Source organism: Cryptomeria japonica, chromosome 1 (genome assembly GCF_030272615.1).
Source record: "Cryptomeria japonica chromosome 1, Sugi_1.0, whole genome shotgun sequence".
Taxonomy (NCBI): Eukaryota; Viridiplantae; Streptophyta; class Pinopsida; order Cupressales; family Cupressaceae; genus Cryptomeria; species Cryptomeria japonica.
The window spans coordinates 3,801,707-3,945,885 of NC_081405.1; the positions used below are offsets into that span (position 1 = coordinate 3,801,707).

General features: G+C 38.6%; 1 protein-coding gene across 1 annotated transcript; it reads right to left on the reverse strand.

Annotated features, from left to right (window-relative positions):
- Nucleotides 1-40,062: 40,062 nt before the first annotated feature.
- LOC131036642 (uncharacterized) lies at nucleotides 40,063-104,915 on the reverse strand. The gene is made up of 5 exons (XM_057968573.2): nucleotides 104,880-104,915; nucleotides 63,759-63,857; nucleotides 63,178-63,372; nucleotides 41,479-41,871; nucleotides 40,063-41,115 (listed from the first exon to the last, which is right to left on the reverse strand). Exons 3-5 carry the CDS (start codon nucleotides 63,368-63,370, stop codon nucleotides 40,271-40,273), a joined length of 1,431 nt encoding a protein of 476 aa, XP_057824556.2. The 5' UTR covers nucleotides 63,371-63,372; nucleotides 63,759-63,857; nucleotides 104,880-104,915; the 3' UTR covers nucleotides 40,063-40,270.
- Between the last annotated feature and the right edge of the window lie 39,264 nt (nucleotides 104,916-144,179).

Consider the following 144,179-nt stretch of genomic DNA (forward strand, 5'->3'; position numbering starts at 1 on the left):
GACTTATGCAGCAAGAGAGACACAATGAAAGCAGTAAGAAAACATAACAAATTCATATAAACAAATCATTCAAGTCATAGAACTTCCGACAGTCATCCAATGATCATTAGATTATCATCAAAGAACATCTGGTAGTTAACAGGTTACATGCAGGCTACCAGCCCGAAACAACCCAACCGGGACTCCAAAGATCAATCAGATCACAACATGCAAATCTCAATCTTTATTCTGAGTTCTACTTCCTCCGCCCTTACAAATGATTATATAACATCATATTTATACCCACCAGAACATATCCAGGTCAATCTAAAAATATTACATTCACCAATGTAGGAAAATGAAACATGTAATTAGGTCGGCCCTAAGATTTAAGAAATCCTTCTGAAAAATAACAACCAAGTGATGTGGTTCAGTAGGAAGGTCAGTCACACGCCAAGGAACATCAGACAAGACCCAAGAGGGATCCACATGCCAAGGAACATTGGACAAGACCCAAGAGGGATCCACACGCCAAGAATCGCGTCCGTAATGAAGGAAGACCAACCAGTAAGCACAAGAACTATCCCGGGAACCCAGAAACAACCAACTGGAAGCGATAGTTGACCGAAGAAGAACCCAAATGAACTAGAAATCTAGAATCAACCACATGAAACTGCCAGGAAACTGCAAACAAGATCTGCCACAAAGAACAAGCAACTACCAGTACATACTGGCAAGAATATTGAAACTGCACAAAGAACTAAACAAGAAAGGAAATGTTTTTGGTTGATGCAAGATTGCTCATCGACCGGGGATGCTCCTGCATCAAACAACCTAGGTAGAAAAAGATGTTCCATGAGAGGCAACTCATGAACATCTAAAAGGATTCGGGATGAAGATCACATGCTCATTTATGATCCAAACATCTTCTTTATCTGCCAATCTTTGTTCTATCTCTCCCGGTGCTTCAACCGGCTTCTCTGACCTTTGACTCCCTTGGTTTTTCTTTCTTTGCTTCAGGTCTGCACTTTGTGTTTGTTTCTGTAATTCTAATTTGGTTCTGCCACAAGACTTTATCTGGTTTATCACCATCATCTCTCTATCATCTGGTTCCATCTATCCTTCAGACTCATCTGTTAGATCCTTCTGCCAACTCATGTCACCTTTCGGTTTAATCTCTGCAACCGGTTCTATCAAACCTTCTAGTATAATTATTGTCCTCATTTTTACTTTCAAAAATGATGGAACAATACATAAATTTTTTGCCAAAAAAAAAATTACTCTATGGACCCTTATCGAGGCAGACTTTCGCCTTACCCCTAGATGTGACTAATCCTCAGTCCATCCTCAAACCACGTTTTAAATTTCATCGCATTCTAGGTTCATTTGCTATGTTTTTCCTTCAATTTAGGGTTTTTTTCTCCTTGACAACAGGTGGGAAATTTTCCTTAAGTTGCAAGTTTTATGTTTTCCTTTGTTTTAGTATTTGTAGGGAAATTTTAAGTTAATTACAAGTGCACTTTATGAAAATAGAACTTGTAGCTTACTTTTTATTTCCGCCTTGTTGCTTTTTGGCTTTTAAGTCATTGTAGGAACCTTTTGGGCATATTACAAGTGAACTTTAAATTATAAAGTTTAAATAAAATTTGTAATTCATTTTAAAAGTTCCATTTAAGTGATTTTAAGTTATGGTAGGGATTTTTCTCCTCCATTACAAGTCTTATAAAGTCACTTTAAGTTGTAATAGGGATTTTATTTCCCTATTATAGCTTTTATTTTTAAGTTGTTTTTATGACTTGTAAAAGGAATTTTATTTTCCCTTTACTAATCTTTTGTTTAAAAACTTGTAAAGAGAATTTTATTTCCCTATCACAAGTATTTTAAACTTGTTGTTTGCTCACACAAACCCGATTTTGCCTTATGAGGAAAAAAGTGAACATTTTAAACATGTAAAAAGGTTTAAGAAACCCGATTTTCTTAATTGCATGCATTTTAAACTTGTTGTTCTTTCCCAAGAACCCGACCAACATTGTTGAAGGATTTTGTTGACAATTTTCACCAATTTTTGTGGAGAAATCTTAGGAGGAGGAAGGCATTTTGGATTCCTTGCTATTTTCATGCATTTTCCAATTCTCTTCACACCATTTGGAAGACATTAATGCTGGTTTTATGGTGTTTTAACAGCAAAAACGTGTTTGAAAAATGTCACGATTTTCCTCATCTAAGTGCCACGAATCTTACTTCTTCCAAGTCGTTTTTGCTTGTCTTGCCTAAGCGCAGAGGTTGGATGTCTTTCTTGACCGATTCTTCATGCTATTAATGGGCGTTTTAATACATATGGTGTTTTGGCAAAAACGTGGCTAGGGTTTTAGAATGTGGTTTATTATCTATTTAAGAGTTTTCCTCTCTTCTTTCAAGAATTGTTTCTTGCTTCTTGGAGGACGTTTTGATTGATCAAGGTATGTTCTTTTCCTTTCTTCTTTGTTTCCATTTCTTGTTTTTGGTTTGTTTTGATTTCCTTGGTCAATTTGTATATATGTTAGTTTTGTTAGTTCTTGTCTAAAATCAATTTTGTGAGAGGTTTTCCCTTTTGTTCCAAGTTTGCAAAGCAATTTGTGAATTGCATTGTCTTTCCCCATTTTCCCTCTTTGCTTGCATTCGAGATTCAAAAACCCGATTGCAAGTGAGATAAAAATAGTTGATCTACCCCTTTGGTTGAAAAATATTAACCATCTTTTGTTGAAATTCCAACTTTCAAAGTTGGGAAAATGCTCGTCCTTTCAAAATCGAGTTTTTAAAACTTGATTACAAGCTAAAAGTTCTTCCCATTTTCATAAAGATGATCTTCCAAAATCTTTTCATTTTCACTCATATTCATTGTCATCATCCGTACATACCATTCCCACCATTTCATCCACTCATTTCACACCTTCATTCATTTTTCCCATTTAAAGTCTTCACTTGCAGTCAGCCAACCAGAACCCGAAATTGGTCCAAAATGCACTCAAAAAACACTTGAAAATGAGTTTTAAAGGTCCAATTACAAGGGCAAACTTGTGTTTACCCATTACACATATGATGTTGCATGTTTGTTCTCCACAATTGCAAGTTAATGCTCTTGTTTTTCCCACACATGTAATGTAGCTTCCAGAACCCGAAATTCACTTGTAAGCCCATTTTTACATCAATTTATCCCTTCCCTTGTCAGTCTGGTTTGCGCACATGATCTACCAAATCAATGGATTAAGGCATGGGCCTTATTTTGCAAGAAGATTTCAAGATTGGAGGATGATACAAAGAAGAGATACAACAACAGTTCATGGTTGAAAGCATAGAATACTTTCGAGACAAAGATGGTCATGACATGAAAAGAGGAAGGCAGGCCTTTCCCTCCTGAAAATCAAGTACTACCCCAAGAAAGAAGATAACGTTGAAGTTCGTTGACCAAAGACACAAAGATCATTAAGGATTGAAATTCCCGTTCTAGTTCAAGATGTCTTCACTGATCCAGAATACTTCAAGTTCTAGCATCCTGAAACAGCATGAAGATCATCACAGACAAATGACAAAGTAGTTAGAGTCGTGTCTTTGGACACATAGAATAACTTTAATTATGCATTTGTAATTTTGTTTTGACAAGTTACATGTAAAAAAATAACTTTGTAATTGCAAGTTAACTCATCACTTGCACTTTTGTAATTACATGTAAAGCAACTACAAGTTGAGTTCAATTAGGACTGTAGTTGGAATAAGTCATGGTGGTTGAGAGAATTTCTCAAGTTAGTTAGGATCCCCCCACCTTTTTCTCAAGGCTCCTTGGTGCAGGAGCACCTAGCTCATTCTCAGCTTCTTTTTCATCTCAGGTTTGATTTGTGTTATTTTAAGTTGGAAAGTTGTTTAGCATGCTTTTTGAAGTTGTTCTAGGTTGTTTGGATGAGTTTTGAACTCATGTGTGGTTTTGGTTTCTTGTTTTCAACTTTTGCTCAAAATTGCCAGTTTTGGTGTTGCCCAGCAAAATGTTGTAAAAAGTGAGTTTTTAGTGTGTTTTTGTTTTTGAAAGGTTTTAGACATGTTTTATGTTTGGATTTAAGGTATAAGAAGTGTTTTTAGATGATGGTTAGTTTTGGAGGTCAATCTTGCATTTTCTAGGCACCAAAAGTTGTCATTTAGGCATCAAAATGTCAAAATTAAGTGCCTATGGACATGTACCTGTCCGTATAGGAGGTTAACCAACTTGGAGAGGTATTTAAACTCCTATTTTAACTTTTGTAAGGGTTGATCATTCGAAGTTATGAGAAGTTTTGCAAACTTGCACTAGTTTTTACTTGGTTTTCTCTAGTTTTTGGCTCCATGTGAACAGCAGTCCGTACACCTGTTGTACTTGTCTATATTGTTCTTGTATTTTCTGATTCTAACATGTTTTCCTAAACTTTTCCCTTTGGTGGCATTAAATTTGATTAAGTTTTGAAGTTGTAGCAAAATTGTTTTGATTTCACAGTTTCACTACCCAGTCTAGGAATTTGGGCAAGAATGCTTGACCAACTTGGTTTCTTGGAGTCTTAAAGTGTTCATGGCTTCTCAAGAACCAGTTGGTCAATTTGTACATTATGTAAATATGATTTTTGGTTTCAAGAGTGCAGGTACAAGGTGTTTTGTGGCCATGGAGCCCTAGGCAAGTAAGCCATTTGGCTAGGGTCTTTGCACAAGTATGATGCTTTGCTCTCCCATAGCATTTGCATCCTTTTGGTGAACAAACATATGTGTTGTCTAAGTGTTGGGAGAAAGCAAAGAGACTTCCTAAGTCTGGAAGAGGAAGGTTATATGTTTCAGTTTCATGAATTGTAAGCCAAAACAGTGAGTCACTATTTGGTAGTTGTTTTCTTTCCTAGTTTGCTCTCCACCGTTCATTGGTGTGAAAACCTATGTCCATACTTTGTTTGCTTGTAAACAAGTACAAGAAAGGAGTGAGCCCTGCTCTTGGGTAATGTAAAAGCCAAGATCAAACAATGATCTCCTTAGGCAAAAAAAAATGTAAAACGCTCTGCAGGCTGCCACAGTCAAGTATGACTGATTTTTGCATATTGTTGAAGTTGTAAATGGATTTGTAAAGCGGAAAATCGCGATCGAACCCTAGTTGCTCTCCCCTCTTCCAACTCCAAGGAGAGAGAAGGGAGATTCACTAGGGTTGATGGTTTTCACTTAGGGGAGAGACTTTACATTCAAAAGAGGGGTTGAAACCCACAAGATCCAATCCCACGCAATGCAAGATTGGATGCTAAATGAGTTTCAAGGGTTATGACAACAAGGCTACCCTCTTTTGTAAAGAATGTGCATAGAAGAATTAAACTAGGAATGCATAGAAAGTGAGAAAGATTCACTTATAAACTGAGATAGGAATACAGTATGAAGCTGCGGACCTGGAATTAGCAGTAAAATGTCGATACAGCGCTGTCTTGCAAATTTGAGCGAAAGTTGTCGGGATGATGGCGCCCAGCGCCACGGTCCTCCGAAAAATCCGCGAAACTAAGGGGGCTCTGTTCGTCTCTGCACAAGGATTCCAGATCTTCAATTTCAACCGCGTACCTGCAACCTACACACAGAAAAGCGAAGACGATTGGGGGGTTAGGGATTAGGGGTTTGCCTTTAGGTCAAACCCCGGTTTTGGAATTAACCAAGAAATGAGCAATGCTGTAAATATAAATGTCTGTAATGTAAAACAAGTACTAATACCTTGTTGTAAGGATGTTTGTATCCTTATGTGCGAAGGTATAGATGTTGTATGTTGTATGTTGTAGTAGTATGTTGTAAGTGATCTCCTCTTCAATGGTTGAATCCTTGTCTTGAATGCAACACTTAGCCTTGAATGGAGACTTAGAATGATCAATTGCTTGAAGGAATGCTTGAATGCTTGAATGTTTTGTAAGGAAGTAAAGTAGCGGAAACAACTTCCTACACTAACCTTGAGAGGAGGGTAATACAAAACTTTTTCAGATCGTTACAACAGTTACAGAAAATAGAAATAGATATAATAGCATTCATACCACAGCACAGTGATTTACATGGGGAAAACCCTTTCGGGAGAAAAACCCCACACTCCAAAAGCAGCTCAATATTTTATTCAGCAATCAAAAACAGATTACAACATACTTGTAGAGCAAGCTCTTCATAGGAGTACCACTAATCAAAGATTCAGAGGCAACTCAATAGCCATAAGACTCTTACACACAACCTCTATCTCACACACCTCATAAATAGGAGATACAATACAAGAAACCGTCAAACGGTATTACAAAACCATGGGCTAAAACCACCCAATAAGGTGTAGCCGACCTTATCTCCCTTCTAGATGCCCTATGACATGTTAAAGCACACATCAACACGTGTCGCTCCCTTTTACAGCTCATTTATGTATCCGATACAAATTATTTTTCCTATTTCAAGAGTACAAACTTCCGGAGGCCATAACTTGAGAACCGGGTGTCCGATTGACGAACCGTTTGAAGCGCCGAAAAGCTCGCGAAGTGCTCTATCACCTCGTAACCCGCTTTGCCGGTTACGGCCACTTTTCAGGGCATTTCGGAGCCTCTAAAGCCTCCAAAATTAAGTTTAAACATTTTATCGCACCCCTCCAAGATGAAAACTTTAATATCTTCAAAACTAGCTGTGACCTTGCGACGCAACTTTACCGGAATGCTTATCTAGCCAACCAGAAGCTTCAGGGAGAGTTTCGCACCATTTCGTGCTCAAATGAAAACTTACTATAAATAGTAACCTCGCATAAATGCAAGGTTGAGACACCATTTTTCCCAACAAATCTCCCACTTGTCGAACACCTTGCAGGAGTGGAAGGGAATGTCAACACAATGAATCAATTGCTAGGGGCCATAAGGCCCATAGACTCTGAACACCATCTGAACTTCTCTCTGCTCACAGCCTTAGTTAAAGCATCTGCAACATTCATCAAAGTTTCCACCTTAACCAGCTTCACCCTACCATCTTCGACCATATCTCTAACAAAATGATACTGAACATCAATATGTTTGGTCCGGGCATGAAATGTCGGGTTCTTAGCTAGGCTAATTGCACTCTGACTGTCACAGTAAACTGTCACTGTACCTTGTTTTATTCCAATATCTGAACACAGTCTCTTAAGAAAAATGGCTTCTTTACAAGCATGAGTAGCTGCCATATACTCTGCTTCAGTAGTGGATAAAGCAACCACAGCCTGTCGCTTACTCATCCAACTAATTGCACCACCAAACAAAGTAAACACATAAGCACTGGTGGATCTTCTGCTATCAATATCACCTGCCCAATCTGAATCCACATAACCATGGATATCAAGGGAAGTCATGTCTCCAACTGAATTACCAAGATAACACAAAGAATACTCTGAAGTACCCTTCAAATATCTGAAGACTCTTTTGACTGCATCCCAATGAACTCTACAAGGATTAGACATATATCTAGAAAGTACTCCCACTGCTTGGGCAATGTCTAGTCTAGTACAGACCATAGCATACATCAAGCTTCCAACTGCACTCTGGTAAGGCACTTTGCTCATGTTTTCCATCTCCAATGGGGATGTAGGACAATCTGAAATAGATAGTTTCATTCCAACTGTAAAAGGAACACTCAATGGTCTACAATTCTGCATGTTGAACCTCTGTAACACTGAATTCACATACTTACTCTGGCCTAGCCATAGCTTTCTGTTCACCCTATCTCTTCTAATTTCCATCCCAAGAATGTGCTTTGCTGCACCAAGATCTTTCATTTCAAATTTAGCAGCGAGCTGAGACTTCAGTTCTGAAATCATACCTTTCCCTTTGCCAATGAATAACATATCATCAACATACAATGCAATGAATAAGAAATGATCACCATCAAATTTATAATAAACACAGTGATCTGATTTAGAACGTTCAAATCCCAAACTCAACACATATGTATCAAATTTCTGGTACCACATCCTAGGACTTTGTTTGAGGCCATACAAAGATTTCTTCAATTTACAGACCAAATTACTTTTGCCTTTCACCACATAGTGCTCCGGCTGTGTCATATAAATATCTTCCTCCAAATCACCATGAAGGAAAGCAGTTTTCACATCCATTTGCTCAACCTCTAAATCATAAGCAGTAGCAATAGAAAGCAACAATCTAATGGACGTCATTTTTGCAACAGGAGAAAATATCTCACCGTAATCAACACCCTCAACCTGAAAGTAGCTTTTTGCAACCAACCTTGCTTTATACTTCTCAATGCTTCCATCTGAACCAATCTTTTTCTTGAACACCCATTTACAACCAACAGGTTTTCATCCTTCAGGCAATGGTACAAGATCCCATGTATCATTCTTTTTCAAAGCTGTCATTTCTTCCTCCATAGCAATCTTCCAAGATTCTGCATCATTCATACCTAATGCCTCTTCTACAGATTTCGGTTCATCCACACTAGTATTCAGAGCAAAAATACATCTCCAATCATTAGGTGAATACCTTTCAGGTGGTTGTCTATGTCTTGTAGACCTTCGAACAAGCTGAGTTGGAGGTTCTTCCTCCTCTTCTGAAGATTCAGAGCTAGACGAGCTCTCCTCAACTTCTTGCCTATCTAGGGGTCTCGATTCAACTCTTTCAAGTGTAGAAGGAAGTTGAATCACATCTTCTTTTTTAGTCTGTTCTAGCTGCAATGTAACAAAAGGAGACTTAATTTCTCTAAAAATAACACTTCTACTGTGAATTACCTTTTGTGCAGCAGGGTCCCAAAGCTTGTATCCTTTCACACCATAACTATACCCGATGAAGATACATTTCACAGCCTTGTTCTCCAACTTTGTTCGCTTCTCCTTTGGCACATGTGCATATGCCTCGCAACCAAAAACTCTAAGATGTCTCAATGAAGGCTTGTGACCTGACCATGCTTCCATAGGCATTTTATCAACAAGAGCTGATGTAGGAGACCTATTAATCAGGTAGCAAGCAGTGGCAACAGCTTCAGCCCAAAACTTTTGTTCGAGACCAGCACCACTCAACATACTCCTAGCCTTCTCCATCAGTGTCCTGTTCATTCTTTCTGCAACTCCATTCTGCTGTGGAGAATACAGAGTTGTCTTCTGCTTGTTAATTCCACAGTCTTTACAGAATCTATCAAAATCATTAGAGCAAAACTCACCACCATTATCAGTTCTCAAACATTTTATTTTCTTTCCAGTCTGCAACTCAACCATTGCTTTAAATTCTTTAAAACGACTAAAAACTTCAGATTTACTCTTTAGAAAATAAACCCATGTCCTTCTACTAAAATCATCAATAAATGAAACATAATATGTGGATTTTCCAATCGAAGAGACATCTACTGGACCAAACACATCAGAATGGATAAGATCCAAAACACCACAAGTTTTATGAGAACTCGAGTAAAACTGAACGCGGTTTTGTTTTCCATAAATGCAATGCTCACTGAAATCAAAATCAAGATTACAGTCATTCAAACCTTCAACAAGGTTTTTATTTTTCAAGGTCCTTAGACCTTTTTCTCCAATGTGGCCAAGTCTCTGGTGCCATAACATAGTCTTCTCTGCAGGTAACTTTGCTTCAGACGAAAGAGCACCCTTAGGTACCCAAAAACCATTTCCATCTGCTGAAGGTGAAACCTTCAAATCTTCCAGTGAAGTATCCGCAGATTTACTTTTTACAGAAGTGCTATTACACTCAACAGTGTATGCTTCAAGCTTATACAAAGTGCCAAACCTGACACCTCTAGCAACTACCATAGCACCCTTAATCATCTTACATCCTGCTTCAGAAAAGACTACCTGCACACCCGCATCTATCAGTTTGCTCACAGATAACAGGTTTCGTTTTAATCCAAGGATATGCAGCACACCATTAATCCTTTTTATTCTACCATCAGAAAACCTGATTCTAACTTTACCTCGACCAACAATGTCTAGATGTGAATCATCACCCAAGTACACCTTACCTCCATTAAATCCTTCATATTCAGAAAACCAATCTCTATTGGAAGTCATATGAAAAGATGCACTTGAGTCAATTAGCCAGGCATCATTACCTGCATGAGTCGCCAAAGCCGCAATAAAGGCATCGCCATCTTCCTTGTCGGACTCAGAATCATAATCGAACTTTTTCTTTTTCTTCTTCTTCTTTTCTTCTTTGCAGTCCTTACGGATGTGACCCGGTTTACTGGAGTTCCAGCAAATGACTTTGGACTTTCCAGGAGATTTTGATCTCCCTTTGGATTTGGACTTGTTGCGCTTCTCATTCTTCTTGCCTTTCTCCTTAGATCTTCCACAAATGGTTAGGGCTTCCTTTGAACTGATGGATACCTTCCTTCGCATCTCTTCACCGAGTAGGGCACCCACCACGTCTTCAGATTTCAAAACAATAGAAGTACTACCGATAGCCATAACAAGAGAATCCCACGAATCAGGCAAAGAACAAAGCAAGATCTGACATTTCTCCTCCTCGTCCATCTTAACACCAACGGATACTAATTGAGCCACCAACATATTGAATGCTTCCAGGTGGTCTGCAATTCATCCACCCTCTTCTATCTTCAAGGAATACAATTTCTTTCTTAAGAAAATTTGATTTAATAAAGATTTCACTTGATACATCTCACCAAGCTTAGTCCATAGCTTCTTTGCAGAGTTCTCTTCATGGACATTGATTAGAACAGAGTCTGCCAGGCACAGTCTAATTAGACCCTTGGCTTTTCGGTCCATAACATCATACTGAGCTGCCGCAGTAGGATCTGAGGGCCTTTGGACATTCGCATCAACAGCATCCCAAAGATCTCGATCTATTAGCAGATCTTCCATCTTCAGCTTCCACATCTCAAAATTACTTCCATTAAATTTCTCCACCTCTATTCTCCCTGACGAACTTGCCATCTGAATATTCCTGCAACAAGATCAAAAAGTGTCTTCTGCACAAGCTCCCACTCAAATCTGGATTAGTTCAAAAAACCCAACTGCCCACAATTGAAACCAAAGGTGATCAGGCTCTGATACCACTTGTAAGGAAGTAAAGTAGCGGAAACAACTTCCTACACTAACCTTGAGAGAAGGGTAATACAAAACTTTTTCAGATCGTTACAACAGTTACAGAAAATAGAAATAGATATAATAGCATTCATACCACAACACAGTGATTTACGTGGGGAAAACCCTTTCGGGAGAAAAACCCCACACTCCAAAAGCAGCTCAATATTTTATTCAGCAATCAAAAACAGATTACAACATACTTGCAGAGCAAGCTCTTCGCAGGAGTACCACTAATCAGAGATTCAGAGGCAACTCAATAGCCATAAGACTCTTACACACAACCTCTATCTCACACACCTCATAAATAGGAGATACAATACAAGAAACCGTCAAACGGTATTACAAAACCATGGGCTAAAACCACCCAATAAGGTGTAGCCGACCTTATCTCCCTTCTAGATGTCCTATGACATGTTAAAGCACACATCAACACGTGTCGCTCCCTTTTACAGCTCATTTATGTATCCGATACAAATTATTTTTCCTATTTCAAGAGTACAAACTTCCGGAGGCCATAACTTGAGAACCGGGTGTCCGATTGACGAACCGTTTGAAGCGCCGGAAAGCTCGCGAAGTGCTCTATCACCTTGTAACCCGCTTCGCCGGTTACGGCCACTTTTCAGGGCGTTTCGGAGCCTCTAAAGCCTCCAAAATTAAGTTTAAACATTTTATCGCACCCCTCCAAGATGAAAACTTTAATATCTTCAAAACTAGCTGTGACCTTGCGACACAACTTTACCGGAATGCTTATCTAGCCAACCAGAAGCTTCAGGGAGAGTTTCGCACCATTTCGTGCTCAAATGAAAACTTACTATAAATAGTAACCTCGCATAAATGCAAGGTTGAGACACCATTTTTCCCAACATGCTTGAGTATAGTTTCCACCTTTTTTTCCATCATATCGAATGAAAGAGGAAAATGTAGTTTATATACTTGTCAATTAGGGCTGATAGACTGATTTTCCCGACCTTAGGCCGACCAGGAAAGATAATTTTCCAATTTGCAAACATAAAGACCCGAAGTCCAAAAGAGACCGGGCCCAAAATAGGACCCAAGGACCAGGGCGCTGGGCGCCATGGTCCTGGGGGACCAGGGCGCTGGGTGCCCTGGTCCTGAAGGACCAGCGCGCTGGGTGCTCTGGTCCCACCTCCCGGGACAGCAGGGTGCAAAGGAGGTTCAAGCCAGGGTGCAAGAAAATGCAGTTTTCAGTGTCATAATCAGGTTTCGAGGTCTCCATTCAGGTTGTGTGTTGCGTCGCCATCATGAAGACCCAAATGCGGTCGAAATTGCAAGTGTCGCAATTTTAGGACGCTTCATTTAGCCCCCACTTTAGCGGGAGTATAGGCGTATGCTCATACTTCCGGTAAAGTACAAGGAAACAACATTGAAAGACTTTCACCACGTCAAGGAGGCAAGATACACCAAGCCCCCAGTGGACTAAGGATCTTACGACTTTGATTGACAAAGTAAAAGGGAAGATCACGAGGGAGAACCATAACTGTCAGTAGTAAGATTCCCTCACTATGAGTCATGCAAGAAAGATATCAAAAATTTTCAAGGCAAAGCTAAATTTGTCAAGAAATTTTCAAGTATCTTGAAAAGATATGAACGGGATGTATGCCCCCCTACGTTAAAGCGATCGCACACGCCTCATCGGGGGTGATTGCTTTAAGGTAGTGATACATATAAGAAATGAGAAAGGAGCACGTTATCACAAAGATTTAGCCCCCAAGTGTGAGATAAACCCAAGGATAATAGACACAAAACACAAAGCACACGGTGACTTCGCTTTCCTTAGGGTCAGTATGTTGTATGATAATTCATGTATATCATATGTATGTATGCATAATTGTTCTTCATTCCCCAATCAAGGAAGGTCAGCTAGAAGAAGGGAACACATGTGTCTTTTGAGTCAACATGAGAGAGATCGAGAGATCTCAATGCTTTGCATCGTCCTCAAGTAGACAACACTAAGGACAACAAATAGAAGAATGAGAGTAACGTATAGAAGAAGTAACACAAGAGAGGAGGAGAGAATCTGCTATGCTAATGTAACTAGTCTAGCACGTCATCTACCCCCCGATCTTGCTGATCAATGTTTCGGGAAGGCGGGGAACACGCTAGAGGAGGAAAATTCAACACAGCAGATGGAGCTATCACAAGATCCAAACAAGGGCTATGTTCATGTTCCACGCCACGTTGTTCTTGTCTAGGAGCTAGGATAAGTACTTTAGAAAATTTATTAGATAAATGGTTATCAATATCAACAAGTTCATATTCACTATCAGAAGCAAGAGGAGTAACATTTTCATCATGAATAACATTTTCATCTATATCATCATCAAGATTTATAAAAATAGGGTCTTTAATTCGCACAGGATCAAGACCATCATGCATCTTATGTTTTGGAGATTTTGGAGAAAATGGAATAATGCTTGTTGAAGGTGTTTTTGGAGATTGCAAAGTTTGAGAAGCAGCTGCTTGAGCTCTAAGACGACGTTTTCGCCGGCGTTCACGTGCAGAACGATTTCGTCTAGTCTTAGTAGGAAGTTGAGAAGATTGAGGAGGAGGAATGTCCTCATCCTTATCACTTGGGTGTTTAGGTTGTGGTCTCTTAGGTTGAATAATAGGAGAAGAGGAAGGTCTCTTCTCTCCATAAGAGGAAGGAGGAGGAACTGCTCCATATAAGGGAGGAATATTTGGTTTTGGAAGGAGACCAAGTCCATCATGACGAGGAGGGATAGGTCTACTTTTAGGAAGTTTATTAGATATAAGCATAGTCACATCCATAGGGATGGGTTGGGAATCTTCTTGAGGAAAGACATTAGTTTTATCTTTCAAAGGAAGAACTTCCTTCTCAAGAATGATAGGAATGTCAAGTTTGGGTGTTCTAGGTTCACTTAGAGATAGGATCATATATGTTTTCCATTTTTGATAAGATTTAAAAAGATGATCACTTCGCGGAGGAAGAGACTGGAATTGTTTAGGCCAAAAGTAATCAATAGGAACGCTAGAAGTTCTTTCAGCTGGTTTAAAGAGACTATGATTGACAGTAACAACTTCACCATTATGGGGAAATTTCAAACACTTATGAATAGGAGAAGCAATAGCTTTCATGGAAGATAGCCAAGGATAGCCAAGCTTCACACGAAATTGTTCGGAAGATGGAATAATAGCAAAGTTCACATCAAGGGATTTGTTATGGACCTCAATAGGCAATGTAATAGAACCAATTGCAGGAGAAGAAAATGCATCAAATAGTTTCACAATCACATCTGTTTTGTCATATATCACTTGATTCAATTGCAAAGTAAAAAGAAATTCTTCAGTAATAACATTAACCATGCACGAAGGATCAATAAGCACTCCACGGCAAGGTGTATTCTTGACTTTTGCAACTATATATAAAGGACCATCAGGTGCCCTAATGGTTTCACTGGAATCAAATGTGATGGAAGGTTCTTTAGGGTTTTCTTGCTGCTCTACAAAGTTAATCACATTTGGAGTCATAGACACAAGACCATCAGATGAAAAAGAGGAATCATTAGTCTCAATCGCATTAGAGGTATGAGAAGGTAATGGATCAGTGAAAATCTGAAGATTTTGATTAGGAGGAGCTACAGATGTATTGCCTTTATCATTCACTCCAGAAACAGAAATAGTATTATTATCAATCAAATCTTGAATTTTACCCTTTAAAGAAAAACATTTTTCAGTATCATGCCCAGGCTGACGATGAAATTGACAAAAAGATTTGTTATCAAAATAAGGTGAATTAATCTTTGCAGGATCAATTTGCCTTATAGGAGGAAGAGTAAGCACATTTTGTTCCAATAACTTATTCATAATACTATACAATGATTCATTCAAAGGAGTAAACTTTCTTTCTCTCTTGAAAAACTTAGAAATAGGAGACACACCTGATGCTGCATTCACATTGTTGTTGATGATGTTTTCATTGAATTTGATGGAATCTCTGTTCGGTTTAAACTTCCCAAATGGTTGTTGACTGCTATCACCCTTATCACTCGGAGCCATAGGATGTGATTGTTCCATTTGACTCACAGTCAGTTGATAATTGTGAAGAGTTGCACACAACTGTTGGAAAGAAGTAAACTCAGAAAACAGAAGTTTGTCTCGAATATCTTTTTGTAAATTAGAAATAAAGATTCTTTGAATATCATTGTCAGGCACTGGAAAAGAAATTTGAGCATACAAATGCTTATATCTACCAATGAAATCAGTCACTTTTTCTTTAACACCTTGTTTACAATGCATTAAATCAATCAAAGTAACTTTAGGACTTATATTGTTTTGAAATTGTTGAATGAAAGCATTTGCAAGTTGTTCAAAAGAAGTAATAGAATAGGAAGGCAACGAGCAATACCATTGTAGGGCTTTGTCTCTTAATGTTCTAGTGAACAGTTTTGCAAGCAACCTTTGGTCATAAGCAAAATCAGTACATATTGTTTGAAAAGTCTTAACATGTGTTAGAGGATCACCTTTACCATTATAAAGCTCCAAATGCGGGATTTCAACATGTTTAGGAGGGATAGCTCGAACAATGTCAAGAGAAAGTGGGCTCGCAACATCAAATGTGGGCACACTAAACTTAGATTGATTCATAGAGGCAATTTGTTGTTGTAAAGAAGAGACAGTTTGTGCAAGATTGTTAATGGTCGCTTCAGTCGAAGAATTCATATTAGACGTGTTAGATTGTGATGGAGGTGTTATGTTATTAAAAGAAGGTAGAGAGTAAGGTGGTGGGACACTATGATAGTTAGTCATAGGAGATGATTGGACAGGAGGAACACTACAAGGAGGAATGGAATGATTAAACGAGTTGCCCCCTTGCGTCATGTTTATTTGTGGAGATATAATAGGGACACTCATTGAAGGAATGAATGAAGAAGTCGGATTAAATGAAGGAAGAGGGTTAATTGAAGAAGAAGGATTGCCCCTATTATTAGTGATCATAGGAGAAATGTCTTGTATTGAAGTAGTTATTATGTTTGATGTAAAAGTAGGTATACTAGCAATAGGAGTCGTCAAAGGAATAGAATGATTGACTTGAGTAGGAGGTTGTGTATAACCCAAATTTTCAGCACAACTCTTCATAGGCATCACATTCGAATCCACAATGTGTGCAATACCACGCAAAATATCAATTCCATTCTTATCACTTTGAAGCATACGTTTTAGACCCTCAATTAAAGGAAGAGCTTGACTATCGGGGTATTCTTGAGAAATCCATTGTCGAAAATCGTCAAATTGGTTATCCAATTTCGAAAGTTGTTCTTCAGAAACCTCATGGAGAGCTTCTTCATCATTAGGAGGATTAGAGGAATTACCCATGTCCTCGTTAAAAAGGCTATTCAAATTAGGTTCCATCTCCTCGGTAATTAAACCTCGGAAAGACTTAATTCTACGGCTTCGTCTAACGGGAATAGTGTAAGTAGGGCTTATTGTTGTAAAACTCATGCACTAGAGAGGGAGAGAAAATTTTGATTTTAGAGGTAACAATTTTCAGTAAAATCAGCCAATCTTCCAGATTTAAGCTGTTAAATTCAATCAGGACAATCTCCTGAAATTCAGAAAAAATGTCAGGGACCGTGGCGCTTCGAAGTGCACATGGTCCCGGCAACTTTTTTCGAAATTTGCAGGGATGAAAGTTATGATGATTTTGGAGCTAATCTGAAAAAATTGAGTGGTTTTACGATCTGTAGATAGGCCAAATTAAAATTGCAATCTCGAAATTGAACCCTACCAAGATTGTCTTAAAATGCAAAAATTTGAATTTTGAAAAAAAAGAGGGAAACTGAAATTTTGAATTTTATGATTTTAGAGGGAATGTCAAGAGCAATGCAAATTTTGAAATTTAAAAATTGACTCAATTTCACGCAAAATTCAATTTTGAAAGCGGAAATTAAAGTTGTTGTAATTAAGCACTTAATTTCAAAAGTCACAAATTGTAAGAATTTGAATAAAGCACTGAAATTTTTGATGAATGCAAACACACTTTTCAGATTTAGGACAGTAAGAACACAATTTTGACACAAAATTTCAGTTTCAATGATTTTTGAATGATTAGAAGCGTTAATCCAAGCAATCCCTAGACCAACTTTGACTTTAATTTTGAAAGTGTTATAATTGATAAAATCAGCCAAAATTCTGGATTTTAGCAGGAAAATACAGTAAGATCTAGCTCCCGAAATTTCGGAAAAAATGTCGGGGACGATGGCGCTCGGAGTGCACACGGTCCTCGCAACTTTTTTCCAAATTTTCAGGGATGAAAGATATTGTGATTTTATTGCGGAATCCAAAGTTACAGCTGATTTGGAAATGTTTTGATCAGTGAAATTGTCGGACAAAGGTTGAATCAAGAGGGTTTTAAAAATTAGGGTTTTAACACTTAACCACTTAATTTTCAAAATTAAAGCACAAATATGAATTGGTAATTTGTAATAGAAGGGTAGATCTGAAACAAGCATTAACATTTAGACATTTCACAAGCTTAATTACTAAAAAGAAAATTTAGGGTTTTTATGCAATTAACCTCTAAAATTTTGCAAAAGATCAACATGGAAATGCAATCAAGGAATCCAATTTTCAGATCTAACCATGAATAATCAGAAAGGATGTTCACGTCGGGTTCACCAAAATGTAAAGCGAAAAATCGCTATCGAACCCTAGTTGCTCTCCCCTCTTCCAACTCCAAGGAGAGAGAAGGGAGATTCACTAGGGTTGATGGTTTTCACTTAGGGGAGAGACTTTACATTCAAAAGAGGGGTTGAAACCCACAAGATCCAATCCCACGCAATGCAAGATTGGATGCTAAATGAGTTTCAAGGGTTATGACAGCAAGGCTACCCTCTTTTGTAAAGAATGTGCATAGAAGAATTAAGCTAGGAATGCATAGAAAGTGAGAAAGATTCACTTATAAACTGAGATAGGAATACAGTATGAAGCTGCGGACCTGGAATTAGCAGTAAAATGTCGATACGGAGCTGTCCTGCAAATTTGAGCGAAAGTTACCGGGATGATGGCGCCCAGCGCCACGGTCCTCCGAAAAATCCGCGAAACGAAGGGGGATTTGTTCGTCTCTGCACAAGGATTCCAGATCTTCAATTTCAGCCGCGTACCTGCAACCTACACACAGAAAAGCGAAGACGATTGGGGGGTTAGGGATTAGGGGTTTACCTTTAGGTCAAACCCCGGTTTTGGAATTAACCAAGAAATGAGCAATGTTGTAAATATAAATGTCTGTAATGTAAAACAAGTACTAATACCTTGTTGTAAGGATGTTTGTATCCTTATGTGCGAAGGTATAGATGTTGTATGTTGTATGTTGTATGTTGTAGTAGTATGTTGTAAGTGATCTCCTCTTCAATGGTTGAATCCTTGTCTTGAATGCAACACTTAGCCTTGAATGGAGACTTAGAATGATCAATTGCTTGAAGGAATGCTTGAATGCTTGAATGCTTGAGTATAGTTTCCACGTTTTTTTCCATCATATCGAATGAAAGAGGAAAATGTAGTTTATATACTTGTCAATTAGGGCTGATAGACTGATTTTCCCAACCTTAGGCCGACCAGGAAAGATAATTTTCCAATTTGCAAACATAAAGACCCGAAGTCCAAAAGAGACCGGGCCCAAAATAGGACCCAGGGACCAGGGCACTGGGCGCCCTGGTCCTGAAGGACCAGGGCGCTGGGCGCCCTGGTCCTGAAGGACCAGGGCGCTGGGCGCTCTGGTCCCACCTCCCGGGACAGCAGGGTGCAAAGGAGGTTCAGGCCAGGGTGCAAGAAAATGCAGTTTTCAGTGTCATAATCAGGTTTCGGGGTCTCCATTCAGGTTGCGTGTTGCGTCGCCATCGTGAAGACCCAAATGCGGTCGAAATTGCAAGTGTTGCAATTTTAGGACGCTACAGGATTTTCTCCTCTTCAAATTACAGGTATGAAGGACTTCATGTATGAAGAAGACAGAGAATTTCTTATAGAACACAAACAAACCTTCAAATATGTGTTTTAACATTGCAAAGTGCAGGTCCAAAATGGAAAAATAGTGAAAAGAGGAAAAGTGCAGTCCCATTTACTTGACAGTGAACTATTTACCATTTGTACTTGCCTAATGCCTTTTTTGAAGGGTAAATTGGATTCCTTCTTGTCTCTAATGTTGTTTATGTTCATATGCTTCTGTTATAATTGGAATTTTGCAAAAAAAAAGTGCTTGTGAAAGGCAAAAGTGTAAAATTGTCAAATGTTGCATTTCCTTTGTATGCATATCATGAAAATCTTGGTCTTCACTTTGTGAGGTTTAAACCTTTTTGGTTATGGTCTTGTTAGCCAACAGCAAGGTAGAAATAGGTGTCTTTGAATCATTTTGAGGTTCCCAAGCTTGAAATGTGGTTTTTGACAACAAACCCTTCCAAAACCCTCCTTTTATGCCCATTTTTGGGACAGTCATGGAGAAGGACTTAGGGACCCCCAAACTTGATGAATCTTCAAGAACTCCCAAAAGGGTATCCAAAAATATAAACCTTTCAGTCTGGAAGTCCATCGCTTGAACAGGGTGAGCACAAAACCCCAAAAGGAGGGCTAATTGCTTGTAGCCTTTTTAGGCCTAAAAATTGAATTTTGGTCAAATCGGGTACACGAATGGTGAATGAAAAGCACAAAAGACATCAATGCCAGTTGAAACAAGTTGTCCTCACATGAATTTGACACCTTTTGTGGGACAGACCCCAAGAACATAGTTTTAGCAAGCCAAAGTGGTTATGGGGTTGAAGCCTTTCAGCATACAAGAGGTCTTGACTTAGGGAGGTGAAACAAGAGGAAGTTTGAGATGGTCTATGAACCTTTGCACTCTGATTACAGCAACAAATCCTTGAAAACAGTAAGGTCCTATACTTAGTGAACATATAAGTCACTTGAGCATTCCACTTGCACTGCCTCCCTATCACTCCTCTCCTATAAATACTGGAGGGGGGCTAATGTAATTTTTATCTTTTGGAAAGCAAGAAAAACTCTGTCAAATTTGCAGCAAAGAAGTCCTTGAGCTCTTATGTGTGAATTTAAGAATTGAAAGAAACAGAAGAAAATTGCTCAAGTGTTGAGTCTTTGTGCTACATTCTTGAGTTTGTGTTCCATATTATCTTTCTTGCAAGTGTTTCATAAAGAGCTTAATCGAATTTGATTTGCAGTCTTTGTGTTGCAAGTATTGGAGATTAATTTAGTTAAAATAGAAGTTCTATTGAGAAAAGTTGTAAGACTTTGTGCTTACACTCGTTCTTAAGAGAGATTAGGAGTAGATTTTATAATAAGAAATAGCTATGAAACTTTGAACTCACACTAGTTCTTGTTGTCTTGTGTAGAAAGAAATAAGTTATTTCAGACTTTGTGTTGTCATAATTTGTTCTTGATATCATTAGAATAGAAAAAGGTAGATAGGACTTCACTTAGTCAAGACTTTGAGATTGATATTGATGTCCCGTCCCGAAGAAAGTGACAGAAGTCTTTGAACTTTCAGGAAACTTCATTTCCTTTCTCTCATTTCATTTCAAAAAGTTGTTACTGTTGTTTTATGTTAAATTGATATCACTTTTCTGTGAAGAGAAAATGGTATTGGCTTTCTTGAAAAAAGAAGAAAGACTGCTATTCCATCCTATTTTAGTTTTAGTTTTAGATAGATAGGGAGAGTCTTCTCTTAATTAGGGGAGTTCTACTCACATACTGTGGTTGAAACCAAAATTTTGTATATTTCCCCAAGTGTACAAACTTTTCAAACAACAATAACCTCTACCACTGGTTTCCTGCAACTTGTCTCAAGACTTAGATTCTCCACCTCCTTCTCTTTCTCCTTTAAAGAAATCAATGTGAACTTATGCCCATCCTTTTCAAAAGTAACCAGGTTCCTTCTACAGTCATAAATAGCTCCTCTATCACATTGCCAAGGTTTTCCCAACAAGACATGACAAACATTCATTGACACAATATCACATAAAACTTCCATCTCTGAAAGGCCCAATATTGAAACTCACCCAACACTGCTCATTTATCTCTACCTTTTGATCATCGTGTAACCAACTTACATCATAAGCACAAGGATGCTCAAGCCTCTTCAACCCAAGCTTCTCAACCATCTCCTCATATACTAAATTATCAGTACTTCCACTATCCACAATGACCTTGCAACACTTACCACCTGATTTGCATACAGTCTGGAAAAGACTCTTCCTCTTAGTGGATCCGGTATCATTTCTTCTAAACATGGTGAACTCTCCTTGCTTTGGTACACAGTCAGATCCGGTACCATCTAGTTCTTCACTTGCCACACAACTTCTTGTCATTCCCTACTTACATTCATAAGATCTATGTCCGGTTTCTCCACACTTGAAACATTTGCCAAAAAATTTGCTACCGGTACTGTTCCTACCTTTCCTTGGTGTCTTATGTTCCAGTTCTTTACGCCACTTAGGTTTTGCATCCTCTTCTTCAACCGGTTTCTTCATACTATCATTCATTTTGAATTTCTTCTTTCCCTTATTCAGTTGTCTTCTTCTCACCTTCTCCTCAGCCTTCAAAGCATATTGGTAACCTTCTTCGACTGTTGAAACCTTCAACATACTCATCTCATCTTGAATGTTAAAAACAAGCCCATTGATGTACCTCACCACCTTCTCTCTGTCCATCTCTCTATATCCAGATCTGATTACCACCTTGTAGAATTCCTCAGTGTATTCCTTCACAGTCATGTTTCTCTGTTTCAGGTTTTGCAACTTCTTGAACAACTCCAGTTCATAGTCTCTCGGTATGAACTTGGCCTTCAACCTTGCAACCATTTTGTCTCCACTGGGTGATCTTCAATTCACCATTCTCCACTCTATCTTTCTGCAATTCTTTCCACCACAAGGCAGCATGCCCTTTCAACTTGGTTTGTGCCAACCAAACTCTTTGCGGGTCCTTGACATCCTCAAACTCAAAGTAGTCATCCAACTCTCTGATCCAATCGATCAGATCCTCCAAATTCAGCGTTCCGAAAAAGTTAGAAACCTCAACTTTGTGTACTTTACTTGCTTGCGACATTGCTCTTAGGAATCTTTCCTCTCTCTCATCTTTCGGTCCTTCTGCTTCCTCAAGATTTTCACCAGCTTCCTCATACTCATCCTCAGAGTCAGGGTTTCTTTGCAAACTAGCCAAAGCATTCTGGATTTCATTCCTCACTTCATTCTTGAAGTCTTCCATCATCTATCCTACCCTCTAGGGGTTTGTCCTTCTCAGTGGCATCTCTCCTTCCACTCTGGTGAATTGCCTCAACTCGGCGATCTGACTATTGGTTTCAATTGCCTCCCCTCGGCGATCTATTGAACACACACGCAGCCTGCCTCCAATCGACGATCTGTCCACCTCAAGGATTGCCTCAGACTCTTCTTCCACCAAATGGTCCATAACCAACTCTGATACCAATTGATGCAACCATAACCGGTGAAAACCCTCAAAAGAATCAACTGGCTTATGCAACAAGAGAGACACAACGAAAGTAGTAAGAAAACATAACAAATTCATATAAACAGATCATATTCAAGTCATAGAACCTTCGGCAGTCATCCGGTGATCATCAAATTATCATCAAAGAACAACTGGTAGTTAACCAGTTACATGCAGGCTACCATCCAAAAACAACCCAACCGAGACTCCAAAGATCAATCAGATCACAACATGTGAATCCCAATCTTTATTCTGAGTTCTACTTCCTCCGCCCTTACAAATGATTACATAACATCATGTTTATACCCACCGGAACATATCCAGGTCGACCTAAAAATATTACATTCACCAATGTAGGAAAATGAAACGTGTAATTAGGTCGGGCCTAAGATTTAAGAATTCCTTCCAGAAAATAACAACCAAGTGATGCGATTCAGCGGGAAGGTCGGCCACACGCCAAGGAACATCGGACAAGACCCAAGAGGGATCCACACGCCAAGAATCGCATCAGTAATGAAGGAAGACCAACCAGTAAGCACAAGAACTATCCCGGGAACCCAGAAACAACCAACCGGAGGCGATAATTGACCTGAGAAGAACCCAAATGAACTAGAAATCTGAAATCAACCACATAAAACCACCACGAAACTGCAAACAAGATCTACCATGAAGAACAAACAACTACCGGTACATACCGGCAAAAATACTGAAACTGCACAAAGAACTAAACAAGAAAGGAAATATTTTTGGTTGATGCAAGATTGCTCATCGATCGGGGATGCTCTTGCATCAAGAGAGTGATAGTGACACCGAAGAGGAAGAAGGAAATGAAGGTGAAGGTGAGACCTCTCCCGCAAGACCTCAGGAAGAGGAGATCCCTCCTGAAGAGAGAAGGTTTATCAATGCTTTGAAGTTAGTAAAAGGAGATGTTGTTGATGTGAAAATAGAGCTTCCAATGTATGGAGGCAAGATGGATGTTGAGGAGTTGATAGAGTGGATTGATGCCTTGAACAACTACTTTGAGTACAAGAAGGTGCCTCAAGATAAGAAGGTGAAATTCGCTAAAACCAAGTTGGAATTACACCCAAGGAGAAAGGGTGAAACAAAACAAATCCATGATCAATTCATGGGATAGGATGGTGAAAAAACTAAAAGGATAATTCCTACCTGCTGATTATGAGGTTCAAGTGTTCAGGAGGATGCAAAACTTGAAACAGAAAGACATGGATGTGTCTACCTACATTCAGGAGTTTCATAAACTTAACATGAGATCAAGACATGTGGAGAATGAAAAAGAAAAGGTGGCTAGATACCTTAATGGCCTGAGATTCAATATTGAAGATGAGATCAGCCTTCTTGTTCCCAAGACCATGGATGAGTGTTTCCAAGTAGCATTGAGGGCGAAAGAAAAGTTGAAAAGGAAGAGTGATCAGCAAAGTAGAGGAAGAGGTAGAAGTTTCAAAGGAAGAGGAAACTTTGGGGGCAGAAATCAGTCCCAAAGACAGCAAGGAGAGTCAAATCAAAATGAACAAAATGGAGACTCAAACGGTAGAGGAAGTTTTAGAGGGAGAAGGCCCAATGGGAGAGGAAGGATTAGTGGATCAGAAAGAGATTCAAGCACCTTCACTGGTAGGTGTTATAATTGTAACCAAGTAGGACATTCAACCTTCAAATGTCCTGAAACGAAAGCTTCTAGTTCCCATGGAGGAGATAGGAGAAATCAGCTAGTGCAAGAGGACGGTTGCCAAAGTGTCAATGCACCGCCTAAACCTACAGATCCAGAATATGGAGAGAGTCTAATGATAATGAGAACACTTTTGAAGGTACCAAGTACCAAGGAGCCACCACAAAGGAAGTCACTTTTTAGAACTTCTTGCAGATCCGATGGGAAGGTATGTAAGGTTATAGTTGATTCAGGGTCCACAGATAATTTGGTGTTAGTAGAAATGGTTGAGAAATTAGGATTGAAGAGAATCCCTCATCTTACCCCTTACAAGGTATCTTGGTTGAGTAAGGGCCAACAAGTGCTTGTGAATGACCAATCTTGGGTAGAATTCCAAATTGGGGGTTATAGGGATAGAGTCCTATGTGATGTGATTCCCATGGATTCTTGTCATCTACTCCTAAGACATCCATGGCAGTATGACCTTAATGCTTAGCATGATGGGCAGAAAAATACTTACACCATAACCAAGAATGGTCAGTCTTTTTACCTTGAACCCTTTGCCAGATGAGAGCGTGGATAGGCAAGTTGGCTCTAGTGTCATGGTGGTAGGTGAGGAGTTTTTGAGAACCCTAAAAGAAGAGGGTGGACAAGGGTTTGCTTTGATCTTGAAGTCAAAAGGTGGATCAGATCTGCTAACAAGTAAGGGGAAAGACACTCCTAAAGAAGTGTTACATTTATTGGAGAAATGAAATACAAAGGCATAGTAGTTGAAGAAATGCCTAACACCATGCCTCCAATTAGATATAAGCCATCATATAGACCTTATTCCTGGTGCCACCCTACCTAACAAGGTTGTCTATAAGATGACAACCTCTCAGAATGAAGAAATTGCAAGGCAAGTACAAGAATTGTTAGATAAGAGCTTGGTGAGGAAGAGTTTGAGCCCATGTGCAGTACCCACCGTCCTAGCACCTAAGCAGGACAGTAAATGGAGACATGGTACAAATTCAAAAGCCATTAATAGGATCACAATTAGGTATAGATTCTCAATGCCACAAATTGAGGACCTAATGGACTGTTTGGGGGGAGCATGCTACTTTTCAAAGATCGATCTCAAGAGTGGTTATCATCAAATAAGGATTAGAGAGGGGGATGAGAGGAAGACTGTTTTTAAGACTAATTAAGGCCTATATGAATGGATGGTGATGCCCTTTGGGCTATCAAATGCTCCTAGCACATTTATGTGCCTAATGAATGAGGTGTTGAAGCCCTTTATTGGTAAGTTTGTTGTTGTTTATCTTGATGGCATTCTTGTGTTTAGCAGGTCAAAGGAAGAACTTTTGCAACATTTGGACATGGTTCTCAGGAGGTTAATCAGGAGAAACTCATGATTAATTTGGAGAAATGTGATTTCATGAAGAAAGAATTAGTGTACCTTGGTTTTGTCATTTCCAAGGGAAGTTTGAAAATGGATCCCTCCAAGGTAGAAGCCATTCTTAATTGGCCAACCCCAAGGCCAGTACGTGATGTTAGAAATTTTCATGGCCTTGCTAGTTTCTATAAGAAGTTCATAAAGAATTTAAGTCAAATTTGTTCACCTATGATAGATACTATTAAGGGTGGAAGTAAATGTAAGCTTTCTTGGACTAATGAGGTTGATAGGGGTTTTGAGTATTTGAAGAAAAGGGTGGCACAACAGCCAATACTTGTTCTCCCTGATTTTAACAAGATTTTCACTATTGAATGTGATGCTAGCAATCAGGCCATAGGGGCGGTACTAAGCCAAGAGGGCAGGCCGGTGGCAATCTTCTCAAAGAAACTCAATGATGCCAAAAGGAAGTATTCCTCTTATGACTTGGAATTGTATGCTATGGTGCAAGATCTAAAGAAATGGAGACATTATTTATTGTCAATAGAATTTGTTGTTTATACTGACAATCATGCATTGAGTTTTCTAAATGGCCAAGATAAACTAAACCACAAGCATATGAAGTGGGTGGAGTACCTCTAAGCCTACACTTTCACCATCAAGCACAAGAAAGGACAAGCCAACAAAGTGGCAGATGCTCTTAGTAGGAGGACACACATGGTGCAAGAAATACAACTACAAAGCATGGGGGTAGATGCACTCAAGGGAATGTATCATGATGATGTAGATTTCAAAGAGATCTATGAGGTTTGTGATCAATCTTGGAATACCTTGCACATTGAGTATTCTGATTTTTTACTTCAAAATGGTTTGCTCTTCAAGGGAATCAATTATGCATACCTAGATGCTCAATGTGAGACAATATCATAAGAGAAAAACATAGTGGGAGTTTGAGAGGTCAGTTTGGGCTTGACAAAACTTTGGATCAGGTCAGAAGGTTCTATTATTGGCCAAAAATGCAGGTTGATGTAAGAAGGTATGTTCAAGGGTGTTCTATATGTCAAAAGGCCAAAGGTACTTCACCAAATGTAGGGCTTTATCAACCCCTACCAATTCCCACTAGGCCTTGGGAGAGTGTGAGTATGGATTTTGCGTTGGGGTTGCCTAGAACTCCAAGGGGTTTTGACAGTGGTTTTGTGCTTGTTGACTAGTTTAGTAAGATGGCACACTTTCTTCCATGTAAATGTACTAATGATGCATCTCAGATTGCATGTTTGTTCTTCAAAGAAGTGGTGAGGATTCATGGTTGACCATTAAATATTATCTCTGACGGAGATTCTATGTTTATAGGTCACTTTTGGCAGACCTTATGGAAGAAACTTGGCACAAAATTGTCTTATAGCTCAGCCTACCATCCACAAACGAATGGCCAAACAGAAGTTGTTAATAGTTCATTGGGAAATCTCTTGAGATGTCTTACCAAAGAACATGGACAAGCTTGGGATCTAATCCTACCTCAAGCGGAATATGCTTATAATGACTCCATGAATAGGAGCATTGGAAGGAGCCCATTTGAGGTTGTTTATGGGATGCACCATAGAGGTGTATATGAATTAAGAGATTTGCAAGGAATTGATAGGAGCAGTGCTCAAGGAGAAGATTTTTTTGTAGGAATAAGGGATATTCATCAGCAAGTAAGAGAAACCCTTCAAAACAATATGGAAAAGTACAAAGAAAGGGCAAATTTGAAGAAGAGAGACCTACAATTCAAGGTTGGTGATTTGGTGTTGGGACATTTGAAGAAGGAAAGGCTTCCCAAAGGAAAATACACCAAGATGACGATGAAAAAGATAGGACCATGTAGGGTGGTTCACAAATTTGGTCCCAGTGCTTATGAGATTGACTTAGCCCCCAGGGTAGCTATATCTCCCATTTTTAATGTGTCTGATTTATATCCATATAAGAGCTCTATGGTTGCAAGTTCTAATGCAAGTACAATAGCAACTGAGAATAATGATTGGGTGAAGGAATTATCCCCAAGCAAACCAATGAAGCTTGAATGTATTCTTGACACAAAGGAGGTGAAGAAAATGAGGAAGACATACAAAGAATACTTAATCAAGTGGCAAGACCTCCCTGAAGAAGATGCTACCTAGATGATTGAGAATGATATCAAACAACATGGTGTCTCTATTGAAGACCTCATCTCAAGAGGGACTTGAGATTCTTCTTTCCCCGAAAGCATGGTGCAGGGGCACCAATGGGTCCATGGGGCCTATTAAGTGTGTTTGTCTTTGATTTCATGTTTTGTTGTTCATGTTGGATGAAATAAGGTCTCAAGGACCATCTTCAAACTTTTGGAGTCGTTTAAAGTTATTTTGTAAGGCCTTAGTGCCAATTGATTGCATGTATTCTAATAGGACTGTCTTGGTCAAATTGGGTCAACGCCTCCCAAAGTGTGGTATGGGAGTGCCTCTTATGTATTTGATATCCATGTGTCCTATTTGACATGTTTTCATGGTTCCTAGGGGTCATTTATGTCATTTGTACAAAATGAGCAATTTTTGTAAAAGTTGCTTGACAACTTTTCAACGTTGTCAAGACACTTAACACACCAAGCGGTGGTTGTAAGGCTAACCAATTCAAATGGTGGTTATAGCTGTTGGATTTGGTATATATAGACCCCTCCAGGGTTGGAGAGGGGTTGGTTGATGACATTGTACAGAGAACTCAAGTTTGAAGGCAATTCAATGAACATTTTCTCTACAATTTCCTATAAAATGTTGCACTTTGAATCATAACTCTCTTGATTGGATGAATTAGCACTCAAGGCTGGACTTGTTGGAAAGGCCTCTGAGTTACATTTCATTTGGCACTCATTTGGTTTGATTCTATTGAGTTTTGTGCATTCTACAAACGGATTTGTCCAAACTGGTCTGAAACCCTAGGTTTGGAGGGTTTTACCAAGAATAATGCATATCCAATCATTCCACTAACGGCTTGACTCAAGACTTGATGGAATGGTGGGTATGAGGGTGCTCCACATGGGTTTTAAGCCATTTTTGTAGAGGAGGAGTTCAAGAGGAGTTTTCAGCAATTAAGGGCTTAATATCTCCATGTATTAAGCCAATTTGACTAGGTTTGAGAAGACGTTGAGGGTTTTGGTACCAAAACAACCAAGGAGACCATAAAACCTATGAAATCCATTCATGTTTGACATGCCCTCACCTACCAAGTTGGTTGTGTAGATCAGTGGAGTGTCTAAGAGGTGGCTACATTGTAATTGGAGACCTAATAGGGCTTTTGAAGCACTGCAACAATCAGATTTTTTAGCACTTAGATATGAAGTACCTGTTGACATGTTTTTTTGTACATGACCAAACACAGAATAAAATACCTAAAAAGGTACCTTATCCTCTCTTGAGCAAAGTTCCTGATTGCTGAAGATCTTGCCGAAGGATCAGTCAAAGTAACTCCAAGGTTCTGTTATGTAGGATCTCTACGTGTGGATAAGCTCTTTGTGGTATGATGTGATTTTGCTAGAATCACAAGGGGACTTACACTTGACAACCTAAACGTCTGATTTGTTGGAATCACGGGATTTCACTAGCCCAGATTTTTTTGAAAAAAGGAAAAAGGATGAGGGCGAGGGAAGGATCTAATTTTGATACTAAGAATGTAGGAGCAATGAATGACCTTTGATGAAATTCTAACTAAATCTTGTTTTGACATCCCAGGACCATCTCCACAAGGTTAGTGCGATCTTCGAAGGAAAACTTTATGATGTTCAGATCATCGCTACAGGCATAGACACCATCAGGCTGATGCATATCAGTGAAGAAGTGGCAATTGAAGTTAAGCTTAAGCTGAATGATTCCAGTTGACTACACAAGGCAAGTCTGCAATCAACAAACTGCTAGTAGTATGGATATACAAATTTCACCATCAATCAAACACATTTCTTCCACTCATCTAATAACATGAAATCAAATCTGAGAAGTATAGAGACCATGCAAATTGTTGAATCGGCCCATAGATTTCACCATTTCTTCAATGAAGTTTTACAAGTCTTTTACAACAACATCTTGGCAACAATTTTTACCTTCTCTTTCTATTCTACTCTAATTGCTATTCTATCAACTGACTATTCACTATTTCTAAGTATTCACCTTCTAACTACTGACTAACTATTAGCCTTTACAAATGAGAAGCCAGGGCTTATATAGCACCCTCTATACAATTCAATGGTTCAGATCAATTTGAGATTAATGGCCGAGATTTTACAATGAAAACCCTAATTAGGGTTTGTTACAACAAACTCAATTCTGGCCAATGAAATAATTGCATTATTTGGACACATGTCTTCTCTGGAATATTCAACCAATGGAGAACCGGGGTAGGTACATCGAAGTTTGTGCCATCTCCCATGAGTCAGGTACATTGAATCTGGACACCCTGAGGTGGACCAATCCGACTGGAGGAGTGATGACTGGGATGCCATCTTGTCTGACACTTGTAACTTGGTAGATATTCAATTTGATGTTGCTGAGAAGCTAGCTTAATTAACTCTTCTGAAACTGTCTGCTTCTTCAACGAACCCTTGCTTTAACTTCCTTTGTCTTCGATATGCAGGATGGATGGTGTACCTTTCCTTCGAATGCTGGACTGGAAGAGGTCGTCCCTGATGATGCTGGACCGGAGAAGGTCGTCTTTGATGATGCTGGGCTGGAGAAGGTTGTCCTTGATGATGTTGGGCTAGAGAAGATCGTCCTTATTGATGTTGGGCTGGAGAAGGTTGTCCTTGTTGATGTCGGACTGGAGAAGGTCGCCCTTTTAACTGCAAGACAAACAAAAGGATGATTAAGGACACATAATAAATTCATTTCAACATAGCATTTTATACCTTAAATCATCAACAAGAAGACATCAAAATTAAGTTTGTTCAAGAGTCTTTCCAGGGACAAGCCCTATAATAATTTCACCCTGGACCCTCTCGAAGGGTCAAGAGTGAATTTTGCATTCCTAGCTCAAATTCTTCTCATCTCCTTCACTTCAATTCATCTGGACTCCCCCACATTGAATCCACTTCCCAACTTGGCAACATTGGTTTGATCTTCACAAGGCCAAAAGGTCAAATTTGCTCGAAACCTAGACAGGGACAAGACCCATCCAGAATTTCGCTCTAGACCCTTTGGAAGGGTCAGGAGCGAAATTCCAATTTTAGCTTAAAATATGCATCTTTGATGGTCAAGAGTCTATCCAAGGCAATCCAAATGGTATCTCTCACCCTTGTTTAGGCCTGACTTCACTCAAATCTTGAGGAAAAAGGTGGTTTTAGGGTTTTTTGCTCTGGACCCTTTGGAAGGGTCAGGAGCGAATTTTTTGCTTGTAGCTCACTTCTCCATCATTTCAACTTCAAATCACTTCACAAGGCAAGGAAACACTTCTCTTCTCTCATCCAACTCCAGTTTGACTTAATTTTGCAAGGAGAAAAAGGTGATTGAAGAATTTTTGCCCTGGACCCTTTGGAAGGGTCAAGAGCGAATTTCTTCCTTCAGCCCAAAATCATCATTTCTGGAGACAACAATCAACTCAAGGGCAATCTTAAGGGCATCTTTTACCTTGGCCTAGGCATGGTTTAGCATAAATTTGAAAGGAATATGTAAATTTTAGGATTTTCGCTCTGGACCCTTTGGAAGGGTCAGGAGCGAAAATCTTGTTTTAGGGTTATTTCCTCATCCTTTCAACTTCAAATCACCTCGAAGACTTAGAACACCTTGCCTCACTCCTCTCCAAGGTATAAAAACCAAAAACTTGACTTGATTTGCAAGGGAAAAAAGGGCGATCCTAGGAATTTCGCTCTGGACCCTTTGGAAGGGTCAGGAGCGAAATTCTCATTTGGCTTCAAAATTTGCATTCTTGGCGACCAAAATCCACTCTAAGGCAATCCAAATGACTTCTCGCACCCTTGTCCAAGTTTAACTTTGCTCAAATTTTGGAAGAAAAGATGGTTTTTAGGATTTTCGCTCTAGACCCTTTAGAAGGGTCAGGAGCGAAAATCACTTTTAGGCTCAATTCCTTCATCTTTCATGGTTTCTAGCAGCTTAAAGTCACTCTCAGGGGCAACTTCTCCTTGATTTTACCTTATCCCACACTTGATCTAGCAAAAAATTGATAGCAAAGAGAGGTTTTGAGAAAATTCGCTCTGGACCCTTTGGAAGGGTCAGGAGCGAAATTCTCATTCTTGACCAAAAATCATCATTTTTTCAACTTGAAACTTCTTTGCAAGGTAGAATTTCATCAATCATTGCCCTAGGAACAAGGTTTCATGTCCAAGAAAGTTCAAAAAGTAGGCTTATAAGGAATTTCGCTCTGGACCCTTTGGAAGGGTCAAGAGCGAAATTTCCTTTCCTGGCTAAAATCCTTCATTTTCATAACTTCCAAGCATCCCCAAGGATTCCAACATGTCAATTCTCTCCTTCAACATGCCTTGGTCATCAAGATTTGGCCAAACAAGGAAAGAAATGCCTCTTAGAGAGATTTTCGCTCTAGACCCTTTAGAAGGGTCAAGAGTGAAAAACTTGACTTGGGCTAGATTCTTCATTTTTTCAATTCAAAACATCTTCAAGAGGCAAAGACAAGCTATCTCCCTTCCATTCAATTCATAAAAGACCAAGAACTTGACCTTCTTCAATGCAAAAATAAGAGTTTTTAGGAATTTCACTCTGGACCCTTTGGAAGGGTCAGGAGCAAAATTTCCTTTTTGGTCCAAAATCTTTCATTTTTCAATGCTTTCAAACATTTCAAAGGCAACAAGAATGTCCAACCTTCCTTCCAAGATACCCTGCAAATCAAAATTTAGTCAAACTTGGGAGGAAATGAGCTTTAAGAAGATTTTCGCTCTAGACCCTTTGGAAGGGTCAGGAGCGAAAATCTCATTCTAGGCTAGAATACTCACTTTTCAAACTTCAAACCACTTCAAGAAGAAAACTTAGATCATTTTCCACCTGAGGAAGAAGGTTTCAAGGTCAAAGAAGGTAGCAAATGAAGTTTATGATGAATTTCGCTCTAGACCCTTTGGAAGGGTCAGGAGCGAAATCCCTATTCTTGGCCAAGATCATGACTTCATTTTCACATTTCTTCATTCAAACAAGTGCTTTTGCCTTCATTCAAGCTTGGGAATGCGTTAGTTCTAGGTTTTGGTCAAAGTAGAATGTCTTATGGAGAATTTCGCTCTGGACCCTTTGGAAGGCTTAGGAGCGAAATTCGCTTTGGACCCTTTGGAAGGGTCAGGAGCGAAATTTGACATTTTGGACTCTCCGTCAAGATCATTTTATGGAATATAACATTTAAGTGGCATTTCCTTATATTCCTTATATCTTTCCTTATATCTTTCTTCTTTCTTATACTTTAAGTTATATTCCATATATACTTTCAGGATGTTTGAGAGTGGTTTCGAACCTCCATGAGTTATATTGCAAAATCTAGTTTCTGGAGGATTCTTCAGTTTTCCAGACTTAGTCAAATTTCAGGATCAGGACATTCCAGACTTAGCCAAGTTTCAGGATCAGGACATTCCAGACTTAGCCAAATTTCAAGGCATTTGAAGATCAGGATGACATTCCAAACTTCATCACTCACCAACTCAACCTAGCTCAGACCTTCAAGAATGATACCCACTCACAAAGCAAGACACAATTAGCAACAAGAGCAAAACCAGGCCCTAAGGAAGACTCTCAAAGAAATCCTAACCTGGAGCACCTGCTGACTCCCCTAGCTCAAGCAAAGCCTACCATCCTATTGATCCCCTGGCGACACTCAAAATACAAAGGCTAACAGACAAACCCTAAACACCTAGAAAGCAAACCCCAGAAAGCAAAAAAAGTAGGGGTCCCCATTTGCAATGGGGCGATGTGTGAATACGTCACAAGAATACCTGTTGTGACCATTTCACACATCGCCCCATTGCAAATGGGGACCCCTGCTTTTTGCTTTTATGGGGTTTGTTTTTAGGTCTTTTAGGGTTTTGTCTGTTAGCCTTTGCAAGATGAGTGTTGTTGGGGAGATCAATAGGATAGCAGGTCCTACTGGAGTGAAGTCCTGATCCTGAAATTTGGCTAAGTCTGAAAGTCCTGATCCTGAAATTTGGCTAAGTCTGGAATGTCCTGATCCTGAAATTTGACTAAGTCTTGAAACTTAAAATCCTCCAAAAACTAGATTTTGCAATATAACTCTTGGAGGTCTGAAACCACTCTCAAACATCCTGAAAGCGACATTTCCTTCTATCTTTCTTCTTTCTTATACTTAAATGTTATATTCCATAAAATTATCCTGACGGAGAGTTCAAAAAGTCAAATTTCGCTCCTGACCCTTCCTAAGGGTCCAAAGCGAATTTCGCTCCTGACCCTCTCAGGAGGTCCAAGGCGAATCTCGCCCCTGACCCTTCCAGAGGGTCCAAGGCGAAAATCAACCTAGGACTCATTCCTTGCCTTATTTGACCAAATTTTGATTTGCAAAGCATTTTGTTTGGACTTTGGAATTGATTGAAAACCTTGAAGAAAATGATGAATTTTGGCCAAGATTAGGAATTTCGCTCCTGACCCTTGCTGAGGGTCCAGAGCAAAATTCGTTATAAACTCCATTTGCCACCTTGTTTGAGCTTGAAACCTTGTTCCTGGCCTCGAAAACAATCTTACCTCGCCCTGTGAAGTGATTTGAAACTTGAAGATTGAGCAGTTTAGCCTAGATTGTGAATTTCGCTCCTGACCCTTGCTGAGGGTCCAGAGCGAAAATCTTATTTGAACCTATTTGTCACTAATTTTGGCTAATTTTTTATGTGCAAGGTCTCCTAGAAGGAAGGTTGAACATCATTCAAAGGTTTGGACGCTTGCAAATTGATGAATTTTGGGCAATAAAAGCAAATTCGCTCCTGACCCTTGCTGAGGGCCCAGGGCAAAATTTTGAATTTCTCTCATCTTGCAACGAAAAAGGTCAAGTTTTGGACATAGATGAAACAAGGACATCTCCCTTCACCCACCTGAGAAAGTGTCAATTTGAAAAGTGAAGGATTTTGTTGAAAATGCAAAATTCGCTCCTGACCCTTGCTGAGGGTCCAGGGCGAAAATCTTGTGGGAGATGTTTTTTGCTTAGTCTTGGTTGAATTGGAATGTCAAAGAAGTTTCAAGGTGAAAAGTGAAGCATTTTGTTCTAAATGGCAAAAATCGCTCCTGACCCTTGTTGAGGGCCCAGGGTGAAAAACCTAATATTGGACCTTTTCCTCCAAGTTTGAGCGAAGTTAAGACTAGGCATGAGTTTGAAATGACGTTGGAATTGCCCTGAAGTGAAGGAAGATTGTTAAGAATGCAAGTTTTGAATGCAATTATCAAAATCGCTCCTGACCCTTGTTGAGGGTCCAGAGCGAATTTCCAAGGTTCTCTCCTTTTTTTTGAAGAATTAAGACAAAATCTTGCTTGGACAGAAGGAGGACGTGATGTGTTATGCCTTAGAAGCGATTTGAAGTCTAAAGAATGAAGGAATATGCCTAAAACACAAAAGTCACTCCTGACCCTTAGAGAGGGTCCAGGGCGAAAATCATAAAAACTGCATATTTCCTTCAAGATTGTGCTAAGGCAAGGTTAGGCTAAGGAAAAAGGGACCTTCAAAAACATAATGAATAATGATTTGCCTCTAAAACTTGATGATCCTAGGCTAGGAAGCATAAATCGCTCCTGACCCTTGCTGAGGGTCCAGGGCGAAAAACTTGGAAAGGAGACTTTCTTGCTTAGTTTGGAGGCGTGAACATGATCTCACTTGGTGAAGAAGTGTTTTGATAAGGAAATGAGGATTTGTGGTCAAAATTGAAAAAGTCGCTCCTGACCCTTGCTGGGGGTCCAGGGCGAAAAACACCAAAATCACACTTTTTCCCCAAAGTTTGATAGAACTAAGTTTAGAATTCAGTGAGAAGACCTATTTGTGATGCCTTGAAGAAATTTTGGACTTTGAAAAATGCCAGTTTTGAGACAAATTAGGAAAATCGCTCCTGACCCTTGTTGAGGGCCCAGGGCGAAATTTCCTCTAAAGACATTATTTCCTTCAAGATTTTTGATAAATTAATTTGGTAGTGCAAGGAAATGAATCTTAGAAGTTGCGTTGAGGGTTCAACAATCAAGCTAAGGTGGATTACAACTTAAAATGAAAAAATCGCTCCTGACCCTTGGAGAGGGCCCAGAGCGAAATCCACATTCCCACCTAAAATCCTCATGCAAAATGGCAAAATTTGAAGTGCAACACCTTAACTGGATATGAATTTACCCTCCAGGAGATTTTGGAGTCAAGATGTGAAATATTCAAGGGTAAAATTGGAAAATCGCTCCTGACCCTTGGAGAGGGTCCAGGGCGAAATCATTAGCAAACCTCATTAAGGCCTTGATCAAAAAATTGATATTCTCCACTTTGCATTAAATCACCAAAATTGCTAAATTTGAGGTGTGGAAAATTAAATTTAAATTTGAGAGCATTTTGCGTTTAATAAATTAATTTTAAGCCTTGAAATAATCAAAATTTTACCTTGGAGGCACTAAAATTAATTTTTTTAAATTAAAAAATACAAATTGAGCGCTCAAACACATTTATTGGCTTTTGCAAGCAAGTTAGCCTCCTTCTTAATGGATTATTATCTTATTTTATTATTAAAAAACTAGGTCGGCCTCATGGAAAGGAGGTGAGCGCTCTATATAATAGGGGGGCATTGTTTCAAGTTCAAATCATTCATTCATCCCTTCTAAAGTGCGAAATTGAGGAGAAATTTGAGGAGCGAAATCCAGAAGATTGAAGGCGAAATTTTGCTAAGTGTGGAGACTAAGGAGAGTGAAATTCTTTTGAAGACTAATGGAGGCGCAATTCATCCAAGAGAGGGCTATGATTTAAACTTTGCCTAGCAAAATCCATTTTTCTTGCATCATTTTCAAAAGGTCTTAGAGTTAAGTACTCAAGAGGAGGTATGGCGAAATTATCCTAATATCCTTGTTCAAGACTTGATTTTTGGGCACTTTTTTAAGAAAAGTCTAAATTGATTAATTGATTAAGAAATGATAACTCTAGATTTATCATGAAGTTTCCTAATTAATATCTTAAATCTTCCTTTTGAGTCTTATTTTCTACCCTTTAATGCTCAGGGACTAATTTTGAAATGTTGTGTAGGTATCACGATGACGACTCCTAAGGCTGGAGTATCTACAAGTCGGCAGGCTCTCATCAAAGAAGATCTGGTCCAGGACAAAGATGATCTCCTCCAGCTCAGTATCATCAAAGAAAATCAAGCCAGATCAAGGACGGTCTCCTCCAAGAAGATCGAGCAAGGAAAAGGGCGACCTCCTCCAGTCTAGCATCAACAAGGACGACCTTCTTCGGTCAAGCATCATCGTGACTAACTTCTTCCAATCCAGCATTCCAAGGCGAGGTACATCATCATCCTGCACATCAAAGACAAAAAAAGTTAGAGCAAGGGTTCGTTGAAGAAGCAGATAGTTTCAGAAGAGTTAATTAAAGCTAACTTCTCAGCAACATCAAATTGGCATCAACCAAGTGTCAGATGAGTTGGCATCCCAGTCATCACTTCTCGAGTCGAATTGGTCCACCTCAGCATGTCCAGATTCAATGTACCTAACTCATGGAAGGTGGCACAAACTTCGATGTACCTACCCCAGCTATCTATTGGTCGAATTTTCTAAAGAAGACATGTGTCCTTAAAATGTAATTTTATCATTGGTCAAACATTAAATGTTATGTAATGGTTGTAACAAACCCTAATTAGGGTTTTCATTGTTGAATCTTGGCCATTGATCTCAAATTGATCTTAGCCATTGAATTGTATTAAGGGCACTATATAAGCCCCGACTCTTCATTTTGTAAAGGCAATTAAAGAGAAATAGAAAGAAGTTAGCGAATAGAGAGTAGTTAGAAGGTGATTAGTCAGTTGATAGAATAGCAATTAAAGTAGAGTAGAGAGAGAAGGCAAAGATTGTTGCCAAGATGTTGTTGTAAAAGACTTGTAAAACTTCATTGAAGAAATGGTGAAATTTATGGATCGATTCGACAATTTGCATGGTCTCTATACTTCTCATATTTGATTTTATGTTATTAGATGAGTGGAAGAAATGTGCTTGATTGATGGTGAAATTCGTATATCCATACTACTAGCAGTTTGTTGATTGTAGACTTGCCTTGTGTAGTCAACTGGAATCACTCAGCTTAAGCTTAACTTCAATTGTCGCTTCTTCATTGATATGCATCAGCCTGATGGTGTCTATGCCTGTAGTGATGATTTGAACACCATAAAGTTTTCCTTCGAAGATCGCACTAACCTTGTGGAGATGGTCCTGCGATGTCAAAACAAGACTTAGTTAGAATTTCATCAAAGATCATTCATTGCTCCTACATTCTTAGTATCAGAATTAGATCCTTTCCTAGCCCTCGTCCTTTTTCTTTTTTTTTAATCAAAGCTAGTAAAATCCTGTGTTCCAGCAATATTCAAAGCAAATCAGACGTTCAGGTCATTGAAGTGTAAGTCCCCTTGTGATTCCAGCAAATCACATCATACCACAGAGAGCTTATCCACATGTAGAGATCCTACAACAAAGAACCTTGAAGTCATCCCGATTGATCCTTTTCACGACATCTTCAGCATTCGAGGCTTTACTCAAGAGAGGATAAAGTACCCTTGGGTATTTTATTCTGTGTTTGATAGTGTACAAAATACACATCAACAATACCCCATCCTGATTTTGACATATGTTTTGCAACTCCCAAAAGGGTATCTGGAAATGGTCTCATTTTGCTCTTTGTGTCAGTGAGTCAAAAGATATGATGAAAAAGGTCTCTGAGGAGGGCTACTAGAGACTAGGCCTCATAGAATGCAAATGGTGTGGGGTGACTTAGCAGAGCTTGCTCCAAAGGTGAGATTGGTTATTTTGAGTCTATATAGGTCAGAGAAAATGTTGGGATTCCTGCCCCAAGTCCTGCTTGTGTGTTTTGTCAGGTTGTCTCATTAGGGCCCTTTGTGAAGCGTTATCAAGGCTAGAGTCTTTGATTGAGTAACGATTGTACAAATTTAAGTTTGGGATTGAAAACCTTAATCCTGATTGTTTGTGAGACCTCTTAGACCCTCTGCATCAGAATTTTTGCTTAACATTGACATAATCAATTTCTTCCTCAGGTGCACTTCACTCGTGCTACAGCCACTAGTCATGTTTCAAGTGTTTTCTTGTGGCAATGCCACCTTATAAGTGCACCTAGCTGTTGGAGGCAGCATTTGCTAACTTCTTGCCATGTTTCCTAAGTGCTAGGTGTGGATATGAAATCACTTTGCGACATCCTTTATTGCTGGGTGGAGTTCTACTAAGTCCCTGCCAACTTTTCACTGTTCCGGAGAAAATTGGTGACTTAGCCACACAAGAAATGTGCCAACTTCCAGCTGTCCACCTTTTTCTGCTAGGCGTGATTTACTTGACCACTATCTTTTGCTGACATTTGGTAGGGTTTCACAATTTAAAACCACTTACAAGTGCACCTCCATATTGCTGCTTGTGCTTTGTAGATTATGCTCTTGTTTTGCTACTTTAACTTGCCTTTTGTATGCTGCTGAGGAGGAATGAGAGGATTAACAACTTTAAGTCATGTAAATACACAAAAACAATATTATTAGACCCAATCAGCCCTAATTGGAAAATTAAGGTCAACTATTGTTGTTTTCTACTGAAGGTCAGCCCAAATCATGAAAACCTTGTTTTTTACTAGAAAATTATGCAAATTTCAAATGGGTGCCAACAAAATTTAAATTGAAAAAACCCAAAGAAAACAAAAGCTTGGACCTTTTGATTCAAAAGTTACTGCCTTGGATCTTGCAAATTTGCACAAATGCACAAGTTACCTTTAAAATGTAACATTTTAAAAAAATATGACTCAACAGAGATTTTTTACATTATCCTTATTAGAAAAGACCTTGATGGATAGCTTATGGGTATAGCAATGTAGGCTGGAATCATTGAAAACATATGCACAAAGGTTTTGTCTGCCCAGTTCGCATATATTGTGTAGCAGTAACTCGACATCCCTAATGACTAATGAAGATATCATACGTGCAAAGAAATTGCAAATGTGTATAACATTATGTGGAATCTGGTGGCTTTTAGAATTGATAACCTTGAAAGTGTGTATAACATTGCTAGGAAGCTAGTGTGTATAACATTGCTAGGAAGCTAGTAGCTTCCACAATTCATAATTTTTGTTTCTCATATTCTATATTGTAAGAAAATATTTTCAGTGATTGGTTGTTTTAAGTAGTTGTTTTATCATTTATAAATTCTAACCACAATAATCAGACCTAAAATAATCATTTCAATGAGAATAGGCCAAAAAAAGCTAGAAAAATAAATTTAAAAAGTTTTGAAACTTTAGAAGTTATAAAACCACTATTGATACGAGTACAAACATTAGTAAATAAAAAATTTAAGCATTTAATTGGTCATTTGAAAAAGTTGATTTGAATTCAGTGAATGACTCCATTAGGAACTAATAATAGAATTGACTCATCAACAAATTAGTAGCTGATGGATTGTCATTAATACTCCAATGGGTACTATCTGCCAACCTAGCAAGTATTTAGATGATCTCATATTAAAATTATAAGATAACAAATTAAAAATCACTTTTTATGATCTTTGCAATCTATGGCTATAGTTCTAAAAGATGCCATTACTGCAGCAACTTTGCATGTAAGGAATCCTGCAGCTCCAGCTAGAAGCTCTTGAGGTTTCAGAGTTATCATGACTTTTCCAGACGCATATTTTGATGTTAGAAACAAAATTGCTATAATCCATGATAGTCTTGTCAGCGGTCCCCTGAATCCTGAAAAGCTATCTTGAAACTTTTTAGTTTCTAAACTCGACAAGTTTGAATATTCCATGTCCATGTCTTGGCCTTGTTTTTCTACCCTTGATCCTCTACTAATATCATTGTCCTGGAATAATGAATTATTTTTGGCAGAACCTGGGTAACTCTGGCTCTCAAAGGAAGGAGGCCCAGGCAATTTGTCAACGGCCCCTTGCAACAGTAGCAGATAGATAAAGCCAAAAGTCCCACCTATTGCAAACCCATTTGAAATCTCTTGGTTGCCTGCAATTGCTGCAATGAGTGTGCCACTAGCAACGAGTATAGCATTGTATAGAAGCAAGGATATTTTTAAATCTTTATAATATTTCAAACTCTCTTGTTGTAATTTTCCAGCATCTTTAGAAGATGTCATTGTTCTATGCATACTAGAATTCTGAAACATTGTCCACATGTCATTACCAGATACTTCCTGTACTCTAGAAGCCCTCAGCTCAACTGCTGAGTCACCACCGTCTCCAAGCATAACTTCATTGGTCTGGAAAATATAGTACAATCCAACATTTTCACATTTTTGTTTTTCTAAATTATCAGATCTTATATCCACCCTTTGACTTGGAGGTATAACCAGAACACTTACCCTGCTTAATCTCCAAGAACCTGGATAACAAGAAAATTGGATCGGAGAAAAACAAAGGTACACATATATCAAAGATTAATAATGGTGTGGAATTTAATAATAACCACTGCAATATACATGAGATTTTCAGTCCGTTAAACTGAAAGCAAAAGCTTCTAGAAAAAAATGTGCAAACATATTATACACAATTTTTTCCAGAAGCTTTTAACTTTTGATGACCACAGCAGTTTAATGTCTTATCATGCATATTATAGACCGCCTATATTTCTTTTTATTTTTATTTGTTGAGGATGCAGAATTCACTCTCAATGGAATTGCAAAACAGATTCTTGTGATTTCATTTACAATTGTGAAGAGTCATAGACATTTTTATCATTACAAACCTGACTCCGGACCAATCCAAATAGCTACAAGCTTCCCTATGTCAGGTCCCCAGAATGTCAGACCATCCACTGAGCCTCTCTGAAAATGAAGTCTATTGCAGTTTTGTTGTACAATCTCTGACATGTCTGAAGAGAACACTTGAGAAGTGGGCAAAATAGCTGGAAATCTTTGAATGATTGAATTGCCATTCTCCCCAATTATACAGACTAGGATTCCAGCATTTGTATCACTCAAATCTGAAGAGGAATCATTGCTTGTAATCAATTCAACTCTATAAAGGGTCTGAGAAAAATCAGATAAAGAGTGTAATTCCTCTTCTAGTGAAGTTGTCAGACTATAGTTGGCTGGGGTAGATGGTAGAAGCTTTAGAGGCTGCACAAAGGCTTCAGAAGCTGCAACACCAAAGATACAACCTTCATAACCATTTAAAAGAGCAACAGATTAAGAAGAAACATCTTACATTTTCAAATTTAGAAAATCTATAAAAGATGCTATGCAGATACTATAGAAGTATTAGTTGTAGAAAAGCCTGTGAAATAAATAAGTAAAGGCAATTCCAAGGTTTTGGAAGCTTTTGGACATTCTAAATGTAACTGGATGGTTCAATCAGTGTATTATTTGCAAGGAGGGGGTGGACCACCAGCTGCACAATGACTGATGAGAAGAAATGTCTAGAGAAATCTCTCAGCCTGAAATAAGTTTCATTGTTAATAATAAGCATAATCATTTTGGTTCAATGAATAAATAATGTTTTAAACTTTTATGAGCACTTTGATGTGTGCACATGGTTAAGTGAAAGAAGTGAGGCCAAATAACTTCTAGTAAAAATGCCTGATCAAACATGCTCTATGTGGACATCACTTACAAATGTCTCGCAAATCCATATAATAGTGAGTTGAGATAACCATGCATCAATAATATCTTAATAAGTGTTGTGATGCATAATCAACTGTCAATAATGTTATGAGGTCACAAATTTATTAACAAAGTATCATCTAACTCAGCAAAGAGTTATTTTACTGTTGATAATTTGATAGTATAGTAGGATTTAATGTGGCATTCTGCAACCTTGGTAAGCACAACTATATAATACAAAAAATTAACAAGGGTGCCTGAATAACCAAAAAGTGGATTGCACTTATGAATCCAGAAAATTATGGAAGAAAAACTTCAAAACATGTGAAAATATCAAATATAGTTGTATTGATATGAAAATAAGATTTGATTATAAATGAAAATAGGAATTGATTATAAAGAGAGAACATTAACCATTTATTTAATACGAGTGAGTAGCTTCTCACAAGTTACTTGCATAGCTGCATTAACTAGACTCAACAAACCTTCTAGTATCTTCTCATACAACCATAACTACATAATAACAATGAATGTACCAGCCAACTTCATAATAAGCTTTGGGAAGAGACCTGAGTACCTTTTGCACCACAAACGGTTCTTTCAATACCTCACCAAGACCTCTGATTGCACTATCTACTTCGTCTACCCAGAGCAGATAACTAGCAATATCCTCACCTTCTAACATTCTTAGATTTTCAAATTTACCTTTGTAGATCTACAACTTGGTTTGCTTTACTTTAGTACCTCCTCCATAAATACCACTAAGCTTCTCCCAGACATCCCTAGCAGTGCAGTTGTGCATCACCTTTATAAGCTCACCATCAACTAGTCCACTCAAAATAGCATTTTTTGCTTTAGCATTGTTTTCATATGCCTTGATCTCTGTCGGATCAGTTGGAGGAGCAGGAGTGTAACCATTCTCATTAGATTGCCAAACACTAAACCTAATGAGGTTAGATAGGATTCCACCCTACACCGCCAGTAAGTGTAGTTTGTTCCATCAAATTGAGGTGCCTTGTGAGATCCTTCTTGTGCCATCCCATATCTTCCTCAAGCTATTGGGCTTCTTCCAAGGAACTTGGCTCTGTTACCATTTGTTAGCCACACCTGAATATTGAGAGAGGGGGTGAATCAATATTCAATCAAATCTCAAAACCCTTCAGCACCACTGAAAACAAAATACTTCTTACAACAGATCAGCAATAATGAAAAACAAAAAGAACAAAGCATTCAACACCATTGCACATGAGAACTCCAAATTTACGTGGAAAACCCAACAAGGGAAAAACCACGATGAGCAAGCTGCTTGGAGCTACTGTCCAACTCCAAATTCATAATAAAATAAATAGATTTCCAGCTTTGTTTTAGGGCTACAACCCAAGGAAGCTACAACTCCCTGAATAATAGTTTTATGACTTCAACCAAAGGACGTCCACTAGTCCCTGATGATTACAACATTAACAAAAGAGGCTACAACCTCAGAGTATCATGAATGATTAGTAAGTTTCCACCACAACACTTCGGCACCATCAATTGCCTTTGGCTCACTACCTCTAGCAAACTTCAAGACTAATCCATATGTAGATACCTTCAACTCACTACCTCCGATATGCATTAGACATTTCTACACACACTTCACAACAACCACACCACAACCACACCTTTTGCAATGATTTGATCTACTATTTATACCATCTACAAGCATCAACAAACTCTCCAAGTCAGCCAAGATGAAACGTATGAACATGAAACATGCATCGGCTCAAAAGGTCGACCTTAAGAACATCCGCGGAGAGAAGAGAACAATTGCGGTCCAACCCAAAGGATAAACAAGACCTAATTCAACTTGGAACACATCTTCATACTTGCAAGAACATCAACAAGGTGGCGTACTATTGTGACGTATTCACACATCGCCCCATTGCAAATGGAGACCCCTACTTTTTGCTTTCTAGGGTTGGTTTTCTTGGCCTAGTCTTTTAGGTTCTTGATTATTAATCTTTGCATTGGAGAGTTTCTAGAGAGCTCATTAGGATAGGATGGTCTGCTTGAGTTGAAGTGGGTTAGTAGGTGGTCCAAGTCAGGGTCTCTGTTGAAAGTTTCCTCTCAGTTTGGCTTGGGTCTTGTTTCTAGGGTTGAGTCTTGATTGAGTTTGAGGAAGTCTTTGTGTCATGCTAGGAGTCTTGCCTTTTGAGACCTATGCCATTGAGTCAAGTCAAGGATGCCTTGGACATTAAGTTGAGCAAACTTTTGATCATGAACAACGAGGAATTTGGGTGAGAAGCTCAAATTCACTCATGACCCTTCCAGAAGTACAGGAGTGAATTCTTCAAAAGAAAGCTTCCCCCCAAACTGGATGAAATACTCTATCTAAGGGCCTTGTTTGATGCAAAATCCACTTACCTATCCCTTAGAGAAGCATATCAATGAGACTTGAACGCAAAGGCTAGAAGAGAATGGAGAATTTGAGCTAGATTGTGAATTTCGCTCCTAACCCTTCCAGAGGTACAAGAGCGAAATCTTCCTTAGCTCTATTTGCCCTCCTATTTTGGACAAAAACTTCACTTTAAGGCATGGATTGGGAGGAAATTAGCTTGAATTCACCCTTGGAGATGCCTTGGACAAACTTGGACTTGGAAATTCGGAGAGAGTCTCGAATTGAGCATTATTGCAAAATTCGCTCCTGACCCTTCCAAAGGGATAAGAGCGAATTCCTTAAAAATCCTCTCTTGGTCCTAACTTGGACTATAACCCTTGCTTCCAGGCCTTGACTAAATGAAGAATGACCGTCCATGCCCTTGGAATGAGTTGCAACAATATTGGACGAGGAATTTGAGCCAAAAAGCAAAATTTCACTCCTGACCCTTCCAAAGGGTCCAGAGAGAAATCCTTATGGGGACATCCTATCTCACCTAAGTCATTGAAGGGTTGTCATTTTGAGCAATAGTGAGAGCAAATTGGCTTGAGTATGGAAAGAAAAGGATCAAAGTTCAAGGCTAAGGCAAGTTATGAGAAAAGAAGTGTGAATTGAGCCTAAGGGAGCAAATTTGCTTCTGACCCTTCCAAAGGGTCCAGAGCGAATTTCTTCAAGAAACCTTGTACCTTGCTCAAACCTTTGAACTAATATATTCCTAAGCATTTTTGAAGGCAAATGACTTGATCTTGATAAGGTAAGGGTGCGAGATGAAGTTCTATGAAGGAAGAATTGAGCAAAATAGCTATTTCACTCTTGACCCTTCCAAAGGGTCCAGAGTGAATTCTCTTGAAACCTCCTTTTGCTCCCAATTTACATTAAGCCTAGCGTTGATTGAAGTTGATTGAACTTAGAGGCATCCTTAGACATGCATTTGAGTGAGTTGTGGTCACAAAGTGTGAAGAATTTGTGCAAACATGCAAAATTCGCTCCTGACCCTTCCAGAGGGTCCAGAGCGAAATTCCTAGAGGGGTATGTACCTTCCAGGGGACACAAGCGAACTTGTCAATAGTTGCTCTTTGACTCCAAATTTGAGCAAAGAAAACCCTTAGGATGCCTTCCTAGCATCGACCAAGGTCAAAACAAAAGTAAAATGAAGGATAAATTGAGTGAAAATATGAATTTCGCCCCTGACCCTCTCAAAGGGTCCAGAGTGAATTTCATCTAAGATCCTGACCCTTCCAAAGGGTCCAGAGCGAAATCCTTCAAGGGAACTCCTATCTCACTCATACAATCGAATGAATCTCATTTGAGGGCGAATTGGCTTGATTGTGATAGAAGAAGGATGGAAAAGATAAGTCAAAGGCAAGTTGAGTATCAATTTCGCTCCTAACCCTCCCAAAGGGTCCAAAGCGAATTTTCTTGGAGGTCTTGTACCTTGCCTAAGCCCTTGAGCGAAACCTACTCCTAAGCATTTTTTAGGGCAAAAGACTTGTTTTTTATGAGAAAAGGATGAGAAATGAATTTTTATGAAGGAAAATTGAGCATGAAAGCCAATTTCGCTCCTGACCCTCTCAAAAGGTCCAGAGCGAATTTCACGTAAGCTCCTGACCCTTCCAAAGGGTCTAGAGAGAAATCCTTAGAAGGACTCCCTATTTCGTCTAATGCACTAAAAGGATCTTGTTTTAAGCTAAATTGATGGCGAATTGACTTGATCATGATAAGAGGAGGTTTGATAAGTTAAGTTCAAGGCAAAGTAATGATGAATGGAAGATGAATGGCATCAAAGGAAGAAATTTGCTCCTGACCCTTCCAACGGGTCCAAAGTGAATTTTCCTAAACACCTATTTACTCCTTGTTTGGGGTCAAAATCTTTGTTCCTATGGCGTGGTTGAGAGAGGGTTGATGTATACTTGCCTTGAGAAGTGAATTGAAGCAAAGGAAATGATGAATTTGAGACTAAATGTCAAATTCGCTCCTGACCCTTCCAGAGAGTCCAGAGCGAATTTCATTATAGGTCATGTCCTTGGAGAGGGTCCAAATCGAGTTTCATTATAGGTCCTGTCCTTGGAGAGTGTCCAGAGCGAAAATTTCATGATAGGTCCTGTCCTTCCAAAGGGTCTAGAGCGAAGTTGATTATAGTGCCTTCTTGTTGATGGTTTGAAGTGAGGAATACTATGTTAGAACGAATATATCATGTGTACTTAAAACCATTTTTGTTTGTTTTGCAGATTAACAAAATCAAGTTGGATGAAGATCAGGCCAGGACAAGGACGACTTCTTCAAACCTCATCATCGTCAAGGACACCCTAAGTGTAGAGAAGAAGACTAAAGTGTTAAAGACTTCAAGTGTTCAAGGAATTGCAAGCAATAGAGCAAGCTATCCTCAGGGTCCTCATTCTACCACATTAAGAGATCACAAGATATCAGAAGAAGGATCATACAAACATTTCAAGGTGATATGAGCTACCAGAGGAGAAGTGACTTGACCGTGAAGAGGCCTCATCAAACACAGGAGAGCCAAGGAAAGGTACATTGTTCCTCAAGCACATCGAGGACGAAGGAGGATCAACCAAGGTCAGTACAAGGGTATGTTGAAGAAGCAAATAGTTTTAGAAGAGTTAATCAAAGTTAGTTTCTCATCATCATCACATTGAATATCAAGAAATACAAAGTTCCTTGACCAGGCACAAACACAAGACAAGGTGGCATCCTAGTCACTATTCCTCCAATCAGAAGGCTCCACCTCAACATGTCTAGATTCAATGAACCACGCTTGCACATGAAGGCACAAATTCCGATGTACCTACCCCAATTTCCTATTGGTTCTCGTGCATTAAATGTAATTTTCTCATTGGCTAGACGAGTTTGTTGTAACAAACCCTAATTAGGGTTTTATCTTGTAATCCTAGCCATTGATTGTAAATCAATCAGAGCCATTGAAATGTAAAGAGCTCTCTATATAAAGCTTTGGCCCTTCATTTGTAAAAGTTAATAGTTAGATAATATAGGTTAGAATAGCTAATGGTCAATAGTGGAATAGTAATTAGGTTAGATTAGGAGGAGAAGGCAAGAAATTGTTGCCTAAATTGTAAATGAACTCCCTTTTCATTGAAGTTATGGTGAAATGTGTCGTTTCTTTGCAATATGCATGGTCTCTTGTTGAATCTTCATTTTAGATGGTAAATGATTAGATTGAATGAAGGAAGTTACTGAATGCACTCATGTGGAATCCGCCTAATCCATACCACTAGCCTCTTACTGATTGTAAGGGCGCCTTGCGTGGTCAACTGGCATTGAATGAGCTTAATCTCGAATTGTTATGCGTCTATTGTTCATGCATTAACTTGAATAGTGATCAATGTCTGATGGTGTAACGACTTGAACGCATTCGAAGCGTTCCTTGGAAGATTGCACTGAGCTGGTGTCAAATTGTTCAGTTTGATGGTGAGACCTAGCCTAGTAGGACTCCACCTAGTCGTTCATCTATCTTCTTGCATTCTAGGTTTTAGAGTAGACTTTATGAACCCTTTACCTTTTGCTAATTCTTTATTCTCCCTGGTGAGTAGATAGGACTTGAGTTCCAGCAAATCAAACACTCAAGCATTCAAATGTAAGTCCCCTTGTGAATCCAGCATAATCACATCAAACCAAGAGCTTATCCACACGCAAAGACCCTACATATAAGAACCTTGGAGTCTTCTCGAATGATCCTTAAGCAAATCTTCAGCATCTGAGAGATTTTGTTCAAGAGAGGATAAGATACCTTGGTATTTTATTCTGTGTTTGCATGTGCATGAAAAACACATCAACACGTACATACTCCAAGTCGGCTGGGATGAAACATATAGGCATGAAACATGCATCCCCCAAGGAGGTCATCCCCAAACACTTCTGCAGTGGAAGAAAAGTAAATGTAGACCGAAGCAAGACATAAACTAGACCCAAATCAACTTATCACACTTCTCTATGCTGGCCCAAACCACGAGACATTGACACAAATATACCAGTACGGACAGACAACCACTTAACCTTCCAAACGTCCACTCTGGTCAACAAACCGTTCCAGAAAGATCAGGAACCATAGTGCGGAGACCATAACATCTTATGACATACAACATCATTCCTGTACCATTCTTTCACACTGTCACATTCAATTTAGCTAGTGCAAACCAATAGATACTGAAATCAATCATCACATGCATGCTAGGCAACATAGTCATGAGATATAACAATTAGATCCTGTTGAGTGTAGAAGATGACTCTCCACTAGTCCTCCACTGAATTGATAGGCCTCGGCATTCACAAGTTCAATTGTTTGCTTGTTCAAGATCCATGTTCTCATTCATGCCCTCCTAGCACCAATTTTGTTGATGTGCTTTTTAGGACACCTCGAACGCACAATAAAATACTAAGTATTCTATCGTCTCTTGAACAAAGAAACCTCATATGCTAAAGAATATGATCAAATGAGATAACTCCAAGGTTTACAATGCGAACAATCGACTTAATGCTTTGGATAGACTCGGTGAATTTGATGTGATATTGCTGGAATCACAAGGGGACTTACATTTATGAACACTGCTAGAACATGGAATCTATACTAACTCACTTGGAAAAATAAAGATAAAAGAGATAAGGGTTAAGAAAGCCTATGCTAATCCTAAGAATGTAGGAAATGACTATTGATTTGGCAATGCCAAACCAAGCTTTGCTTTGCCATGTGAGAACAACTACAAAAAGATGGTGTAATCTCCTAGGGATGAGCGAATTGGAAGAAGTGATGAAACATGTCCTAACATACACACAAAGGTGGGCCGATATACAAGTTAATAAGCTCAAAGAACAAAATGCACAATTGACATATGATATGATGGGGAATCTAGATTCCCAATCATCTGATGAAGAGACAGAGAGCATGAGCTTTGGGGAAGGGGCAGTCCAAACATCTCATCCTAAGGGATCTAAAAGGAAAGAAAGTCACAAGGAAGGATCAAGGAAAAAGAGACAAAAGACTAGTGCAGATCATCCTTCCACTAGCACTTCATCTCTTCAAGTAAATCCTTGGAGTCCACCATACAGGATAATAGGAGTAGAAGAGCAGATCAAGAAACGAGATTTCCACCAAAAGTTAATCCGGTTGTGCAAAGACAAATTGTAGATGATACAACTGTAATAAATAAAGATGCTAACATCATGGATGAAGATGTGAACAGAGGAAGAAAGTCTCCTCTCCAAGAATATCAAGGACCCAAAGAATTAGAAGAGAGAGTAGAGTAATCAACTATCCCTACATGGTTGCGAGATAGAATGACTAAATAGGTAATAGTAGTGGAAGAAGATACAGCAAAGAGAGTTTCTTAGAGAAAATTGGCAAAACAACTGAGAAAAACAAAGCTACTAAATTTTCTAAGATCGCAAGGGATGATACAGGAACTCACACATTGCAAATAGCTACTCCAAGGGTGGATAAAGTAGAGGACGAGATCACTCCTGATGAATATGATGTAGAAACTATTGATTTGGGGCCTGCTACATCCAAACAAGAGATTGAAGAGTCGAATGATTCTGTAAAGGCAGTCCAAGATAAATTAAAGATTGTACGGGAAGATAAGAGGCGGTTGAAAAGGAATTAGATGTCCTAAGGGATTATGTTCAACAACTCATGAAGCCAATACGACAGGTCGATGCTTCATTCATCCCCCCAACAGTGCTTCCATCAGAATCAATCCAATATTTGGAAGGAATGAGGACATCAACCAAAGTTGTAAAGAGATTGATAGATAATGCTTTCGCTAAGGCAAATGAATTTTTTGGCGAATTGGTGCAAATTTTTGAGAGAGTCACTTCTATCCAGGACAAGATCCAAGTTCTACTTACCTCCTATGAGGAAATCAGAAATGTCAAGGAACTAACCATTCCATGGCTATAGGTACTTGTAGTGACGTATTCACACATCGCCCCATTGCAAATGGGGACCCCTGCTTTTTGCTCTCTAGGGTTTGTTTTCTAGGTCTTTTAGGTTTTAGTCTGTTAGCTTTTGCATGGTGAGTGCTGTCAGGAGGATCACTGGATAGCAGGCTCTGCTTGAGCTAGGGTGAGTCAGTTGATGCTCCAAGTTAAGGGCGTTTTTCAAGGTCTTCCTTAGGCTTGGTTTTGCTAGTGGTGTCCCATTTGAGTTCGAGGAAGTCAGTGAGTGGTTGAGCAAATTTGGCTAAGGAATGGAAGGGATGAATCAAAGATCTAGCCTAGGACAAATTCAAGCCAGTTTGAAGGTGAATTGAACCTAGAATGGGAATTTCACTCCTAACCCTTCCAAAGGGTCCAAAGCGACATTCATGTAAAACCCTATTTTCCACAAAAACTGGAGCTATATGTCAACCTAAAGGAGAAATTTGCATGATCATGAGGAAAAGAGGCCTAATGAAGTTTGTCCAAGGTGTGAGGAGGAGAAAATATGTGAGAAATTGGCTCAAAAGGTGAATTTTGCTCCTGACCCTTCCAAAGGGTCCAGAGCGAAATTCATATTTCCTCTATTGTGCTTCTTAGCTTGACCAAGTTAGGAGCTTCTAAGGCATGATTTGGTAGGTTTTGGTGCATATTTGCCTTGAAGAGGAATTTTTGGATCTCAAGATGATGAAAGCTAGCCTCAAATGAGGATTTCGCTCCTGACCCTTCCAAAGGGTCCAGAGCGAAATCTCCCTGTCTTGCCTTCCTTGGCCCTGAAAACCCAGTTGGACCTTGCCTAGACCAAGTTGGGTGATGGAATATCTTGATAGTGAAAGAAGGAAGTTGATTTGATCAAGTTTGATGGAGAATGGAGTGAACCAAGGTGGGATTTTGGGCCAAGATTGTGATTTTGGCTCCTGACCCTTCCAAAGGGTCCAAAGCAAAAATCCTTATACACCTCAATTTATCACTTGTCAAGACCAAATTCCTAGTTTTTGAGGCATGTGTGGAGGTGTTTATGAATGTTCTAACCTTAGGAGGTGAGTAAAGGTGGATGAGGTGAAGATTTTAGCCAAGAATGAGAATTTCGCTCTTGACCCTTCCAAAGGGTCCAGAGCGAAATTCTTGAAAACACTCATTTTTCCTTTAGCCAAAGTCTGGACCAAGGTGGAGATGCATGAGGAAGGACCTTTGTTTGCCTCCCAAAGAGGGTGAGAGTTGGAAAAGTCAGGGATCAAGCCCAAAACATGATTTTCGCTCTGGACCCTTCCAAAGGGTCCAGAGCGAAAATCATGTTTTGGGCTTGATCCCTGACTTTTCCAAATCTTTGTAGCCCATTTTTCCTTCCCAATTTTGGCTAAGTGTTGGTTTCTAGGGCATGTTTGGGGGTGAATTGGTATGTTTTTGCCTTGAGATGGAGTTGGTTGATTTTGAAGAGCAAGATTTTGGCCTAAAGGAGAATTTCGCTCCTGACCCTTCCAAAGGGTCCAGAGCGAAATTCATCATAAACCTCATTTGTTGCCTTGAATGGTCTTGAAACCTTGTTCCTTAGGTGGAAAATGATCTAAGTTTGCTTCTTTAAGTGGTTTGAAGTTTGAAAAGTGAGTAATCTAGCCTAGAATGAAATTTTCGCTCCTGACCCTTCCAAAGGGTAAATCCTCTTGAAGCTCATTTCCTCCTAAGTTTGACTAAAATTTTGATTCGCAAGGGTATCTTGAAAGGAAGGATGGACATCTTGTGGCCTTAGGAAATGTTTGGAAGCATTGAAATGTGAAGGATTTTTGGACCAAAAGATGAATTTCGCTCCTGACCCTTCCAAAGGGTCCAGAGCGAAATTCCTAAAAACACCTATTTTCCATAGAAAGGAGGTCAAGTCCTTGGTCTTTTATGGCGTGGATGGAAGTGAGATAGCTTGTCTTTGCCTCTTGAAGTTATTTTGAATTGGAGAAATGAAGAATTTAGCTTAAATCAAGATTTTCGCTCCTGACCCTTCCAAAGGGTCCAGAGCGAAAATCTTCCTAAGATGCATTTCTTTCCTTGTTTGGCTAAAATTTGGTGTCCAAGGCATGATGAGAAGGAGAATGAACATGATCTAGCCTTTGAGAGTGTTTGGTAAAGTTGAAAATGAAGGATTTTAGCCAGGAAAGGAAATTTCGCTCCTGACCCTTCCAAAAGGTCCAGAGAGAAATCCCTTATAAGCCTACCCTTTTGACCTTTCCTGGGCTTAAAACCTTGTTCCTAGGGCGATGAAAGATGAGATTCTACCTTGCAATGAAGTTTCAAGTTGAAAGAATGATGATTTTGGTCAAGAATGAGATTTTTGCTCCTGACCCTTCCAAAGGGTCCAGAGCGAATTTTCTCAAAACCTCTCTTTACTATCAATTTTATTCTAGATCAAGTGTGGGCTAAGGTAAAATCAAGGAGGAGTTGCCCCTGAAAGTGACTTTAAGTTGCTAAAAACCATTTAAGATGAAGGACTTGAGCCTAAAATGTGATTTTCGCTCCTAACCCTTCCAAAGGGTCCAGAGCGAAAATCCTAAAAACCATCTTTTCTTCCAAAATTTGAGCAGAGTCAAACGTGGACAAGGGTGAGAGAAGTCATTTGGATTACCTTAGAGTGGATTTTGGTCACCAAGAATGCAAATTTTGAAGCCAAAATGAGAATTTCGCTCCTGACCCTTCCAAAGGGTCTAGAGTGAAATTCCTAAGATCACCCTTTTTTCCTTGCAAATCAAGTCAAGATTTTGATTTTTATGACCTAGAGAGGAGTGAGGCAAGGTGTTCTAAGTCTTGGAGGTGATTTGAAGTTGAAAGGATAGGGAAATAGCCCTAGAATGAGATTTTCGCTCCTGACCCTTCCAAAGGGTCTAGAGCGAAAATCCCAAAATCTACCTATTCCTTTCAAATTTGTGCTAAACCATGCCTAGACCAAGGTGAAAGATGCCCTTGAGATTGCCCTTGAGTTGATTGTTGTCTCCAGAAATGATGATTTTAGGCCAGAGGAAGAATTTCGCTCCTGACCCTTACAAAAGGTCTAGGGCGAAAATCCTTCAATCACCTATTTTGCCTTGTAAAATCAACTTAAACTTGGGCTGGATGAAAGAAGAGAAGTGTTTCCTTGCCTTGTGAGGTGGATTGAAGTTGAAATGATGAAAAAATGAACTACAAGCAAGAATTTCGCTCCTGACCCTTCCAAAGGGTCCAGAGCGAAAAACCCTAAAACCACCTTTCCCTTCAAAACTTGAGTGAAGTCAGGCCTAGACTAGGGTGAGAAAACTATTTGGGATGCCTTGGAAAGATGTTTGACCTTCAAAAATGTGAATTTTAAGCTAAAATGAGAATTTCGCTCCTGACCCTTCCAAAGGGTCTAGAGCGAAATTCTGGATAGGTCCTATCCCTGGGAAGAACCTTGAGCAAACTTCATTTTGATGTCTTCTTGTTGATGGTTTAAGGTATAAAAAGCTATGTTAGAATAAATATATTATGTGTCCTTAATCATCTTATGGTTTGTCTTGCAGATGAAAGAAGACCAGGCCAGATCAAGGACGACCTCCACAGGACCAGGCCAAGACAAGGACGACCTTCTCCAGTCCAGCATCATCAAGGGCATCTTCCAGTCCAGCATTCCAAGGAAAGGTACATCATCCATCCTACACATCAAAGACAAAGGAGGTTAAAGCAAGGGTTCGTTGAAGAAGCAGACAGTTCCAGAAGAGTTAATTAAAGTTAGCTTCGCAACATCATCAAATTGAACATCAGCCAAGTTCCGAGTGTCAGGCAAGGTGGCGTCCCAGTCATCATTCCTCCAGTTGGATTGATCCACCTCAACGTGTCCAGATTCAATGTACCTGACTCATCAAAGATGACACAAACTTCGATGTACCTACCCCGGTTATCCATTGGTCGAATATTCCAGAGAAGACATGTGTCCAAATAATGCAATTATTTCATTGGCCAAAATTGAGTTTTGTTGTAACAAACCCTAAGTAGGGTTTTCATTGTAAAATCTAGGCCATTGATCTCAAATTGATCTGGGCCATTGAATTGTATTGTGAGCGCTATATAAGCCCTGGCTCCTCATTTGTAAAGGCTAATAATAGTTAGTCAGGAGTTAGAAGGTGAATAGTTAGAAATAGTGAATAAGTCAATTAATAGTATAGCCTTTAGAGTAGAATAGAAAGAGAAGGCAAAGATTGTTGCCAAGATGTTGTTGTAAAAGGCTTGTAAAACTTCATTGAAGAAATGGTGAAATCTATGGGTCGATTCAACAATTTGCATGGTCTCTATACTTCTCAGATTTGATTTCATGTTATTAGATGAGTGGAAGAAATGTGTTTGATTGATGGTGAAATTTGTATATCCATACTACTAGCAGTTTGTTGATTGTAGACTTGCCTTGTGTAGTCAACTGGAATCATTCAGCTTAAGCTTAACTTCAATTGTCGTTTCTTCACTGATATGCATCAGCCTGATGGTGTCTATGCCTGTAGCGATGATCTGAACATCATAAAGCTTTCCTTCGAAGATCGCACTAATCTTGTGGAGATGGTCCTAGGATGTCAAAACAAGACTTAGTTAGAATTTCATCAAAGATCAATCATTGCTCCTACATTCTTAGTGTCAGAATTAGATCCTTCCCTCGCCCTCATCCTTTTTTCCATTTTTTTTCAAAAAAAATCTAGGCTAGTGAAATCCTGTGTTCCAACAATATTCAAAGCAAATCAGACGTTTAGTCATCAAGTGTAAGTCCCCTTGTGATTCCAGCAAAATCACATCATACCACAAAGAGCTTATCCACGAGTAGAGAACCTACATACAAGAACCTTAGAGTTGCCTCGACTAATCCTTCCGCGAGATCTTCAGCAGTTGGGATACTTTGCTCAAGAGAGGATATGGTACCTTTAGGTATTTTATTCTGTGTTTGCATGTGCATGAAAAACACATCAACAATACTGATGGACATCCCTAAATAAACCTTAGTGGATGGTGGAGTGATGGAAGTTCGCCAAACATGTGATTTTTATAGATGGTATTGCATACTCAAGATGAGGAAGGATATGTTCGAGGAAATCAATAGAGATTGTGCACGAGTTGAGGAAATGATCAAGGTTATACATGATAGAGTCCTCATCACAACTGAAGTGATACTTGGAGGAGTGAAAGAAGGTGAAGATGTGACTATTGATAAGCTGATGGAAAGAGTGAGATGCGTCTTCTTCAAGCCTACGGAAACAATTTCGAAGGAGCATCTAGATGGCATTCAATCACTCATGACACTTGTGAGCAACATTCAAGACTTAGGACCTGTTGCGACCTAATCACACATCACCCCATTCCAAATGGGGACCCCCTACTTTTTAGGTCCTCTTGGTCTTTTGGTTTTGGTTCTTTGGGTCTTTTCACAACAATCCCTTCAGTCTCCCCAGTTTGCAAGTGTTTTTGATGAATTTTGATCAAGTCTACAAGTCGTTTGAGTGAATTTGGCTAAGTCTAGAACCTGATTTGCCTATTTTAGGGTTTTCCCCTTTGGACTTAGATTTGCGGTCTTTTCCTTAGGGTTTTGGAAAATCTGAATGTTGCAACTGTTAGCGCAGTCTACAAACACATTTTTCCATGCTTTATAGAGCTTCTCTATCCATCCTTTATGGATGTTTATTGCACGCTTTATTCCCGAGATTTAAAATCAGTAGTTGGTTGTTTTATTGTAAGCTAACCAAGGTAGACAGTTTTATTATTGTTTTTTTCCTTTGTTTTATGCTTTCACAAAGGATTTTGTTTTTTCCTCTATTTTATGCTTTCACAGAGACTCTAATATTTTGTAGTTCATTTGTAAATCAATCAATTAATGAATAATTTTTCATTCTTATTGCTTTCAGTTTACTCTTTTGTTTTACTACAAGTTGTGTTCTTATTTTCCAGCTAGATCCTCTTGTGCAGGGTTAGATAAAATTTTACAGCAATGAAGTCAAGCCCTTCAAGGAACCTACCAATGAAATTTGAGAAAATTTTGAGCACTTACTATTTTTAGTAAGTTTCTATTTGTAGTAAGTTTCACTGCGTCCCAAATTGTCTTTATTTTGCCAAAAATCAAACTTGCTATTTTTAGCAGTTTCTATTTTGTGTCACCCTGTCCCGAGATATGATGTCTTGAAGTACTTACTATTTTCAGTAAGTCTATTTTTTTGGCAGGTCCATCTCAAGTAGTGGTCACGACACTGAAGGCAAAGCATTCCCGAAAATCTTTGTCTAAACCCAGGAAGTTGAAAAAGCAGACAAGTGGTCAAAAAAACGGCTAAGCGTGGAGTTCTTTCCTGAAGTGGAAAAAGCATGAAAAATCTTCCAAGGCAAATAAATTCACTTCAATCCAAAAGTGGCATCTAAATCTGGAAAGGTGATGTTGATATGTGGCGACTAATCATGCTAGTCTTGTACACTCGTTATGTATCCTTGCCATTTTTGTTAAAAAAAAACCTTTGAAAAAACCCTAAAAATAACCAACTTTGAGTGTTGCCCTAAAAAATTGCTTGTTATAAGCGGCTAGAATGTAAAAGGGCATTGTAATGGTGATGAACTGATTTACTGGATAATAAGAAAAGATTGGATGGCTATGCTTTGTGGATGTAGCCCATCTTGGGTGAACCACGTTAAATCTCTGTGTTATGCATTTTTCTTCATCTTTTGTGTTTGTATTTGCATATAATTGTTAATTTGTATTTGCTCTGAATTTGCCTAAACCCTAACAAGTGAAAAAATGGCTAAGTCAAGGAGGAAAAAAAATCCTTTACCATGGCAAAAATGCACTTCAAATGAGTGGGCGCCAAACCCAAGGCATGGAGGAAAAGCAAGAAATACTCAAATTCCTCCACATCATGAAAACAACATGCAAGTCTTGGTGAGAGCGCCAAATTGGGGTCGTGGAGGAATTTTCTTGCAAAGAACAAATTCCTGCACATGGTGGTTTTGGCACCCAAGACTAAGATGGGGCGCTAAATATGGGCCTCAGGGAGGAATTTTCTTCCTTAAGCAAAATTTTTGCATCACATGAAAATGCCGCCCAAGACAAGGGTCAGGGCACTAAAGGGTGAAGGAGGAATTTTCCTCCAAAGTGGAAAATCCTCAACAGCATGTGATTGCCGCCCAAGGCTAGAGGGTGACTGCTAGATTAAAGTGTAGGAGGAATTCTCCTCCAAATCCAATATTCCTCCACATAATGAAATTTCCACCCAAGCATGAATGTGGGCGCCAAACAAAGGTAAGGAAGGATTTTTCCTTCCAAGGTAACATTCCTGCACACCATGAAAATTCCACCCAAGTATGGATTAGGGCGCCAGATGGAGGTAAGGAAGGAATTTCCTTCCAAGTGTGAATTCCTACACAGGATGGTTTTGGCACCCAAACTAGATGGAGAATGCTAGAATGAGGTAAGAGAGGAATTTTCCTCCAAGGCAAAATCCTCCATAGCATGAGATTGGTACCCAAGGATGAAATTGAGAATGGAAATCCAGGCAAGGGAGATATAATTCAAGAAGTCAAAATTCCACCAAAGATGAAGAAATTCCAAAGCACAAAAAAAAATTGGCCAAGAGAAAATTTTCTCTCTCCTCAATTCCAAGGCTCAAAAATAAAGAAATCCAAAAAAATAGGAGAGGTGATGAATTGATCAGAAATCTTCTTCAGAACAAGAACTCAAAAACACGAAAAAAATTCTTTCAAAATAAAAAATTCTCTCTCCAAAAATTCAGATGAACAAGATTTCTTTCCAAGTGGACAAAATCGACAAAATTCCTTCAGGAAAAGAAAATCTTTCAAAATATCTTTTATAAATCCAGGATGGAAAGATTTTCACAATCAATGAGTTGGCGACATGCAAAGGGAATATCTCGTGTTTATGACACATAACTTAAGAAATTATGGAAATTTCCATCTTCAAACTCAATTTTGATTGCGGGAACATGACACATTTTAAATGCAGCTGCCAATTTTAACCTTCGGCCAACTTAGGAATTTGGTAAAGAACACAACAATTTGATGAGCACACAATTATACTAGGAGGGGGGAGGGGGTGAATCAATATAACAACAAATTTTATCACTTTAAACTTTATCGATCATAATAGCATCATTTACTTAATTTCAACAATCATGCACATGAGAAGAACACAATAACACAATATTTGCGTGGAAACCCTTATGGGAGAAAACCATATCAAATTACTTGCTTATATAATGATCTTACAAATTTCATAGACTTAATCTACTAGAAGCACCAAGCCCTCATTCAATTTGTGAGAGCTTTCCCACTAGAGGCATCAACCCCTCATTCAATTCATGAGCACTTTCCCATTAGAGGCACTAACCCCTCATTCAAATTTCCACCTTATCAATGTTGCTTCTACAATGGATGATGGATAACCTTTTTCTTCACAACTTTTGCTATAAATATCTTCTTCAAACTGCTATAATCTCCTCTTTAAATCTGCTATAACCTGATCATACATCTGCCATAAAGTGATCACAAACTCTTCACATAAATCTGCTATAAAACTCCTTATATCCTTCTCATCAACTCTGCAATTTATCTTCTTATATTCTCTTTATCAAATCTGCTATCTATTTTCTCGTTAATGCCCTTGGTGTATGTATGTACTTGTTTGTCTTTGAAACACACAACACAAATCAGTCACTAGAATCTCCAATCTCTTTTCAAGGAATGTGACCCTTATTGAGAGATACAATGTTTCTCAAGAGTTATGCCTTCCTCTAGGGAGGCGATCTTTACTAACAAATCTGCCTTTAATCATAATGTGGCAACTAGAGAGAGAGTCGACCCACTACATAATAACAATTGTTTGTTAAAAACACAGCAATAAAATCGCACCTTTCCATATAAGATGAAGTCGCACCCTTTGGTTTGCCACAAGCTAATCGCAGCCTATGATAATTAATCTTACTCGCTACCACATATTAATGTTTTATTAACATAAACTTATTAGCTTAGTCAGCCATCATATTAAACTGGTTGTCAACTTAATATCATCTTAAGCATGTTTCTAAATTGTATCTCTTATTTATTAAATAATGTTCTTGTATATGAAGTTGGCCATTAAGTTATGAGATCACCATTCTTAGAATTTTGACCAGTCTTTGTCTTTATTTAAATTGATCTCTATGCCCTTCCTTCCTCTTGGCAGTAACTTTGCTCCTCCTCCGACACTATCAGATCTCTTCAGCATTCTACTATCAAACTACTTGATCTTCTATCCTAGGCAGCAATTATATGTCGATTATAATGTCTTTGAATATTCTTTTGGTGGCTCAATTCTTATATGCATACTATTAATCAGCCTTTACAAATTGCATCTATTAATTGGGTGATTATGTCTTTCAGACTGAGAGCCTTCACAAATTGCATCTGTTACTTGGGTGATTACATCCTTCAGACTGAGAGTGGTGGTATCTTACATCCTTTGGCAGCCAGCATGATAATTATATAATTATATTTGTTCCTTGACAAATCGACCAACACAATAATTCTATTTGTTCTTTGATTTGCTGCATCTCAGTAATTTCTATAGTTGTGATCAAATCTTAAACGCACAAAGACATCGTTATTTATCTGCTTCCTTATCTTGATTGATTTCTTTAAAGTATCTCCATCTGATGGTAAGTAGATTTATTCCACGATTTAGTGCCCTTTGGCCTTAATAAGATGTACCTCATTTTACTTTGACATTGATGACACTTAATCTGATAATCTTGTCCATACTTGTTTGACAAGAATAAATCGTCTATACCCTTGACATCAATGACAACATTTCCAACACAATTCCCTCATGTCCCATAATTCAGCTCAAGTATTTGAGGCTTCTAGAGTGAATGTGACCATTCTACAGCAAGGAACAAGGTCTGTAGACAAAGGTGAGAAACCATAAAAAGTTTGAAATTTGTAAAAACATAAGTCACCAGTGCTCAAGAGGGGCAGCAAAGTCACACTACACTATTGTGACACCCTTGATACCACTACAATGCCCAATTTGCCAATAAGTCATTCAACGGAGTCCAAATTCAGAGTTAAGCATCTTCCAAATATACCAAGCCTGTGTCGAGTCCCATATCCAATGAATATTGAATGCACACACTCCCTTTTTGTTTTTATTTTTCAATAAGCATTTCAATTTTGATGTTTTGATTTCCCAATTGATAGTTCTTAGTCTTACTATGTATAAGTCAATCCATAAGTTTCAATGCCTTGTTTATATTATGAATCTGATCTATCTTAATAGTTAGTACAAAGAAAAGTAGTATCTCCTAAGCTTGTTAATACTTAGGGTTTCATAAATCATTCTATCAATTACTAAAAAGTGACTATCTATGCAAGAATGTAAAGGATGCCCTAGTATCCCCTTGGGGTACATTCCTAGGAAACATTCCCCATGGTGAGGAGGCATCCCTGGGACATCCCCAAAATCCACAAAAAAAGGGGGGATGGACAAGAACGTTCTTCCCTTGTAACCCCATTCCCAAAATTTCCCAAGAAGGATAGAAAACCCAGCATAACACTGCAAAGTAAATATGCCAAATCTATTTTAGAAATATTCTATATGTGCAAATGTATTCCATCATCTACACCTATGGAAGAAGGGAATAGATTCTCAACTAACATGATTCAGTGACTCAGTGTATCATCAACTATTGGATAGTTTGACTTATCATACTACAACTAGGCTAGACTTATGTTTTGTAATAACCTCTCACATCCAAATTTATGGCGAAGCCTCAAGAAGAACATTAGCAAGCTGCAAAATATGTTCTTCAATATGTCAAAGGATTTGGCATTCTTTGTCAGCAATTTACCAAGTTCATACATTCTCGGTACATTGATTCTGACTGGGTTGGATCAGTTGACACTCAATCTACCACTATATATACTGTGTTTCAAAAGTAATTTCATGGCAAAGCAAGTTATAGTACTAGATGTAAAGCAATTTGGTTATGACAAATCTTGGTTAGACTTCAACTTGCTCAAACTACATTGACTTCACTCTTCTATTAGACTAAAGAATTTCTCGAAATGGTTTAGTATTAAATCTATCATAGCAGAACCAAACATATTAATTTTCAGCACCATCACATAAGCTAGTTGATCAATAGTGAAGATATTTGTCTTTATTGTTCTCCTACATAGGAGCAGGCTAAAGACAATGGCTAAACATCCTAGTAGAGATAAATTTTTCAAATTTAGAGATTAGCTCGGACTTGTATCTAGTTTAGTCATTAAGGGGGTTGGTAGATAAATTATAGACATATTAATTAGCATTGATTTCACATTAGTGATTTTAACTAAATTAGGAGCGGTGATTAAATTTTGTTGAGATTTCATTTTATTTGCTTGTGTAGGTTTCTTTGGTAATGACAAACTTGGCTGCCTTCTGTGGACCTAATTGATAGGAACAATTACAAGGAACCTATATCGCTGATTTGAACCTTTGTCACATTCAAGCTCTTTCTTATTCTCTAATTCTGTTGTACATCAGCCACTCAGCGGTTCTGCAATGCATAAGATAGATATTAAACCATACTGAGTATAAAATGATCGTTATCATGTAAATTGCATAATTAAATTGTGCAGAACATATATATTATGCACTTATGCAGAAAAATAGGGAGATGTGCTAAAGTATGCAACTTTTTTGCTTTATTGTTTTCTATAATAACCTGAGATTGGAACTTTATGGCAGGATGACATCCCTTTCCAGATCTAGAATGAATGAATTTGCCATTTGTGGTCCATATAAGACATAGAAGAGATAGACTATAAAAAGGCACCTAACCCATATCTTTTACAGTTTACAGCTTCCTTTCCAGTCACAAGTTTTGTGATTAAATCTTGGACCTTTAGAGACTTGAATACTTGTCACTGCCCTTTATTAATTTTCCCTCATTGAATGATCAATATGTATCTAAAAAAACTGATTTTGATTCTCTTTCAATGCCAATTGATGATGTGTATTTGGAATGATCTTTGTGATTGTTATTTACATCTCCATTCTTTATCATTCACTGTATTCACAGCCCTTTATGAATTTTCCCTCATTGAATGATCAATATGTATCTTTAAAAAACTGATTTTTATTCTCTTTCAATGCCAATTGATGATGTGTTTGGAATGATCTTTGTGATTATTATTTACATCTCCATTCTTTATCATTCACTGTATCAACTCCATTTTAAGGGTGGGTATGGGCCTGTGTTGGGGCACGAACATAAGGTAGGGTGCCTTTTTATACACCTTTGGGGTCTTCTCACTAATATGTTGGTCCTCTACCCATCCACAATATCTTAGTTTGAAAATCAATTGAGACATCTGCAGCCTAAATACTTACTATATTTATAGCTGTATCATCATGCAGCAACACTCGAACAAAGGGTTATATTTAATAGAGAAAATAGAAGCATGTCAAGCATTAAGTTGAAGAGACAACCTTTTGATTGAACTGAGATTGAATGAATTGCAGCCACTCTAGATCGATGTGAAATTTTGTCAATTCTTCTTGTCCTGCTAGAACAGCCATTCCTCTTTCTTGTATGTAACCCCCCACATAAGGACGCAAGATCATACGTATAACCTAAGGCAGAAGCTTGTATAGAGAGGCATAATTGGCAAAATATTCCCATAACTGCAAATTTTAAAAACAGAATTAGAAAATACAGTAGGTTCTAGCTAGAGAAGACAATATGAGAATGCATTTCAAGATAAATAACTAATATATGAGATTGAAAACGAGTTTCACTTCAACCTCAACAAATATTAGAGAAATAAAGTTCCTAATATACATTCATACAATATTTATATTTAAAAGCAGAGTTCCAAAAAAATCTTTCTAGTCTATAGATAGCATCAAAATACAGGTCAAATCAACACATAACAAATTTGCAAAAAACTTATGCTACGTGAGAAGGAGAAACATTTTCTTTAAATTGAATTGGCAAGGATGATGCAGCGTAACAGTGACTAATAAAGTTGTCTCTGAATTTTAGAAACAGGATGCACATTAAAAGTTACCTCCCAGGGCATTTCCAAGACAGGGAAAGCAAGGGCCAGCAGAATGGATTTCTGGTACAGCAGTGGATGGGAGATCTTTTCTGAGGGGATGGCAAGGGACTGTAAGTAAAAAAGGGGGGAAAATTTTCAAATATTAAGAAATCTTAAATATTCATTCATAAAGCACTCACCATATTACATAACATTAGAGCTGAATTGAGAACTCACATGAGAGTCAACACACTTATTAACAAAAAATTTATTGCTTTTCATTGTCAATGTGCATGTATATTATATTAAAACTATAACAAAATGCCCAAAGGATACAAGTTATTACAAAATGAAAAAACAGAGATAATCTGTTGCTGCACCTAACTTTCATTTTCTAACACTACATCAAAATCAGAGTCTTGAGTATGAATCATTCCCAATATGAGAGACTACCTCATCCAATCTGACAAAATTAAGAGATGTAGAAAACCCAGCTGAGAGCAGTACAACCCGAGGATATACTTCGACACGTTAAAACCTAGTTCCATTTACAGTGTTGGTCTATTTTTAAGGGTGACATTGGCTGGTAGCCACAATTTAATACACAATTCAATGGTTAATTTACATGGAACACTAACTGAACATGCTTCAAGCGCATGCATAGTCCTAATATTTGAAATTGTATCCTCATATACATAGCCATCAAATGAACTGGCTTGAAATCAGAGAAGTATAGTCAACTAAAGGTATCTGTGTATCTATGAAGGATCAAGTATTGAATTGAATCTTGGAAAAGACCTCACTTACATACAGGCAGCATTTGCATAGTAATGCACAATTAGATTATGGACAGTCATAGGAACACGTGTATGATACCTTCTCATCAAGATCATTCATAGGTCAAAAAAGCATATCAGCCCCTTCATTAGAGGACAGTTGTTAGATTTTCAAGGCAGAATTTTGTTCAAGAATCTAGTAATCAGCAGCCACCCTTTTAGTCTTTTTTTTTCTGTTTTTCAATTTCCCCTACTCATTTTCTCCCATTTCCAAAAAATCCTCTTGAATTTTCCAGATTGGGGATGGCCCCAAGGATGGGAACGACAAGAATTGCCTATAGGATGCATCCCCATGTGACATAGGTTAAAAAATGCACTATGTTTCTATTCATAGTTTTCATTAGTAACTTGCCACTCGGCAAAGCTGATTTTTCATGAGTTAGTAGTGCAAACTCGCCACAAGTATTTGGTGAGCCCACCACATGAACTTGTTGAGCCATAGTTACAAGACTCGGAATCAGCATGGACTCGGTGAGGGTGACTCGAGTCAAGACTCAAGACTCGGGAAAAGAACTTGGTGCAAACTTGGCAAAGACTCGGCAAGTAAAAAACCCAAGAAATTTAGAGATTTTTAAAAATTTAAACTTGTTTCATGCACCCTTTATTAAATAAACCTTAAAGACACAATAGCATCATCAAATAGAAGTTAATTTGACCACATCCACAAGCATACATCGATCACGAGTATAAACACAAATTGTTGTTGAAGGAAATATAACACTTGGACATATAAATATTGTCAAATGTATACAAAACTCATGGAATATGAAATCCATGACATCAAATGTTCCAAACAAATATCAAAACAATAACTAGAAGTTTATGGCTCAAAGGAGCCTGCATCCCTCCTATGAAGGTGCATCTAAGGTAGGTCCTAGATGATGTAGCAGCCATTATATTTTTTAACTGAGTATGCAGAGATTTGCAACAAGGGATATCTATTATGTAGATTTTTATGATCATGATTCATCATTGGCCTATTACTTGCTTAGACTTATAGTTTGATGGGATTTGGGAGCAACACCAAAATGAGGTTGAGGATAGCACCCCTCACGAGGCTTTGAGGGTGAGAGAGAGAGAGGTAGAGAGATAGGCCCGGATCTTGGGGGAGAGAGGAGAAAGTGAGATAAAGAGAGGTTGAGAAAGGGGATAGAGGAAGAACGATAGGGAGAGAGATAGGTCTAGAGTTCATGGCAGATAAAGTGAGTGAGATAGAGAGAGCGAGAGAATGTTTATAGGAGCTTGTTGATTACTGAAATTTGACTGTCTGAAAAATTTATAAGATCTTCTAAAACCTAGAATTTGCATCATAACTCCTAGAGATCTAAAACCACTCTCAAACATCCTGCCAATATATACATGAAATATAACTTGAAGTATGACTTATACTTAAATGTTATATTTCATGTATATATTCTAATGAAGAGAATGAGACTGACATGACGACAAAAATGGGGAGCTAAATCATGTTATATTTCATGTATATTCTGGGGGTGTTTCATAAACCAAAAAAACATTTAAATTTCGAGATTTAAAAAAAATTAGTCTAGCTGAGTCCAAGACACGAGACTTGCTCGGACTCAACAAGACTAGCCCGGACTCAGCTGAGTCCAAGTCCAGGCGAGTCCAAGCAAGTCTCGTTACTCTGTGTTAAACACAAAATGATTGCCTAATGTGGAAGAATGCTGAAAAAACATGGGAAAAACACTAAAAAATCCCATCTTTTTGGTCTCTTAAGCAACTTTACCCATGCCATTTCGTCACACAGCATTTGCAAGTTTGTTTGAATAAATTTTAATAAATTTGAACAAGTTTGAAACAGATTTGAGAAGCAAACCTTTGCAATTTTGGGATTCCAAATCAGAACTATTCTTTTTTCCAAGCATTGCAAGAACGTAATTTCTTTCCAAAATATTAGACTTGGGTATAAAAGCATTAAAATCAATATTCATCAATTTTAATGCTAATTTATGTTATTGTTTATGAATAAGAATGTTGATATTTTTCTAGTTAGGGTTTAGGGTATAAAAAATAGTTATTTTACTCAACTTTTATAATGCTGCTGTTATTCATTTCTGTTTGAAATGCATTTTAGTTTTAATTCATTTTATGTTTTGGGTTCAAATTACTATATTTTAATTTTTTATGCTGTTTTTACCAATATAAACATTTTGCATTAAAATTTATCTTTCTAATTTTATGAATGTCAAGTTAGCATACAATGGCATCAACATCATGAACTAAAAGGCAAGCCGTTGTTGAAGGTCATAGCAACAAAAAACCACTTGGAAACATGGCACATAAGGACCAAACGCAAGGATTGTTATTTGCAACTACTATGAGAAGAGGGTTTTGTTGTGTTGTAAACACACACGCCCCATTGCGAATGGGGACCCCCTCTTTTTGCTGGTTAGCCTAGTGTTTTGTTTGTTTAGTTTAGGTTTGGCAATGATTTTGAGGTCTCTAACCCTAGAGATAAGAAAAGGATTTCATTTGTCAAGTCTAGGAGTGAGTCCAGAAATGAAATTGCATAATCAAGTTTGAAGGTGAAAATTGCAAGAAATGGGTGAAGTGCTGGTCAAAGTGGTGAGATGAGGAAGAAAATAAGGCTTGTTTTAATTTTAATATTATAATCTTCCTTTTAATATGGTGAAGAGCCCACACTAGAAGTATTTGATCACAACATTGACAATTGCAAGGGAAGCATACAAGGTAGCTCTCCTCACATGACTTAACTAGTAGATGCTCCAAAATGTTGCTATAGATACAAAATCAATTTAGGAAAACCAAAGGAAGTAGTGTTGTTATCGGGAAAAAGTGTATAGTTAGTAATGTTAATTATAATAGTTAGTTAGCCGACGGGTAGGTAGTTGGAGTCGCGACGGTTGTGTCGCACCCCTTTGGCAGTCATATATTGTATCACCTCCGGGTATTGGAGGACATGTAATGGTGATGACGGATATAGTATGAACATCCTTTGACATTAATGGAAAGCTTATTCTGGTACTTCTTTTGTATTTGCATTGTACATTGCTGTTCGATTTCTGTATTCTTCCTGTTTACCCAGTGAGGTAAACATTTGGCGCCGTTGCCTAGACGAACTCGGAACAGAAGACACGGATGGCGCACAGACCCAATGGGCCTACCCATTGCTGAAATAAACCCAGAAGTCGACGATGCCCAAACAAAACTCTACGTAGGAGAAGACACCGCGACAAGAGAATTTTCAATTCTACTCCAAGTAGCCATTCAGACCTACGTGCGACGAGAGGCCGCAGAGGCGGAAGTCCCACTAAGTGCCGTGTGGACAGCGTTGGAAGTGAGTCCGGAGGTAAATCGGTTGATGAACCATCTCCCCCGATTGCTAGCACAAGCATCCTTGGCACAACAAGCTCGCCTGGAGGAGATTGCTCGGGAGGAGCGACGCCAAGAAATTTTGCAACAGTACGAGGAACGGGAAGCAGAACGAGATGGCGCCACGTCAGGGGCATTTGAACCGTGAGCCATACGGGACGGAATAAAGAACACTTATTGTAATAATTATGTCATATTGTTGGCATAAACTTGTCTTCCACATTATGAATGAATAAAAGTGTTCTACTTTTTATGTCATTAAGTATATAGAAAGCGGTCTGGGAATTAATGCCCAATACACTGAATAAAGACAAAAATAAGCAACAATATATAGATGAGCGTGCAGTAGCCCAACGTGCCTTGATCCTTGAACAGCAAGCGGAAAGGCGACAGAGGTATAAGCGAAGAGAGGAGGAACGCTCTGAAGGGGACGGTGAGGCCAGCGGCCACCCACGGAGTCGGGAGGAGTTACTTGCGGAAACCCGCCGCAGGATAGAGTGTACCAAAACTCAGTTGAAGGATTTGAGGGACTTGCCACACACACCAGAGGCTAGGAAAACTCCAAGGAGTGGGGAGGAGGCAGAAGAGGGAGAAGACACCGGGGCTGCCAGGAGTGTCGGAGGGACACCGAGGCACGGCGGTCAAGCACCCCTTATAGGATCTGACCCATCCGGAGTAGGACAACAGCCACCAGTAGTAAAAAGGCAAGGTATGGCACAAAAACAAAAACTTCCAAAGTTCCATGGGGATGGGAAAGAAGACCCTGTCCGCCACTGTTGCACTTGTGAAACAATTTGGGGAGCGAATGGTGTTACCGATGAGGACGAGTGGGTAACATAGTTTCCCGCAACCCTCAGGGGCGTAGCCATCGACTGGTTTTCGGATACGGATAAGGCTAAAATTGGCACATGGGCAGACTTGAAGAAGGAATTTCAAGCAGAGTTTCGTCTCCTAAGAGACGATAATGAGATCGTAGCCGAAATCTACGGCACGAAACAGAGAAAGGACGAGACTGTTCGAACCTACAGCCGGCGGCTCAAAGAGCTGCTAGGAAAGATGGAGAACAGCCGGCAGACGGACTGAAAAAACGGTGGTTCGTGGAAGGTCTCAAGAAATCCCTTAGACGAAAAATGAAGATAGTACCTCCCTCTTCATATTCCAACGCCTATAACAGGGCAATGGATTTAGAAAGTGAACAGAAGACGTCCAAGAAGAAGAAAAATAAATCCTCGTCGGAGGATGATTCCTCTTCTGACAAAAGTGATAGCAATGATGATGACTCTAATCGGAAGGTACGGGCTCTCCAGAAAGATATGGAGCGAATGATGAGAGAGATAAAGGCAACCAAAGGAAGCACAAGCAAGGGCGACGAAGGGGAGTTATGGTGCACGGACTGCCGTACCGACGGACACACCAAGGGGTCTCGTTCGAAAAAAGCATTTTGTGATATTTGCCAGATTGCCGGACACCTTATCAAGGAGTGTCCGTACAATATGAGGACCCGTAGCCAACAGGTTCTCTTTACAGAACCATCTGCGTCAGCCGGCACGTCCCAGCCTGCGAGCAACAACGCCTCGTCTGGCGGCTACCGAAACAACAGGCGAGGAAGAGGTAATAATAACAATACGAATAATAGAAGCCGAATCCAATACGACACTAAAGGGCGGCCGATGATACAATGCCGAGCTTGCAATCACTGGGGGCATTTCGCCAGAGAGTGTACAGTGGAGGAAGCACCACAAAAACTTTGCAAGTGGTGCGGTCCGGGGGACCATGATGATGGCAATTGTCCCAAATCTGGCGTGAACCTATTGAATGTGGAAACGGAGGATGCACTCGCCATAACAAGGTCCAAGGCGAAAGCAGCCACTTATCCAGATCCCCGCACGGAAAAACGAAAGGCACTGGAGGCACGAGCGGAACTGGAGAAGGAGATGTCAATGAGCAAGGATGCACAGGGGCTTGCGGGTACTTCTCGCTCTAAAGGAGAAACAAACATTATAAACCAACTGTTACAGGTCGAAATACCCGTCAAAATGAAGGACCTCCTGGAAAGTATGCCGCACTTGCGAGCGACATTGTTGCAATCCGCAATAATAACCCCAGTAGGCCAACCAATACATGGCAAGGACAACCTTGGTGAGACAGCGGCAGACCCATTAACCCTGACGATCAATAATGGTAGACACCCAGCAGTGGTGGAAATGGGTATATTGGGCACCGTCCTGACCGACACAATTGTCGACAGCGGGTCGAGAGTAAATGTCTTGCCAGAGGAAACATGGAAAAAATTGGGTAAACCTACTCTCTGGCCGTCCACCTTTAATTTATTGGGAGCAGACCAACACGGCATCAAGCCGCTTGGCACACTCATGGCGCAACCAGTGACGATCGGAACACAGCCGTTCGCCTTGAATTTTGTAGTCATCCCATTGAAGAAGAAGGGGTATGATGCCATCCTCGGCAGAGGCTGGTTGGTGGCGGCCAAAGCAAACCACAATTGGAAGAAGAACACCTTGTCCATGGAAAAGGCTGGCAGAAGGTATACCATTGACCTCAAAACTCAACTGGTCAGTGAAGAGTTGGCGTCAGAGTCAGAGTCCGACGGAGACAACGATACCGACGAAGGAAAAGATGGCAGGGAACCAGATGATGAAGGCATCTTAGGAATTCAAGCTTGTTCTGAGGATGAGACGGATTCTTTGAGAGGACTCTTCCATTGGCAAATGGAAGACTATGAATTATTGTACGGGTGCAATATGTTGGGGATTGAAGGCCTGACATGAACGAGTTTCCGCCAGAATACGGACAATACAAGGAAGGGGATGCCCCTATGGATGATGCACCAGCGCACCAGTTTGACAAAAGTAAGCCCATAAGGTACCAGGAATCCGCACTTCAAGTTACAAACCTTGGAGAAACTTCAGAACAGAAAAATATTCTGGTCGGCGACGACTGGAATCCGGTCTTAAAGACGGCGGCGTTCAAAATCTTCACAGAATACAAAGATGTGTTCGCTTGGACGTATAAGGACCTGTTGACGTGTATTTTGTACACAATCATACACAGAATAAAATACCATTAGGCATCTTATCCTCTCTTGAGAAAATAGTCTCTAACTGCTGAAGATCTGCAAAAAGGATCAGTTAGGTGGACTCCAAGGTTCTTTTAGTGGGGTCTCCACGTGTGGACAAGCTTTTTTAGTGGTATGATGTGATTTGCTGTTTCCTTCAAGGCTTCTTACGGATTCAATAGTTCGAAGGTTTTACTAATCTAAAAGGAACTTTCAAAAAAAAGGAAAAAGGACAGGGTTTGAGTAAATCTAATCTAGTCTAATCCTATGAACGACTTAGCATGAATGAGATTTGGCAAGACTCAACCAATTTCAATTTTGCCATAAGATAACAACTCAACTGAAATTAGTGCGATCTTCTAAGGTAATAATGGTGTTCAATGCATCAAAGACCAAGGACACTACTACGAAGGTACATATCCTAGATGCGAAAATGCTTGAAGGTTAAGGGCTCAACGTTTTCCAGTCGACCACGCAAGGCGTTCCTACAATCAGCAAGAAGCTAGTGGTTTGGATTACGAATCCTACCAAATATCAAACCTCACACTTAGCCTTTCAAATTAACAAACTACTTTGATTGAGCGTGATTTAAGTACATCCAACAACCATGAAGATAACTTAAGAAACTTGCAACAAAACACCATAACTTCAATATTTTATTGATTTCCAAGTCATCATATACAACAATTGCTTGAACTTCTCTCTTCAAGACTCAATCTTGCTACAAAATAAAAATTGCTTACAATTCTAATCTCTCAACTCTATTCTCTATTTCTCTATTGACTATTCTATTCTTAATGAAATGAAAAATGGGGGTATAAATAGCATCCCCAATTACAATGAAAGGTCCAGATTGAAAGTAAATCAATGGACAAGATCATGACACCTAAACCCTGATTAGGGTTTGTTACAAATGACCTCCTTTTTACTGAACAATATTAAATGCATAGCCAAATATTAAATTTGGCACAAAAATCTAGGAGGTATCAGCCAATGAGAAATAAGATGTCATGTCATCTGTAACAACCTTTCATCTAGAATCTTATTCCCTTTCCAATTCTCTTTCTTAGCATATGCAATGAATTTTGTCACGATCCCTTCGATTTCTGTGATTGGAATCTCGGGAAGATTCTTGATACTCTCTTCTAAGTGGATAACCTGATCAAATGCATCTAGAAGAGCTGTGTCCCAAGTAGGTTCAAGTTCCTTAGTTCTATCAATTAGGAGCATGGTGGCATACATCTGATCATACTGCTCATCTGTAACATCTGCGTCCTTGCGAAAGATGATCTTGATTCTATCTTCAAATTCTTGTAAATCCACATCTGTCTCGACCTCGATCCTTCTGCCAAGAATGGTACGAAGTACCTCAAATACTCTGTCCTGGATCGGATTGATCACCTCCTCAACTTGACCACATCTAATACTGATGTCCTCAAAGAGAACACTCTTTATATGGAGTAAGGTTGACCACTGAAACAAACTGTGAGAATCGCCTTCCAAGATCTTCTCTTGTGCTAAAATTCTTCTGGATGTATGTCTTATAACTTTCAAGACAGGAATGACAACGTCCTTGGTATGGGCAAATGCAGCTACTGTTGCCATCAGTCTGTGGATTATCTCAAGGACTTGGTTAGCCTGATGGGTGATCTTCGACATCCTTGTAATAAACTCAATGGCCACCGTGTGAGATCTATCCATCCAATTACATGTACGCTGGACCATATTCCTGAATCTTTCTGCTTCATTGATTGATTGAAGGGGCAATGCCTGCAATGGCGATCTAACTGGATCCTGACGTCCCAAAGGTTCATTGATGTGACTGAAATATGTTCTCCATGCACCGACCTCTTTCTCAAGCTTTCTATTCTTTTCTACTTCTTCTCTGAACTTGTCCTTCAATGCCTCAAATGTGTCGGTGGCATCATCTAAAGTCTGCTCTGCTGTGGATGGTCCTAACTCAATAGTCTGTATATGATAGTCCTCTGCTAGGATCTCACCCTCATATTTGTCTGCTGCCGGTGTAGCTATCTGCAGTTTTCTGGATCCAGTCTCATCTCGAATCATCTTGGACATCTTTGTAGCCTTCTTCTTCTCTGTTGTCATATGTGAACGTCCAACAAGGCTCTCTAGATCGATTGCACTGTCCTCGTCCTCAATTACGATCACCTTAGTCAATCTTTCCTTCAACCAATCTGGGATATTTGATCTTGTCTCTTGAACTTGAATTTCTTTGTGTACTACTTCTTCTTGTCTGGGAGGAGATGTTACTTCATTATCTTCTTCTAAATCATAGTCTTGGAGAGATCCATCGGATGAAACATGCTGTGCCTGTTCTTCCTCCTGCCTGTCATTCTGTACCATCGATTCCATGGATTCTTCCACTCGAACTGTTCTATCTTCTGGCCTGGAAGAAGTACCTAGTGTTTGATCTTTGTTAGCACCTTGCTTTTTCTTGGAAGGCTCTTTCTTTTCTGATCTTTCCTTTCTCTTTGAACCTCTCGAATGGAGATTGCCCTCACTGGCACATCGAAGGTTACCTTCACCTGAATTCCTAGGATTAGGATTGCCTTCACTAACACTGGCTCCTCCTTCGGCTGGCTTTTCTTCCAAAGTAAAAGACATGGCTATGCCTTGTTCTCTCAACTTCTGATGCTGAACATCTACCCATCTGCGAGTACAAGACAAGACTGGTGCCATCAATTCATCTAAATCCACGGCCTCGGGCTCATTCCAATTCAAACTTATTGTCTTGCTTTCTCTATCATATGAAGATTGGATGTGCCTGCCGTTGTCCTGAGCTTGGTCGGCTACTCTGTAAATCTTACATTTCCTGATGAAATCCAGAGGCAATCTAGAATGTATCTTTCGTTTCACTTCGAGATCATCTAGGAGATTCATCATAAAATCTTCAATCTGGTACTCATGTCTAAATCTTCTACCGACTGTCTCCTCTAAATGTCCATGAGGATCAAAACTATTCCTCCAAGCAAAAGATGAAAAAGGATACAAGGCTAACTCCCTCTCTGCATCATCCATGGCTGAGACATTGGGACATACCTCAACTGAATTACCCAAAATAATAGGTACCTGAACTCCATTCTGATGTCGGTGTCTGAATGCCTTCACATATGCTGCCAACTGCCTTGTTACTTCAAGTAACACAATCCTGTCTGTCGGGTATCTCGGCAACATGTATGGGGGTAAAGGACATCCATACACTCTAATGTAAGTGAACTTGGGAAACTGAATGAACCAAGCACCGTACCTCTTGATTAATTCCTGGGCATCTTGAGATAATCTGTTGTGAATCCCTCCTTGCAACGTCCTTGTGATGTTCATCGTGAAAGTATCATTGATTAACTTGTAGTTCTTCCCTGGTGGATGATGCAAGTAGGTATAGGATTCACAAACTCTGACCTCGCCGGGTCCTCTTCCAATCACTCCTCTGTGAGGTAGTCCTGCGTACTCAACGCTCCTGATTAAGGCATAGATGACGTATGAACTCATGTGGAAGGACTTAGTAGCCCTGAGTCTTCTCAACTGTACGTCTAAGCAATGGCTAATTATCCTAGCCCAATGTATTGTACCCTTCCCTTGAACAATCACCTGGATGAAGTAAAACATCCATTTCTCAAAATAGAAGGCATGAGGTGCTCCTGTAACTCTGTTGAGCATGGTGATCAAATCTCTGTACTCCTCTTGGAAATCGATCCGGTGTGGTGTGTTCGGTACTTTGCTCAGACGGGGACGACTCTTGAGTAGCCAGTTCTTGTTGATTATGCTTAGACAAGCATCTGGATCATCATCGTACACTGATCTGGCTCCTTCAATGCTCTTGTATATCATGTCCCTGTGCTCTGGAAGATGGAAGGCTTCACTTATGGCCTCCTCTGAAAGGTACGCCAAAATGTTTCCCTCATTGGACACAATTGTCCTGGACTGTGGATTGTAATGACGGGCACACTCGATCATCAACTCGTGACACTGAATGGCTGGAGGAAAACCGGCCGCCTTAATGATGCCACTTTCTATTATTCTCCGGGCGACAGGTGATGGCTTGCCGATGTAAGGGACCTCTCGGAACTTCTTCGTGCTAAAGTTCCCCAAGTTTGTATCTCCAATGTTGCTCCACTTGGACACGATCTTGGTCTCCACTTCTTCAGTCTTCTGATCTTCTTTCATGAGGGGCCGAGCGACTGGTGGATGCTCCCGCCTTTGGGGTCGCCATACCTACACAACATTTCATTATAAGAAATAGATTTTGCAATAAATAACGCAGATAAGAGAGATAGATTTTAGGAAACCTCATGATAAGTCCCTAGAGTTATCATGTCCTAAAATATAACGATTGAGCTAAGAGATTTAAAGAATCAAAATTTCAAAATTTGAAATATGACGATGAATGAATAAAACAATAACAATAAATCGCCATACCTCGATAGAGAGCTAACTCTAGAATGCAAAAAACAAAATTTGCCTAGGCAAAATTGAGGTATAAAGATAATCTTCAATATGATCCCCTCAAAATTGACTTCGCCACCTCTGGATAGAATGTGATCTTCACTTATCGCCTTGGACGTGGTCTCAAATGGATCTTCAAATTCGCACCACCTTTGGTTTGGAATCGCACCACCCTTGGATGAATGAAACTCGCACCACCTTGGATAATATTCGCACTATCTTTGAACACACTTAACACGTTCCTTTGTCTTCCTTAATTCGCATGTAGAGAGGTAAAATAATGATGTGAAAATAATAGTTTTCACCCCCCTATATATAGCGCTCTCATCGATTTATCTCTTTGGCCGACTTGATGAAATATAACAATTTCAAACGATTTTTAAATGATTTGCAATGACATAACAAGGCCGACTTCCATATATGAGCGCTTGAAATCGATTTTTTATTGATTAAATAATTAATTATTAATGCCTTGCGTTTTTTATTTGCAAATTTCGATTTTAATAAAGGCAAAAATTAATAAAGATTAACGCCATATTAAATGCCAATTTAAATAAGATTTTCAATTTTTAAATTGATTTAGCATTTAAGGAAATTCGAATTGTTTAATTTGGCGCCAAAAATATGAAAATGAAAGGGACGTACCTCATCGCTCTGGTCCCTTGGAGAGGGACAGGAGCGATTCACCATCTTTGGCATGATTCTTGCGTTTTCAACGTTCAACTCCTTCATTTTCACGTCCCAAATCGATCATCTGGTGGTCCTTCGAATTTGAATGCCTCTCTTGTGCGAGCAAGTGCGTCCCATGACCATTATCGCCCTGGTCCCTTGGAGAGGGACAGGAGCGATCTCCATGTTTTTGCGTTCACCTTGCATCTTTGACCTTCGAAATATCATTGCTTGTGTCCTTTGCGCTTATTTCCACTTGCTTTTGCAAGGTACCTTCGATGTTATAAGGATCATCGCCCTTGTCCCTTGGAGAGGGACAGGAGCGATCCACATGTTTTCCTTGGTCTTGGCGATTTTAAACTTCGATCTCTTTTGCAATGTCTTCCCGACGATGTCCTTCGCATTTCCTATCCTCATTTCGCCTTGATCTTTGAAGGAACGCGAGTGTTTTGATAGGATCGCCTTGGTCCTTGTCCAAAGGACAGGAGCGATCTTGGGGCCTTTACACCATTTGGCGATGTTTGGACGTTTAAAACTTTTGCAAATTATCTTCAAACGATGTCCTGGGGCATATGTAACCTTGTGTATCTTTGTCTTTACGTAAATCTTGCATGGATTAATCTAATATATCAATATCGCTCTAGTCCCTTCCTGAGGGACAGGAGCGAAGTTCATCATAACATGCTTGTTCTTGTTTGTACCAACTCGCAATTATCTTCATTGCGTGGAATGATGTCCTTTCGACCCTCTTGGTAACTTGAAACTTGTTTGCCTTTTGAAATTTACGCCATTATGTAAATATCGCTCTGGTCCCTTGCCAAAGGACAGGAGCGATCTAGGTCTTTAGAGTACAAATCCTTCCATGTGATGACCTTTGTAACGTTGCGCTTGATGAAAATGCCTTGAAATGTCCTCGCCACCTTTTGTCCTGGCTTGGATCGGTCTTGAACCTTGGAGGGACGACCTTGAACTTGAGAGGGACGTATCTTCACCATTGTATCGCCCTGGTCCCTTGGAGAGGGACAGGAGCGATTTTTTCCTTGTGGCTTTCATCTTACTTTGCCATGCTCTAAGTTTATATTCAACGGATTCGTCCTTCTTTACTCTATCCGTCCATGCCTTGACATCATTTGTAACTTTGCAAGAAAAGCAATTATATCAAAAATCGCTCTGGTCCCTTCCTGAGGGACAGGAGCGAACTAGGCATTTAGCACTGTTATGGACGTCCCAAAAATCTTCAATTTATATTCAATGCGTTCATCTCATGTTTTCCCTTGTTTTTGAACGTAAACTTGCCTTGACCCTTGCCTGGATTCTGTCTAATGAAGGAAATCGCTCTGGTCCCTGGGAGAGGGACGAGAGCTACAAGGTACCTCGCCCTGGTCCCTTGGAGAGGGACAGGAGCGATTTGGTCAATATAGGTCATTTTCCTTCATTTTTTGCATCTCAAATTATATTCATTTGGCAAAGTATCTTCCTTCGGACGTCCTCCAATCATTAAACTTTCAAAATCTTGCAAGGACAAGACGAAATTTGAATTGTAGCTCCGGTCCTTCACTGAGGGACAGGAGCGATTTTCCTCCTGGAGGCCTTTCTGTGCTCATGAAAATCTCCAATTTATATTCAATGAAAAGATCTCGTCGCTCTTCATCACTTCAAACGTAAAATTTGTCTGGGCTCTGCAAGGACAATGAGATATTTGGAAATGAGCTCCCGTCCTTCACTGAGGGACAGGAGCGATTTTGCTCCTACAGGCCAAAATAACAAGATTTTTCACATTTTAACACTTCACGAGGCGAAAACGAATCAATTCCAATGCCCAGGATCAAACTTCAAAAAAGTCAAAATTTGGTCAAAATATTCAATCAGACAAAAAATTCACATTGACGGTCATCATTTAGACAAGTTTAAGCTCTGCATGAACATTCCAATTGAAAATTAGACCATTTTGGCGAATTCATTGCATTCAAAATTTGCATTCTAGAAAAGAAGCTCAAAAAGCTCTCAAAAGCGACTGGATTTTGGCTTGAAAAGGCAAAATTTAAAACCCTAAGGCTTGGCCCTAAATCCAGACAACTAACTAACTAACAAAACCCTAAAAACGAAAGCGAAAAACGAACGAAAAACAAGCAAAAAGAGGGGGTCCCCATTTGCGATGGGGCGATGTGTGAAATGGTCACAACAGGACCTCAAGGGGGTACCGCAAGAACTTTGTGTACATCGGATCCCTCTGGTTCCCGGAGCCATGCCCGTACGGAAGAGGCCATACAGGATGAACAAAAATTATGCGGCCAGGGTAAATAACGAAATTGACCGCATGCTTGAAGCAGGGATTATCTTCAAGGTCCAGACGAGTGAATGGGTATCACCCATTGTGATATCCTTGAAAAAGGAGGCCGATCAGATAAGAATTTGTGTAGACTTCAGGTGTTTGAATGCTGTCACAATTAAAGATCCATTTCCCATACCATTCACAGACACCATCCTCGAGGAAGTCGCGGGTCACGAAATTTATTCATTTATGGATGGATTCTCCGGATATAACCAAATTTCCATTGCAGAGGAGGACAAATTGAAGACCACCTTTATCGTAGAAGATGGCGTCTATGCATACAACCGGATGCCATTCGGGTTGTGCAACGCGCCAGCTACCTTTCAACGGATAATCCTCCATATCTTCGATAAAATGTCCGTGGGAAACTTCAAAGCATTCTTGGATGATTGGTCCATTTACAGCACGGAGGAGGCACATCTGGCCGCACTTGGCGAATGCATGGAGAGATGCCGACGAGCCCGCCTCGCCCTAAATCCCAAGAAATGCAGATTCATGGTGCCTCAGGGCAAGTTACTAGGGCACATCGTCTGCAAGGCTGGACTGAAGACAGACCCTGACAAAATACGGGTCATTGTGGAGATGGAGGCGCCCGACGATGTCACTGGCGTCAAGTCATTTCTTGGACACATCGGGTATTATAGGCGGTTTATTAAGAACTTTGCCCAAGTATCATACCCACTTGATAGGCTGACACGAAGGGGGGAGCCGTACGTCTGGGGGACGGCCCAAGAAGAGGCTTTTCAAGAGTTAAAGTCACGGTTGGTGGGTGCGCCAATCTTGACATACCCGGACTGGGACAAGGAGTTCCATGTACATGTCGACGCATCCAACTTCGCCATAGGGGCCACCCTGGCACAGGTCGACAGCCACGGGCTGGACCACCCAGTATATTTTGCAAGTGGACTCTTGTCAAACGCGGAGAGGAACTACAGCACGACGGGAAGAGAAGCCCTCGGCATGGTATACTCCGTCCAAAAATTCCGACATTACCTATTGGCGACACCATTCACATTTTATGTGGATCACCAAGCGTTGATGTATTTGGTGAACAAGCCAATCATCCAGGGGCGGATTAGTCGATGGCTGTTGCTATTACAAGAATTTACGTTCAACATCATTGTCAGACCTGGCAGGAGCCATGTCATAGCCGATCAGCTATCACGGATCAAGTCTGGAGAACCGGCAGAAGGGGTTAGCGAGGATTTTCCGGATGCCCATCTTTTCCGCATTGCCATCCTTCCTCATTGGTACACTAGTGTGGGTGAATACCTGTCAATGTCAAAATTTCCTAAGGAAATGTCAGTAGGCGAAAGACGGAAACTTGTATTAAGAAGCCGAACATTCCAACTTATAAATGGCCTTCTCTACAAAATGGGACCTAACCAGATCCTACGACGATGTGTCTTGGAAGAGGAAATCCCAGGAGTATTGAGAGAAGCCCATGAAGGGGCCGCTGGAGGACACATGGGACCGGACACGACAGCAAGGAAGGTCCTACTAGCTGGCTTATGGTGGCCGACACTGCATAATGATGCCAGAGAATGGGTGACAAGTTGTGATACATGTCAGCGTGCTGGGCGACCGTTAAAGAGAGATTTCATGCCACTTAACCCGTCGCATGCTCAAGAGTTGTTCGAAAGATGGGGGTTAGACTTCGTTGGTCCATTGAAACCGAGTCGCGCCCGACGATGTAGATACATTGTCGTGGCTACAGAATATTTGACCAAATGGGTCGAAGCAAGGGCTTTGGCAGACAACTCCGCCGTCAGTACGGCGAAATTCATTTATGAACAGATTATCACCCGGTACGGAATACCTATTCAACTGACAAGTGATAGAGGGGGGCACTTTGTAAATCATATTATTCGACTACTAACAACCGAGTTCAAAATTTTTCATTCTCTATCAAGTCCGTACTATCCCAGGGCAAACGGTCAAGCTGAGGCAACCAACAAAATCATCGTGTCGATAATTTATAAGTCCTGTGGGGTGGAAAAAGAAGACTGGGAGGAGCGTCTGCCTTCGGTACTTTGGGCGTACCGCACAACTTACAAAGTAACCACCGAGCAGACACCTTTCCAATTGATGTACGGCCAGGAGGCTGTGGTACCGGTCGAATTCATGGTGCCAAGTCTCAGAATCGCTATTGACAACAAGCTAGGCGACATGGAAAGCCTTCGAGAAAGACTATACGCCTTAAATAAGTTGGATGAAAGACGAACGATGGCACAATGGGTGACAGACGTGGCCCAGCAACGCAGGAAATACTGGCATGACCAACACATTCGGCGGGCGGGGTTCACGCCGGGCCAATTAGTCCTAAAGTATAACGGACGGAACGAGATTAAGCCCGGCAAGTTCAAAGTGAAGTGGCTAGGTCCTTACAGGATCCGAGAGGTCGCAGCGAATGGATCAGTCAAGCTCTCGACCCTCGACGGACAGGAAATTCCAGAGGGCGTCAACGGGTCAAAACTGAAAGTGTATCACCAGAGGTTGGAAGCGCGCAGGAGCAACCCGACAGGAGGCGCGCAGTCGCAGTCAGATAATAAATGAAAATGAAAAAAAAAGAAAGAAAAAAAAAAAAATTAGAAAATTCAAAGAAAATATATATATGAAAATTTGAAAAAATATATAAAAGAAAAATTGAAAAAAAAAAAAAAAAAAAGAGAAAAACAAAGGAAAAACCACCGTACGATGGCCACGTAGTGGAGACCACCGTGCGGTGGCACCACCAACGGTGGAGACCACCGTGCGGTGGCACCACCGAAGGTGGAACCCACCGTGCGGTGGCACCACCGAAGGTGGAACCCATCGTGCGGTGGAGACCACCGACGATGGAAGCCACCGTGCGGTGGAGCCGCAAAGTCGCATAAATTCCAAAAAAAAAAAAAAAAAAAAAAAAAAGAGGGGCCATTACAACGCAGCGAAGGAAGAAGAACCCCGCACCACCACGCCACCACGCCGAAGGGAAAACCAAAGCAGCCGAAGGGAAAACAAGAGCGGCCGAAGGGAGGGAAAGAAGGTAGCCACCGTGCGGTGGAAGAAGCCGTGAAATTGTTGGATGTTTGATCGAGAAGCTTTTGCAAACGAGGGCAGGGCAGAGAACGCGATTCAAGGCCTTCGTTGTTGTCGGTGACTGCAATGGCCATGTCGGACTGGGCGTCAAATGTAGCAAGGAGGTCGCTACGGCGATTCGCGGTGCTTTCATTTTGGCCAAATTGTCTGTTATTCCCGTAAGGAGGGGTTATTGGGGAAACAAGATAGGGAAGCTGCATACCGTGCCCATTAAGGTGACGGGTAAATGTGGGTCTGTTACGGTGAGAATGGTGTCGGCTCCGCGAGGTGCTGGTATTGTGGCGGCGCGCGTGCCTAAGAAGGTTCTGCAGTTTGCTGGTATTGAGGACGTCTTTTCGCGGTTCGACTAAAACGCGAGGGAACTTTGTCAAGGCAACATTTGACTGTTTGTTAAAGACATACGGATTTTTAACACCCGATCTGTGGAGGGAGACTCGCTTCTCAAAATCTCCATTCCAGGAGTACACAGATTTGTTAGCCAAGCCTGCTAAAGCCCTCATTCTTGAAGATGTTGATAAAAAACACTTGATTTAGGATGTTATTACAATTGCAAGTTACATTGAGCAACAACATGAGGGGCCTCCAAATTTCCGGCGATTATTGAGTTCAAAGCTAAAGCGGTTGACTACACAAGATAAAATTGTGAAGATTCTTCAAAATTACCGTGCGGTGTAGTGCGGGAGGACAAGAGGATTTTTTTCTTCAGCTTTTTACTAGCCGGAGGCAGTTGGGGATTACCGCCGTACGGCCTATCTGCGAGGAGGTAGTTAGGTGCTTTCCGTCCGACAAGGGAAAATCAAGAAGTGGTCAATGGAGTCTGCGGGAAAAAGAAATTGGAAAAAACAGTTGCAGGATAGCAGCCATAGGAAGCCAAATGCACGTATTCTTCCTTCAGGTGTTCGAATAGCAGGTGGCACAATGGAAGCCAGGCAGAAGAAAAAGACACCACAGCAGCCCACTGCACGAGGGAAGAACACCTCCACTTCACAGAATATCACCTTTGAGGGATTGAATGGGGTGGAATGTCGGAAATGGTGGCAAGACACGCCGGATGATAATTTGGTGAAGACAAGTCTTCGCAAAGCAGGGGTAGAATGGGCTATCCGGATGCCTGTGTTCGCCATTCGCGAGTACGAAGGAGCATTGCGATATATGGTTGATACCTTTGATAGCCACTCACGGACGAGCACATTTGAGTATCTTGGGAAGGATATCACCATATCCTTCAAACCTGCAGATTTCACGAGAGTATTTGGCATCCCAGGCATACATGGCAAGAAAGTGGACTTGAAGGCGAAGAAGATGACACGGGAGGAAAAGGAACATTGGATTACGCGAGTGTCGCGAGACTTGACCCCAGCAGAGATGGCCAGCATCATAGACGCCACAAAGGGTCGTGGGATGCGTAGGTCCTTTGTCGCAGAGGGTCATTGGCGATGCATAATGGACGTCATCAAAAGCAGGTTGACAAGGTCGGGTAGGGCATCCGACATCACTCTGCCACAGATCATATTGATGAACGGGTTACTGAATGGTGTAGTGTATGATTGGGCTACCTTGTTATCAGAGCGGATGTGCGCATTCTTGATGATGGAGCAGCGCACCTTTTACATGCCCCACTATGCCATTGGACTGTTTTTGGAGGCTACGCGGGAAGCAGTGCCAGAGGCCGAGTTGGAAGTTAGGCCACAGGGACCTTTGGCGGAGGGTGAGCCTCCTATCATGCATTGGCGACATCTGGATATTGGACACTCTTCCGCGAAGCGAAAACGGGTATTAGAGACCACCGCAGCAGAACCAGATAGTGGGCGAGAAACTTCTAGCAGTGCAGAGGATTCCGAGGATTCGGAGGATGAGGATGACAGTAGTAGTCGGGCCACAGACGAGGGGAGGATGGAACCCGCCGGAGAGCGAGTGTTGTTTGCACCACCCACACTCCCACTTGGCACCCTTGTGGGGTCGTCGGCAGGCAGTACTTCGATTCCGGCATTTGGGCAGAGCCGCACGCCCGTTACACTCGGGCCCATGCAGCCAGCCGCAGGACCGACTTTCGCAGAGGCATGTACTGACAGCACGGCAGAGTTGTGTGGTCCACCGCAGGGAGGCGTGGCAGAGGAGATGGTTGAGACGGAGCCTCAGGTGCGACTGGACGTTGTGGGATCCGACGCAGTGGTGACGGTTGCTGCCTCCTTGTTGGAGGAGCCCATCGCAGGACATGTTTCCGAGGGGGAGAGAGGGTCGGAGGTGTTGAGTGCAGCTCCATCGGTGGCGGCTATGGGGAGTTGGCTGACCCGGAGATTCCAGATGACAGTGATGCCACCCGTAGGAGCAGCGGTACTCTCACCTCGGCGAGAGCCTCCCACTGAGGTGGTGGATCTGGAGGATTCCTCGACGGAGACGCAGGCACCAGCAGAGGGACAGGTCACTGGAGAGGGTGTTCCTACCGGCCCAGAGCAGGCAACTGCTACACTTGAGGGGGCGGGGGAGACACCATTGTGCCAGCAGGATGGAGCAGGTGTGGTTGAGGAGACTTTTGAGTTACCACGTGGGCTTCTTGTACCTACATCGAGGCTGGATGGGGAGGATATTGAGGTTTACTTGGCAGATATGGTGACGAGGGGTCAGCGAGTGGTGGCCGCGGCTCAGACACGAGCTCTGTAGCAGGTTGTGGAGGAATTAGAGCAGGTCCTCCAGTTTATGCGAGACGGCTGTCCCGTAGCTTTCACTTCATGTTTTGAGGCACGAGGGTGGCCAGTTATCCAGACGGATGCGATGTTGGAGGCTTGGAGTGTGCCTCAGCCCGTCGTGGAGAGTAGGGTGACGACTCTCGTCCGGGAGATTGAGCAGGTTTACAGGGAAGCCTACTATGCCTTACGCCAGACGCAGCATGAGTCTGCGGTTCGAGAGGCTGCTCGAGTTGAGTTAGAGCAGGACATGGCCAGACAACAAGCCTCGTGGGCAGCCGAGAGATCGGAGTTGGTAGCACAGCTTGAGACAGCCCGCGCAGAGAAGGTTGCGGTGGATACCCGTCTTTCGGAGGAGCAGAGTGCGCGGAGTCTCGTCCAGCAGGAGTTAGATGTTGTTCAGGCTCAGTTGGTTCGCATGACAGAGTCCGCCGATACCAAGGAGAAGGAGCTACTGGAGGCTGCGCTTATGGTGAAGACGGCCTTAGAGAAGGTGTTGGTGGCAGAGCGGGATGTGGCAGCACGCACCCAGCAGGTCTATGAGCTCCGCGCCCGCCTGGCGGCCCAGACACCTGCCTCTCACCCTTCGACTTCAGGGACGCTTCCTCAGCCCCCTCCTTGACCTTCACTTGGTTGTATATTTATATTACATTGTCTCCATTTTGTTGTTAGTCGTCGGAGACGACTTCTTTTTTTGGGGGGATGATGTTATCGGGAAAAAGTGTATAGTTAGTAATGTTAATTATAATAGTTAGTTAGCCGACGGGTAGGTAGTTGGAGTCGCGACGGTTGTGTCGCACCCCTTCGGCAGTCATATATTGTATCACCTCCGGGTATTGGAGGACATGTAATGGTGACGATGGATATAGTATGAACATCCTTTGACATTAATGGAAAGCTTATTCTGGTACTTCTTTTATATTTGCATTGTACATTGCTGTTCGATTTCTGTATTCTTCCTGTTTACCCAGTGAGGTAAACAAGTGTCACAAGTTTAAATTCACCATACTTTCAAATAGGAGTACAAATTGAAGGAACCGCACTCTCATCAATTCCCTAGCAACTTTAAATGGTGAGAAGGTATTTTTTAAGTCCATATGAACCTCTAGTAAAGAATGCAAAAACAACGAGTCTAATGCTAGAGAAGATTGTGTTAGAGGTGAACATTGAAAATGTGCTTCAAGTTCTAATTGATAATCCAACAACATATGTGGTAGCAAGGAAACTGCATCAGGGGGCATTTAATACTTTTTTGGAGGAGATAGGCACTTAACTCGGTCGTACTTCTCTGGGAAGGGTGTCATACTTATTTCCAATACCATCGCAGCATTTGTAGAGCTCAAAGATGGGCAGTTTATGATGGGGAGATAGGCACTTAACCTGGTCGTATGAGTTCCAAGAATCTGTACCTCACTATACAACCTACTACATCCTTTCTATCTGTTGTTTTGCACGTTACATGGCCATACCGCTTAAGTTTAAATCACAAACAACCTATCTGCCAAGCCATACCAACATAATTGCCAATTGCCATATTTTGTGAGTTCATGTTTTATATGGATAGGAGTCAACTATTATTTTGGAGAGTTAATAATCTTTGCTTTATTGCATTGTGAGTAGTTTCCCATTTATTTCAGAACTTACTAGCTTGAGTATTACTAGTATGTCATTGCTGCATATGGGTTTCTATTTTGTAATCAGTTGAGTATTAAAGGGAACATTCCGCTAATTTTTCCAGCTTCAAACATTCTCATATTTTGTTATGTAGCACTATGCGGTGCTGCATATGGGTTCCTATTTTGTAATCAGTGGAGTATTGAAAAGAAAATTCTGCTAATTTTTCCATCTTCAAACATTCTCATATTTTGTTATGTAACTGTATGCAGTTCTCTGCCAGAGCTTTTTTAGAATTTGTATTTGTTCTGGAAGGCTTGCCACCAAAGACAATTAATTTTCATTTTGTAATTGCATGCTTTATAGAGTTGTCACTCACTGCCAACAAGCATAACGACTTGATGTTGTTCATACCTATCACCATATGTTCTCACCCTACCCATATCAAGATTTTGGTGATCAAAAGGTGTCAAGTATATGCATTTTTATCGTGAATTTGTTAAAAATAAAAAAATAAAATCACAGAGCTATGATGTTGGCAGCCTGTAGAGAAAGCTAACAATTTTATGCAGAGTATACCACGTGCACGACAATGATAGGGAATTCAGATATTATTAAAGAGAAAGAAGGAAAGCTCAGTCACCAGAACATCAAAATGTAGAAATAAAGCATCAAGGTCAAAAGATAGAAGAGTTTGAAATGGAGAGAAGAGACAAGAGAGTTATGTCAAAAGCTTGAAAAAGAAGATCCAAGATCTAATGCCATTGTCCAAGAACAACAGCAAATGACCAATCTGATGACAAAGTTGTTGCAGACCATGCAAAATTTGAATGTACCAAATGCAGCCCGAAATCATACAAGTGAAGGGAATACAGAAAATAATAACAACAAAACTGTAATCCATTCCACAACTTGACATTTTCATCCCACTTTCCTACAAAAGGAAGGACCAACTAAGTTTGAAGAGCAAAATCCGGTTGTAGATGACATCACAGCTTGCTACAAAGATTATATAGCCCTTGCACTAGAAATTCAAGTAGAACTGTCCATCACAGAGTTTTGCAATTTGAAAATGAGAAGTGGGCCAAGGAATGAACAAAGACCTATGACAAATCAGCATAAGAAAATCAAAAATTTACAACTTTCACTAGGAAAGCTAACTTTTGATGGATCAAATAAGTGTACAACTCATGCCTAGATTCAAAAAGTAGACACATCTATCATTTAACCCATGTATGAAGAAGAAGCTATTTAGTTTGCCACCATCCATCTAGAGGGCATAGCACACGAATGGTGGTACCATGGGTTGATCACCACGGGTCATAGCCTTATTAATATCCTCGATGAGTTTAGTAGAAGATTAATTGATTTGATAGAAAGGACCCTGAGAATCATTCCATGGAGTTGGCCCAGCTCAAATAGTATAACATTGTGGAAGACTATGTAGTAGAATTCCAAAGATTAGCTAAGATAGTTCCTAATGTCTCTGAGAGGAGACTCACTATGCATTTTATGGGAGGTCTTTCCAAACCTCTAAGGGTTTCGTAAAGGCTTTCAAACCACCCTCTTTGCAAGAGACCATCAAAAGGTCCCTGATTAGAGACTCCGATGCCTAAAAGTGAATTCCCATCAAAGGCTTCTCCTTCATAGAAACCTTTTCAATAAGTATTTACTCAAACAAAGAATATGCCATCCAAAAGAGAGAAAGAGGCCAAGAATGAATTGAGGCAAAAGAAGCTATATTTCACTTGAAAGGAAGCATGGGTACCCAAACATGAATTTCTTTATTGAGGCCAAGTACATTGTATGAAGTGGTTTCCAATGAGAATTTTGGAACCCAAGACCCTAAGCTAAAGACAAGGAACCAAAACCTAAAACAGGAAGAAGAAACTTCAAGAGCAACCTTTCCCACACTTTCCGATACTCCTAATATAACCCCCTCAGAGTTTAAAGAGTTCTAAATGGGTAAAGTGTAATGTCCCCTTCTCAGTGATGTGCATTCAATGGTCCATTGGCCTATTCCGAAGACCCTTAGGCTATTTGGAAAGGAGAATTAGGGTTTCCAACTTCTATGGAGTTCTGCTCGAGCTTTTTAGGGTTTGTCAGGAGGGAATTCTTCAATTCTACTTATAGTTTCCTTCTGGGTTTTCCATGAACTCCAGGGTGGCATAACATGCATGTGATTCTTTGGTGAAGTGAGAACTTACTATTTTTAGTAAGTTAGGGTTTCGTTGTTTGGATGATGCAGTTCTACTGAGCTTTCCAAGCTCTTTCTCTGGGTGCGAAGATCATGTTTTTCGGAGTAGTATTCTTGACTTACTATTTTTAGTAAGTGGTTGTGTTGAGCGTTTCTATTTCTAGCAGTCTCGGTCAGGGTCCTGATTCAGCACAATTCTGTGATCTTCATCGCACAGCTTCATCCTTGATTTTGGCAATAATCAGTATTTTTGATGAAGACACTTCTTAATATGTTAATACCTTAGGCAAGGTTTTAATATTTAATTGATTTTGATGGACAACTTAGGAAAAAAGGGAAATATTATTTTATCCTAAGTTTCATATTTTTCCTAAGTCAGGTGGGTGCCCAAATTTCATGTTATTGATGCTTTGTAATGTTATTATTTTATAACATACTGACAACTTAAAAAGTTCACCCAAGAGTCTTGGAGTGGGCACCAAGTCTAGGAAATGACATGAAATGAAATTGGAGCAAATGAAAGGTAATTTGAATGATCCCATATTGGAGGGAAATGCAGTTCGATTTGAGGAGAAAGCTATAAGTATGTGCCTTGGGCTTTCATTTTGGTTATCTTATGAAATTGCATCGTTATGCTGCCGGTTTGGCGATTGAACTTGAAGCTTCAAAGTGTGGCTCCCTAGTATTGCCAGTTTCGTACTTGAGACATAGTACCTAGCTGAGTGGTGTATCCTTGGTGAAGTTTTCAGTGTGTAATCTCAGTTTTTCAATGTGTGGTGTGTTTTCTGGGGTTGCTGGTTTGGTGTGGCTGAAGCGAAGATTCGCTCGTATCTCCCTGCCTGTGCGACCCATAATTCTGGGTATCGGCTCTTTGGAAGCGTACTGGGAAGGCAAACATTCTTTAAACTTGGCGTGGTGTTTGGTGTGGATTCTGATTTTTTGGAGCAGATCGAACTTTCTGCTGTACTGCCCCCTTTCCTTGTGGCCTTGGGATGTGTGCAGCTGCTTTCCACTCTCTGGAGTTGCAGGTTTGAGGTTCTATTTTGGTCACCTATGTTATATCTATCATTTGCTTTTGATTTGATGCAATTCCGATGGGTTTTGGGAGAGTTATGAATAATTTCTGAAATTGGGAATGGCTGGTCTGCATGTTATTGATGCTCAGAATTAGGAACAGCAGTAGCAGTTTCTTTCAGTGTGTTGGATTTGGTGTTTTATCAGTTTGGACAGCATTACTTCTCTATTCTATCTCTCTATTTCTATATTGTAAGGTTAAGTAGTAGTACTACTAACCATTTCTGAAGTATTACTTGCCCACTACATAAGTGGAAGAGGCTAGCTTAGCCGCCTTCTTGCTTTGTAATTCAGTTTTGAAGTTTTGTCCTCCCACTGAGTTAGTGGTTGAGTGATTTTATGTTTGTGATGGTCCTCTCACTGAATAAGCAATCGAGTTGAGCTTTTGTTGTGATTCAATCCTCCCGCTGAAACATTGCGGTTGAGTGATTTGTGTCTTGATGTGTTGTTCTCTTGGCTGGTTTATCGCCAAGTTTCTTGTTTACCCGCTGGATAAGCGGAAGGGGCTGGCTTGCCGCCCATTATTGTATTCATCTTTCAGTTGGTTTATGGTGCAAATGATCCCTAGAACACCGTATGCTCTCACCCTCCCAGATTGGGCTCTCGGTGAACAAAAGGTGGAAGGGTTCCTTTCAGTTATTCTGGATTATTTCTCTAACCTTAACGGGTTACTGTGTCTGCTTTGTAAATCTTATTGTAAAATCAAAAAAAAATTATTGGGGATATTACATAAAGGATCACAATGCTAGTAAATAGTGGGGCAACCCACGACTTTATTAATAAAGGATTGGTAGCCAAGAGAAGCCTAGAGACAGAATACTTCAAAGGATTCAATGTGATGGTTGCAAATGGCTTTACCATTCCTTGCACAAAGAAGATTCCACAGCTGAGCATCACCTTGGGCAATCATGAGTTTGAGCGATGACTTCTATGTTGTTGGCATAGGAGATATCAATGTGGTATTGGGAGTGCTATGGTTACATTCCCTCTTGAGAGTTTCCACAAAACTATCAAACCATGGAATTGAGGTTCCAAGTTGGAGAAAAAAAGAGGTAGTGCTTCATGGAATGGCAAATGGATCTCCGAAAGTCGTTTCTACAAAAAGAATGGAGATAAATTTCTCCCGAGATTAGGCTGTATGGGAAAGCAATTATCTGGTAACAATCAAAGCTTCTTCAGATAGTAAGAAGTCTTATTGTCATGTCCCTGCCATGACACCAATATTAACTGAGTAAATTAAGGAACACCTGAACAAAGAAAATTGTCTTATTTTAAGACTTCACAATTTTCTGCATTCTCAATCAGACCAAGGCAAAATAAGAAAAAGGTGTCAATTCTATCCTATGGGACGTTAGCCATCTAACCATTGCTGATGCTTAGAACGATTTATAGACAGCAATTACAAAGGCTCATACGATAGTATATTAAGGCAGTGATTAAATCATTGAAGACGTCGATTATAGCGATTAGTGACAAAAAGATTAATGTTAAAACTTAATACAAAACCAACGATCATTGAGAGTTCATCCTATATTATTTAAAACAAACAACTATTAAATAAGTAGTGCTAGAAGTTATCATTATAATGCAAGGGTAGTGACTATTAAAACAGCAATATGTAATGAAAGATAAACAAGTAATGATCCGTTTTCAAAAGTCCGAGTCATATCATGCTGACTTCTCATTCATTACAAGATATAGATGGTAGATTCAATATGATACATATGATTGACTAATCTAAGGACAAAGATAAGTATACACAATTTGTTAAAGATTTATTTGTTATTTGAAAAGGTGCGACTTATTGAAGGAACACCTCCTTGGAAAAGGGTATGATGATAAACAAGGTTGTATCTTTTCATTCCACCGTGGAGAATATAAAGGGAGGATTTATTCATTTGGGGAAGGGCATCCCAGAAAGGATCAATAAATAATCAGACCTGAATAAAATAAATATTTGAATTAGACTCTGGTAATAGAATACATATAAATAGAAATCTGATTCATGACTGGCAGCCTCAAACTAGGAAGTTTACATACAATATGAATCAAGGAAAATTATGGAAGCATCAATAAATAATAATTTCACAGCAGCAGCAACATAAAATCAGACAATAGCAGCAGATCGAACAAGAGGAAGATTGCAAACAGTAGATTGGTAAACAGCCCTTGGAACGAAGAGACTTCAGACTGAACTAGATTGCAACAGTCCTCTTAACTCCATCAGATTATCACTATCTCCTTATATTCTTGGGTATGAATAATGTTTATATATATTTTTCAATTAGTTACATATATATCTGCTATACATGTTGCTTTGTTTAATCAGTAATGTTTAAATATAATTCCTGTGAAAGAATATAGGATAGATATACTTGTCTGAAATCCCTCTTGTGGGAGAAGGCCTGAGGAGTAAGAGATGAGTGGTGAGTGGCTTCGTAAGGAGGCTGTCCTAGTAGGACCATTGCGGCCTAGGACAAAGTGGGCACTTACAAAGTCAAGTAACCCCCTTCAACCTCCCCCCAATCCTACAAGAGGGCACGTGTCTTCAATAAGATGAGACATGAATGGGGACAGCAGGTACAAGCCGCCAAGCAAGCAAGAGGATTGTGGTTGACATCCCCTTGGGCTTGGTGTAGAAATGGCTTCAGGCGGACCCATCATGTCTCTTCCTCCAAACTCTAATATGCTTAGTAATCTATTATTATAATTGATTTGCCTAACCATTACGATTAAGTATATATATATATATATATATGCATATGTTGTTATGTTGTGATTGCAGGATTCAAATTCAGGATCACATTATTGAAGAAATATTTATTTGACAAGATGTAACCCTAATTGTTGGAATTGTGATTGAGGGCAAATTAGGAAGGGTACATTACACTTATTATATCAATATCCAATTCATTTTTGATAAGCATAGCAAGGTCTTCAGTGACACACCTCCAAGATCGCCAATAATACAGGTTTCATGCATGTGATAGAACTTGAGGAAGGGCCAAGCCATTATCACTACTTATTGCCATCCTAGGAAGCATAAGGAAAAGATTGTGAAGGCCATCAGTGAATTCTTAGACATGGGTGGTATCAAGCCTGGTTCAAATCCTTTTGCTTCTTCTATAGTTTTGGTCAAAAAGAAGAACAATACCATGAGGATGTGTATAGATTGCAGAGCCGTCAATAAGAAGACCATCAAAAATAGATATTCAATTCCCAAGATCAATGAGCTAATTGATGAGTTACAAGGTACAATCTATTTGACAAATCAAGATACCATCAAATCAAGGTCAAGGATGAAGATATCCACAAGACAACTTTCAAGTGTCACCTTTGGAGTCTTGGACACTATGAGTTTCAAGTCATGCCTTCTAGCTTGACTAATGCACCTATTACCTTTTAGTCGTGTATGAATCAAGTATTCAACAAGCAGTGAGGAAGTTTGTGCTCATATTCTTTGATGACATCCCCATCTCCAACAAGACTTGCGAGGATCATTTGAGGCACAAAGATGAAATATTTGGTATTCTATAGGCATGGGTATTATTCACTAAGGAGTCCAAATGTGAGTTTGAGATTGTTGGTTAGCAAATTTTGCTCTCTTCAAAATGTTATGATATGACTCCTAGCCCGGACTAGAGAGAAAACCATTAATCAACAATTGGAGAAGTTTTGTTCTATTCTGCAACTTTCCTCTGAATTTTGGAGGTACAGCTCCCTCTTATGATGTAAATTTGGGGTTTTTCAAGGTGTGCTTTTGACCAGAAAGCAGGAAAGGCAAAACTACAAAGTAAAGAAAGACTGAATAATGAATTATGCATGATCTCCACAACAAAGTATAAAGATCAATTACTACAACTTCAAATTCAAATCATCCACTAACCATTGCCACACAGGACTCACACAAAGATGAGAGCCATATAACAACAAATGAATTCGGGGAAACAAGCCTTAAAATAACATCATATGAAAACTTACAACAAGATGCATCCACATAAGAAGAACTCAAAATCTACTGTAGCACAAAGTCTAATCATATGGATAAATTGTTCGAAATTTTCATATTCAAGGATAAACAGTAAAATCAACTTGTCTTTTAAAAAAAGAAAAACACAAAGTCTGCTTTTTTTTTAGTCTTTTTCCCCCTTCCTCCCCTTTTTAATTTTACTATCTATCCCCTTTTATATCAAAAACCCCTTTTCCGTTTTCAAGAAACAATTCGTCTCAGAGTAATGGTCTTGAAAACGACCTTTTAAACATGATTTCAGATAAAAACAAAAATTACTAGAACTAACACTAAACTCATATTATAAACAGCTGTCAACTTCAGACTCCTTCCTCGGGCACTGGATTCCAACTGGCAATTCAATTATCGATCATCTCAGCCTTCGTCTCCTCTTCTATAAGTACCCAAAGGATTGCTGAAAATTCATCTTCATCTTCTATAAGCTCTCAAGAAAGGTTGGTCAAGTCCAAAAGGAGGTCATCCTACATTTGTTCAACATCTGGCTGTACCATGGGAACTTTCCCCTTAAGCACCATCTTCTCAGACTAATCACTACGATTTCTTCTAGCAGCTATTTCTTCTAGCAGATGTCGTTCGTGATTTTCGGCTTGCTCAGCAATTTTTCTTAAAAAGGCAATAGTCTTCCTATATATGACAAAGTCGGTTTGTTGTTTCCATGCAAGAGCATGCAACCCTTGAATGATGTTTCCTTGTTGGTTTTCAAGTCAATTCAAGTCTGGGTTATCAAATGGCAGTTGGTTATCATGAGGCAAAACCATTTCGACAGAGGGAGTTCATGATGGCATGCATTACTTCAGTCAGTCTTCAAAGGTGATGCATTTAATTATGTTGGCAGAAAAGTAATAATATCAAGAATTACTACTCGTGCCACTATCGTTTGCATGCTCTTAACCGTTTAATCTATCATTAATGATGGTACTTCGCGAATCTCCTTCGATTCGCTTTTTGGAAATTGTGCATAACGGTGGACTGACTTAGAGACCAACAAGAAGAGAGCTTAAAAACCTCAGATACTCCGATATCAGTTCATGAGGGACATCGGGTATCGGAGAGGAATAAGAAGTGGGAACTGCGAGGATTGATTGGTCGCCACCCGATAAGTATTAACTCTTCATTCTATCGTGATATCGGGCAAAAGTTAAATTTGGAAAAATCAAACATAACTCCGACATGTTAGGATTTCACCAATAGGGCAAGTGCGAATAAGGAAGGAAGAACTTCCTATGGATAGGCAATTTGAAAAAAAACGAAGTAGGGGGCAACAGAGATGACAAAGATCTTTTTATCTAGGGCGTGTTATCAATGCTCCTAGAGTTCAAAAAGATCAAGAGAAGATACAAGCGATCATAGATTGGCCTTCCCAAAGACATTTACTCAACTTGGAGAATTCTTTGGCCTCTCTAGCTATTATAGGAGATTTATTAAGGGGTTTTCATAGCTAGTAGCACCCTTTAACAAATCTAACAAAGAAAGTAGCCTTTGCATGTACTAGTGCAGCATAAAGAGCTTTTGATAAGCTCAAAGAAGCAATGAGTTAATGAGTTCATGCCCTATGCTAGTTGTTCCTGATTTCTCACTTTCCTTTGTGCTAGAATGTGATGCTAAAAGAGAGGGGATTGGTGAAATGTTGATGCAAAATAAGCATCCAATAGCATTTGAGAGCTGCAATTGTAATGTCCCCATTTTTGGGTTCTCTTGCATTGCAATTGGCACTGACCTTCTCGATGTGTGTCACCCTTATCACAGGGGTTATTTGATGTTACCAATGAGCTCAGAGGGTCTAAAGGACTCAGATGACACTTTTTTGAAGTTATTTACGACTTCTAGTATGTTCTCCATGGTTCTTAGAGAGCATCTATTTGCAAGGATTCAACCAATCCGGTTTGATTCTCATTATTGATCATCGATCTCACTCCAGTGTAGTCAGTTTTTTATTCTGATGGTTTTCAATAATTTCCACAACTTAGGTATATTAATGAGCTATAATTTAATTATTTTTATTAGGGTTGCTATAATATTAAAAGGTATTTTCTAGTCATGTCTAGAATAAAGCAAGAAATGTTTCTAAAATTAAAGAGGGTTATAAAAGGAGAGGTTAGGCATAGAAGAAAACATCCATTTTTATGATATTAAAACCCCTTTTCTCAAAGATCAAACTTTTGTTCTTTTTCTTGCCTAACTTGAAAAAACCTTTAGGTATTTCGATTGGAGAATGAAAACCTTTTGATTCTTTTAAAGTGATTCTACATAGGGATCACCATAGGGCTCAAAAGATTGAAGTGAAGATTTTGTTGTGCTGAAGAATTTCATTTTGGTGAAGAATATCGATTGAATTCTATTTGTTGATTTCAGCAAATCTAATTAGTGTATTTGAAGGATTTTCACAAGGTCATACAATCACAAGGGAGTTATTATTGCATTTAACCTAGCCGTACTTCCTTGGGAAGGGCGCCATGCTTATTTCTATTCCCATAATAGCATTTGGAGGGCTCAATGATGAGTATTTCAGTATTTGGTTTGTTTGTATGAGTTCCAGGAATCTGTAACACCACTATGTGAGTCATATGGCTCAGCTAGGGCATCATACAGTCTGCTGCAACCTTTCTGCATATTTTTTGTACTTTACTTGAGTGTATTGCTTCAGTTTCAGTCACAAACAGCCTATCTGCCAAGTCATACCAGCGTCCTTGCCAATTGTCATGTTTTATGAGTTCATTTTTATATGGCTGGGAGTTAATGATCATTTTGGAAAGTTAAAAAATTATGCTTTATTACATTGTGAGTGGCTTCCTGTTTATTTTACAATTTACTAGCCTGGGAATTGTTGTTATGTCATTGTATATGGGTTTCTATTTTGCAATCAGCTAAGTATTGGAGGGAAAATAATGCTACTTCTTCCAACTTCAAACATTCTACTATTTTGTTATGTAATTTTGTGTGGTTCTCCACCAAAGGTTATAGAATTTGTATTTGTTCTAGAAGGCTTGCTGCTAGAACTAATTATTTACCATTTTGTAATTGCAAGTTTTACAAATCTATCTAGCTTATTTCCAACAAGGATAAGGACTTAATATTGTTCATATCTATCGCCATGTTCTCTCACCCTACCCATATTGGGACCTCGATGATCAAAAGGTGTTAAGATTCATGCATTTTCATCGTGAATTTATTAAAAATAAAAAATAAAAATAGTTTTGGACATTCCAACCTTAAACCTTCGAGTGTGTATGTTACCCTTAGGGGTAGAAAGCCTCCCCTCTCACTATTTTCTTACCTCAAATCTCCGAGCATGTTGCATGCCACTACATAGACTTATACAGTCTCTCAAAGACACCAACCCAGTCCGTGCACAATATCTCACCAATCAAAACATTAAACCACAGTGCTTCATGTTACCATTAATGCTCCTCTATCCTTCGTTTGAGCCAAATATTCAATTTACAATGTTTGCTGATGTGTTTCTATCATAGTTAAAAGGCTCAGACTCAGCAAGCTAATTTGGACTTGGGCTCAAACTTGGCACCCGGACTCGCTGCAGACTCAGCAAAGACTATACAAATTGAAAAACCCAAGAAATTCAAAGACTTTTTTGGATTTAAAACTTGTTTCATGAGCCCTTTAAAAAATAAACCTTAAAGATACAATAACCTCATCAAATAGAAGCTACTTTGATCACATATACAAGTATACATCGATCAAATAACTATAACGGAAAACGCAAATTTTAGCTTAAGGAAATAACACATTTAGATATATAAATATTGTCAAGTGTATACAGAACTCATGGAATATGAAATCCATGTCATCAAAACTAAAATTATAATTCTAAGGCTCAGAGGAGCTAGCATTACTCATCCCAACATCATGACAAGTCATGCATTGAAATCTAAGATAGGTCTTGGATGATGATGTAGCCATGATATTTGCTTGTGTCTCGGTGACTGGTGTGTATATTCAAGTAAGAAATTTATTGTTAAATTTTTCTTGAAGCCTTCAAGACTGTATGTTTTGTTGTCAAGCTCATTAACAAAGAGGAATGGTTAAGTAAAAAGATAAATGGTTATGTTCTATTTTGACCTTAGCTAGGGTATTAATAGATAGGATTGTTCTCTGAGCTGTCTATGCAAGACATGATTGATACATTTTGCATTATGAAAATGGCATTTCTTGCCAACTATGACTTAACTTGTATTCGGTAACACACTGATGGTATAGCATACCAATTTTGAGTATGGCAGTCCATGTATACTAAACAAGTTGTCCAATGTGTGAAACAAGATAATCCTTGATGTGACTTTGACTGTGAAGTAGAGATTTGCAACAAGGGATATGCATTTTGTAGATTTTTACAACCATGATTCATCATTGACCTATTACTTGCTTAGACTTATAGTTTGATGGGGGTTTGGGGGCAACACCAAAATGAGATTGAGGGGTAACACCCCTTGCTGGGTTTTGGAGGCAATGCCCCTTGTGGGAGTCTAGGTGCAATACCCCTAACAAGGTCAAAGGGCAGCACCCCTTGTGGGTATCTAGGGGCAACATCCCCATCGGGGTCAAGGGGCAGTGCCCCTCGAGAGGTTTGAGGGCAACACCCCTAGCAACTCCAAATGAAGACCTTCAAAACCACACAAACCTTCATGGTACACACCATTTTCATATTTTTTAAAAATCTTAGATGGGCACGTTATAAACCAAACAAGTATTAAAATTTTGTAAACTTTGTTTTAATTGATTCAAATGGTCAAGTCTCTAGGTCAAGAATAGCCTAGACTCAATGAGTATGGCGAGTCCACCAAACTTGACAAATTAGGCAAAACTCGATTGCCGAGTCTCTGGACTCAGCGAGGGTGGATTGCCTCGAGACTTGCCAAGTCGAGACAAGTCCCAACGAGCCTTGTAAATATGGTTTCTATCATCCTTTTCTCATAGAATTCCCATCAACCGTCATGGAAGATGAGCACAACTACCTTTGAGAACTGTTGATGTGATTTTTATGACACCTCAAACACAAAATTAAATACTAAGTATTCTATCCTCTCTTGAACAAGGAAACCTCATATGCTAAACAATGTGATCAAATATGGCAACCCAAGGTTTACAATGTGAACTCTGCGACTTTATAATGGATAGACTTAGTGAATTGATGTGATTTTGCTGGTTAAAGCAAAGATACTTATGCTTTGTTGGAACTTGAACTAACTTAACTTCTACCAAGCAAAGATCAAAAGGAAAGCAGTAGAGAATCTAATCTAATACCTAACAATGTGAGAAATGATTGCTGACTTAGTGAAACCAAACCAAGCTTTTCTCGCCATGAGGAAACAACTACACAAAGATGGTGCAATCTCCTAAGGGTACGCAAATGATTTTCAAATCACTTATGCACATCAACACCATAAACGATGAGCATAGAGCAATTGAAGTTAAGTTTTCAATATGAGTTCAAACTAACCATGCACTGCAACTTGCAATCAACAAATTCCAAATGGTATGAACATATAGGCTTCACCGCTAATCAACAATAAGATCTTCCATTCAACTAATCAACTCCATGTAAACCAATATAAAACTTGAGAAGTGGAAACCATGCAACATGTTGAAACTCATACAAAGATCCACCATATCTTCAATGAAAATCATGTATTTATCTCAGCAAAGTCTTGGCAACAATCTTTGATCTCCTACTACTACTACTACTTCTACTTGCTTCCTAAGGCTATCAACTATTAACCTTTACCAATGAGAAGGCAAAGCTTTATATAGAGGCCTTGATTACAAATGAATGGCCTAGATTGATTCAAAATCAACGATCAAGATAATTCAAAGCAAACCCTAATTGGATTAGTTATAACAACCACCACCTTACATTTAATATTCTCCAATGAAAAAATTACAAATCTTTGAAGGCACGTCCTTTTAAGTGAAGGACCAATGAGAAAGTTACATAGCCTTGATGGCACAATTAACAAGGAGTAGGTGAGGATACGACATCAACATGTCCACTTATCTTCCTTGTAGGATGAGTCAAGTTTAATGAATCCGAACATGCTGACTTGTCATTATTTGATTGGTTGATGATGAATGGGTGCCACCTCAACATGTATATCTTGTAAACTTTCATCCTTAGCAATATCTCTTGATACTCAACTTCTTCCTTCCTTTGGAAGAATTGTGATGGTTCATATTCCCAAATTGCATCATCTTGATCAAGTTTCTAACTTTGATCAACTCTTCTAGAACTATCACAATATTCTCCTTGATCACATTTTATCTTCATGCTTTGGAATCTTCCTTGAGTTTGCTATTTCGCCTTTCCATTCTCATCCTTGGAATCTTGAAATTCTTCTTTCTTGGACATTCTTGATCCTGAACTCCTTGATGTCCTCTTGAAATGTGGAACATTTCCTTGATTCTCCTTCATTATGTGGACTCCTTTGTTCATTTATTCTTCTTCATGTCTTGGACTTCTCGTAAATGTTTCTCCATTCTTTGGAATTCTTCTTTTGTAATTCCCTTACATTCTTGAGCTGTTCTCCTTCATTTGTTCACCATCATTGTGAAGTCATCTTCATGTCTTGAGCTAGTCCTCATCATGAATATGTGGGTCTTATCTTACCTTGTGAAATGTAGATCTTGTCATCATATTCATTATGTCTTGAGCTATGTCCTTAGTCCTTGATGTCTTTGACCTTTATCTGAATATTGTTCTTCTCCTTCACATTGTTGAGTTCCTTCCTTTGATCTTGGATTTCCAAAGGAAATCTAAGGTCGTTGTAGAATCTTCCATCATAAAGTAATGTTCTTCTTTGTCCTCATTTTGGATTGCATATGTTCACTCACATAAATCCCTGCAATCATTGCTTTGAATCCTTTGTCTTGAAAATCCTTGTAGAGCAATCTCTCTTTGTGATCGTCTTGAACATGTTGAACTTGAAGTGTGAATCTTGTCTTTCCATCCGCTTTCTTGTATGACCTGAACCTTGACCTCTACGTGTTGGAAATCCTTGACCTTAAAAGTCCTTGTCATAGTTGAGTCCATCATAAAGTGATCTTGTCCTTTGCCCTGCATCTTCATGAAGTGTGAATCTTGATGTTGTGAGTCCCTTTTTCCATGTTCCATGCACTTCCTTGCACTTGACTTCTTCCAATTGTTCCTTTATGTATCATCTGAAAAAAAAAAAGAAACACAATGAATCAATGAAATATAAAACTAAAGTGCAAGTTTAAGGCTTTGCATTATCAATAACTTGTAAAGCACTTTTCCCTTGTAAAATCAAGTTTCAGGTCTGATTTAATTCACTGATTTGCACCCCTCTAAGTCTGGTTAAGAATTCGCTCTTCAAATCTGCTCTTGATTCAGTTGAAATCTGCCTTTGATCTGCTATAAAATTGGTTGCAAACCTGATGTAGTTTGCAGCCCCAGGTCTGCTCTTAATTTGCACTAATATGAAGTGAATTGTCTTTGAAAATTATGCATTTGAACTCTCATTTATATGCACTGTACTTTAAGAATTTCATCATCTCAATAAGGTCGACCTAGTCATTAAAATGCTTGCATTTGGAATTCAAATTAGCACTTACCAAGTTGGCTGTCTTGAAATCATTTAATTTGGCTTTTAAAACTTAAAATTCTCTTCATTTTGATCAAGTCGGCCAGCTTAACTCTACCCTTGTGGGATTTATATAAGGACTGTAGAGCATTTTTCACATCACCATGGACTGCTGAGCAGGTTTTAGCTCTGCTCAAGGACTGCTAATCGCATCTGCAAGGCAGAGAGGGACTGCTGGGTGGAATTTGATAGTTTCCAAGGACTACTAGGGTGGATTTAGAGGCTATGCAAGGACTTTAAGAGCACAAATTCCACCTTGACAGGGACTGTCAGCAGGATTCCAAGGATATTTCCAGCGCATATTGACCTTGTGCAAGGACAATAATGGCGGAATTTCATGTTGTATAGGGACTTATGCAAGGGCAGCTTTGAGAAGTAGTCCAGGGCTAGTGAAGGCGGGTTTGAAGGTTGAAGAGGCACTAGCAAGGGCGGATTTCTCACTTGTGTAAGGACAACGGTGGGCACACATCTAGACTAGACAAGGACAAAAAGAAGAGCAAAATTTTACGATTCACCAGGACTCTTGGACGCATATTTATGTTGATTAAGGACAAGAAGGCTTAAATCTACCTCGCACAAGGACAATAAAGGCACATTTTTACCTTATGCTAGGACAAACCAAAGGCGCATTTCCATGTTGTGCAAGGACAACAAGGGCGCAGTTGAAGGTTGTCCAAGGATTTTCCACAAATGCCTAAGGGAAATTTGAACTTGAAAGGGATAATCATACTTGAAACTTGAATTTTCACCTTGACTATAGATTTCCACACCTTAAATATTGATTTTCTATAAAAATTGCAACCTTATCATGGATAGCTCATAGAATTTCTCTTATTTTCCTCCTGTCAAGATCAGAAAATCCGACCTTGACAAGGAATTTTCCTTGTCTTGGTATCACATCCCTGGAACTTTGAATCTCAATTCACACTTTGCATTTGAAAATTTCAATTCCTTGACAATTCGTCTTGACAACATTTTTGCATTTTTGACAACTTTTACAACTTGACAACATTTTGCATTTTCGACCTCAATTCTTAGTGCTGACGTTTGTTCATGGATTCTGGACTCAAAACTTGAATTCCTGACTTGCTCGCATCCATTTCCAAGGATTGAATTCCGCACTCTAACGCATTTCAAGGATAAACCAACTACATTCTCCCGGACTGACAAGACATCACTACCCTCTCAAAAAGGCTAAAAGACTAAAACTATTGCCAAGGTAAGTACAACTAAGCAGAACAATAAGCTAGAAAGCGAAAAAGTGGGGGTCCCCATTTGCAATTGGGCGTGTGTATTTACAACACAACAAGAACCACAATAGGTGATTCTTTGCTTTGGGTTGATGTTAATGTCAATGCTTCTACCCTCAACATGTCCTCTACAAGACTCCATTCATACAAACGATCAGAATCCCATCAACCTTTATGAAAGATAAGCACAACTACCTTCAAGAATCACAATAGGTGACCCTTTGCTTTGGATTGATGCTAATGTAAAGGCTTCTACCCTCAACATGTCCTCTACAAGACTCCATTCATACAGAAGATCGAAAAACCACCTTCTTGCTGATCATAAGACATCATTGTGCAAAAGATCCAAGATTGCTTTCTAGCTAATCACAAGACTAATTTTGTAAAACCTTATTGGGCAAGAGACAAACACTAGGTTTTACATCACTACAAGTGACTCTTAGCCAATCATGCATGACTGACTTTACAAGGCTACATTCTACAAGTGATCCAAGCCCCTATTGGAACTTTCTTCATAGAGGTTAACTACAAAATCTTTCCCACTATAGCTCCCATGAAACTATAACTCTCCAAAGACCCCCATTTAAAACAAACATCCTTCTTAGAAGCTCTCTTTTCGCTCCCAATGGCCACCCTATATTTGTTGAGAGAAGTTTGTATGCAGCTATCCTGAGTTAGAGAGCCTAAAACAAAAAGCAAGGATAGGTGTTTCCTTAAGAGAGTGTGCTCCACTGAGAGAAGGGAGTGGAGTGATAACTACAATATGTGGAACACAATAGTATAGTTACTCGTGAAATTAATAATGTTCCTTTCAATTAAAGAAGAATTGTCGTTTTCTGCAAATTTGTAGTGTTGTGTTTGTGCGGCTTCTGTTGTGCAATTCCAACCATCATGTGATGATTGTCCTTTAGTGGAACCCCACTATGAGTGCATCAATAATGTTAACTACCTTGTGATGAATGCATCAAAATGATTATCATAATTCTGCTTTGAATGGTCAACCACTTCCATGATGCTCCACTACTAGGTCGTTATCTGTTGCTAGATCACCTTCGGTGGCCTTAACCTATGGCAACACTTCATACTGCTCTTCAACTACTTTTATTTTGCTCGGTGTGAAATGCTGGCACAAGTGCAATTCTTATATTTAATAATTTTGCGTTAGGTTAGGGTACCTCAGATATCCCTTGGCTGTGATTGATAATCAGGCCTGCATTAAGGTTATTGGAGAGTTCTTGAGTAGACTATCTAGCAGTATATTGTGGGAGTCTGGTAGATGGGAGGACACTTACACAGAACCAGTTGCCAATAGTATTATCCCTTAGAGCAACCAAACAATGCATTCTCCATTGCTAAGTCCATAATGCATTTTAAGGAAGGATTTGTCCCATCATTATCTTGAGAGATTTTTGCTAAACAACATAACTTTATGTGTATTTAAGAGAAAAAAAAATATTCATTCGTTATTGATTAGCTTTTGTGTAAAATTGCCAGGCTATTTGGACCTTACATTCTGAATATGTATCATATTCAGGATTGAAACTCGGAGACTTGAAACATTTCTCATGTCAGGAAGAACCATTAAAGTTTTGATAGTTTAAAAAAGTTTAAACTGGTGAGAACTTGCCTGCAGAAGCCAAAGTGGTAACCTTTTTGAAGGCAAGAAGCAAACGATTCCACTTCATTTGTCATAAAGCCATTCAAGATCCTACTATTTTCTCTTTGCAATATGAGTAAAAACTTGAATCTTCTGGGATGAAAAACACAAGTCCGCCATCCACAGACCATAATCCCTCTAACCTTTACAGAGCTGATGACATTCACAATAAAATTCTGAGTGCTAGGGGCAAAATATGTAGACAAATGTTCAGTACAGATCTAATCAAATTGAGAAATAATATTTCCAGTTTCCCAAGTCCATCATAAATCCATTGAAATACTTCTGGAAAAAACTGTGAGCTTTTTTAAATCAGCATTTCAGATCACACTCCATAAGCCATCCTCAGGAAGAGGAAGAATTTGACTTTTTCCCCTGATGATAGATCACGCTGTGATTCACAACATTGATTCAAAAAAGCTCAAACAGTTTTTTCCAGAAGCATTTCAATGTAGATTTAATTAATATTAAAAATTTAATATATGCCACAGGGAAAGTAGTTCATCATCCAATGGATAACAAAGAAACAGATATAATTATACAAAGCTTCAAACCTTAATCATACGTTTGGGTGCAACATAATCTGATTCATTTTTATAAATATAAAAACTTCAAAGACAGTAATACCGACTAGTAATTGCATTTGATGACTGGTCAAGATTGCTAGGAAAGGTCCGTATATGTAGCGAATCTAAAAATAGAGGTAACTTATAAACTGAAGCAGATGGGTTTTTTTCTCCTTTTACCTTTGGTTTCTTACAAGCATGCGTTCCTTACGTTTACCTCTGGCTTCTTTAGAAATAGTTTACAGATATATAGATAAAACCTCGCTTGACCTACTAGCAAAGAATAAACATAGTTAAAAAATGGGTTTCCATGAGCAATTAGGACTACAACCTAGGATCACTATTCACCCAACCTCCCTTTTCGTTGTCCAAAGTCATGAACGCTACAGCTGACTGTTTCTTGTGTGTGAATGTTCCTTGATTATATCAGGATGGCATTTTCTGAGAATCTGAACTTCATTGAATCTATCAGTACAACCACGCTCTGTCGCCAGCCCTATGCTTCATCTATGAATGCCATTTTTACCAATGAATTCTTATCACAATTTATAACCGCTAACGAACACAAATTTGCATCATCATATCTTCAGACTTAAAAACTAGCATATACAAAACAAAACTAATCTAATATGAAATTAAGTCTTCGAAATGGAAACATACCTATGCTGTCTATTTTGTTTACTATTGACTTTTTATTTTTCTTTCACGCATGTGCTGAGCTCCTATAGTGTTGCCTTTGTTGGTTACACCTGTCGGCATAATAAAAAAAAAATTAGGAACGTATTTCTACGTATGTGAGATAAAATTTAATAGAAATTGAGATACCCATTTTCCAGCCCTCCATTGCGCAAGGTTTCTATTAAAAACCTCCCTTCAATTTCGATGTTTGCGGGAAAATAAGTTCATAACACGTAAACAGTTTACCCATTTTTAAGCACCTTTCCACCTCTAAGTACGTAGAAATCTAGACCTATAGTGTAAAGAAACAAAATGATTCCTATTCTGACTAACAGTGACGATTTCCCAAAAATGAACGGTTTCTGATTATCATTTGTGTGGTATTTGAAAGTACTTTTACTTGCCTCCGAAATTTAAGACAAAAACTGAACTAAACCATGTAAATTGTAACAAATGTACCATTTGAGAGAAAGTAGAAAACTAAGCAAAGCTTCAGTCCGTCTGGGCGAGCGCAGGAATGGACGATTAACAGAACATTTGGAACGAAGAAATTTGAGCGAACTTCAGGCCTAGTCCTAACAGGAATCGCTTTGGTATATTCCAAAATTTTCACGAGTTAGCACGCAATGTGGCGTGGCCGTGCTTGATACAAGAATTTAAATTGATTAAAATATATTTAAAATCTATTTTAGATCCGGTTTTGTTGCCCTTTGCGAGGGTTTGTGTTTTTTATGTGGATCTGAATTTCTATTAGGGGAAAGGACCCAGTAGTTGAGCATGTTCCAATTGTTGTGAGGGTTGTTGATACCTTTTGTTCCAAAAATTGAACAAATAAAACCTATTGTTTGAAACAAAAAATATCAATTTTTGTTAGGAAATGTACCAACAGTTGTTAGGAAATGTACCAATAGTTGTTAAGAAATGTACTAATATTGTAAAAAGTAACCAATCAGGTGATGCCACATCGGCTACACAACTATTGGGGTCTCTAATGCACGCCTATTGGTCTCACTTTTTGGGGGGGCTGTTTTGGACACCTTGGCAAAAAGCATGCTGATGTGGCATCATATTTGATGATGTGGCCCTGAAACCTTAGTTATAAGCAGGGGACTTGCCAAGTAAGCTGCTGTAAAAAAATCGGAGTGATTCGAAATTTCTAAGTAGGATTTTGAGAAGCGTGAAGTTAGGGTGCACAACTACTGGGTCCTTTCCCCTATATCACTCTTCGTCCTTAATTCATGGAATTGTTTATTCTCTGGCATTTATGGGCGGTTTTTTTTTTTTTGTTCTTCTATTTTCTAGAGAGAGGACTTAGTAGTTGAGAGCGTTCCCATTCTTGTGATAGAAGTTGTTGATTTAATACCCCCATACTTGCTGCTTTAATGTCCAAATTTTGTACAACATTGCACTAATAGTTGTGACTTTAAAGTTGTTATTGCTAATGATGAGTACAAATAATTGAATGAAATATACCCTTTGTTGTAAAAAGCAATCTATGGTGTGATGTCACATCAACTGCACAAGTATTGGGGCCCCTTTTGCACGCCTATTGGTCTCACTTTTTCGGGGGCTATTTTGGACACCTTGGCAAAAAGCATGTTGATATGGCATCATATTTGATGATGTGGCCATGAAACCTTAGTTATAAGCAGGAGACTTGTCAAGTCAGCAGTTATAAAAATTGAGAGTAATTTGAAATTTCCACGTAGGATTTTGAGAAGCACGAAGTTAGGGTGCACAACTATTGGGTCCTCTCCCCTATATGGCTTCAAACGGTGAAGTAAACACTTCATGATGGTATTGATGGTTTGGTAGTTTATCTTTGAAAATTTGTCTCAAAGATATTCCACGAGGTGCATACTCTAATTTTTTAGAAGATGTAATTTTATCAGTTCTTGAATGTAATTATGCTCGTAGATGGTTAAAACTTTTTGCTCATTGAATATTTGTGGGAAGAAATCCCCTTGAAAGCATGCTCTCAAATGGATCAACAAGTTGTTGGTGATTTTTCCTACTACCTCCAATCCTAAGGATATCATAATGCTCTAGGCCAGGGAATTAAATCCACAGCACTCAATTTGAATTATCAACAAGTTGAAGACAAGAAAACACAACACAACAAGGCTCTATCAAGCCTTCTTCACTTCAAACTCTACCTAACTCAAGAGGGTATTCCTATTTCAGACCTGTATGCCCAATGTGCTTTCAAGCCTATTATAATCATACAAGTTCACAACTGATAGATATTTCTCAACTTATAGGGGGATTTTTCACAATTACCTTGTACATACCTTTAATCTCGTAAGCTCTAAGATTCAACTAAGAAAATAATGCATGCATCGCTCAAAGGTGCAAGGAAATGCCGAGTATGTATGTTAAAAGTCACCCATTACATTTCATTGAGAAGAGAGAAAAGGGGAAGAAAAGATTATTTTAAAGAATGTTTCACACCCACAAATTAAGAGGAGAAACCCACATTGTAAAACCAATCTAATTAGGAAGCTCTCGAAATATTAATGCCTGACATTAATATGACTCTGTTTGTTTATTAAATCAACCATTCTTATTAATCCATTTGGAGTTCCAGAATTCATTGCAACATCTAAACAGAGTTTAATTCCTTCCTTGAAGAAAACCCATTAACATAATCACACACTGATAGGAAATATCAGGACGACCCAAAAATATCCTTAATATATTAATTCATATAAACTCTAAAAATACAAATGGAGATAGTCTATGCAATATTTAAGCATTATATCCATTACTAACTGAAATTTACAATATGGAAGGAAGGTCCTCCTTCTCTATGAGACTACTAGAAACCCTAGATTAGCAAAGTCCTGCTTCTACCCACCCAAAATACAAAAATTTCAAAATCCCTTTTACAGCCTTGGTATCCCTTTTTATAATAGCAGGGGATGCTACAAGCTTCAGGTTGTTTACATGTGTCCAATTTCTTTTTACCTAATTAGCCCATTTGCAACAATATGACCTAGTGGAGCTAATTGCTTCTATTTTGTCCTAAAGTGTAATTGTTTGGATGGTTATACATGAAGGCTTTGGTGCCAAGGTTAGAGCGCTTGCATAAGAAATAACTATCCTGTGAGCCGAATCACAACCAACCATGGGTGGTTATTGATGCAGAGAAAACTAAGATGCACAATTCTCATTGTTCATCCTAGTTGGGGAGACCTTTAAGAACTTCCAATGAGTGGAATTGTTGGGCTTCAAAATCGTATCTCATGTGTCTTCATCCTTTGTTGTCTCCACAGTTCTCTGCTTCCAAAGGGAAAATTTAGTTGCCAGGGAGATCAAAATAATTTGCAAGTGCACTTTGAGCTTCTTGTTCCTCTTTGGAAACCTTGTGTGCTGTCAATATCCCTTCGGCTACACAACAGGTTCTTAATGTGTATTTCTTCAAGACTCCTGCATATTTTTTGCAACAAGATCCATTTCATACATGTTCTCCTGGGCCAAAAAATGACTATATCATTCGTAAACTTCTTCTTGCTTCCTTTTGAGCACAATTTAGTAATATTGATTCTGAATATATAATATTGTCATGTTATTCCGGTTGAACACATTTCCCGAAACACTCAATAGTGATGGCCAGTTGTCTGGCTCACACATTCGATCTAATCTACACATTGTGCTAATTCATGCAAATCAGTATTTTTTGCTTTTCTGCACTTGCAAACTTGTGTGAACTACTCATAATGATCCTAATTTTTTTAACATATGTTTGTTCCTCAGCGGCTATCACATCTCTTTGCACAACTTTTAGGGCATCCTTGCAAGTTTTGACGACATGGCTAATAATTCAGGTTTACTTCAATTATCGAGCCCTTCCCATTAGGAAATCATACCAAACCTTAAGGCATAGTCGTCAGTCCTCCTCCCTTAGTCAGTAACTGTGTACATCCCTAATTGATCCATATCAACGCTTCCTTGCTCATGTGGCACTATGTGGCGATCCATGATTTCATTAAAATCCCCTCGAATCAATCGAGATAATTAGACTAGACACAATTGATAATTGGCTTAAGTGACATGTATTCTGGTAGGGACCACTTTGCACTATGTCTATCCTGATCACATCTACTCGCAAAGTGTTTAGCTCATCCCCTGGAACCATTATGGTAATGTGGGGCTGCATCTTCTTATGGTTGCTCTCTTTATCTCTTCTCTCGGTTGCCCGTGAAATGTTCTTGAGAATAGGTGGTTACTCTGTGGGATTATGAGATCACTGAAGTGTTTGTTCCCTTTCCCCATATACCCACGCAACAATGCTAAGGAAGGTAAAAAGAATTGGGGAAAAACAGTTGAAGCACATAAAGCATTGTTCTGACTACTAGATAAGAGTTACGGCAGCATACATTTCAAAACATGTTGGAACGAGACTAGACCATGGAAAGAAACAAATTGACCGATAATAATTCATTTAGGATTTCATGAGGGGGTCGATTTTAGAATGAAGTAGAACCCATAAATTCACAACTTAAGTTATGGGTGACTGAGAGAGAAGGTCACTTGTGAAAAAGAAAATGCCTACCAAAGGGATATTTGAAATTTTACCTAGGCACAATTTTTTTAGTTTTCGATTGGGGCTCCCAAAATTTGAGAAATTTTGAGGGTGCTAACACAAGCAATGTGTCATGCATGGAGTCCAACTTTATGTTGTTCAAAACATCACTAAGGGGTTCTTTCTCTTTTTTTAGGGCTAGTCATATTGAGGTTGTACTCAAGCATGATCCATGTCCCCTTGTCCTTGTTGGTATTTAAACCTTAGACCCAAGACTCCATAGCTTCAAGTGAAAACAAACTTATTGTGCTAGTATGGCTTAAATTCCCAGGCTTGTCGCTTTCATGCTAGAACTATTTGCATCCCATTGCTTCTTCTCTGAGAAGGTTATTTGTGTGGAGCTTGACAAGTTTTACCAAAGACATCCACAAAAATGCATTTACATTGAGATTGATTTATCTAAAGATTTAAAAGAGTCAGTTGACATTCAAATCAACAACCCTTGTCACACCCAAAGGGTGCTTTATCCCAATCAGAAAACACTTATTTTTGGTGTCAATTCATCGAGCATAAAATTAAGTATTGTTCTTTAGCAACTCTCCATATCAAATCACCCTCTTGTTCAATTGAGGTTCCTCAGTCTGTAGAGGCTCCTTTCTCAAAATATAAAGAAAATGGACTACGACGTTGCACCATAAAGACAAAAATGTTAACACTTATGGGATGTGTAGTGCCCCTCCTATTTGCAGCCTTGATGTGTGGACCTTGACATTGTAATCCAACTATGTGTCAAAGGATACATAGGTCGCTTCATACTTGTGCTTCTTGTTGTGAATGGCTAATGGTTATTCAACATCACAAACTGGTGTTTCTATATTGTTTGGCATGTTTGGATCACCCACATGTTTGAGATGTGGTCCTTCGACATGTTAAATGTTGGTGTGCTACAAATCTAGATGTATGATTTAACTTAATGCTTCAATTTATTGATGTGCGAAACCATATTCATGTGTGGATTAAATGAATATGATATTATGATATTTCATTACTTTGAGCTCTAGAAGTTTATATGATGATGTACCCCATTGTGTGTTTATGATATGTTGTGCTTTGGTTATATATACATTGAGCATGTACCCTTGACATTTGTGTTGAATGGTTATAGGTACAAATTTATTTTATGCACCTAGTTCCACAAGTTTGAGTTATTCCCCAATGGTGGTTATTTTGGAGACATCACACTAGCCTCCCTATTATATTATCCAGTTGTACTCAAAACAAGTATGGTATGTGTCGTATTCAACCTTGAGTTAACCCATATTTGAATTGGTGGTGATTTATGATTTCATTTATGTTGTGAATACTCGTAAATGTTTGATTCAATATTTTCATTTAATTCATAAAATAATTGAAAACTATATGTTTTCTAGATTAAATCGTAAATTTCAATGTTATAAAATAATTATGATTATTGTGAAATGTCTTATGTGACTTGGGTGAAATATAATTAAATAAAATAGAAATAAAAATTTATATCATTTTATTTCAAAAAAATCATTGGGTTAGTAATGTCTATTTATATTCAACTTAATCGTGTTTAATAAAAGATTGCAAATACTTCAATAAGGAATGTCATATTTGTGTTCAAAATGTATGTATGAAAAGGAGTAGGAAAATAGAATAATGAAATTAGAAAAATAGAAAAACGAAAAAAAGGTTAAAAGGGAAAAAAGACTTATCTTTTAGAGAAATGGCTCTCAAAACCCTTCTCTTGCTTAATTTTCAAAATTGAATTGGGAATGTATTTGTGGGTAAAATTGGATAGAATTTGAAACATTGTATTAGGAATGGGAAGGTGATTGTCCATGCAATTGGGATCTCTCATCTTTTTGACATTTGTGGAGTTCTTGGTGTTTCATTTTTTGTCAAAATTTGAGGTGAGTCTCCAATTTATCTCCCTATGTTCATTGTTTCCCATTTTAAATGTTAGGAATAGGATGAGGGGTGTAGACACCCAAAATTGTCCAGTCTAATTAAATAAATATTTTATTTATTTAATTATCTAAGCTTAAATTCTTCTATTAATTAAATAAATCTTTATTTATTTAATTAATTCATTTATCCTCTTCTAGCCTTATTTCTCAATTAAATAAATACATTTATTTATTTAAATTATCCTTTTCCTAAATTAAATAAATATCTTATTTATTTAATTATCCCATTTCTTCTATTAATTAAATAAATCTTTATTTATTTAATTAATTCATTAACCTTTTCTACCCATGACACATGTCATTCATCTCTTAATTCCTACACTACCTACCCCTTTTATTATTTTATTATTTCTTTTACCTACCCTCTAATCATAGCCGACCTCCTTTTACACCTCTCAATCTTATCCCTCCATTTCATATAGTGTCTTCTATATAAGGAGATGCTTCCTTCATTATCAACCCTAATGAATTATCCTAATCATTCATTCTAATCAATCATCCTAATTACCTAACTACTTGATCAATTGACTACACTACGCTTTTGAGCATATGCGATCCTACTTGCAACCACATTTCCGTTCTTTGTTGAGCTCTTGTGCACATAAAATCTAAGAGCAAATACATCAAACAAGATCAATGGAGATAGGAAGAATGGAGATCCAAACCCTATTGGACATGTGATGGTATAATCTTTGTGATTTCATTTGACTTGCATTGTCTTAGGTAATCTTCATATGTTATGGTGGATCTTTGTTGTTGTTAGGCTAGGGTTTTGTGGTTGAATTCATTTAGCCTTTCAATATCGTTATTATTGTTATCCATTTTCACCATATACATAGAATCAAACGAGTCCTGATAGATGGAGAAGCAGGTCTAAACATTTGTACATTGAGCACAATTAAACAATTGGGATATTCTGATAAAGCTATGAATTCTACAAACAAAATTACCATCAAGGCATATGATGATGAAGAGCGTTCATCCAAAGGCACAGTCACCTTGCCCCTCAGAGTTGGGCCAGTTACAAAGGATGTGGTTTGTCAAGTCCTAGACCTCGATCTCACATACAACATATTACTAGGACGTCCTTGGATTCATGAGATGAGGGCAGTCCCATCTACATATCACCAATGCATTAAGTTTCCTCACAATGGAGTTGAAATAGCAGTTAATGCTGACCCAAATCCATTCATATATTGCAACAATCTGCGACCTAGATAAAAAATAACAATTCCAGCTAATCGAGAAGCTATTCCTTCATCAGCATATGTTGATCCAGAATCGTTGAAAGCTTCTACATCAAAACAATCAGAGCTAAAAGAAAAGTTCAAGATTAAAGACCTGGGATGTGGTGAGTATATCTTTCATGTTGATCAACTCCTATTATCTCCTAACACATTTAGTCGGCAGGAACAACATACAAAGAATTTGCAATGCCAAGGAATTGGGTGTGAACCACCTAGTGTTGTGGCTACTAAGTCTGAATGCAAATCTCCTCTAGTGGTGCAAGCACCTCTTGATATCAATAGTCCTAAGAGTGGTTCCAGCGAAGAATCTATTGAGCGTATCGCCAACCCTCTTGAGAACTCACATAGCTTTACTATTTCATCCACTCCTTCCATTTCCACTCCACTTCTACACTTGGATCAACAAGAATTACAAAGGCCCTTACTCATTGGGGATCAAAAATCAAGCTTTGAAAAGAAAAATCTAAATGTCAAAACTAAAGAAAAGTCCTTTAGTTCAAATCAAAATCAAAAGCTATTGGACTCTACAAAAATCAAAGTCAAGGATAAAAATCCTATGAAGCAAAAAGAACAAGAGTTGATCTCCCCTAATATCAAAATAACTGGGGGCAAAAGCTCTAAAATTTTAAGTCAAAAAGCATACTTGTTGATCCTAAGTCTCCATCATGCTATCCTACTTTCACTTCTTTTCACAATCATAAGCCTTCATAACTCTTCCACTTGTTCCACACATACATACCCTTCTAGCGATACATCATGGACCTTTAATGGAGCTTCCTTATAGGACTTTGTTATCAGGGATGCCCAAACTTCTTCAGGTGACACGCATACGGGCCTGTGTAGTCCACACACTAGTAATTCTATCTCAGTTCCTTTATCAAGGAAGACAATCACTCAAGCTACACATCATTCAGTCAAAGAACAATGCAGCTACAATCATAAAGTCAAGCCTCGCACATTTGAGGTAGGCGACTTAGTTCTCAGAGAAAATCCCAGAAAATCAACAAGACAGAGAGAAGAAGGGCAAGTTCAAACCAAATTGGCTTGGTCCTTACATCATTACAACAACATATGGATCTGGGGCATATCAGCTCTCAACTATAGAAGGTGAACCTTTGGAGGATCCTATCAACAGCATGCACCTTCACAGGTTCTACACATAGCTCTTCAGAGTATCCTAATTTCAAAAATAAATTTAAAAAAATAAAAAAATACAAAAATACAAAAATACAAAAAAATCTTAAAATATAAAAATCGTTACTTGGTGAAAACCTGGCAAACAGGCACCTTCTGACACAAAAAACATTGAAAAATCAAAAAAAGTAAAGAGAAATAATTTCGTCCAATGGTGAAAACCACTTCGGTGGCGCCCTGGGCAAGTACCATTGTGAAAACTGGGTCACCAGTGCCATGTGTAGAGACATTGCTGCTCCCTCCTTCGGGATTCTCTTTCATCACTTCACTTTGCACACACTCATGACCAATTCATCCATAATAAACTTACCCATTCCCATCATGGCTTGTTATTGATCTACCCAAGATTGGTTAGCCATTCATAATAAACCTCCCTTTTCACCTTTTTCCATTCATAATAAATCAGATCCTATATGTGGCTAAGGCAAATCCTACATCTAGTGATGGGTTTGGAACTGAGATCATCACATGTTTCGAGGAGTACAATTTCTTCCAGCTTCCTTCAGTCTATCCGCGCACAATCCGTAATAAAGCAACATTTGCATCACAGATCCATAATAAAGTTTCATCTTCTCCACAATAAAGTATCAGTTTCATGGATTCAGTCAGTTTCAGATGAGACACAGTAGCAACAATGGGCTTCAACAAATCAAATCTTTCAACAGACTCAGACAACATATGGTTCCGTGCTATCTATCCTTTTTGTGAAAGTAAACATTGTGACCACAATCAAATAAGACTTATACAAGTGACAAGAGACACTAAACTTGAGGGCTACAGTGGATGTCGGTGTCGAGTCTTGGTTTTCTTTTGATTTCATCTTTTTTTTTGGTGACATGTCTTTTAGCTTTTCCGGGATGTCTTTGACTAGAGATTCTATCTCCAGGATGTCTTTGACTAGAAAGGCGAGGATGGGGTATCGTCACCTATTTGTATTTGTTGTCTGTGGATTGTCTCTTAGTAATGCTATGACTTGTCCAAGGATATGAGGACACTGAGAGTCAAGTCTGAACTGGGGCATTCCTTGTTTGTGACTGTCTTATCTCCATGCAAACGGGTACAATGACTTTCTGGGTCGAACATATGCCTTGATTGTCATAACCTACATGCCATAATAAAGCTCAATGATGATAACGCACAATAAGCTCTTTCACTTTCATATCTTCTATCTTTCATCCCCCTTTCTTGATTGACTTCCATCATCCTTCTCGAGCCCGCGTAGCCTGCTATCACATGACTGAGTATAATGACATACCAAAAACATTTGCATTTCATGTAGTTGCACCTACATTACCACATATAAGCATTTCATACATACATATAGATATCACAACTGCATCACATCCTGCACACAACACATGTTAGCACAATTTACATCTGCATTATCATATTCATTTGCATTTCATAAATTCACATTTGCATATGCATAACATATAAAACATAAAAGAACAAAAAAAAATATATTGCATTGCATCATATACATATTTGCATCCATATCATAAGCATCACATAAGAACATCTCATCACATAGGTATGCATGCATATAGTTGTTGCAAAGATGAATCATCTCATATATATATATATATATATATATATATATATATATATATATATATATATATATATATATATATATATATATATATATATATATATATATATATATATATAAAGTGTCATGATACAATGATGTCAAAATCATATGGCTACAATCACCCGCAGGTGTCTACATCATCATACAAAAATGGTGCAATACTGATACATAGGGAGCCCTCTACGGCTATGATGAACTCCCTCCCTCAGAGCCGGCTGGCCTCGACGGAGTCTGAGCCCTAGAAGGACCCGCCCCAAGATCATCTCTCATGTCCCCTCTGTCTCCTGAGCCTAGTTGTCTCATCCTCCTCCTCCCCGATCCCGCAGCCAACCCTCGTGTCGCTCTATCCGAACAGAGGAACCCACTGATAACTCTTGCCAACACTGTTGGTAGTGCTAATCCTATCCATGTCATGGTATCCCATGCCACATGTCCCACCCTCATCTCCAATCCTGGATCCTAGAACACTCGTCTAAGGGCATCCCTGTCTCCGTCTCGATCGTACAGAATCAACTCCCCATCGATCGGTATCCGCATAATCCTGTATACATCCTCCAGGGTGACTGTCATCTCCCCCATCGGCAAATGAAAAGTGAAAGTCTCAAAGTGCCACCTCTCTGCCAGTGCAGTCAGCAATCTCATGTTCGCCTGAAACTTAGGCACATACAGAATATGTCTCAATCCCATAGCCTCAATCGTAGCTCGGTCCTCTGCTGTCAACTTAGGTCGCAACCTTTGAGTTGATGGGAATCTATCCCATGACTCCAGCATAGGCAAATACTCCTGTAGTCACACAAATCAATCATCTCAGTCCTAGTGACACTCACCGTTCATCACAAAGTGTTGCTTCCATCCTAGTGGTACTCCCTGTTCATCACAAAGTACTACGTGTTTGGCACTCCTTGTTCATCACAAAGTGTTGCTCACATTTGCACTCATTGTTCATCACAAAGTGCTGCTCATATTTTAGTACTCCTTGTTCATCACAAAGTACTATATCTTGGTACTCATTGTTCATCACAAAGTGCCTTGATCTATCTTGTCCTAGGGCCTATGCTTGAGTGAATCCTCTTGAGTAATTTCCTAATTGGCAACGTATGGTCTATCACATAATTGTCAATCCTAGCCCTATTTGTTATCCTAGTTTTCCCTAGAGGACCTGCTTGAGTGTATCCTCTCAGCAGCTTATCCAATCGACAGCGTATGTTCATCACAGAATTGTCGATTTGACCTAGAAGACAAAAATTCACATTTTTGGACACAAACGTGTTTTCCTGACATAAACGTGCGTTTATTACATTACCTAGCATGCATTAATGACAACAATAAATGCATCAAAGTACAAGGAGGTTTTGTGGTACTTACTGGCTCTCCTGCCTCTGTTGGCCTCTAAAATCGGCAAACGCGATCGAATCTATGAACGAAGGCCATCGTTGCTGACTGCTGCTGCTTTATTTTCGCTCTGCACTCTGCTCTCGTGGATGTGTAGATGACAATGAGGATTTATTTCCCTCGTGGTCTATCTTATAGACTGCCCTAGCCCTCGTTTCCCGAGTCAGTCTTCATTATCTCGTGACTCTGTCATTTTATCTGGTCAGTCCATTCTATCCCATCTTTCTTATCGAGAGATTGTTTGTGGTCTTTTCACACATTTTCATCCAATCTCTCGAGGGGGCATATCATTCCCATCTTGGGGCAACTCTGTATCAGTTCATCTTATCTTCTTTGAAACAACGCGACAAGCCGCATTGTCTCAAAGAGGGGCAAAATGTAGACACCCAAAATTGTCCAGTCTAATTAAATAAATATTTTATTTATTTAATTATCTAAGCTTAATTCTTCTATTAATTAAATAAATCTTTATTTATTTAATTAATTCATTTATCCTCTTCTAGCCTTATTTCTCAATTAAATAAATACATTTATTTATTTAAATTATCCTTTTCCTAAATTAAATAAATATCTTATTTATTTAATTATCCCACTTCTTCTATTAATTAAATAAATCTTTATTTATTTAATTAATTCATTAACCTTTTCTACCCATGACACATGACATTCATCTCTTAATTCCTACACTACCTACCCCTTTTATTATTTTATTATTTCTTTTACCTACCCTCTAATCATAGCCGACCTCCTTTTACACCTCTCAATCTTATCCCTCCATTTCATATAGTGTCTTCTATATAAGGAGATGCTTCCTTCATTATCAACCCTAATCAATTATCCTAATCATTCATTCTAATCAATCATCCTAATTACCTAACTACTTGATCAATTGACTACACTACGCTTTTGAGCATATGCGATCCTACTTGCAACCACATTTCCGTTCTTTGTTGAGCTCTTGTGCACATAAAATCTGAGAGCAAATACATCAAACAAGATCAATGGAGATAGGAAGAATGGAGATCCAAACCCTATTGGACATGTGATGGTATAATCTTTGTGATTTCATTTGATTTGCATTGTCTTAGGTAATCTTCATATGTTATGGTGGATCTTTGTTGTTGTTAGGCTAGGGTTTTGTAGTTGAATTCGTTTAGCCTTTCAATATCGTTATTATTGTTATCCATTTTCACCATATACAAGGGGAGTACCAAACACTCCAACATGTTTTACATTTTTTTAAATGAGAGTCCAAAAATTGAATTTGACAATGGAAAATAGATGCTGTTCACATTTGAAACTAGAGGGTTTCTTTTGATTTTTGAAATTTCTTATTTTTGAAAAATGTTATTTTTAAGGTATTTTAATGGTGGAATTGGGAAATTTAGAGTTTTAGTGTTAAATAAAATTTGAGAAAATTTGAATTTTGAATAATTTTAAACTGAGAAAAGTGGTCTCCCTCATGGATTTTCATAAGAATTGTGTTGGAATCATATTTTTCAATCTTTGAGAAAAAAATTATGTCGTGTTTTATAAATTTATAGGTATGCCAATTCAAATTTTTGACAAATGTAATGAACCTAGGATTAGATAGCTAGAGAGAAGTACAAGAGTGACTCCCAATATGTCCCCAACCCAAAGTGGTATGATAGAGGCAATCATAATTGGGGATACTACTAATCAAGTGAAAACCAATGAAACATGGATACTTAATCGATGAAGATAATGGATGCTCATCTCATGCCTTAAGTGTTTTATAGACTAAGCATGTTTGGGAAGACATGTTGGTTGATGGAAGCATCATTTTTGGTAAGATCAAGTATCATCCTCTCTATGAGAATACTATTCGATTCCACATGCTATATCGACGAACTTCACAGTGACACTCCCTACCTCCTCTCTAGTATCTAGTCTTGTATTCTTGAGTTTATTTTGGATGTTATATTTCATTAGTGAGTATGACATGTCCAATCTGATTTGGTTGGATTATACCATTGGTGATCATTCCTAATGATGATGTGTTGATTTCCTCCATTGATGATTATGCCCAATGAGAGTGTATGGATCTTTTGATCTCACGAGGTTGGGTGGTGTGGAAAGCACCATTCGGGATGGAGGCTTGTGAATGAAGAGTGGATTTTGCAACATCATTGGTAATAGATTTCTTTTATCTTTCTTTTTTTTTTTAATATGTAATTAGTTAATTTGAAGGATATTTGAGTCATATGATGCACACATCCCGAGATCCTCTAGGTGCACCAAAAATAATATTAAATTATATTATAACATTATGCAAGGTGTACAACACACCTTTTACTAGCATTCTCCCACTTGTAATATACATTGCATAATGCGTAAAAAAGTAACTCAAACATCAACAAGGGAATAATCAATATTACCTCAAATACCATCAGGGAATCAAAGTGATATGTATATGTTCATGTAGTGTCATAAACTATCACTGGTATAATTTACACCTCATGTTTGTGCCCCTACTTTAGTGTGTCTTATCCTCATCCCCTTTCTAGGTCTATTTGTGCCTATTCTCTAGCTTTAAGGCCATGAACAACCTTTTGTGGGTCCAACCATGGGATACAACCTCTTTTAGTATTGTTTTGGTCTTGATTGAAAGAGGGTGGATATCCCATGGTAGGACCCACAAAAGGCTATCATGGCCTCAAAGTTGGAGAATAGGCACAAACGAACCTAGAAAGAGGATGAGGGTAGGGTACACTATAGTAGGGGGACAAACATGAGGTGTAAATTGGACGGGGTACAATTTACGATGCTACAAGAACATATGTAGCACTTTGATTCCTTGATGGTATATGAGACAATAGTGATTGTTCCCTTGTTGATGTTCAAGTTTACTTTTTTATGCATTATGCAATGTATATTACAAGTGATAGAATGTTGGTGAAAGGTGTGTTGTACACCTTAATTTGAACCATGGTGTGGAACGCTCTGGTCTAGACCATGGCGCCCCAAAACGCCATGGTCTTGAGCTCAATTTGAAATGGGGTAGGGGCTATATCTCATCGGTAAGATTTGATCCTCGTGGCTCAGCATGACCATTGAAGGTTAGCCTAATCAATAATTTACCTATAAATCGGGCTATATAAGGACATTATATCAATTCATTCTATATCTAAGTCTCCATCTACAAGCAATCTAAGACTCATGCATCCGTGAAGCATTCATCAAACATTTTTAGATATCTTCAAGGCTGTGTATTCATCATTCAACCATTATGGAGCAAAATTACATAAATTATCATGCAAGCATGTGTGTGTGATTAGGGTTTTGTGTTTTTCATGCCATTTCATACAATATTTGTCATTACATTCAAATAAAAAGCATCATCAGCAGCAATTGCATATTTGAGGTATATCTATTCAACATTTATTTCAGCATTTGCATTATTTCATTCAAGGTTAATTCCTAAACTAGGGTGACTCAATCAAGGTGGGGAGATCCAATGAAGGACATCCCCACCTTGCAGCTTATAACACAAAACACTGTGCAAGATACCAGCAACCGGTAGACACAACACAAGATATAACCAGTAAAATAAAAAGATCAATCATTATCACAGTTTAATGAATTGTATATGCCTTCAGGCGTTACACATGCTGGACCGCAGCCCAGGACTACAAAACAATTCTCACAACTCAAATCTATGATCCATAGATCATCTACTCAACAAATCATCCTCTGGTAACAGTTTGCACCATTTTGCACTGATCCGGACCTTAGTCCTTTTGGACTTCAGTCCCCCCGGACCAAAATCTCTCTGAAAACTACATCTACTCTCAATCTCTTCTTCCTCGAACCTCCGTCTTCCAAAATGAATCCCAAACTTCCTCTTTATACCATCCGCAAGCAACAATAACTAAATCAAGTCAGCCAAGGTCAATCGATTAATGATGAAACATACAAACAATAAGATGTCGGCCCAAATAACCAAGAACGCCTCCAATAATGCATAGAACTTCACAAGAACATCAGTCAAGCCCAAAACAACATCTCTTAATGATCCACAATTTACGGAAACCATCCACAACCCAATTCAGCTTCGCTTTACTCACTACTAGATCAACTGGTAAGAACACACCAACACCGAGACAATACCAGAATCAATATCTCATTGGAAACAAATCCAAATGCCATGAACCTCGAATATGATCAAGGCAAAGACCTCAAGATGATAAATCCAAATCCACAACTCGGAATCCAAAAACATGAAGAAATGCAATGATCTTCAAGCAACTCCATTGTTAACTGCTCCAATCGAATGAACTACTTTGGTGCTCCTGCATCAGACTCTCAAGGTTAATTGAAAAGTGAGTCCCATCACTTGATCTGGTTCGACGATCTATCAGTAGGTACTTGCAACTGCCTCAAGGGTTTGGCAGTCTGACTACAGGTTTCGATTGCCTCTCCTTGGTGAATCTACTAAACCAACCTAAAGTTTGCCTCAGTTCAACGATTTGTTCAAGTCTCCACCTACTAACTACCTCAAGCTCAAGCTTCTAGGTTTGGTGGTCTGCTTGCAAGCCTTGTACTGCCTCAATGTTCATTTATCTAAATAATTCCACAAGATGCCTCAAGTTCTTTTCAATCAACTGGTCCATCAACAGGTTCCTAAGAAACTCTTCCTCCATCAACGGGTTCATAACCAGCTCTGATACCACTTGACACAACCAAGGTGGGGAGATCCAATGAAGAACATCCCCTCCTTGCAGCCTATAAAACATAACACTATGCAAGATACTGGTAGACACAACACACGATATAACTGGTAAAATAGAAAGATCAATCATTATCACAATTTAATGAATTACATATGCCTTCAGGTGTTACACATGTTGGACCGCAACCCAAGACTACAAAACAACTCTCACAACGCAAATCTATGATCCGCAAATCGTTTGCTCAACAAATCATCCTCTGGTAATAGTTTGCATTGTTCTGCATTGATCCGGACCTCAGTCCTTCCGAACTTCAGTCCCCTTGGACCAAAATCTCTCTGAAAACTACATCTTCTCTTGATCTCTTCTTCCTCAGACCTGCGTCTTCCAAAATGAATCTCCAAACTTCCTCTTTATACCATCTTCAAGCAACAATAACTAAATCAAGTCAACCAAGATCAATCGGTTCATGATGAAATGTGCAAATAATAAGATGTTGGCCCAAATCACCAAGAACATCTCCAATAATGCATATAACTTCGCAAGAACATCGGTCAAGCCCAAAACAACATCTCTCAATAATCTACAAGTTACGAAAACCATTTACAACCCAATTCAACTTTGCTTTACTCACTGCTAGATAAACCGGTAAGAATAAACCAACATCGGGACAATACCGGAATCGATATCTCACTAGAAAAAAATCCAAATGCCATGAATCTCGAATATGATCAAGGCAAAGACCTCAAGATGATAAATCCAAATCCACAACTCAAAATTCAAAAACATGAAGAAATGCAACGATCTCCAAGCAACTCCATTGTTAACTGCTCCAACTGGATGAACTACTTTGGTGCTCCTGCATCAGACTCTCGGGGTTAATTGAAAAGTGAGTCCCATCACTTGATCTGGTTTGGCAATCTGTCAGTAGGTACTTGCAACTGCCTCAACGGTTCGACAATCTGACTATAGGTTCTGGTTGCCTCTCCTCGACGAATCTACCAGACCAACTTGTAGCCTGCCTCAGTCCGACAATCTGTTCAAGTCTCCACCTACTAACTGCCCCAAGCTCAAGCTTCTAGGTTCGGCGGTCTGCTTGCAATCCTTGTACTACCTCAATGTTTGACGATCTGAACAAGTCCACAAGCTGCCTTGAGTTCTTTTTAACCAACTAGTCCGTCAACAGGTTCCTAAGTAGCTCTTCCTCCATCAACAAGTTCATAACCAACTTTGATACCACTTGACATAGTCAAGGTGGGGAGATCCAATGAAGGACATCCCCGCCTTGCAACCTATAACACAAAACACTATGCAAGATACTGGCAACCGGTAGACACAACACAAGATATAACCTGTAAAATGGAAAGATCAATCATTATCATAGTTTAATGAATTACATATGCCTTCAGGCATTACACAGGACCACAACTCAAGACTACAAAATAATTCTCACAACTCAAATCTATGATCCACAGATCATCTGCTCAACAAATCATCCTATAGTAACAGTATGCATCGTTCTGCACTGATCCGAACCTCAGTCCTTCCGGACTTCAGTCCCCCCAGACCAGAATCTCTCTAGAAACTACATGTGCTCTCGATCTCTTCTTCCTCAAACCTCCATCTTCCAAAATGAATCTCCAAACTTCTTCTTTATACCATCCACAAGCAACAATAACTAAATCAAGTCGGCCAAGATCAACCGGTTCATGATGAAATGTGCAACAATAAGATGTCGGCCCAAATCACCAAGAACACCTCTAATAATGCATAAAACTTCACAAGAACATCGGTCAAGCCCAAACCAACATCTCTTAACTATCCACAAGTTACAAAAACCATCTGCAACCCAATTCATCTTTGCTTTACTCAATGCTAGATCAACCGGTAAGAACACACCAACATCGGGCCAATACCGGAATCGATATCTCACCGTAAACAAATCCAAATGCCATGAATCTCAAATATGATCAAGGCAAAGACCTCAAGATGATAAATCCAAATCCACAACTCATAATCCAAAAACATGAAGAAATGCAACAATCTCCAAGAAACTCCATTGTTAACTGCTCCAACCAGATGAACTACTTTGGTGCTCCTACATCACAGGCTTTGACAGGAAAACCCCTATTCCCAACAATTTTCCCTTTCTTTCTGTGTGCAGGAAATAGGTACAAAGATATGTTTAGGAGGATCGACATAATTCAAAGAGATGAATAGGTTCACCTTTCAACAACAAGAAATTTGGAGGACCACGGTGAATTGATGCTACTTGGTCCTGAAAAATCAAGTTGAACTTCTTGAAATAGATCTGTAACATCTTATTTTTCTCAAATCTAGTCTTGTGTCTCCGTACGACGACTGTAGCTCACTGTTTCTACCCGATGACTACAATAATCACCTATTTTTCCCCAATCTTCATTAATCAAATTAATTCAACTCAAGTGAGGAGAAAGCCCTATCCAAGGAGCCTGAAATCTAATCATAATCTTTTTCTTACAAGGCTAGATCTATTAGATTCCTCTCCTCCCCAATGTAATGGTGAATTAGGTAATTCAATGGTTTTATTATGTTAATTTAATCCTAACCCTAATTTTACACCATCACAATTCCATCAAGATAACTACAAGAAGAAGAAAGATGACTATAATCTCAATTGAGAATTCTCTTATCCTCCATCATTCCAATGCAAACAGATGAGAACTCATCCAAAGAGATGCCAAACTATAGATATCACAAAGAAGTACAAGCCTTGCCTCAAATTGATATCCCAACACAAACACTCAATGTATTGTTAACAATATGCATTAGTAGTTGTCAAGAAATAATTATCATAGCTCAAATAGCAACCACAAATAGTTGCATACATATATAACTAACCATGCCTCAAAGCCAAGGTATACACATCATAACAAGTAGACATCATTCCATCAACATATACAACTTATAACATGAAATCACAAGCATCAAGTGTCAAACCTATCAATGAAGAACATACACATCTAGGAACTCCCACTGCATAGGTAATATAAAATATAAAAAATGATAAAGGCATCCAAAAATCCACCAATAGAATCACATAGAAAGTATAACAATATTGAGTATTATCAAAGAACATCCACAACGATATGCAAAACCTACAAACAAATATGCTACAAAACAACTCCCGCACTAGTCTTCATAGCTCTCCCAAGTTCTTCACAATAAACAAAGGAAAGAGATCAAGGAACCTCCATGTTGTCACCAAAAAAAAATGAATAACACATTACCATAAACATAGTGATAAGCATAACTCCTGACTAACGTCAAATACAAATGTCACGTGTATAAAACAACTAGGAAGAAAAATAAGGCCAAAGAAAGAACCTACAAATTAAAACCTATAGGATGTCCTTTTGCATGCACCTCTAACTACTAAGCAATTATAATTATAACATCCTCCATACAACCCAAAAGAGAATAGTTTTGATGTCCAAATTGACACATATAACACAAGAAAAGTGGATTTACTTCACTTCTCTTGTAAAAGATAGCAAATTTGAGATCTACCACCTTTCAAGGTCTTTGTAGTTGAATCATAACTATGTTATTTTAAATAGTGGTCAACGTGGTTAATTTTTTCAAGGGGCTTGCTAGTTGGTTATTTTATCCAATACTTCAATTTTTTTGTTTTATTCAATCCTACTCTAATAGTGGTTTCAAAGAAGCTTCAAAAGATTAAACAAAAGATTAAACAAATTATGCAAGAAACAACATGATCAACATCTAACCATTTGATTTCGTTTAACTAATTATTAAAGATGTAAAAAAATTGATACCCTGATCTAATGCAAACACAATCAAAAGTATTAAAATGTAAGATTCAAAGGATTTGAGAATTTATAAGACATGCATTCATTTAATTATAATTACCATATTACATTAAAAAAATAGAATAAATGTTAACACACTCAATTAATAATAATTTTATCTCTTTGATAATTAAGAAAATGAAAGCAATTAAAAAAAATACCACTATCACATGAAAAAGAGAACAAGTGAATTATAGAATAGGTTGCATCTTCATTAATCTTCATAATGTTTCATGAAATCCAGCTTAATTTCATTAGAAATTTGCAATTCTATATAGTTCCAAAATTCTAAATAATAAACTAAAACACTATAGAAACTATTACTAAAAATTTCTAAAATTGATCTATGGATCTCCAACTTATCTTCAACCTTCAAACCTTTCAAATGGTTCATACTTTTACATTTTATAGTTCTCAAAAAGAAAAGAAACTTTTGTCCAAGAACATGCAAACTGGGATATAGGTTGGTATGCAAGCTTTTGTATTAAAATGAGATTCTATTTTATCTCTAGTTCTCCCAAAAATCATTGATCAAATTAAAGATTTATTTCAAGTTCAATGAAAGACTCAAAATACTGAATTTATTCAAAATACTGAATTTATGATCTGTAATGGACTTTACAAAGAATAAAGAATATTCTTTTTTCAAAATTCAAATTATGGTCGTTGCACTCCTTTTTGGTATTTGTATTTGTAGAAATTGGCCAAGCATTGATTTAGCGCCTCTTCATTTGACCCACGGACACAATCAAGCCTACTTTTAGATTTGTTGAATCCTTTTGATATATTATCAACAATCTGAGCCAATTTTTCAATATCTTCTCAAGTTTTTTTGAGACTCATCTTAAATGTTGCATACTTGTTGATAAAATCTTTAGTAACACCCTTAGCTACACTATATTCATGGTTTGCTTTGCCCCTCCAAGAAGCTTGCACAACATTCAAGGAATCCAACCTATTTTATTTGACAAAAATAATGTTGCAAATGTTGGCATTGTTGTCAAAGGTTAGTGTTGTCTCAACTTGTTGTAAATATAATATTTGTAAGTTAGATATGTTGTCATTGATGTCACTGAAGCAGATTGAATGGATATTTAGGATTGACATATTTGAATTGACATTTGGAAGTACTATTATATATTGGTTAGGGTTTGAACTTGTCTACTAGGGTTACCATTTTCCCTCGAGTCCAAAACCATTGAACAATCTAAGCCTAGTTGTTTTTGTTATGATTTGACTAGCTTTGTCCTATCCTTGATTGTTTATGTCTTAAGAGATCATACTTCACGTGATTATTGGTCCCAATTTCTTAGTCTCACCATCCATCCTGAGTCCAAAACCCTTGAACAATCTAAGCCGAATTATTTTTGTTATGATTTTGCTGGCTCTGGCCTATTCTTGATTGTTTATGTCTTAAGGGATCCTACTTCATGTGATTACGAGTCCCAATTTCTTAGCCTCACCATCCATCCTGATCAATCAAAATATTTCTAATATTGCCCTAGGTCCTTAAGCTTGGCTTATGTGGTCTGGTCCCCACTCAGTTGTCTGAGTTAGCTCGGGTTGTTCATTCATTTCATTGCGTAAGTAGAGTGTATGTACTGTTTGCCCACCCCATAATTGCATTGTTGCGCCTATGTGAGAAGTGTCATCATTCCATTCTAGCACATTCTATCATTGATTTTGTGTTGTTAGTTCTCGAGGCTGCGCAATTGTGCCACCTATCTAGTTGTTACAACGCGTAGATAAAAAATATTCATCTAAGTTGTATGCCATGTTAATCCCTGACTCCTTTTTCATTGTTCATGCAAGAGCACAAAAGTAGAATAGTTTGAACCTATGTTGCACATAATTTCCATGTGTCTCGGGCTTGTCGAAGAGATCAAAGCTAGAAAAATAGTGCATATGGATAGTAGATGGATTGCTATGGTGCGAGATGGCTTCGTGTAATGATTTAGCATTAGAGTGTAGGAGATCAACCTAGTTTTGTCTGTGATTGTATGTAAGATATTTCATGGTGGCTTAACATGAGATCGCATGAGTAATGAAGAGGGGCCTTGTTATAGTTGCGATGAAGTGCTTGACTGATGTTGGTAAAAAGACTGGTCGCTGTATATTTTAAAGTGACTCGTCTAATGGCAGTAAAAATGTTTCAACAGTTAGAGATTTTTTTGAGAGTTTCTGTAATTTTAAGTTAAAAGTACATAAAGGAGAGAAAAGACAAAACTAAAATAAAATGACTAAAAGAAATGACAATGATATTACTCAACTAATAACAAATATATTAGATATGAAATGACAATGATATTACTCAACTAATAACAGATATATTAGATATGCAATGACAATGAAAGTGATGAGCAATAATGATGTTACTTTTAATTATACTTTCTACTTAAAATCTTTAATATTTTGTGAACTATTATGCCTGGTGGCAAATATAATGCAAGCATATTTACTCTTTTCTACTATTATATTCTGCTAATTAGGAAGTGTAGCATCCTAAAATTGCGACACTTGCAATTTCGACCGCATTTGGGTCTTCACGATGGCGACACAACACTAAACTTGAATGGAGACCCCGAAACTTGCTCATGACACCAAAAACTGCATTTTCTTGCACCCTGGCCTGAACCTCCTTTGCACCCTGCTGTCCCGGGAGGTGGGACCAGAGCGCCCAGCGCCCTGGTCCTTCAGGACCAGGGCACCCAGCGCCCTGGTCCCCCAGGACCATGGCGCCCAGCGCCCTGGTCCCTGGCCCTATTTTGGGCCCGGTCTCCTATGGGACTTCGGGCCTTTTTGTTTGCAAATTGGAAAATTAACATTTCCTGGTCGGCCTAAGGTCGGGAAAATCAGTCTATCAGCCCTAATTGACAAGTATATAAACTACATTTTCCTCTTTCATTCGATATGATGGAAAAAGCGTGGAAACTATACTCAAGCATTCAAGCATTCAAGCATTCCTTCAAGCAATTGATCATTCTAAGTCTCCATTCAAGGCTAAGTGTTGCATTCAAGACAAGGATTCAACCACTGAAGAGGAGATCACTTACAACACATTACATGCTACAACATACAACATACAACAAACAACAACATCTATACCTTCGCACATAAGGATACAAACATCCTTACAACAAGGTACTAGTACTTGTTTTACATTACGTTTACAACATTTCTCATTTCTTGGTTAATTCCAAAACCGGGGTTTAACCTAAGGGCAAACCCCTAATCCCTAACCCCCCAATATTCTTCGCTTTTCTGTGTGTAGGTTGCAGGTATGCGGCTGAAATTGAAGATCTAGAATCCTTGTGCAGAGACGAACAGATCCCCCTTCATTTCGCGGATTTTTCGGAGGACCGTGTGCACGCCGGGCGCCATCGTCCGTCAACTTTTGCTCAAATTTGTAGGACAGCGCCGTCTCGACATTTTACTGCTAATTCCAGGTCCGCAGCTTCATATCATATCCCTATCTCAGTTTATAAGCGAATCTTTATCACTTTCAATGCATTCCTAGTTCAATCTTTCCATCTACATTCTTTACAAAAGAGGGTATCCTTGCTATCACAAACACTTGAAACTCATATAGAATCCAATCTTGCATTGCGTGGGATTGGATCTTGTGGGTTTCAACCCCTCTTTTGAATGTAAAGTCCCTCCTAAGTGAAAACCATCAACCCTAGTGACTCTCCCTTCTCCCTCCTCGGAGTTGGGGAGGGGAGAACGACTAGGGTTCGATTTTTCCGCTTTATAGGAAGTATGTTAGAGGTAATCTTTTGTGTTTAAATGTCTCACTTTTTGCTTATTAAATGGATGAATGGTCAAATGTTCAAAATGATTGCCTTCATGTTCTATTTTATTTTTTCGAATGCATTTTCAAATGTGTTTAAATCTAACAAACAAACAAAGAGTTTTGAGGTCCATTCAACCATCATTCGAATGATGAACACTCCTGATTGTTCCACCTGGAGAGATGTCCTTGATCTCCTCTACGTTTGTTTCCATCGATTGTTTCATTAACTCTAACTTCAACCTAAAGTTATTAATTTAGTGATTAAGTCTTCTTCAATTTAGTTTTTAGTTGTTACTTTGTTTTAAGTGGGTAACTTTGCTTTTGAAACAAAATAAGGATATGTATAAATATCCCATTGCTTTCTTGTGAAAGCTAGCTAGTTAGTTAAATAGTTTGTAACTTAGCCAATGGTATGAGTTTCATATTTCGTAATCCACAAACATGTTCTACTTCCTTTTGGAAGTTTATTTCAATGAAGATTTGAAGTTGATCCAAGAATCAGTGTGTTATGAATCTCATCGGAGGAAGAGAAGGGTCGCTCAAACGAAGGGAGGTGGTCTTTGTTTAAATTTCATTTATGTTTTGAGCATTGATGTCATTACATTATGCTCTATTCAATTGTGTTGAGTTTGAGAAGATGAAATTGATTGCAAAAGAAATCATAGTTATTCATTTTCCATATTGAAGTACCTTAGTGAAAGGATGCATAGTGTTAAGAATCTTAGTTTTGTAGTTTTATTTAATTTCATTCAATCATGTAATTTGCTTTCATAGTAACTGATGGAAATGATGGAATTTGGAATTAAGAGTGAAACAGAGATTTTATCAGACTGACTCATGGAATTTAGTTGTTTCAATGTTTGATAGAATAGGTTTTAAATTCTACAATCATAAAATAGATTTTGTTTCATGCAAATGTAAAATAGATTTACTTTTCAACATATAACTTAGAATTTAAATTAATAGGAAATTAAAGTCTATTTTAGTTTTAAAGTAGATAATTCCATGAATGAGTCATGATCATGTCTTGTTTAACTCTTGACACAAAAGCCAAAATCTTCCTTAGGTTAGTTCAAGGTTCTTTAACTTAGACTTGTATAATATCTTTATACTTCGAATTTAGCCATAGAAAAGATATCCTGACAACTCCTGATGAAGCATGACCAAACCTAAGTCACTGTTTTACGATGTAAAAACCCCCAACTTTAACCACATCATGTTGGACATTGTTGCTGCTAGGATATGTTATTGTCATTGATGTCAACATATTCCTATGAATTACTCTAGTGTGTGTAGATTGGGAAGATCTTATGATTTGGTTTGTAGTTTTGTTTTGTTGATCAGTGCATTGCAAAGTTCAGTATTTCCTCCAGTATATTCCGGTGTGATCCGATCTTGTGCTGAGATTTTGGGATGATCTTGTGTATCTTCATGTCAGATGGATTGTGATTTGGTGCTCTACAAGTTATATTTCTTCATGACAGTTGCTGATTGGTTGTGTTCTTGAGTTTTCAGATGTTGATCGATGAAGATTTGATAAGTGGTGTTGGTGTAGCTATTACTGATGATTCTAATGTGCTTGCTGGTGTTTCTTAATCATTTCCTTTTTTTTTTATGATTTGCATTGATCGTTGTGCGAGTTCTTGGTGGTTTTCATGAACCGGTGATGATTTTCGTGTTATGCAGCATTTCTAGTGGTGTAGCATGTTGTGGTTGATCTTGGCATGATTTCTGGTGGACCTGAGCATTGGGGAATTTGAATTAGGTCCATGCTATGTCATGTAAATCACTTTCTTGGTCCGGTGGTCGATCTTTGTATCGTGTGATGTGATTTTGTAATTGTAAGGTGAGGGTTTAGCCGACCTTGTTATCAAGATTAAGAATTGTATATATAGGTGATATATTCATGTAATTTAGAGATAGAGGTTGTGTCTGTATTATTAGAGAGTGGTGTATGTGTGATCAAGTGATTTATCTTTCAGTGTTGTGATTGAGGAGAGTTTGGTGTTGCAGAGAAGACAATTGTGCTTAACCAGAACTGTAATCAGGCATTTGGAGATGCTATTCTTTCAGTTCATTTCTTTCAGATTGTATTATGAATCGTGTTGTAAGTCATTGAGACTTCCTTGAGGGTTGGAGCCTTCTAGGTCATTATCTTTTGAGTAGTGAGCTCTAGGCAGTGTTCCTAAATGCATGTGCATTCCCCATTGTAATATTTTCACATACTATTGTAGAGTATCATCTTATTGTGGTAGGTTCTAACCATGTTTTTTCCCTTAACCGGGTTTTCCACGTCAAAATCTTGGTGTTGTGTGTTGTTCTATTAATTTGCTTATCTTTATTATTGTTGCAGTTTATCAGATCTGTTTTTGTAGTTAAGTTTGTAGATCCGATGAAAACTGATTCACGCCCCCTCTTAGTTTTCCTCCTCTTTGTTGCTAACATGTCCTTATCACATATAGCTTTAAGACACACCCAGTTTGATATTAAAAAGAAATTAAATGGTGGAAGTTGTGACATCAATGACCTTGCCCACCATTTTTGGTGTCGTTTCTGTGGAATAAAAGATTCGGCTACCACAGTTAGAGTTGTAGTGTTGATAATGAAAGAATTGAGTAGTTGATGAGAAGATCTACAGTTCAATTTGGAATATTTCTTCCAAGACATTACAATCTTGATCAATTGCAAGAACAACAACAAAATGATTTTGCAGAACAAATCGAACAATTTGAACAAGAAGAAGAAGAAGAAGAAGAAGAAGAAGAAGAAATGGGCGACCATGTAGCAGCTGAAGATCCCCCAATTAATAAGACATTTTCATATCCTATTAATTTGAATATAGGAGAGCATGAGCCTCGTATGAAAAATATTTCACCCTTAGTATTACCAAATTTTAGAGGAAGAACTTTTGAAGATCCTGATCAACTTCTCTTTTCAAATTTAAAGTCTTTTGTTAGACCTATGACTACACATTCGATAACTAGAAGTTGAATTTATTTCCTTCTACCTTACAAGAATTAGGATTAAGATGGTTTATGGGAATATGAGATGGTTCTATCTCAACATGGCAGGAGATGGAAACTTTATTCTTGGATAAATACCAAGATTATTGTCGAGTAAGAGATAGGAAGGATGAATTGTTTCAAATGAAGTAATTGGAAAAATAGAGTTTGGAGGATTATGTTGATAGATTTATGTTTGTATATAAAATATGTGCTAAAGGACTCAATTATGATATCAGTCGAATAATTTTCTTACGAGGAATTGAATATGAGTCTAGAGAAGCTTTGATATTTAATAGAAAAGGAGATATAAATCAAATTCCTTTGGAATAAATTATTGGTATATGTAGAAATTACTCTACGACCGGAGTTAGGAGTAAAGATTCTAGAAGAAACAAAGCTTTAGGGCTTGATGTATCACAAATAATGGAGGAATTAGCAAACCTAAAAAATCGACATCCTCCTCAATCTTGATACTCAGGTAGACAAGAAGAACATTGAGCCTTTAGCCATTTACCATTCTAAATGTAGGGGAAAACATCTTCTAAGGGAATGTCCATTAAATTAGGTAGATCTTTGTGAAATTTGTGAAAAGAATCATGTAACTAGCTCTTGCAACCTTTTACTAGAGATTAAAAATCATTTGAAGAAACCTCCTATGATAGAATAAGAACTTAATTATGTTGGACAAAGATCTCAGAATTTAGAGTTGAATGCCGATTCAGGATAATTTGGTCCAAAGAATAATTAGAATTCAAACAGTGGCAAAATGCTAATCAATGGAACCCTTCCTATCAAATGCAACCACCCCCTACATCATGGGGACCTCCAAAGCGGGTTAGTCCACAATGGCAGCCTAATCCACAGTCATGGCAACAAAATCAATTTCAATTTCAACCATGGAAAAAACAAGGTCCAAAATGACCTTGGGGACAACCTCCACCTCTTATCACATGAAAAAATACTGCTAATGAATAGGTGAATCAACCTCAAATTCTAGCTCAACCTATTCCAAATCCCAAGAACAATCATCCTCGATAATCATTTAATATTGATTACAATCCTCCTACTTTGAACGTAATAGAAGTTGATGATATTCAACTAAAAAATTACAACATTCCTTCAAAGCTTTGTGCTTTGGACAAGGAGGGGGAGACAAGTGAAGAATCTCAAGAAAAAATGAGAATTCTGATAAAAAGGAAGTAACTAATCAAGCCCCGTATCCAGAGTGTTTGAAGACATCACAGATAGCTCTTGATTCCTCCTGACATGATCATATTAGTATGTCAGACTCTCCACTTCTTCGTGAACTAAAAAAAATCAACATAGAGATTCCTTTGTTACAAGCCATCAAGAACATTCTAGAAATTAACCAACTTGTTAAGTTACTTTGTGTAAGAACACCTGGAAGAAAACACAAGTTTCTTTCCTATTATCCTCATTTTTTAACGTTAGCAAAAATGAGGGTACCCCATAAAATTTTGTTCGTTTGTGGTTTTTCCTGCTCTATAGTTCACTTTTCGAGATGTTTTGTGTAGTCAAAAGCGTGTTTTTCCTTGTTTTATCCCTTTTTCGCTTTTTGTGAACTCTAGGTATGATTTGGGTCCTTAAACGTGATTTACACCAAGTTTCACAATTTAGGTGTACACCTCTTTTGGCTGATTTCACCTTTTAGATGCAATTTGGGTCTATAAACCTTAATTACACTTCATTGGTGCAATTCAGGTTTATAAACCCGAATTGCACTTATTTAATACACTTTGAATTATTTATGGGATTTTTGAAGAGTTGGTTTAGGAGTATTTTATCTTCATTTGAAGACCTATTTATCTTCTTAATCTTCATTTTAATCTCTCAAAGATCGAATTTGTGGCTAAAAGGAGAAGCATTCTCAACTTCCATTTCTGGGTATGAATTTCTTCCCTTTGATTTAGGGTTTTTATAACCCTTTTCATTTTACTCTTTTCATGAATTTATGTGTTAATTAAATTGTTTTTCATAGCTTTTCACCCGATCATATCTATGATCTGAGTCAGGTTTTTGTTTTAATTCATCGATTTATATCAATATGGTGTTGTGACAAGGTTGTAGGCCCGCCATGCACCATTGATTGGTCTATGGCGGGTTTGCAACCTCGCCACAACACCAAGTTTTACCTACATGCTATATTTTTTATACTGTGAAGTTGTGGAGGACAGTGTGTGGCGGGTTGCCGACCCGCCACATTGTTTTTATATCATAGTCTTCATTGTGGTGTTGACAAGGCCTTCGCCCTGCCACGTGATCTATGACGGGTCAGAGACCCCAACCATCACCCCACCGTGCCCTAGTTTACTTGCAATACTTCTATGGTGTTTTGCGGGGCCGTAGGCCCGCCATACATCATGAAGTGGTGTATGTCGGGTCTATGACCCCACTCGACACCACTTCAAAATGTTTTAAGTGCAGTGTGGGCTTATGAACTTGCGCTGCGTTATATGATATTTATGCCATGTTCTAAGTGTATGGTGGGTCTATAGATCTGACCAACACTTTGGTGCTTTTTTTTAATGTGTGTATTTCAGATCTATGGGTCCGAATTACACTTGTTTTTGGGATTTTTTCCAAAGTGTAATTAAATTATTTTTAAATGAATTTTAATTACTTTCATTTTTTCTACACTTTTATAAATGATTTATTTCAAATATTTTAATTTGAAATTCGTTTATTTGCACACACGTAAATGGTAATTTTTCATTCCATTTACTTTGGAAATATTAAGTTATTTAAAAATAGGTTTTTGAAAAACCTAATTATCTCAAATGTGTTATTGTTTGAGTTTGTTCAAATCATATGAACAAAAATGTGTTGGCTTGATGATTGATGATATGATGTAATAGGTTTATTGATGACTTGTTTTATGTTCTCATTGATGGCAACTATGTTTTGATAGTCATCTAAGTCTTTTAGGTCAACTGGTAAAGCAGAACCGGTAGAGGAGATAGTTTATCAGTGAACCGACAAATAGGATTTCAACCGGTAAACAGGAACAAAGTTGTATTCAAGCAACTGGTATGAGCGATTAATGAAGAGTTAGGTGATGAAATTCTGTAGGAGTATTGGAGATTGAATTAGGTAGCTATGTTTCACACCGCAACGACAGATTCAACATGATGAGCAAGTTATGATGTACAAAGCAGTCAATCATGAAGAACAACTAACTGATAGAACAAAGTCACTAAGATCGCTAAATCGGTAACAATTATGTTTTATTTTCGGCGTGTTATGTTGGTGGCCGACATAAGTAAAGCATGTAGTGAAAGATTGACTAGATTCATTGAACCTAGGAAATTGTTCCAAGATTGTAAGCCGACTAAGTTGATGTTTGTAAAAAGTGTGATGAGTTATGAGATGATGTATGAGATCGTAAGCGAATATTGAGAGTTTGATTGTGCAGTAATTTGAGAATCTCTGTATTGATGTGTTGTTGAAGGAAACTGAAGCGAACCTTATCAAGCACAGAGGTGCTACATACATATCATTTTACTGTTGTTTTTCTAACAATTGCCGTAGTCAAATCCCCTAACCGAGTAGGTCCTAACAGGCCCAAAATTGTAAATCCCCTAACAAGGTAGTTCATTAACTTGAGTCTAAATCCTCTTGCAAGGTTTCTCCTAATAGGGCAAAGCTTTTAACAGGGCTGAGGTAAATTCCTTAACCGGGTGACTCCTAACAGGGTCTGCTCCTAACCAAGCATATTTGTATGACCTTAACCAGTCAAAGATTTCTATTCTGTAGATAGTGAATCTTGTGGGTACTAACTCCCATCGTGGTTTTTCCCTTTTGAGTTTCCACATATAAATCTTTGTGTTATGTGGAGCTTGATATATTGGGTGTGAGCTTATGTGGTGATATTTCTTTTATGTTTATTAAGCTTTAAGTTATTTAAAGTGGTGATCAGATTTGTGTTGTGGTTTTTACTTGCACTGATTCACCCCCCCTCTCAATGCCTTACAAGTTTATCAAAATGAATTGATCAAGTATATCATGTTGATACTAATGAATTTCTCTTTCTCTCAGTATTGGTATCATAATAATGATAGAGGTATCTCCAAACAAAAGAGGGATGAAATTCAAGAAGCAAGACCTACATCTGGTTTTTCCTTCTTCTTCAGTTACTTCTAGTATTGATCATATTAGAGACACGAAGATAGGTCATGTTGACCTAGAAGAATTTGTGAAAAGAATCAAGAAACCATCTTCATATCGAGATATGGAAGTAGTTATCAATAGTGGTATACACTTAGTTGCAACTTTTCCCATGTCAATACAGGATCCTGAGTTTGTGATGACAGTGGCGAAGCATTTTGATCCTGAAAGGAAAAGCATGAAAGATGAATCTGGAAAGAAGTTAATAAGGCTCAATGAAGAGTTCTTTGATTTAGTGTTCAAGTGTTCGAGTTTTGAGAGATATTCAAATATCACTATGCAGTCAGTTGTAGCTTACTTTGACAAAAATTTTGACAAGTGTAGGCGTATTATGAATGACAATTGGCTTAAAAATCCAAGGTCAACTATCACAAGATGGCCTAAAACTCTTCCCAGGTGTTACTTCATTGAAGAAGTCAATGATATGATAACTCTTTTAAGTAGAGTTAAAGGACTTCCTACTTCTTATACTTTCTATAAGTGGATGTAACAATACATCCATGTGATCAGACAGAATAAAGAGAAGATGTTTTGGGGAAAGCAAATCAATGATTCCATTTGTGAACAGCTCACCAAGGTTCCCACTACTCTATAGTTCTACATGACTTCTTACTTGGTGTACGTTGCGACTTCAATGAGACACTTTCCTAGCTTAACTACTACCGGTGACAGAAGGCAAGTTGAGGTACATGAATACTATACCCAGTTGGTCTTGAAAGAAAGTCATAGTCATTTTTGAAGTGTCAATGATGCCTTATTTGGTTATTATATGGTTATGATGGATAAAAAACTATATAATAAGAGGGTGTCTGATCACGCATGGGAAGTTGTCAATTAATATGGATGCACGTTTCTTCAGTTTCCAAATTTTACCTATATTAGGGTTGGATGTTTCAATGGTGAGCCCTTCATGCTCCCTAGATATCATTCTAACAAGATTGTGTTAATGGAGCTTGCTCGTCAGATGAATGCAATACACGAGTCCCAATCTGGTTCTCATAAGACAAGTTTGAAATTATCTATCTCCATTGGAAGATATTCCATCAATTCTATTTTCAAGGCCAGAGTCATGGAGGATGAGATGAGAAGAGTCACTATGAGATTTTTCAAAGCCATAAAGGACTTTGACTATAGGGGTATGAGAAACAAACTGAAGAAGGCATATGTGCATGTTCATCGTATCAAAGACATTTGGGTTGATTGTAGGATCGAGCATGATATAAAGAAACTTGATTATTGTTGCATGATGGTTGAGAAAATTAAAAACTTTGGTCTTGTTGATGTTCCTAATGATCTGGAAGAGGATGGTGATATCTTGGATCCTTTATATGAAAAGAACATGGTTTATTCTACTCCTTTGCCTCTTATTTAGTGGTCACAAAAGGAGTGTATTTCCATTAGAGCACATTTTTAGAGTATTCTCGGGAATACTAATATTTGGTTATATTTGCATGGTGTTCTTCTAAAACCTTTCTCCTCTTGTTCTGATGATGGCACTCCTAGCTCAATGGGAAATAGATCTAGGATTAGAACCAAGAACAAGCGGGATGTTGTGGTTCCAGCGAAAGCTCCTAGATTCAAATTCACAGTTGGATCCAAGAAAGGTAAATCTCAAGGAGAGCCTTCATGTTCTAATGTTCAAGAGATATTAGAATTGGATTTACCAAATGAGCAAGAGGAGGGTGAACTTCCCGATGAAGAGTTAGTTCATGAACAATAAGTTGATCAGGAACAAGATGAGTTGAATGTAGAAGAGTTGCCACAAACAGATGAACCTTTACTCTAGGTATCTTCTCCTACATCTACATTGCAAGTTCTTGTCTCTACTTTTGATCCCGAGCCTCTGATATTTATAAGTGTTGTTTCATCAAGTGTTATTCATTATCATCATCATCTTCTAAATCTACCTGTTCCGGTTGAACCGGTACAACAACATTCTCTTTACCAGTTTCAGGTTTCATCAGTTCTAGTTCCAAAATCTGAATGCAAGGATCTTCATCCTTTTTCTCCACACTGGTTTCCCTTGAGACTTCAGGATACTCATCCAATTGAATATCAACACTCTCAATAATTATTTGTATCCGGTTTTTATAACATTTGTAGGCCTTAATCTTGGTGGAGTAACCAAGAAATATGCCTTCATCACTTTTAGCCTCAAACTTACTAACATAGTCACATCTCTTAATAAAACATTTACTACCAAATATCTTAAAATAACTGACATTAGGTGATCTACCATACTAGTATTCATAAGGAGTCTTATGCTTACCTCTTTTTACCAATATCCGGTTCATAGTGTAGACAGTTGTGCTGACAGCTTCTCTCCAGAAATTGTTTTCTACACCTCCTTGTATCAACATCATTCTAGTAGCTTCAACAAATAACCAATTGTTCCTCTCTACAATACCATTCTGTTGTGGTGTCCTTGGTGCAGAAATCTACCGTTTGATACCATTTTCTTCACAATATCTAGTGAATTCCATAGAAGTGAACTCACCACCTTGATAAGTCCTCAGACACTTTATCTTCTTGCCACTTTCCTTTTCAGCTAAGGCCCTGAATGCCTTGAACTTACTAAATGCTTTTGTTTTATCCTTCAAGAATGTGACCCACATCATTCTTGAGCAATCATCAATGAAGATCATAAAATATATGTCACCTTGAATACTTTTGGTCCTTATTGGTCCACAAAGATCTGTATGAACCAAATCTAACAGATGTTTCGCTGAAAAATATTTGCTCTTAAAAGTTGAGGATGTCATCTTTCCCAACTGACATTCCTTACATAGAGCATTAACTGGTTTGTCCAACTAAGGCAAACCTCTCACTATCTCAGACTTACTCACTTTAATAATGTTATCAAAATTTATATGACAAAATCTCCTATGCCAAAGCCAACTATCATATATTTTCGCAATTAAACAGTTGTTGACTTTAGGATTTAGGTGAAACAGGTTACCTTTAGTCTGCTTGCCAGTTGCAATCAGTTCACCTTTCCTCCCATAGATTTTCCATATTCCATTCTTAAACTCCAATGGATATCCTCTGTCATTGAGTTGTACAACACTCAAAAGATTATGCTTTAATCCTTCAACCTAATAGACATCATCTTCATTGCTCTTTCCATTAAGAGAAATAGTTCCCTTACCTTTTACCATGCATGGTGAGTCATTACCAAATCTCACAAATTCGCCATCAAATTCCTTCAAGGTAAGAAATTTGCTCCGGTCACCGGTCATGTGGTGTGAACAACCACTATCAATGATCCAATCATCAGAATTATCCATACGAGAAACTAATGCTTTCTGATCAGATGTTCCTCTTTAATAGCTACAAAAACAATGTCTTCATTAGCATCTCCCTCAGATTCCTCATTAGTGATACCACCATCAACTGCAATGAGACAATCTCTTTTGCCTTTTCCCTTGTACTTCTTAAACTTCTCATGGTTGTGCTCATTGTCACCATTAGGACAGTTAGCTGCAATGTGTCCAATCTTGTTGCATGCAAAACATTTCAAAGGTAATTTACCTCTATACTTACCGGTGCCTCTAGGCAACCGCTTGGCCAACAATGCTTCAAGCTCAACCAAACTATCTTCATCATCAAGTTCTCTGCTGGATCTAGATTCATAGTTGTGATTGACATCTCTACTTTTCCTCATAGATGGGTTAGAAACTGAAGCTCTAAATGTAGATTCAGATTTCTGAACACTATCATCATAACCATTTAATTCAAAAGCAGTAAGCTTACCAATGATAGAGTCAAGAGTTACCTTAGTTTTGTCAATAGATTTTAGCTCCTAAATGGCTGCAACTCGGATAACGTAGACTGGCAGAAGGGTTCTCAACACCTTGCTAATCATTGTGGAATCTTCCACTTTACCACTAACACTCTTGATCTCACTAACTATCTCTTTGATCCTCTGACCATATTGTTGTATATTCTCACCTTCAGCCATCTGCATGTCATCAAATTTTCCTCTTAGACTCTCTTCTTTGGCAATCTTCACATGCTCATCACTGCTATAGATCTCTTAAAGTTTTTTCCATACCTCATATGCAGTCTCCAGACCATGGACATATACATACTCTGCATCATAAAAAGAACTGATAATGGCCTCCAGTGCTTGATTGTTTTCTTGTTGCTCTTTCTTATGATCATCAGTCATAATTCCACTAGGTGCAACATATTGAGTACCAACATGTTCCTAGTATTGACTTCCTAGACTCTTGATATAAATTTTCATTCTATCACTCCATATCCTGTAGTTCTCTCTATTAAACTTCAGACCTTCTTTCTTCATCATATTCTATAGGATCTTTACCTCAAGTTGTTAGGCTTAGACCTTAGAGGACCTAAAATGCTCTGATACCAATTGATGGTATGATGAAAGAATAAGGATCTGGCCAACTACTGAGAGGGGGGGGGGGGTGAATCAGTAGATGGAAAACTGACAAAAACTTTCACCAATCTCTAAAACAACCTCTCAAAGAAAACTCTAAATTGAACTTCAAATGCAATATTATTGACAAGTTAAAACATATTTCATATTGTTGTTGGTTAACATAATATATCAAAGTGGATTTAGCAGTTAAGCAATTCAACCATAGTAAACATAACCACAAAAACATTCACCACTTGACACAATATTTTTGGTGTGGAAACCCAAATGGGAAAAACCACGGTGGGGATGAATACCCACAAGTATTCTGAACTCTTCTGAAGTTCGCCCTGTTAGGAGCCAAGCCTGTTAAAGCTTAACAATAAGTCTTGTTAAGAACAAATCATGTTAGGGACCACCGGGTTAAGGGATTGACTATAATGCCCTATTAGAAGCAATACCCTGTAAAGAGTAACCTCGGTAGAGGATTTGAAATCCAAGGTAATGGATCACCTGGTTAGAGGATTTGAATAACACTAAGCTTGTTAGAGCTTACCCAGTTAGGGGATTTAACTGTTGTAATTGTTAGAAATCAACAGGGGTTTGCTAATCTATTTGAATAGCACTACACTTGCTTGTTCAAATCCTTTTCATGCTCCTATTTTCCTTTACACATACTGCAGATACATCATCTAGTTTGACAACCACACTCTCTTACTCTCAACTACAAATTGCCAACTCTTCAACAAAACAACTCATCGACCTTATAAACAAAACAATAGGTCGGTAACACATCACAAACCTAATTCTCTCATAGATATTACAAATAAATCGGTTCAAGTATGATCGTTGGATTACATAACAATCATTGCACATCATTCAAGATAACCTCGACTACTCCTTGATCATCGCTTCATCGAACACTGTAACTCATCACACAGTTTACATTACATGCAATGAAATTGCTCGTTCCCAAGATAAAAACCGTTATCTCTATGCACCAAAAACCATTTGAAACTCTTCTCATACAACATGCATACGTGTCATAATCATTACCGCTCATCATCAGATCATAAACCAATACAACCAATTCACCAAACTTCATCGGTTAGGGTTTAGCATATTAACAGGTAGGTTTTACCGGTTCACCTCTCCATTTCATAGCAATATCGGTTTCCTCCACAAATTCACCTACCGGTTGCAGTTCCCTTCACTAGCTCTTCCTACCGGTTACAAAACAATATTATAACATCATCATTACCAGTTAATTGACATCAATGACAACATAACATTTCATTAATACAATCTTCATGCAAATGCCAACAAATTTATTTTTAGAAGAGAAAGAATTTTTGAAAATAATTAAATATTTTACTCTTTAAAATACAAACATTTGAAAAATCACATCAATTTATAAATTATTTTGATAAAATAAATTTTAAAAATATTATATTGTCGCAATAATATTTATTTTTTAAAAAAGAAAGAAATTTTGAAAATAATAATATATTTCTCTTTATGAAATACAAATATTTGAAAAATCATATTAATTTATAAATAATTTTGATAAAATAAATTTCTCTAATATAATGATAATGCAAAAATATCATTGTAGACGTATAAAAATGACCACTTTCCTAAGTGAATATTTAATATTCATTTTAACCTCATTCCTTTATTTAATTAAATTATTCACATTCATCTATTTGATTAAATAAGTTATTCAATTTATTTAATTAAATTCACCTAAGCCTTTCATAGCCTTTAATTAAATAAATCACTTTATTTAATTAATTCCCCTTTTAATTAAATTTACATTTAAATAAATTGTTCATATCAAATTGAAGAGGGGAAAAAGACAAAAGAAGAATGAAGGGACAAAAGGAGGCTAGAATGCAAATAAACCAAACAATGACACAATACGAATGCAAACAACCAACTTTATACCTTGTCTTTCACCTCTCCCTCGGATTGAGCTTAATGAAGTGGATGATGAAGATGCGCCCTTGATGCTCCACTTGATGTGCTCCTTGATATGGATGTGGATTGCTCTCCAAATGCTCAACGAAATTATGTTTGGATTGGATTTGGATGATGAGGATGAATGAGATGAATTAGATTAGATGAGAGGATATTTGGGCATTATGAGGGTATGATAGGAAGAAGATAGAAGAGAAATGGGCAGCATGACAATGTATGAGAAGTGGATTGTTTGCGAGGAGAATAGGATCCAATTTATAGATTGAATGAGGCCAATGGAGGGCCAAGATTGATTTGATTATAAAGGGTTGAGATTGATTTGAGATAGAAGGCATGGATCAAAGGTACCTTGGGAAAATAAACAGGAATACAAAATTCCTTGGAAAAAGGGGGGAGAAATTTGAATTTCAAATATGAGGAATTAAAAATTCCAAAATAAGGATGCATTGAGGGATTCAAAGAAATTTGAATTTCTTTGAGAGACTCAATGCTGATGTGACATGAGTGGGAATTAAAAATTGATGGATAATGATAAGCATGATTATGAGATATCCTAGAAGGATTAATTAGGCTAATGAGATTAGGAAAAGTGATTTGTAGGAATCACATGACTAGGTTAATTAATTAGAATTAATCAACTGAGTGGGTTTAGAGGAAATAATTATTGGAGGGGACTTTAGAGGAATAAGGGAATAATTAATTTATTTGATAAATTAATTATTGGACAATAGTGACAGGATTAATTAAATTAGATTTAATTGATTCTGAGAGGAATAAGGATAACACAATTAAATTAATTAATTATGTTGATAGGCCTAAATTAATTAAATATTAATTTTAGGTGTCACATCCCTAAACAAAGGGAAGTCACTTCTCAAACCCTCAAAGTCTTTGAAAACCATTAAAGGTTTTATGTCTTCAACAAGTTAACCTTGAAAGTCTTCCAAACCATTAATGGTTAACTCAACCCTCTTGCATGATTAGAGACTTTCTCTCTAACTCAACCCTCATCTAACCCAAGGGTCTCATCAAGCATTCATTGGTTTGACCATGCTTATTCCTTTAACCCTTTCACAAGAGTTTATCCTTTGGGTAAAAGCTTTATCCAATGGATATTCTTAACCCAACCTTAGCCCTTACCCCCTAGGGTAACCATGAGGTCTTCTCAAGTATTTAATGCTTCTTACATCTCCTCTCAAGCAGTCTTATGTTGACAATTGTTACCATTTCATTGGTGAGAATTGTAAACATGGATTGATAACTTTCAATCCTGGCCCTTGATAAGATTTTCAATCTTGACCATTCATTGCCCTGTTTTTCCTATAAATAGATCTCTCATTTCTCCATTTTCATATCCAAGTCTTTAGTATCAAACTTATAGATATTTTACTAAGCATCTAATCTAAATTATTTTAATCAAGCATTTAGCCTCTCTTTGAATAGAAAT

Bases quoted from the DNA above. Each gene is read 5' to 3' on its own strand.
- LOC131036642 (XM_057968573.2), bottom strand. From the start codon at position 63,370: ATGGGAATATTTTGCCAATTATGCCTCTCTATACAAGCTTCTGCCTTA. The intron at 41,872-63,177 runs GTTGTCTCTTCA...TTGGTGTTGCAG, and splicing joins AATCTCAGTTCAATCAAAAG to CTTCTGAAGCCTTTGTGCAG. The intron at 41,116-41,478 runs GTTTGTAATGAT...CTTGTTATCCAG, and splicing joins TTGGATTGGTCCGGAGTCAG to GTTCTTGGAGATTAAGCAGG.